The sequence below is a fragment of the Cygnus atratus genome, chromosome 18, assembly GCF_013377495.2.
Source record: "Cygnus atratus isolate AKBS03 ecotype Queensland, Australia chromosome 18, CAtr_DNAZoo_HiC_assembly, whole genome shotgun sequence".
Lineage (NCBI taxonomy): Eukaryota > Metazoa > Chordata > Aves > Anseriformes > Anatidae > Cygnus > Cygnus atratus.
Window position 1 is genome coordinate 11389584 of NC_066379.1, and position 129748 is coordinate 11519331.

The 129748-nt window shown below is 52.5% G+C and overlaps 1 protein-coding gene and 1 long non-coding RNA gene across 4 annotated transcripts; one reads left to right on the forward strand and one right to left on the reverse strand.

Annotated features, from left to right (window-relative positions):
- Window positions 1–21495: 21495 nt before the first annotated feature.
- LOC118253860 (uncharacterized) lies at window positions 21496–94844 on the reverse strand. 3 transcript variants are annotated; one of them, XR_007708986.1, is made up of 6 exons: window positions 94705–94844; window positions 29436–29494; window positions 29255–29355; window positions 28009–28055; window positions 23217–23341; window positions 21496–22625 (listed from the first exon to the last, which is right to left on the reverse strand). It is a non-coding gene; the product is annotated as an uncharacterized LOC118253860 (long non-coding RNA). The 3 variants fall into 3 exon arrangements; XR_007708985.1 differs by lacking the exon at window positions 21496–22625 and having other exon boundaries at window positions 22677–23341; XR_004780553.1 differs by lacking the exons at window positions 21496–22625; window positions 94705–94844 and adding an exon at window positions 32353–32546 and having other exon boundaries at window positions 22677–23341.
- SOX9 (SRY-box transcription factor 9) lies at window positions 53769–57977 on the forward strand. Its single transcript, XM_035558677.2, has 3 exons — window positions 53769–54590; window positions 55618–55871; window positions 56407–57977. The coding sequence occupies exons 1-3, from the start codon at window positions 54160–54162 to the stop codon at window positions 57189–57191; spliced, it is 1470 nt and encodes a 489-aa protein (XP_035414570.1). The 5' UTR covers window positions 53769–54159; the 3' UTR covers window positions 57192–57977.
- Window positions 94845–129748: the final 34904 nt, after the last annotated feature.

Below are 129748 nucleotides of genomic sequence, written 5' to 3' on the forward strand. Positions count from 1 at the left end.
CAGGTAAATGGGGCCGAGTTGTGCATCGCTGGGCTCCGAAGCCCCATGGGCAGGGGGCTCCAGCCTGGGGTGGGCAGCGGGCGGTGGGCACCTGCAGACCCTCTGGGCACACTCACCGTGTGCTTTTCCCTCGTGTTGCTCGGGGGTTCACAGCCCAACAAGCCTCGTCAAGCCCAACATGTGTAAGGAGGGTGTGGTGATCTCTAATTACACCCCTTGGGAGGACTTCCATGACCTAACGTATCCAGCACATGAGGCGGCCATCCCGCCCCGCTGAGACGGCTTCGCTTAGCTGCCGCGACTGGTTCTGCGCGGCGGGAGCGGCGACGGGGATGGAAGGAGTAAACACGGTGAGTAACGCCGGGGTCACGTTGGACGTGGCGTGCGATAACTTGATCTGTGACAAATTCCATGCAGAGATGGGTTGGTGTGGCCACCTGCCTCAAGGAATGGTCTCTGGTGGTGTGCTGCTGATGCTTCACGTTCATAAATGTCTACAAGTGAGCCTATCGTCTGCAGTCGTTCCAGAACACACGGGGATATCCTTGAGGAGAGGCTGTGCAATGGGGATGGGATTGGGTTACAGCACCCCTCACTGCCCTTGTTGTCTTCAGGATGCATTTTTTGGCAAGGGGGCTCTGCTTTATTCAGCCTTGGTGCAGTGCCTCTCTTGCACCTTCCCCTATGGCTCACCCTTTAGTCATGCTCCAGCACAGCCCCCGAGAACCTAAACCGCCCCGCAGCCACGTGGGCATCGCTGTGCTTGTCTCATCGCTGGGGAATCTGCCCGGTGCCATGCTGCTAGAAAACCAGGGATGGGAGCTGGCAGCCTGCCGCCCTCTGCTCAGTGATAGGACTGTGCGTTCCTCCATTGGTGTCTCCAGAAGTGCAATAAAATAAAATAAAATAAAATAAAATATGAAATGAAATAAAATAAAGTAAAATTAAATAAAATGAAATAATAAAATAAAATAGTAAAATAAAATAAAATAAAATAAAAAATAGTAAAATAAAATAAAATAAAAAATAGTAAAATAAAATAAAATAAAAAATATAAAATAAAATAAAATAAAATAAAATAATAAAATAAAATAAAATAAAATAAAATAAAATAAAATAAAATAAAATTAGAAAGAATGAGGAAAGGAATATGCCTTTTCTTGCAAAATCCAGAGCTCATCCCACTGCTATGTCATCAGTTCAGTTCCTGGTCTCTGCTATTCCCTTGTCTCTCTTGCTCAGCCTAGCCCAGCCACCACCCACTCGTTGATCCTCTGGGTTGACAGGACACAAAGTCCTGCCCAAGCCAAGACCCTCAGAGGAGCAGCAGGACATCCCACCCAGTCGAAGAATCTGGAGGCTTCCAAGCTTTTAGGAGTCAGTCGTCACCTCCAGGAGCTTTAGAAGGAAATTGCTTTAGGGCACTGTCGTCACTGTTTGAGAGTATTTGTTGACAGGGAATGTCTGTGCCACTGTTACAAACCTCAGGCTGGGTTATATTTGAACCCAACATCACCGGTTTTAGCACATATACGTTGGGCAGCTGAACTGAGAAGTGGAGAGCTCAGCATCACCAGGAGCTGGCAGCTGCTTAGAAGTTACTGCACGTCTCTGTGCACAGTCTTCACCAGCAACAAATGCAGCCCGATGGACTTAGGTTAGTTGAGGACAAAATATATTTACATAGAATCATGTCTACATTACATGTCTACTATCTGATGAAATTACAAAGAAGGAGGTGAAAAAATACCACTACTGATTTGGACCTAAACCCACTAGCAGGGAACAAGACACACAGACACTTTTGCCAATGAATTACACAACTTTATGCTGCTACAGCTACCAAGAGCACGTCTGAGCCTAGCTCATGTTCACAGGGCCTGACGGCATCAGCAGGAGGGTGCTCATTTATTCCAGACGGGGAAAGTAGGTTCAGGGCTTCCCATGCAGGAATGAGCCTGACCCACGTGTCACCTAAAAGCTCTCCTCCACATATCTCATTGCGAGACATAAAATCATAGCAGCATTTAGGTTGGAAAAGACCTCTAAGATCATCAGCTGTTAACCTAGCAAATGTCGCTGAATTTAGTACCTACAAACCAGCTTGTATGCAGACATCACAGCTTTTACTAAAAATTAGGTGTGCTTTAGCAAGGAGATGGCGGCACAATTTTCTCCCAGCCTTTCCTCCTTGGCAGCTGACAAGCTGCTGCCTCCCCCTTCCTCACCCAGAGACGAGCTTGGATCTGGTGTGAGAAAAGCAAGATAAAGTCAGAAGGCAAGTTCCCTTTTCCTCCTGTCCCTCCCCAGTTGAAGGCTGCCTGGTGCCGGGTTGGTGGCCTCCTCAGGGCCGAGCTGTCAGCCTCGTGGAGGAGCCAGGGCACTGAAAAGCCCCGAGACGTCCCCAGGGACGTCGCGCTCCCCTCCGAGGGCCATTCCCACTCCTTGCCTTGCAGGCAGCCGGCAGCCCCAGCAGCTCCCCGCTCCAGGCTGTTGATTCACCGTGACGGCTCAGGATGTGTAACCTCATCATCCTCCTAGCAGAAAGCTATTTCTGTCTCCCAAACAAACACAGGAGAGACTTTGGTGAGGCAGAATGAAAAATGGCTTCGTGGCTGCCCTAAAGGAAGCGAACGCAAGGCGGTGGTCGGCAGCGCTCTCCTCCTGGCTGATGGGGCTTTGACCCAATTTTGTCCAAAATCTGTGGAAAAATAGAGGTGCTTTAAATTCGGGACGACACACTCACAAAGGCTGGCTGAGATCCTAGTGGAGCCGAAAGCAACTTGAGACCCGGCCAGCCCAAGCAGAGCATTTTGTTGTTGTTTTTTAAAAATGATACTCATTAAGAGCAGAAGCTGGGCAATGTTCCCCTTCTGCAACTGATAATATTGAAAGAAGGAGATGAGGGGAAAAGAAACCTCAGAAAATAAAACTTATTTGGCACCGCTGATTAAAACCAGTGTGTGTTTCATATTGAAAGGCTGTGTTTGCTCAAGGTTATTCAGCTCTGGTCTCCTCCATCCACATAAGGTTTGTTTTAATGACCATGGAGTTATTTGAATCTATTAATTTTTTTTCCTGAAAGTTTCATAATAACAATGCCTGTTTTTTCATACAGCACTCTACAGCCACGCGTCTGGAAATACATTGCAAATGGGCAATTAGTGTCAGCCTTATTCTGAAGATGTAGAAACTCGAGCAGAGTCCAACTGAGACGCTAATTAAATAGCAATGCCAAAATCATGCGTTTAGCTTGGTCTTGAAAAATGGGAGCTAGAGCCAAAAAAACTTCCCGAAGACAGTGGGGACAAATGAAAAGCATCACCCAGGTTAGACAGATAAGGGGACAGCAGCGAGGGCAGGCTGAGCCACATGGGTGCTTTAACCTAAAGAACGGAAGAAGGAAGAGGACTTTCAGTAATGACAGACCTCAAAGAGGCCACTGCGATCACCTACATCCCAAATCCAGCACTGGGGCATCCCACCCCAACGAAGGGCTGACTGTCACAGGTCTAGAGGATCCTATTTTCTGAGAAGACCTTGCTTAATTTTCGCTCTCCAAGCATTTTAACGGGAAAATCTGGAAAGGTTAAAGCTCAGAGCAGAGAAACAGCGAGATAATATCTTTTGAGGCAAATCTCTAACCCTTTACTCAGGCTATGTGGGAGGCAAGAGAAAATGTTATATGCAGGGGAATATTAAATTATTAATATTATGTCTAGGTTGAGATTAATCAGATTCCAGAAAGGCATAAAAACCGCCTGCTGCCGCCTCAGATATGGGTGTGTGGAGGCACGGATTTTATGAGCAGACTCACGGTGAGAACCATGGCCCGTGGGGAAACAGGTCCTGGGGTAGGACACTGCCTGGCACCCATGGGGCCAGGCAGAAGATGTCACAGCACCTCTCGGGGCTAGAGCTGAACAAGCACACGTGGTCCCATCCTCGTCCTGCCTTCTTCTCCCCTCCAGGAGGAGGGGAGATCTGGATCTCCAGGAGGACAGTGGGGAGATCTGCTGGCATCTCTGGTGGTGCCCAGATTTGGTGACACCAAGCCTGTCCCCTTACCCATGCTTGCAGCTAGCTGTGCTTCTGCAAACAAGGGGTTGTGGTTGCGCTGTTTTGCTGCCAGAAATACTGTGGAAATACATTCAGCCCTTCTCAAAGGTGCTGGATGCTATTCCACAGCCCTGACAAAGCTCGGAGCGGGCTGACCCCAGGGCTTTGCACAAGCTCCCCACCTCTCCATCAGACCTCTGCTCATGGCTGGGACACCCAGGAAGAGTGGGACACCCTGGGAGATAAGGCACCTGTGTTGGTGCTGGGGACGTGGGCTGGGTAATGCAGACAGCCCCAGGTAAGGCTGCAGGAGCAGGGTGATGCGAGCTGGCTGGGGATCTGCTGTCACATCTCACTTCTGCGCTGAGCCCCAGCAGCCTGCCCACAGATCATCCCATGGGATCCACGTGGATCTCATTGCCCAGTGCCAGGCCTTGCTGCATTGCTACCCACACAAATCCCGAGGCCCAGACGCTGGATTTTCACCTTTAATCTGCAGTTTGTAGGGGAGAAGGAGAGCAGAGTGTGTATGCTCGGAGGGAGAGATGGGGCTCGGCCGCAGGCACGGCTCCTCTTCCTCGTGGCTTTATCCTCCTTAAAAATCCTCACCCCATTTCATCAGCAGCTGATACCGTGGGGGCCTTATTCCCCCTCTCTTTCTGTGTATCTGAACTAGATGGCACATAAAGCCATCCTGCATCCTGGGCCCTGCTTGTGACTGCTCTTGCTTAAAAAACCCCGATGTAACCCCACAAGGCTCAGGAGGGCTCCCTGCACCATCACAGAGTGCCCTGTGGGACTTTGGTTTGAGGCTTCGAGGTGACTTTTCTCAGCACTGATTTTTCTCCCGTCTTCCAGCTCACCGGCCACTTTCTCACCTGGTTGCAGTCGTTAGGCCTGCTCAGGATCTGTTCCCAAATCTTTTACTACCGTCAAGGAAAAGTCTGTCTTTTAATAACTCTCCCAGCTCACTTTATCTACTTAAACGAATTTTAAATGCATTAAACGATTTCAGTGGCATTAGGAGTAAATCCGTGCGTTTGTGGGCAGAAGATTCCCAGAGAGGAACAGTATTTCATCCAAAATACATTTCTGTGTGAAAAAAATAGGATTTTATTGTTCAAAACAATAGAAAATAAAGCCAGAAAAAATGCGGCTTAAAAATCATAAGGCAGGGGCGGGAGACCGGACAAAAATTTTCCCTCTTCTTTTATTTTTAAGGTGGGAATAAATAAAAGTTATTTTGTGGGTGGGAAGCAGCAGGACAAAAAAATACTGAGTTAACCTCCAGAACAAGGGAGAAAATAACAGCCAAACTGGGGAAACTTTCACCATCAGATATTTCTGCCTGGTATTCAAAACACGAAAATATAAGAAGTCCGAAATGGACCCTTGTGAAGCTTTCTGTTTCCTGAGAATTTCCATCCTACCTGCTGGGAGCATTGCTGGCAGCGAGCATCATCTTCCCAGTCCACGAGGAAGGAAAATGTCGAAATCGCAGAATTTGAAACCAGTTGGAAATCCGGGGGAACAAAAGCAAGAGTACGAGGACTAGCAGCTCCTGAGACCTCGACAAATCTTTCACCACCGAGAGCTTCCAGCAGGTCTAGGTGGCTCTCAGTTACTGAGAGAAGTTTCTCCTTCCTATAAAATAAATAGGGAAAGTCAAATAATCAAGCACAGAGCTCAGGACTGGTTTTGTCCTGGAACCACCTCCCAGCAGCACCACCATCATTTGGCTTAATGCATTCATTTATCTATCAGCTCACTTGAGAAGATGACAGTCCAAATTTCCAGCCTGCCTTTGCATTTCCATCTGCAGGCTGCACCTCGGGGCCTCCACACTCGGCCGAGGGTACAACCAGCTACGTGCCAAGCCAGCTATTTAGCAGGTAGGGAAACTGAGGCACAGATAAGCAAGGTGACCTGCCCAGGGACCCCCCCAAGCCATCATTCAAGCTGAGGTCACTCCTTTAGAAGACAAGTTTCTACTGATACAAAGCCAAGAGGCTTCTTGGAGTGTTCGAGACCTTCAATGTTGTCCCTTTTACCAACATACAGATATGAAGGAGATCAGAATGCAAATACAAAAGAAACAGAGAGGGGGGAAAAAAGAAGACTCCGAATAGAGATATGGAGGTGAGGCCAAGGAGTGTCAGAGATGGAGGGGGGGGGGGAAAAATAGGGAACAAGTAGGAATACAGATGCCATGAAGAAGCGAAGGAAAACTTAGAAGAAAAATACAAAAGAAGCAAAGATACCGAGAAGGAAAGAGATGGTGAATGGCAAGAACAGAGTTAATGAGAGCCAGAAATGCAAGTTGGAGAAATGTTGATTTTATTTAGCATTAATTGCAGGAAAGAGCCTATAAAGTGTGGTAAAAAATTATTAAGTACCACTATGCAATGCCAGCTTTATGCCAGCCATCCCTATGAAGCAGGTGTATTATTCCTAGTTCCCTAGGTATAAATAAATAATTGCTTTCCCACATCTTTTTTTATGATGGCATTTCATTATTTTTTTACTGCCATATTGTTATGGTTCTGAGTCCTCCGGAGCAGATTTGGAGATCGGCTGGCATGGTAGCATGCACGCATGCGCATACACGGGGTGGCACGCGTGGGACATGGGCACTGGACAAGAGGCACAGGGTCTCCCCCATGGTTCAAGCTCTGACAGCAATATCCAGGTGAATACAGACAGGAAAGCTGTGGAAAATTACAGGGTGATGTGCATCACATCACTCCAAAGGGAACAGCTGTAATGACCAGGTCACCCCGGTCAGCTTTGCTGAGACCGGGATTGCCCTGGGACAGAACCTTGTGGGGGACACCAGGATGGTGCAAGCACTTGTATCACCTCAGCCCATTTATCTTGGTGTCAGGGACATGGAGCTGGGGCTTCCCTGAGATCCCAGCCATCCATGACTCCTGCCTGCATGTACAGAGATGAGAAAAGAAAAAAAGCAAACCTGTGCTGTGCTCCACTTTTAATTTTCTGCTCATGATCTGCCCATATGCTCGTCCTGGCATTGTTATGTGCAGGCTCCAGTATCGTTTTAGTTAAGAACAACGAGGGCAGAGCACGTTTTCCTGAGCAATGTTTATATCAGCATTTTCAGGCTTGTTTTATCACGTCTCACACTTCTCAGGAGACTCAGCAGGGAGATAAGCGCTGGATGCATTTTCCTAGCAATGTCTCTTGCTTCAGAGGAGGCCACCAAAGACGTCTGGGGAAGCAATGATTCCCTGGTAATGCCTCAGTCCAAGCTCTGACCTGGAACCGTGGGCTCTGCAAATACGCATAAATCTTCAGCTCACGTCCAAATCGTTGCAAGGTTCAGTGAAAATAGCAAAACTGCCAGTGGATCTAACCGAAGCTTTAATCCAACTCCAGCGTGATTTATGGGCTCAGGTGGAAACCATGAAGCACGATGGCTTCGGCCCCAAGCCAGAGGATGGGCTGCTGCCCCAGCCCAAAGGTGCTGTGGTATGGTGCTGAGGAATCAGGGCAGCAAGAACCACGGATGAAATTAAACAGCACAAACACATCCTAACAAAACCTTCCACCCCTAACAAAACCTTCCACCCCTGTGCATCACGTGCTGAGTAAATGTAGCTGACACAAATCAGACCAGTGTCCTGCTCAAGGACATAGGAAATGAAACAAAATCAAAGAATACAAAGGTCAAGCAAGCAAGAAAACTTTTTGTTTCTGATTAAAAAACAGCAATCAAGTAGCTCCACCATTAAAGGAATTCTGTGAAAGTGCTATATTATTTCAGGACATTTGTAATGGCTTTTTAATATTTATTCCCTTCTCAAAATACTATCATGGATAGCATTTGACTGACATTTTTTTCTACCAAAGAAAAGAAAAAATCTTCTCAGTTTTCTAGAGAACAATGGGTGCCACATCACCTTGGAAAGTGTCACATCACCTTGGGAAGATGCTTCTGTTCCCTGCTGCCAAATTTGCCCCCAGCCAGGAGAAGGAATGGTTATCTCCGCAGAGCATTACAAAGGCCATTTCCTTTCCTCTTTCTGGCCCTTGTTATCTATCTGCACTTTAGCTCGGAAAAATGAACCACAATAGCAATTAGCATAAGATTCCAGGTGATGTGACCAAGACTTCTGACCGGTCTCCGTATCAGCACCGTGTATCACTGATAACTTCCAAGTAATCGCCGTCCCGCAGCCAGCCCATGCACACAGAGAGGTGGCTGGGCAGGGAGGGGATCTGCATCCCCTGGTGCCAAGTTCATCTTTTTTCCCAATGCTCAGCATCCCCCTCCCATGCATGTAAATCTCCAAAGGGAAACAGTGCATCATAATTTTTGACCAGCCCGGTAATCCCAGGCAGGACGTTATAGCAACACCTGCAAGGCGCTGCGGCTTTTCCAGCTGCGACTCCTGTTATTGTGGCACGGGGCTTCCAGCGTCCCCGCGGGGCACCCGCAGATGGCCGTGAGCTAATAACCGCAGCGCAGACGGTTTACGACACCCCGTGGGATTTTGGGTCGCAAAGCGATGAGAAACGGGTCACCTGGCATGGGCCTGGGGACCAGGGAAGCCAGGAGGGAGATGCTCGGGAAAACATCTGACGCTGAATGAGTTCGGTTGGCTGCAGCAATAAATGCACTGCTTTACCTTAATACCACATCAATGTCCTCGTGCAGACAAAATCTGAGACAGCCTCTTGATTTTTCACAGCTATTTTCCCATCTCAGCGGCAGCAGGAGTGAGATAGGAGCTCACGAAAACCCGCCTGCCCCAGCTCTCCCTGTTACAGCCTGGCACATCTGTCCTTGTCAGGTCCCACTATTTCTTGAGGTGGATGCCTGCAAAAACAGAATCCACAGGGCTCGTTCTCTCCTTCTCTTCCAGTGCAAAACCAGAGGGATTCCCAGCTCTTCTCACTGGAAAAAGTCAGCTTGCACTGAAAGGGTTTCTGCAGGACCTATGTTGTAAATGAAATGAGATTAGTAAAAAGATTTTTTTTCTCTTTTTTTTCTTTTTTTTAAATCAAGTGAAAGCGTGTGACAAGGAGTCAGGAGCCTGTCTGCCATGGAATATTCCTGCAGTACTCGGGGCTGTGGTTTGTTTTACTAGTGGTGACTAGTTCAAGCCACATTTAGTCAATAAATATGAGATATGAGGTCACCCCGCCATTTAGCTGTTACACTGTCTACATATTTCACAGCTGGGTAGTAACCTTTTAACTAGCGTCTACCTCGGTGGGGAGTCTCCATAAAAAAAGAGCCAGGATCCCTTGGTCGTGGTGGGGGACCAAGGCGCAGGAGCACCACGGGGATTTCTGAGCAGAAGGGACCGCGCCAGGCCTCGCCTGCTGCTGCTGCTGGTCCGCAGCCAGGCGGTGCCCAGCCGAGCCCCCGGCTCCATGAGATGGAGCCGCACATCCCATGTGCCAAACTTTATCTCAAGCTCCCCCTTCTTCCACGTGGAAATGGGCCACAGGAAAAATTCCCTCTAATTTTCCCAAATTTCCAGGGGGTCAATTTCTCCTTTTAACCGTGTCTGATAGGATTTAACAAAATCAACTTCTTCAAATGTTAATTCGCCTCTGCCCGAGTCCATAGCTTCTCCTCCATGCCTTAGCCTTGCCCTGGGACGAGGAGGACATCTCCCTGGCTTCTGAGCTCATAACTCAGGCTAAGTCTGGTCCAGATGGAGTGTTCCCGAGTCCATCAGCCAAGCTTCCCACCAGCACAAGGTGCAACGAGAGCAAACTTTCCATGATGGTGCCAAGTAAAACCGGGAAAAGAAGATGGACCCCCAGCTCTGCCCTGACCCGATTTGAGACCTCCAGGGTTTCAAGTAAATGGATCAGCTGTTGCTGTCCCCACAGTCATCCTCCGTGCCCACCCTGCCCAACCTCCGGCATAGCCCCGCCGGGGGCTCGGTCCCAGGGACGGCGGCAGCAGTCCACAAGAAAGTAGCCAGCGTGAGAAGGGAGCCGAGCCAAGGCGCCTGGCCCGCCTCCAGAAAGGTATTTAGGTACCTAACAAAAATGAGATGCTTGAGTGGATATGGCGAGAAGCGGGCAGGGAAGAGAAAGCAAACCCACGAGCGAGAGAGGCCATGTTGAGGGAAGAAAGCCGTGGAGCAGCCCACGGAGCTCTGTTGCTTTCCACCAGAAACCAACGTCATGCTGGCATACGTGCGCTGGAGGCAAACAGAGCCACAGGACCTCGGCTGGCCCTGGGCAGGCCTCATCCTTCCCTGCAAAGCACCGTACCTGCGGCACGACTGCCAACAGAGAGCCCAGGGAAGGGGGAAGAAGCGCCTGCCCATGGAGCAAGGTGCTGCGCTCCCTTCCAAGCATTGCACACAGTCTCCAAGAGGCCGGCCAGGAAAGCAGCGGCCTGGCGCTGGCAGGGCCGTGGCGATGGCTCGGGTGAGCGGCCGGCTCCTGCCCCCGGCACGCCGGGAATCCCAACCCCTCTCTGCCTCCCCGACGTCACGGCCCAGGCTCGGCACCAGCAGATGCGGCTCCGGCGCCGGGAGACGAGGCCGGCTCCTCCCAGCTCAGCTGGAGCCTCCAAAATCGGAGCCTCTGCTGTCAGCTGCCTTTTATAGGGCTATAAAACCTCAAGTTCATGTACAGACATTGGCCGGCATCAGCCTCGGCCACCTTCAGCATCGCTTCTCGACATCTCGCACGCACGCGGCCTCCATCCCCAGAGCCTCCTTCCCTCGCGCCCAGCCACCGGCAGCCCCACAGACGGACAAGAGGACATGGAAAGACGGCCATACAGCTACGCCAGCCCCAGCCAAGTGAAAAAGGTACAAGCGAGGCAGTGAAGCATGCCATCTTCATGCCCCCTGCATCCTCACGGTGCTTGGTGGCCCTTCCCTGCCCCGCCAGCACCGGGCCGCAGCCCCCGGCCCCTCACGGCATTTCGGTGGCCGTGCCTCACGCTGTCATCAGGCGCAGGGAATAACGCGTCCGCTTGTAATGCTGGGCCCTGCGACAAGAATAACATGAAATAACACTGCACCCACCCACTGAGAACACCAAGTGTGTCACACTCCTCTGTGTCATGGGTTTAAAAATAGCCCCACCGGCGGCCTTTCCCCCCGCCCCTTTTCTTTTTCTTTTCCCATTTATTTATGTGTTTTTGGACACCCAACTCGGCCAGGTGGAAAAAGTTTGCAGCAGCGCCGAGGCAGAGGACGGTGACGGGTGTCTGCTTGTTTTACGCTAAATGGGATGAAAGGGAAAAGAAAAAAAAAAAAAAAAGGTTTGCAATTACATGTTCTTTGTGGAGAGGTGTGGCCACTGGCACAGGGAGAGGTTTCAGCCCAAACCGCACAGACAGATGCTCAGGGAGGTGGCTTTCGTGGCCGGTGCAAATACACAAACAGGGGCAGCCTGCAGCTGAGATTTTACGGGAGCGAAGGGATTAGAAGCTAATTGAAAAGCTGAGGAAGAATTTGGTCCTCCTGAGGGCTTCCGCTTTGCGTGAGCCGTTTTGCCCAAAGCTGCACGAGAACCTGGCAGCAGCGGCAGGAGGAGGCAGGTCCCGTGGCACGGCTCGGGTCCCTGTCCCACTGCCAGCGGGTCCCCAGCAGGGGCACAAAGCCAGCAGCACACCACAGTCCGTACCATGCATCAAGACTTCTCCCAGTCCTTTCACGGGTTGCAATTCCTGCACACGTACCCCCAGATAAACGCCGAGGTTATCGTTAAATCACCAGTACTCGTGGTAAGCTTTCAACATGAGGCGTCCACAAACGGAGGCATCTGGGAGCACGGTGTGGCTGGAGAGAAGCCAAAAGCAAACGAGTCAAATAAGGGGTCACATCACAGGTGTGAGGGGAATTTTGCCAGCGGAGAATCAGGGTTTCAAAGCAAGGCTGAAGGAATCAGTAGGTTGGGAAAAACATGGAAATGCAGGAGAAAGAAGAAAAAAAATCCAAAATAAAACCTAAATCTATGTTACCTTAATTGACCTACCAGCTTCACCAAAATTGCTTTAAATTGAACTGAGGACAACTGCCCTTTTAATGGGTACATCTTCGTGCTGAAGACGAGAGGAGTCTGAGCAGCAAGCGAGGCAGCTGTACACAGCTGGGGGAGGCATTTGCACCCAGCAGAGCTGCAGCACCAGAGGGTTTACGTGGAACTTGGGCAGAAATGTACATGGTCGGTGCTCATCTGCAAAAGCCCACTCCGAATCAAGTGAGAAAAGCACGTTCCCTTTCCAACAGCCCCTGCAAACACCTGTCCAGCCATCAGATGCTTCCAGCTTTAACTTCCAAATACCTCCATTTCAGAGCTCTTCCTCTGAACCGAACCTTTCTCCTGGTACCTCCTGTGCCTAAAAGCACACTTTATATCAATGGCGGAAATAGTCCCAGCTTAAAATATTACATTAGGTTAGGTTTTGTAGATTTTTTTTTTATTAGATAAAAGCACAACCACGTGACACCCATCTAAAAGTACTTTAATTTTTGAAGAAAACATTTGGCAGATGCGAAGCCTGGAGGGCAGAGAGCTGTGGCTGAAGCCCAGCCCCACCAGAAAAGTTACATTCACAAATTTAACAACTCTGTTCTGCCCAACAAGGTGCAAAACTGTCAAGGGCCGGACAGCGATGTTTCCGTCATCTTTTCAGCCTTAATTTAATCGTGCAGAAAAAAGGTTTTTGAGCTATTTCTGATTCTTTTTCCAGGATGGGAAAAGGATAAAAACAATGCCATGGGAAGAAGCCCTGAGCTTAAAATCTCTCCCCTTAATTTTTTTTCCCTTCTTGCTTTCTTCCACAATAGCAGGCTGAGACATCAAATCAAATTGCTGGCCTAACGCTCAGCTGCTGCAGGGTAGGAAAAAAGCAATTGAGTGGTGCCTACAATTGCCATGTTGTGGCTTTCGGAAGGCTCAGCTGCTGAGCTAATTTGGTGCAGCTTCCTGTTTTTCTATGGCTAGATAGAAGGAGAGAAAGGAGATGCAGCAACTCCGAGCTGCTTGAGCAACAAGCTTACAGCTCTTGTGATTCCGAGCTGAAAAATCCCAGCGCAGGGTGCTCAGAGCCCATCGGCGATACCAAGTGCAGGCACTTTGTCAGCTGCAAGGGAAGGGTCTGCCAGCTGCCTCTCCCAAACGAAGGGCAGAGAGCCGGACTGGTTTTGTTTTGTAGCAGGGACCTGGGCTGGTCAGCAGCTGGGAGCTTGCACAAGCCTCTCCGCCAGCTCCGAGCGGTCTTTGCTGGTGGCCCTCGGGTGTAGAAATCCCCGAGCCTGCAATGCTTAAGGCTGGTGTAGGAGCAACAGCTTCATCACCGTTCTCCAAGTACAGCAACGTATCTTAACCAACTCCACAAAATCTCTGCAAAACACACACCAAGCCAAGAGTGCATGCATATGTGTGTGCATGTTGCATGCGTATATATATACACACACACACTACACATATATTCTTAATACATGTATATATCTGACACGTTACGTGGATTGTACAGAAAGCAATTTCCTATTTTAAGGAGCCTGATCTCCTAATCTAACAGACCAGCAGTAACACTCGGCACCATGCTGAGTCACAGAGCTGTGCTCAGCTCCTCCGACGGGCACTGCAGGCGCAGGGACTGCAATTCCCAAGCCCATATTAAGCAGGGGCTGCTCATAGCTGGCCCAAGGTCTCCAAAGCAAGGAAATGCTGCTTATAAACGTGCTTCTTCCAGGGAGCCTGCTCAAATCTCTGCCCACCTCCCTTCACCCAGCGCATCTGTGCAAATAAATATGAGGCACTTCAAGCGGCAGCCGTCCCTCCCGCATGGGGCACGCTCTCATGCCTAATCAGTAACACAAGGAGGCTGCGCATGCTACAGCCCCTTGTTTGAACATCTGCTGTCCCTAATAGGAACACCAAAGTGCAGCACACGACAATTCCTGACATGGATTGTGATAGATGGATGTTCAAAATGCATTTCGTAATCTGCAGCAGGGAAGGGGTTCGCTGCTGCCAGTCGGTCCCATCACTAGCACAACATCTACCGTCTCCGATTAAGTGACGCTGTGGCCAGGGACTTCAAAAAGGACGGGATTATTGTTTAATTGGATTTCTGGTCTCAATTAGGGCAGAAGGAAACCAAATGCAAAGCTGACATGAAAAGCTGCAGACATCTGTAACAACAAGTGGCAAATTTACAACGCCCCCGCCTTGGAGCAAGCAACCAGGACACAGATCTTTGTCTTGAGGTGCCCGAGGACTGCCCCCTGCTCCCAAATGAGCCCAGAGATACTTCAGCAAGGAGCAAATATAAGGAAATGTTTTCTCCCTCCCCTGCAGCACCGCGGCACTGGGATGGTACCAGGAGGAGCGGGTTCAGCAGGTGATCTCCGACCCCTCCCTGCCTCCAGAAAAAGGCTTGGATGCGAGAGCCAGGCTGGATTGAAGGGGGCAGCACCCCACAGTTCGCTGGAGAAGCCTCGGGAAACTCAAATCGGTTTCACCCTGAAATCAAACAGAGATTAGGGCCGAACAAGCAGCTAAAGCAAAGTAATGGCCGGGCCCACATGTTGCAGCTCAGATGCCGTGTGAGGCTAATTGCTGCAGCCCAAAGGTTAGAACGGCTGCGCAAGCGTTTCCACATGGCATTGGAGAACCAGCCCTGGAAGAACCAGAAGATGAATGAGTCGGTACAGAGGCACCAACAGCTGATGGCCCACAGGAGAGGCAAAGCCCCTGCAACCCGTGCAGCTGCTGGCATGGCCGAACACCACACATTAAAGGGCGAAGGCCGGGCTCCTGCTCCTTTCTCGTGCTGGCTCCGTGCTGCAGCTCTCCTCTGTTGGCTGCCATTCAGGCTCATTCAGGCCTCCAGAGCGCATTGTTTAACCATATCTTGCCAACTGATATAAAATTTGGGTTTACATGTGTTTGCATGGGGCATACGTACCGATACGGATAAATTCTGTTTTTTTCATGGAGTAACCACAGCGATTCCATGTAACCCCACTCCCACCCCAGAATCACAGGGCTCCCCATCCCAGGCAGGGACCAGAAATGATCTTAACATCCAGCAAACTCCTCCATCACACCGCACACCGTGCTGATCCATTGGGAAAAAAAAAAAAAATGAATGCTGCTTTTTTTTTTTTTCCCCCCCCAAAAAAAAGGCCAGTTTCTCGCAGAGCCGCTCACCAGCATCCTCGGAGCAGCCAGGCCGTGGCACCGAGGGCAGCAGCTGCGCTCCCGTGGGCTGCGGCTGGGGCGCGCGGGCTCAGCGCCGCTGCAGGGAGCCCAGCCGCGGCACGCCGCGCAACCGCCTCTTATTTATGACACAGGTTATAATGGTCGGCTGCAGCCACGGAGGAACTCCCAGCAATTTCCACCCTCAGCAGACACAGGTTTTCAGTGCCGGCTATTTTCGCTTCCCACAAGTATTTTCATTTAGCTGGTTTAAAATCAGGGCTATAAACGGAGGAGGTTGGATCCCGAGTGGGTGCGAGCAGCTCTCGCTCCATCGAAGTCCAAAGGAGACGCTGCCGTTCTCACCCACACGGCATGGGATTACTGCTTGGCCCCTTTCCAGAGGGGCTTCCAAGCTGGTTTTTCCTTTCTGCTGAGCAATCTGGAATTTCACTTTCCTCCACTGTGCATTTTCCTCGGTAGATGGAGGGGAAGAGGGTTCAGCACAATGTTTTTAATGCTGCTGCTCAAAAAGCACTGGAAGGAAGCCTGGTTTTAGAATGCATCAGCAGTAGGACTGAGAAGTGAAGGCCCAGTGCTCACCAGCAGTCCATCCTACAAGGCAAAAATTCAAATGAAATCTCACGGAGATGGCACAAACACAGTAAAAAGAACAAATGCTTAGGGGGAAAAAATAAAAAAGCACAACAAACCTCAAGGACTGCAAGCACAGTGGTTACAGAAAATGGATGCAAGCATAAGTGTGTGACTCAGAGAGTCTTGTCTGAATGTCAGAGGTTCAATACTATTGCCTCTAATTTAAATCATTTTAAAAAGAAGTGCAAAAGAAAGGTGATGAAAGGGCCCTAACGTTGTTCCCTGCTCTGAAAAACACAGCCCACTTGTGCACTGTGGTAAAGTTTTGCATTTTGGCTAGACATCGCGTGCAGGGCTGTGCTGAAGCCTTTGCTTATTTTTAAAAGTTGAAGTCACCGGTGATCCACGGAGGGAGAAAATGCTTTTTCCTTTGAGGAAGATGCCGTAGGAGCAACATCTTCCGGAGGGAGGGAGCACAGCTAAACCCAGGGGGTCTGGGGGGCTGCCCCATGCATCCGCACCTCCAGGTGCAATAAAGCACGGGCAAAGAGCAGAGCTCGGAACTCAACCTTCTCCTGCTTTGTGGCTGAGGCCTACGTAACTGCACTCCTGTCTCACTTTGGAGCAGTGCTCGAGGCTGCTGTTCACAAGGGGACATCACAAGCTGGGGCTTTTCCCCATCAGCATGGCACAGAAGGGTGTCAGAGCCATGGCACCCACGTGCGAGGACAGGCACACAGGCAGCCCTGCCTGGCACACACCAGAGCCCCATGAACCCAGGAGAAATCACCCAGCACCAAGCCATCCCCGTCCCTGAGGGCGCAGGGGTGGCAGATCCGACAGACCCCGATCCTCACCTCCAGAGGCACAGGGCAGCGGGTTTGGACATAGCCGGCCTGGCTGCCGGCCTCGCCTGGGATTCCTGGTCGGGAAGGCTGAACCCTGCGCCTTCTCCAAGATAAATACGCTGGGCTTTAGGCAGTTTACTCTATGGAGGCCCTTTGCTGCGGCCCGTCTGCTCTGACCAGACGCTGGAAGTGCCGCGGCACCATGCACCAGCCCACGGCGAGCAAGCCCCAAACTCCTCCTTGAAAGCGTGGCCCTCTGCAGCCTCGGCCTGCGCAGAGACCCCTAGCAAAGCCCAGGGGAAGACACCAGTCCCTGCAGGGAGATGACGGAGAGCAGCACGCTGCAGGATCTGGCCCACTGCAGTGCCATCCCTGTGGTGAGCCCAGGCTCCGTCCCGCAGGAGCTGAGCTGTCGACGTCCCACACCCAGCCCCTGCCCCTTGCTGGGGTCCTCAGTGGAGCCAGCACGGCACAGAAACCCATTGTTCTCTGAAGGGGACAGAAAAGCCAGGCACAGGCATCCAGGGACAGCATCCCTGGACTGGGAAACAGCCACTTTGCTGATGGAAACAGCCTTGAACTCACTTTTTTTTTTTTTTAAGTCCTTTTTTTTCTGTATTCTTTGGGCACCCAGACCTTTCAGGCACTGAGCTGGAGTTGATAACCTCACCTGGCAATGGATCATTTCTGTCCTTGCACTGAAGCTTGGATTTTAAGCTTAGCATGAGCTACCATTATCATCCATCTCCTTTGTAATGCAGGCCAGAGACTTTCACAGCTGTATCAAAACAATAACTTCTGGTTAAGCCTGCCAAAAGTCTTCTCCGTGGATGTTCTCTCTGTATTTTAAAGAAGGATGGAAATGCACAATGAACACCCTTTCATTACAGCAACCTTGTGGGTTTGGGGTGTCCACGGATGTGTGTATGTGTTTGTACCAAAAGACAAGTTGAATAATTGTATGACTTCTTTTTTTTTCCTCCCCCTCTGCTTATGCAGTGAGTTACTAATATCCTGATTGGAACCAGATTTGCATGAATTAGAAGTCGAAATTGGAGCAGCAACTGCTGTGCAGAGGATATAAAGGGAATAAAATGAATGGGGTATTAACCTTCAACCACTGAATATTAATCAGTGTTTCACAAAAAAGAAAATACAGAGGCTGCCACACTAAATATTTTTAGCATTTATTGACGGGCTTGATTTCCTCTCTCTTTTAGACCTTTTGCTTCCAATCATGGACCATAAAAAATTGCATAGGGGATGGGGGAGTAGAGGGAGGGAAGGAGTGAATTAAAAAAAAATCATCCATTTTCTCAAATGCTGGATGGTATTTGTGAGTTATGCAACAAAGAAAACCATCTCGCAAACAGAGTACCTTATCCCACAACTGATCTGTTCAACAGCTCATTTCTCCAAGTCCCAAACCAAACAGAAATCTACCCAGAAGTACAGCGAAGCCTTCGGAAATGAACGCACGATAAAGAAATAAACTTCTTAAAAACTAAACTTCCCGTGTGCTGAAGAGTAAAATGCAGCTGAAAATCAGCCCAATAAAAGAACCAGCTCATTAAACAAAGCCTTTTTTTGCCCAGTATGCTCCAGTGCAGTTCATAAAATACCACTATGGAAAAGAAAATCACAAAATCTTACCAAAACACCCCTTGAAACAGTGAAATCTCTGTAGCGCTGGAAATATTTTGGCCTGAGAGCAGCATCCAGGGCTCGGCAGGGATGCTGCATTGCCCGGCTTTTGCTGGACCACTTCACCCGCTCCCAGGAGAGTGGCTGAGTCGGGCAGTGTGCTGCTGCTCGCAGCGGGGGCCACGAATTTCTGCCAGCCAGAGGTGCTGGGACTCGTGGCAAACACCTCGAGCATGTGTCGGGGTGCCAGTGGTGCTGGGTGGCAGTGGAGTGGGCAGATGGGTGCCATGGGTGGGTGGAGGCAGCTGCCGGGACCAAGGATGGGACCCGGGGATTCTTTGGGTTTGGCAAACGCAGCCCAGTGCAACCTCCCCAGAGCGAAACACCGAAATCAAATCCTACGGTAGTGATTGAACCATGTCATGTCACCAACGACGTCTAAAATAACAACAACAACAAAAAAAAAAGGGAATCTAGAGAGACTTTTCTTTTGCAATTTCTCCCCTGCAAAACTTGGCATGGGAGGACTTTGAAGCCAGCTGTCCCTTGAAACCTCTTTTCACCAGAGACAATTCCCTCTCTGCCAAACACTGCCGCCCTTCTCCTCAGTGCACCTTTGCAAAACAGAATTCATTTGTTTTCATTAACTTCTTATCAAGTTACCTGGATTTGTTTCAATGCTCAGAACGTATTATAAAGAGAAAGGGAGAGAGAAAGGGAGAAAAAACAGTGGTAGGTTTTCAGGAAATAGCAAGTTCTTTTTCACTGAGATAGAAATCATTTGGCAAGCCGCAGTGAAATACTTCTAGGTTCCAGAAGAAAGCAAGGAGGGAAAAAAGCAAGCGAGCAAAGGGAAGATGCTAATGAACCGCCGAGGAGAAAAAAAAAAATCAAGTTTAAAAGAAAACGAAAAAAGAAATATCAAACCCAATATTAAACATACATCCGCATCCAGCTGGTCCGGGGGGAACCTGCAGTGTGTCTCCAGGTCACCAGGCAGGAGCTCAGGCTGCTGTCCTGGGAAATGGTTAAGGATAGGTGGCGTTCCAGGCCCAGAAATAACTGCCATTTCGACTGTTTTTGCCAAAAACCCCTAAGCACCAGACCAGTGAAATGTTTAGGGGCATGCTCCAATCCTGCCTCGGGAAGGCTGGGCCCAGCAGGTATGGGGGTCACTGCAGAGATGCCTCGCTTTAAGCCTGCACTTCGGTGCTTTCTTCTTAAATGGCAAAGACTCCGTTGAAGTTGTGCTGACGTCCTTCAGCTGGTGCTCTAAAATCTTGTCTCAGGAAGCTCCTAAAGTACCAAAACCCACTGGGTTGGCTTTAATTTCTGTCCTCCTGCAGCTGAGCACCAGACCAACACAACGACGCCCCAGCTCCAACCCAGAGGGAATCAGCTCCCTCCAGTCCAGCTGTGCAGTGGGAGAACACCAAAACGCTCGACCCAGGAGAGGGCCAGGACAGCCCAGCGCCCCCTCGGCCACCTCCCAGCAGTCGGAGCGGAGTGCTGTGGAGCAGCCTTGCACATGCACGTGCACCTTGACTGATGTGCATTTTCCAGCTGTAAGCAAAGCCAAGCAGCAGAGCTGAGCTATCCCATGTTCTTGGGCTTTTAGTGCTCACACAGCTTCTTTCCTGGGGAGGAAAGAGGGGGCTTTTTTTTTTTTTTTTTGCCTTTTTTTTTTTTTTTTTTGCTTTTTGCTTTCTTTGCATTTCTCAGAAACAAGGCTGCATTCTAATTAGTTTGCATTTACAGGCTGCGTAATGGAAACGCGATCCCTACCCTGACCTTTATCATCTGTTTCTTATCTTCAGGGCCGCGCAGAGCCCCTCTGCTCTGAGGAGAGCAGCAGGGAGATGGGAGGGAGGCCGAGGTGCTCTCCCATATGCAGGCAGGGGACCAGCTCCAACCCACCCACATATGATGGGGGGACTGGGGACATCCTCTCACCCCCAGTTCTGCTGCCACACCATCCCTGGGAGGTATACGGGAAGATGCTGCATTAACACGGGCTGCACAATCGCACCACCAAAGGTACATCAGCACCTCGTGCTTGTCTTCTCTCCACATCTCTCTGCACGGACCATCAGCAGTGCCTGCCCCAGGGGATGCTTCTGGGTGGTGGCGCGGTGAGCAGAAGGCGGCTGACACCATCTATCAGACATGCTTTGCATTAACCTCTGCTCTGCCCAGACCTTTGCACCGGAGGCTCCAGCAGCGCCAGGAGCAGCGCACGGCCAGGCACGAAAATCCAGCCCGAGGGAGCTGCAAAGGCACTCGCTCAACTCACGTTGCTACCTCTGGTCCCGCTGAAGCCAGCGGTAGCACTCCCACAACAGTTTGGCAAGTGATGAGCATTTCTGCAGAGCTAAAAGTTTAATCACTTGTTTATATCTTAAATAAGCCACACGCCTGGAAAAAACATCCCTCTGCAGCAAGTGTCTATGGTTAGACGCTGGCCTGTTTGTGTATATAGCCCCTTCGAGCCGAACGTTAATTGCAGGTTGCTGTAAAAAAGTTTTTCCCCTTGCACATTTTAAATCTGTCAGCTTCGATTTCCGTCACCCGGTGCTAATGCTGAACGTCCTGGGGACTCCCCGGGCGCAGAGCGGGGCTCATCCCGAGCTGCTCCTCTGCACCGGGAGGGGAGGAAGGAGGAGCCTCCTTTGAAGTCCTCCTGGTGCTTCATTCCTGAGCCCTTCCCGTCCCAGAGGAGACGGAGCAACCATCCCCGTCTCGGGGCCAGGAGGATGGGCTGCCCACCCCGCCCAGCGGTGGGACCCAATTCTTCTAGCTCTACGCCAGAAAACAGTGTTGAGTTTAAGCATTTGGGAAGACAACCTGCTTCAGCCTGACAAATACTCTGTCTTTTTTGTCTTCTGGGAGGGATCTCAGGACCTTTTTCAGCTCAAAGTTCAGGGAGTTTCATCAGGATTCAGCAATTACCACAGTGAGACAAACGAAAGCCCTGTTTGTTGGCATATGTGAATCTCCATGCTGAGTCTTGCTTTGATAATAGAAGAATGCCAGCTGGATCTTTTTTTTTTTTTTACTGTTTCTCTTTCTTTTTTTTTTTTTTTTTTAAGCAGTCTGTGTTGCTTTTTAACCATCATCCTGTGCACGTGGTTCAGCTTTTTGCAAAAACAAAACAAAACAAAAAAATCCCTAGGTGTGAGAAGATTAAAGATTTCAAGATCTGGACATTTTCAAATCAGAACCACATGTTTAAAATAAATCGGGCTGGCGGACAGCCACCACTTTTAAAAGCCAAAGCGCCGTTGCATTAAAAGGATCTCCCGAAAGCCTGAGGAGAGCAGGAGCGTCAGCACTTCCTCCACCCGGCCGGCACAGCCAGGACCAGGACAACTCCGCGGGGTTTTATCGCTTGTCATAGGACTTTGTGCTGCCTCCAACGCACATGAACGGCACAACCATTTGTTGTCCAGCCCTAGTGCTTTTGGTGTGCACTCGCTCTGCCCATCCATCCCCAAAACTTCAGCCTGCTCAAGCTCCTGTGAGAGGAGCTCAAAGCCCAAACTCTTTCATTCGATGCCAAATCAGCTCCCACTGAGATCTGGGGGAATCGCAAGGACAAAAGCTACAAACTCTGAGCTGGAGCCAGAGCCTCGGCTGAATTCATCAGACAGAGGAGGCGGCAGCCCTGTAGAGGAAGAGGGAACGGCCAGAGCCGTGGCTCCCGTGGAAGAAGAACCTGCCCCTGCAGGGAGGTGAGGAAGAAGATGAAGATGAAGATGAGAGCGAGCCTCCCAGTGCAGCCTGAGAGCTGCAAACAGCCGGGAGCAGATGGCTACCAGCTGCCTCTTCCACCCCTTCCCAGCTCCTTTCTGCTGGCAATATCCAAGGTGGGCATCAGGGCAGGGACTAGCTCATCTCTGAGCATCACGGGCTTTCAAGATGCTGGCCATAAAACCATACATGCTAAGCAAGCAAGACCTCAAGTCTGTTCCTAGATTTAGGGCAAATATACGGCATCAACACCCGCAGCAACTGCTGTATGGTGGTGGGCCGCCAAATTATCTCACGTTTCATTGGTGTGAGTGCTGAGCACAACCCAGCACAGCCGAAACGCCTGCCCAAGAGAGTCCAACAGGGCTGGGATGGAGCTGCAGGCTGCCAGAGCATCCGAAGTAACCAGGTTGCTTCCTACCCGACAAGTTCGATGCATTTCCAACCAACAGGAGAACGTCCCAGAAGGAGCACCGAGCACTTTGCTCACCACCACCCAATTTCCTTACTCCTTGCTTTTTCCCAGTTATTAGCAGGAGAACCATCTAGAGCAGGACTCTGAGTTTCAGGGACCTAATTGGTGAGGAGGAAAAGCAAAAAAAAAAAAAAGAACATAATTACCATGCCATGATGTTCAGAACGTGGTTTACATGGAATAATACTCTTCATCCTACAGTTGTTTACGGGGTCTTTAACTCTTCCCTTTTTACAGGGGGGTTTCTAAAATCTATATTATTAGGGGAAAAAGATTTGAGTGCGTTAGGCAAAGTGCCAGTAGCCATGGTAACCTCGGATTTTTCCATCTTCATTACAAGTTCAAGTAAAACCTTCATATAAAATCTAAATGAAAGGGTACATTATAAGTCCATTTTGAAATGTTTGCCTGGAAGTAAAACTTTGGACTGCATCCTTTTTTCTCCTCTGAACATTCTGGTTCTATGCGGAACACATTTTTCAAGTCAGATTTTTGTTTTCTTTCAAATTTTATTCCGTTTGCTCATACAGGGTGGGTCGTCTAGTGGTTAGAGCAAGGCATCGAGGCAACTGGTTTCCAGTCTCAGTCTGTTCCTGATCGGTCAGGGAGTGTTCCCAATTTTATCCAGGTGATTTGGGCAAATCCCATCAGCTCTAAACATGCTTTTTTTTTTTTTTATTCTTCCTTACCAATATAACAATGATGATAATTACTGATGTTGCACAAGGATTCACTCAGCGTTGGCCAAGGAGTCTCGCCCCAGAAGAGTAGCTCATCTCTCCCACTGCATTTTCTCCTGGGTCTTGAAGGCAGACTGAAAGGTTAAGGAGAGGTAGAGGTTAGTGGGTGGCATGAATTGTCTGGTTTCCTGGCAAAGACTTGATTAGGAAATATGAAATTAGACTGCTCAGCGTAGATATCAGCACAATATTGTTCCAGGGGATACTCATCATACTTAGACAATACTTTGGTGCCACTTGAGCGGATTAATTCTTGCGCTGTGTCATCTTAAAGTGCTCTGGTTTCATCCAGTCATGGGAGGAGGCAAATTCTGTAGCTGCCTTTCATTTCTGGGCACTGTCTCACCTCAGGCCAGAAAGCCACAAACATTTTGAGGACTTCCTTCTCAAACAGTCCCCTCCGCTGTAGGCAGCCAAGCAGCACCTCCGAGACTCAACCAAAAGGAGACACCTCCACACCTCCAGCCTCTTCCCGGTCCATGCAACACAGCCTGTACCCGAGGCCCCCATGCAGTGCCTGGTACTTTGGTTTTCCAAAACGGCACTTTTGTCCCCAAAAAGGGCTGTATCATTTGCCCAGAGCAGCCCACAGCCCGTGCATTATGTTGGGCATGGCAGCTGCTCACGGTGGGCTAGCTGTTGCCCCCAGGGCACGCACGGCCAGGGGGACCGGTGCATTTCCAGGGATGCTGGCATGGGTGCTGGTGGCCAAGGTGAGCAGGCAGCGTGCCACATTGTGCACCACGAGCTGCCCGCAGCAGGCAGGGCAGAAGCGAACGAGAGCAGCCATCCATCCCGCAGCCCTCGCCGGGCAGGGACAGGGCACGAGCCAGCCCTTAATGCTTTTCATCCTTCCTAATGATGCTGGAAAACATTTTCCAGATCTGCCATTAGACTGAAAGGAGACCCAGCTCCTGTTGAATCTGATTTCCCTTCTGCTCCGTTACAGTCGAAACTACAACCTGCTGCCTCCTCGCAGCACACGCTTCGGGAAGGGGAGGAGGGGGGCTACAAACGGCATGGGGCTTTTTCTTTTTTTGATACATCCTTCCTTCCGCTCTTCGCAATCAATTAGTGGGCAAAGACTTCCGAAAAGCTCCTTCCTCCCTAACCTTTCGCAGCCTGTTGCGATAATGACTCTGGAGAGCTCGACCTGGGCCTTTGCGTGGGGTTTGTTACCGTCCCGGGGCAGCGGAAGGTGACCTTCATCGCTCCCTCGTCTTCCTTTCCTACCCCTGCAGCTCGGGCAGGGAGGGGCGGCCGCTGCCCCCCCCAGCAGATGGGGTTTGGTTCCAGCATCATTCCTGCAGCCCCGAGTCCGGGGCTGGCTGCGGGGATGACATAGACCCTGGGGGGCACAGGGGGCTGCCCTTAAAAATAATGATTGCAATTATGCATACCTCGAATCAAGACATCAAGAGATGGAGGGAAAAGGGGCTTTCTGGTTTTAATTTGCAATTTCTTGCTCCGTCTCTCGTAAGGCAAGCTGCTTTCCAGAAACCAAGCTCCGAGCTGCTGCAGCTTCCCCTCAAAACACCGCTCATAACTGAAGCGATTTATTTTGCCAGCAGCGCTGGGTTTTTTTGGTCCCTCCGTGACACAGACACGCAGGTAGCACATACTCGCAGAAGTTTTCCCTGGCACCTGCAGCCACTTTCACAGCCCATCTGCCCAGGAACGGCGTCGTGGGCTTTTCAGGCAACACCTTGTACGAAAGCATCCCTGTTCTGTGGGGCTCCGTGGATGTGCCCTGGGGACAAGCACATCCCGCTCGGAGTTTACACAAGGCTTTCCCCACGGCCCCGACTGCTCTCCCCGAACCTGGCAGGGTTCTCTCCCAGCACATCACCATCACAACCTCCCTCGTCTGCTGCTGCTCGCTGCGGAGCCGGCTCCCGGTGCTGCCTTGGCTCGCAGTGCCGGCTCCCCGGAGCTGCGGTCCCCCCGTGCCACAGGTGACACTCGGGCGGTTTGCTGACTCACACCGCTGTGCTCGGAGAGGAAACTCCCCAGCTAACTTTTTTTCCTCCCCTCGGCAGCAGGACAGGTGAGCAAGGCACCTCCAACGCAGCGCTGCCGCACACGGACGCCGCTGAGCTGCAGAGCTGGGCGTGGGGAGCTGCAGCAAGCGCCGAAAAACAGCTGCTGAAGCCTGCGAGCTGGCCCTGGCACAGCATTTCGGTTCTCAGGCAAGCCATTAAGCAAGCCATTAAATGCAACACTTTAAACATCTCATCCCAATATGGTCACAGCTGCAGTCATGCAGTTACTTCTTCGAGTGCAAAGTGATCCCCCAGGAAAAAAAAAAAATAAAAACAGAGCATTTATTTAAAGTAACTGCCAAACTCAGGCAAGGCAGGAGATGTTTTTCTCCCCAACCATCACCCGTACCAGGAGGGCGTGAGCAGCAACCTGTGCTTCAGCTCCCCCAAGGCTCAGCATCGCCCCGTTTGCCCCACAGCACCCCGCAGCCGTTTGCTGAAGGCGCATAATGGAAACCATCACACCCAAACCCAGCTGAGAGCGACTGGAACCACTTTGAGGTGAGAAGCCTATTACTGGGTTATAAACCTCTCCCATCCTCCACAGGAGCCTTTCACAGGGCCAGCTAGAAAAATAATAACTCAAGCCCATGTGGTGAGAGGGAGAGAATACGGTGTCTCCAGGTAACAAATATTTGCTTCTTTCTCTATTGTTCTAGCCATAAAATGGATTTATTAAAAAATCCAGAGCCTGATTTCATTTGAATTAAATGTAGACGTGCCCCACTGAGCGCTGCTTAATATCTTTAAAGCCACAAAGTCACAGCTGACTGCACACAACACAGAAGGCTCAAATCTCGAAGGCAGAACATCCCAGCTCTGTTGGCATCGCATCGATTTACACGGAGCAAAGGTTTGCCGAGCGGTGCCTATGTGCGGCTGAGCCACCACCTCACAGTGGTGCTGCGCAGGCAGCTCTACTTCCAAAAAATTCCCAAATTCTTCTCTACATCTTCTAAGCCTTCCCCCTTTGGGCCTGGAGGGGGATGCTCTCAGCGCTCTCATCTTCTCCTCGTGGCTGGGCTCTGAGCAGCAGCCGTGCCTGGGAGGCGGCGCTGATCCCGGAGCACTTTGCCTTCCCTCGGCAGGCTCCTGAAAACATGTGAAATTTGCAGACTTCTACATTTTGCTTCCCTGCTTGCTCTGCCCAAACTGGCTCCATCAGCCTCTCACCCCGCTCCAGCAACACGCGTTGGATGGACAGCATTCCCTTTCCTGGAATCATTGGGATTAAAAATACAAATTTTTAATCACAGCCAGTCATTAATACACCCTTGATGAAGCTGTGCAGGGGCATGGCTTTGCCTGAGACACAGATAACGGCTGCTGCTTGCAGAACTCCTTAACCGAGGACAAAAAGCCCTTCACTACATGGATCTCTACTTTCAGGGCCTTTGCTTTCCTGCTTCCTCTCCTTGCCCTTGAAATCTCATCCCTGACCACTGGAAGCAGAAGAGAAAGTCAAGAGACAAGCAGAGGACATGGTTCCCACTGCTTTGCCCCCTCCCTCACCCAAAATCTAATAAAGATGATTAAATTACATGTCCTTTCCTCCCATTGAAATCACCGCACACTGCTCGAATATTAGAGCTCAGGAAATAAGGCACGACAACTTCCCTCGTGAAACTTAAGAAGGCAGAGCAGGGGTCTGGAGCGACAGGCCTGCGAGACCGGGCTGCTCTAATTAAGAAATCACCCCGCTGAGCAGAACCTAATCTAAATAAAATAGAAAAAGGAACTCGGTTCAAGCCGTCGCCTCGCGCTCGGCCCCCTCCCCGGCAGCCCACCTCCCCCCGTAAGGAAGCCATCCAAGGCACAGCGAGTTTTTCTCTTCTGCTGTTTCTTGGAGGGCGAGGGAGGCTCACACAGAGCCCTGTGTGTGCTTGGGGTGGCCAACTTCCAAAGGAAAAATACACCGGCCATCTACGGCAAAAGGCTGCTCTTTTTTTTATTGGTGTTTTTTTTTTTTTCTTCTTTAAATGATACTTGGCCTGCTGTTTGCTAAGGAGGGAAAAAAAACGGTGATTACATTGTTGGTATGGCTGGTCAAAACTGGTTTGGGACAGAAAACTGAAGGGTAGATTACACATTCCCCCTCCCGAAAAAGTTTCTGCCTTTCGCGGAAAAATGTTGAAAATGTGAATCTGAATACTAAAACTAAAACAAAACAAAATAAAATAAAATAAAACAAAACAAAATAAAACAAAATAAAATAAAAAATAAATAAATAAAAAAAAACAATGTTTTTTATTATAAAATTTAAACCAAATTACTTAAGCCAAAAATCTCAGCTGATCTGACCATTCACCATTTTTTCTCATAACGTCCTTATGTTCCCATTCAGACCGCATTCCCCACCTGGAACAAGTCCCCCTGAACCAAGATCCCCACTGCCGTGCACAGCAGCAGGGACACAGCCCCACTGGCCCCACTGGGACCTCAGCCCCCCCAGCAGCTCCCGCTTGGCCAGGTCTCCTCCGGCCCCCTTCTCCTCTGCTCCCCACATTTCTCTCCCCATTCCCATTCGGAACAGGCAGCCCAGGATGTGCTGAGGCTGATCCATCCATCAGCTGCTCACATTTGTGAATGTCACGGAGTTACCACGTGAGTCACTATTTAGGAGCTCAGGCACAGAAAGATTTATAGCCATAAACAGAGGAGCACAGACATTCCCGTGTATGTTTTAAAAAAGCACTTACCTGCTTAGAAGGGAAAGTGCTGCTACTTGAAGGTTTCCTGGCCAGGCCTGAAAAGTAAATCAAACAAACACTATTTGCATTTATTCATAATTCCCAGCAGATTGTTGTTCTGGGCGCTTATGGCTTCAGTGGAGTTGATCTGACTCGTGTCAGCAGTGGACCACGCTGGCTGAAGACACGTCCTGAAGGCACCAGGAGTGGGACAAGACCAGAGCACCAGAACCAAACCCTTGACAGCATTGATTCAATGCTGTCAAGCATCACGGATGCACCTACACCCAGGGGCTGCCGTTGCCAGCACATCATTTTATCTCTGAAAGGACCAGTGCCATGAAGCTAAGGGGAGCTCACCCAAGCACGTTCACCACGTACAAGACCACATCTACAGTACCATGACCAGTTTTCCCCCCTCAGAAGACGACGTGGATGTTCTGGCTTGAGCCCATCATAAGCCACCAAGCTGGTGGAGAGCTGAGGACAAGCCGAGAGGACGGGGTTTGATCAGCCTGAGAAAGGAAGGGGTCAAATCTTATTGCTGTCTTCAACTGCCTCATCTGAGGGTATGGAGAAGATAGGGGCAGGCTGCTCTTGGAGGGGACAGGACAAGAGGTGGTGGTCACACGTGGGGACACAAGACATTAGGAATAATTCTTGTCACCATCGGGGTGGTCAAACACTGGAATGGGGACCTGGAGAGGTTGTGGGACCTCCATCCTTGGAGACGTTCAGACCTCGACTGGACGTGCCCGGAGCAACCCGGAGCAGTTGGCTGTGTTTGAGTGGGGCTGGACAGGAGGCCAGCAGGGTGCTCCCCGGCTGCAGTCACCCTGTGGTTCTGCCTCCCCACACACCCCCACGGTGCTCCCAAGCACCCTTCCAGCCTTGTGCTTGTCCCCGAGCCTCCCAAGTGCTGCAGCATGCTCCCAGATAGGCTACTTTAACCATTTATTTTCTAACAATTAGACTATTTTTCCATAATTTGGCTAAAGCATTAACACTCTCATTTCAGTTTCTTTTATGACAGCCCCGGGCTGCTGCCGGCCAGGTCTCCCCTCGCCACCCAGCCCACAACGCAGCAACTCCCTCAGCCCCCTCACAGCACTGCCCAAACACATAATTCGGCTGTTCTCTGGTGGAAAAAAGAAATAAATACAGTATAGATTGGAGTTATCTGCCAACAGAGAATGACTACAAACCAGCACGAGTCCTCGGGTCCACCCTGTGCCCACCCCAGACAGGGACCAACCTGCTTCAGCCCACGGTGCTGCAGGGGTGGAACGAGGCTGATTAAAGGGCAGCAGGGTCTCAGCCGGTTATCTCCAGGGTTTGTGCCAGTTCCTCATCCGTCTAGTTATAAAGGGGGAAAAACAGGGACTGGAGTTGAATCTGGTGGGTTTTCTCCCCTCCATGGCCAGAGTCTCTCTCACCTTCTGGAGGGCTTTGTACAAGTCCCACGACTCCTCGGACTCAGTAGTGTTGTGCCTCCCTGTAAAACAGAAAACGCTGTTTCAACTTCACTGAGCCTTGTGAGAATTAAACGCTGTGTGACTGCAAAGTATCAGGTGAGGGAAGACCACTGCTGTGCGGGGGGAAAAATACACTGCCAAGGGCTGCACCCCGGTGCGGTCGCCCACCCTGCTCTCGCTTGCACTGACACAAGTGAAAGCTGCGCTGCCGCTCCGGGAGGACGTCACCATTGCTCCCGTTACAATTTCTCCTACATGTGAGACGCTCCATAATCAGGATGCAGTACGCTCAGGAAGCAGCACCAAATAGCTAACAGATTCCTGCCCCGAAGAGCTTATGGCTTGAGTAGATTTTAAGTACGGGAGTGTGATGACAGACTATTTCTCAGCTTAGTGCTGCATGTGATATTTTAGCGGATATGGTGTCAGAGACGCCCTTTACATCTGTTTCTTTCTCTCTCTCTCTCTCTCTCTCTCTTTTTTTTTAATAAAGCCAACAAGACACTTTCCCCAACATCCACCAATGATAGACCCAGGGGAGATTGTTTTTTTTTTCCCTACACCTCCAATTGATTTCTGTTCACTTCAGTGCTCGGCACAGTTCCCTGATACCTAGTGCAGTGTGACTCCCTGGGACACTTCAGCAACTGTAATTTCATTGCTACTGTGTATGTGAATACGTCAAGGCTTACTGCACAGACCGTACTCTTACAGGCAAGCATGGGAGGGAGGATTCTTTATTACTTTTCTAAGCAGCATGTTCTCTTAACCACACCGTCCTGCAAATAGCTGCAGAGATATTCCTCCATGCACAGACAGGGTTTTTTCTTTTTTTTTTCTCTTTCCTCCAGCTCTTCCTCCTCTCCCCCCTCTGCTTTTCCCTTTCTCTCCTTCTCCCTCTCTTCCCTTCTTCTCGTGCAGGAACAATCTGGCTCTGTTCACGCACATCCCTGCGGGTCCATGGCTTGGGCTGCCTGCACTGGGCTCGCTCCATGCCCAAGGTCTGCGTTTGGCAGGGGCAGGAAAGTGAACCCAGTGCGCCCGGGGACTGCTGTGCCATCGACTTAATACCTGCACAGGGAAAACAAAGGCGCTTTAGAGAAGCGACTGCAGTGCCGTGCCCCTGCTCCCAGCCCGGAGGAACGCAGGAGATAACAAGGGCTGAAAGAAAAGGCACGAGCGTAATTAAAGCTACCTGAGCAATTTCTGGAGGTATTACAGCTGGTGATAGCCCAGAGGATGAGAGTAGTCCTGGGATTATTAACATCCACTGGCACAAAGGGACAAGCAGTTGGTTTGTTTTTTTTTAAGCTCTTCAAGTGTGATTATTTTGGAGAGGGAGGAAAAAGTCCCTCTTTGGAAGGGAAACTTGGGTGCAGCTGGGGCTGGGACAGGCCACCCCCTGCGATGGGCCGAGGGTCCCTGGGGATACAGCCAGCCCGGCCCCCTCCTCTGGAGCAGGATGGGGCCGTGGGCTCAGTATGCACGGGAGGCATCCAGGCTCCCCTGGGCCAGCTCGGGAGCTCAAACCCACCCAGCGTGGTGCTCAGCTGGGTACGAGCACGGTTAATTCCTCTGTTGCTGCTGGCTTCTCCTCACCTGCGCCGTCAAGCATGCTGACGCAAGGCAGGCAGAGCGGGGTTGGAACAAAGCTAAACAGGTGCAGGAGATTAACGTCCCGGCCGATCCTTTTGTTCACGTGAAACAATTTCAGGCTCCCAGTAATGAAGTCCAGAATCGGGCTGCTCATCTCTCTGCGGCAGAAAGGAAACCCTAACGACATTCCCCGGATCAGGCCCGTTGATGGCCAAAGCCATCCCTGCCGGCACAGCCCTACCCGCAGCAGTGCCGTGGCTCGCGGTGTCTGCTCCAGGGCAGCCAGAAGACTTCAGCCAAGTGCCACCAGCATCGTCAGCAGGGCTTAACTGCTCACCTACAGCACCCCTGCCAGCCCCCTGGGGAAAGTGCCCATCAGTGGCCCAGTGTTTCTGGCCCATCGCACGTGCTCAGGAGAGCCAGAAACATGCTGTGTCCGACAGACCTCGGCTGCCACAGTTTCTTCTTTTTTCCCCCACCAGTGCTCCCAGTAATCCACATCACTTCACGAGTCCCAGGTTTTCCATCTCGCGGTGCAGAGCACAGAGGTGGGGACTGAGGAGGGAAGAGCCCAGAAGGGAGCAAGTGGGAAAGGCAGAGCCCAAAGCGCTGTGTGGGCAGGGGGCACAACGCCGGGCAACTGCCCGACCCCACCAGGCAGTGCCGGGAGCAGCGCGGGTGTGGAATTTTCCTCAGAAATCACAGAGATGTTTGCAAAGAGTTTTTCACCCAGGTCTGTTGCTAGATAGAGCCAACTTCCATCCTATCCCAGTTGCATAATGTAATTAATAGTAATATAAGCTCTGCTGTTATGCAAGAAAACTGGGGGCACTTTCTGTTCCAGTTTGAGCTCACCACAATCACTGTTCGTGCATCAGCCTTAACGCTGCTTCCTCGCGCTGCACTCAGCGTAACCTCATTAAGCAAAAGCATAAAGTCTGTGTTATTTATTTATTCCACATGATAAAACCAGGATATTACTCACTGTGATAACACGGGTTAATTTTCAGTGAAGCCTCTCTTGGCAAACTTTTAATACAATGAATAACACACCTATCAGATCCGAGATAAAAGGCTGTCGTATCGTAACCTCATTTCAGCCTTTGGCCCAGTAACGCTACACTTCAAGGTGCTGTAATTATGTGCTGCTGCTTTTTTTCTTAATTGATACTCATAAAAAAAGAAGGAGGGATAAAATTAAATTAGTTCAATGTTATTTAGCATGAGCTGGGAGTGATTAGCTGAGCGTGTGACTCTCGGTGCCACTCAAGGACAAGCCTACCTGATCGATAAATGCCATACGGCTTCTGCTGCTGGGAAAAAGGGCCACAGGAGCAGCTCTGCCAGAGCCAGAGCCTGTGGCAGGGCATCAGACAGACAGACTTGCTGGAACAGCGGGGGCAAACTCCGCTTTCAGCTCTCCTCTCTGCTGCTCCTTGTGTTTGAGACTTGAGCAGTGGGGTGGGTGGGGTGGATCCTGTCCCCGGTCTTGAGTGGATCAGCTCCCAGCACAGAGCTGCCCCAGCCTGAGCGAGCAAGGAAACAGCACATGAGTCAAGGGCAACGGGGTTATTTTAAAATTAGAAGAGGATTTGAGTAAGCTATTTCATGAACGTGTTCTGCAAGCCTACCTTTTTCTTTTTTCATGCCTAGAACAGCAGCACCGTACAAACCTACGCAAGAGATGGCACGAAGCATGCTATTAAAGCAGGGAAGCCTTCCCGAGGTGTCAGAGCCATGATAAGTCCTGTTTAAACTTTACCTAGAGCTGAACACCAAGTGTCAACACGAGGTGCTGCCCGAAGTCTCTGATCAGGCCAGGCAAACATCCAATCAGAAGTATAAATCAAAGCCCAGACACATCCAGGTGAGGCGGCGCTGTTTAACTCCATAATTCCCATCGGAGCAGGACTTTCCCAGCAGGTTACCCGCAGTCAGGTCGCTCCCCAGACATTTATTTATATAAGAAACCTGTCTGTGTGCATTATTTTTGTGTTTATTTTCCCCGGTAGGCACAGACACAAAGGCAGTGCCGGGCAGGGTACAGGCTGTCCCAGCAGCATCCGCGGGCGCTGCTGATATTGGACCTGGTGTTTGCTTTTCCTCCCGCCCCGGCTCCCTAACAGCAGCCCTGGGAAGCGGCTGTCAGCCAGCCCAGAAATGCAAACAGCAGGAGGGGGAGGCACGATCCCACCTCAGCCAGCGGGAACGGGGACAGAGGGGCTCACAAAGGGGGGCAGTGGGCTCCCTCCATGTCACCTCCGCTAATTTGGGGATTATAATCCCCATGTGAAGGGCCATGGCGGGGAAGCACTCCTCCTTCGGGAACTCTTACAAAAAAATAAAAAATCCCACTTTCTTAAGCCACCATCACATCCTACCATCACCTACAAGACCAGACATCCACTGCCCAGGATGACACGACATTTTGGCTGACAATAAATGCAACTGGGAGCAGTTTTTGAGCTGACACCATCCCACCGCAGCCCTCAGTCCCTGCTCTGGCACGTGCCTCTGTGTCAGCATCCATATTCATTCCGCCGTGAACGTATTCGGGGCTGGCAGTCTGTGTGCTGGGCTCACTGAGCTTCGGATCAGGCCTTTGAGTGATGTAAGTCATAATTAAAAACCCATGTCAATATTCTAAGAATTCTTTTTTCCCCAGATTGGGCAAAAGAAAGGTTAAAAAACACCATCTGTCATGGTGATTTTTTTTTCCTATTTCTCTTTCCTTTCCCTCGTTAAAGGGAAGCGGGCAGGGGAGAATGTTCATTTGAAGCTTGCAACATGTTTTATTAATTGATGGCAAATAATCCTAAGATAAAGTGCACAATAAATTTCTTAATGAGAACATATGGTGGGGAAAATTGATAGGAGCGAGCCTTTGAAGATTTCCGTGCGAGCACAGTTACAAAAGGAGCAGGCAGAGCCTGGCGAAGAGGAGCCCGAGCGCTCCCCAAGCGGAGGCCAAGGCAAGGGGCAGGCAGGGCCAGGCAACGCCGCTCCTGCTGCCCGCGACCCCCAGCCCAGGGCTCGTAGCTCGTCCCAAGGTGGACATGTTAGAGCATTTTGCCTCCACCCGGGGCTGGCCCGTGCCAGGCGCCCCCACGCCCCAGGTTTTGGGGATGCTCGTCCTTTTTATCAGCCGGGCAGGAGCAGCTGGACCGAAAGCAGCTGCTGGGGAAGAGCAAGTGGCTGCGGAGTCCGTGCCCACTCGGCCTTACTTTGGTCTGCTGGAAAGCTGAGACACCCATCTTGGAAGGCCTTTGGTAAAATCAGGAGGAAAAAATCTTGAGTTTTCACACTGCTAAATCCCACGGAGGACCTCAAGCTGAATCCTACCCTAACCCATCCTCCACAAAGCCATGCTACACAGAGACGACGCAGCAGGGATGTGGGACAGCCGAGCTGTGCCCAGCGCCCCACACAGCATCCCGCCCAGCTCCCCGAACGCGGCCATCGCACAGCAGCTGCAGCAAAGCCCGAGCCAACGGGGAATGCCCAAAAGCACATCAGGAGCTGTCTACTGGGAACTACTTTTTCTTAATAACGTAACTCCTTTATTTTAGATTTCTCAGATGCACCCAGCTGTGCTGCAGACTCATTCAGAGAACCAGGCAAAGTGGCAGGGGGTGGTATTTAAAGCAACATCTCGGACGGATATCAGTAAATGGAAGTCAACTCCCAAGAGCAACCTGATCCCAAAGCGGCCCTACCAACACTGAACATGGGGTTTTTCCAGGAGCGAAGTGACTTAGGAACACAGGCCCCCAGCCAACTTTTAGAGGACTTGCCCCCACTTCGGCACCTCCAAATATCCCATTCTAATACACTTCCATGAACGGTTACACCCTCCAAACCAAACACACCCCGGCCTTTAATCCACCCCTCCCAGCAGAGCCTGAGAAAACAGCAGAGCAGGGCAAAACGGGCAGGAGGAGAGCGGGCGCGGGCAGCCAAGAGCTGCCCTCCACGCACCAGCACATGCTGGTCCTCGTGAGCCGGTTCTACAGCAACAAAGCCCGACCCCAAAAGGCTGTCTGCTGGGGATAATGCCTTCAAAATACGTGACAGTCACTGCAATGTGTGTTTTGGGAAGGAGTTTTGCCTTGTACCCACTGCCGGCCATGGTCCCCAGTGGTGTAACACATTTAGCATCTCCTCGAGCACATCATGGGGTGCAGATGAAAAAAAAAACAGGCAATGCCACCACCTCCGGCATGAAGACCACGCACACCACATGCTACAAGCAAGAGGTGTCCCCAGCCTTCACAGAACACTCGCCTTTTAATTAAATCACTCATTAAACAGAAATAATAAATGCAAAGGTTGCCTGGCTATCGCATCATTCGGGGTCACTCAGGAAAGCGGCTCTGATGAAATTCAGCTATCAGGTAGGAAAAGTCCGGATTCACACGGTTCCAGGGGCTGAAATTTTAAGGCAAATATCCTCAGAGCCGGGGCTTTCCCAGCCTGTCGATAGTTCTTGGCCCTGTTCGGTTCAATCCTGGAGCCTGGCCGGGGCACTGCGGGTCAGGTGCCGGCCGAGCCAATTTGCAGCTGTAATCCATTAACCACAGGCAGATACGGGCACTGGAAGGACTTTGATTTAAAAACATGTAGCCCCAAAATCAGATGCTTTGCACCTGGACTTTGCATCTTTTAGCCACTCTTGCGATTCATGGCTAAAGATGCTTATTATGTGATGGGCAAATGAGATGGTTCAGAGCACTCTGGGCCAGGAACACACCTCAGACTTAGAAATAAAGATCTTTTTCGGTAGCATCTAACGAGGGGAGCTTCCATTTTCCAACAACCATCTCTACAGCCCTCGGGGAGGTGGTAAAAATCAGATCTGTTAAAGAAGCGACTCCCAAAACAGGCACCAGCCCCTGCCTGCCCCGCGCGCAGCCCGGCGGGATTCCTCTCATTCCTCCCGTGGACTTTCACCGCTCAAATCAAACACGGGAGCAAAGCTGCGGGCGGCAGCGGTGCCCGGGGAGCAGGCGGGCTCAGCCGGCCCAGCCGACTTTCCCACACTTTGTGTGATCGCTTTTTATCAGTGTTTGGCCAAGGGATGTCAAGGTCTCCAGCAGTGCCAGAGGTGCCTCCTGGGGTGGCACTGGCAGGGGACTTTGCCTTCCCGCAGGGTCCTTGACATAAAGCCCTGGGACCCGGCACGTGGGGACACCTCAAAGGCAATGTGTGTGCGTGTATAACTATTTATATATATATTATTTTCCCACAGAACTTTTGTCTAAGTGGAAAGTTGGGCCAGGAAGGCTGTGAGAACAGGAGATTTCTGTTGCTTTCTCCTGATGGTCAGGCTGCTGAGCGGGCGCTGTGAGAATCAACCTTCGCTGGGTATTTTGGCCCACCTGCGTCCAAAAATATGGATGTAAACGTTGTTCTGGGTTGGATAAAAGCTCAGACTGGAGCAGCCGTTTGCAGACAGGGACTCTGTGATCCAACAGCCCAAACCCCAGGGCGACAAAGCTGCAGGAACCTGAGGCTGCTCCAAAACCCCATCACTTTGCAGTGGGAGCCACAAGCTGACATTTCAAGCCACCAAAGCCACCCAGACTGGGAGCCCCTTGGGAAATGGGACCTCGGCTGTTTGGGGGGCACCCTTCTGCTCTTCGTTCATCAGGGAGGAATCCGCCTTTAGCACTGAAGGCAGAGAGAGCAGGGTCAGCAAGATGGAGTTCTTCTAGAAAAATCCTCGCTCCCCTTCCTGGCCTGATCCTCCCCTGGACCATGGTTCATCCCACCCTCAACATGAAATTTAGGGCAAAAGCACTATAAAAAGTGGAACTTTTTCACTTAAAAAAAAAAAAAAAAGAAAAAAAAAAAGATATTAAAAAAAGATATATATACATATATATATATTATTATTTTTCTAAGTTGGACTAAAGATACCTTTCTTTATTGGCTGTCATATCAAAGAAGAAATCATAAATCCTACCTAATGTTAAGGAAGCGGGGCTCTGTAAAGAAAATGGCAATGCAACATGCAGCCCTGTCATATTTGGTTACTGTCCCCATCAGTAGCCTGGCCAAAGGGAGCCCCAGGAGGCCAACAACTCGACCCATGCCAAAGTAAAATTAATTTGTGACTTCAGAGCTTCAGGCAGACTAGGAAATATGACTGATTTAATTTTTTGCAGACCTACAGTCACTAACCACTTTCTCTTCACAGTCACAGGCAGAAACCTGCAAAAAATGCTTTGCCCATCTGCTCTTTCCCCACAGAGCAATGCAATATCTGGAACTCTTTTTTTTTTTTTTTTTCTGTCCTGAAGCTGGCTGGCAGGTCCTTCGAAATTTCATCGCATTGTTGTGTGCACGGAGCAACGGCGCCAAAAAGTTCCAGTTTCCCAAGAAGGCAGAAAATAAGGATTTCTGGGATTTCTGAACACCCTTTACCAAAGCGGCTTCGAGCCCCTGAAGGAGTTGCTTTACTCCCATGATTTCCCTAGGTCTCCTCCAAACCGAACCCAAAAAATAACAGGCACAAAGGTGTTTGCAAGCAGGGTGCAGCCCTGGGGAGCCCCAGGCAGCGGAGGGGCAGGGCCTGACCCTGCTGCCCACCCACCCCGGGGTGGCTTTGGGGGCTCGGGCACCCACCCGAGGGCGAGCTGACAGCCGGGTGCTCAGCTTGGCTGTCCCAGTGCCCTGCACTGCTCCGCAACCACAGCCATCACACCCATCCTGCACCACGGGCTAGGTTTCCCCAGAAGCGGCGTCTCTAGCCCTGTTTTTGCCCCGATTAGCACCGAATGCCAAACTCATTTCTTTACGGCAGCCTTTTTGGACCACGCTGTTCCCAAGGGGTGACAGAAGGCAGCCCCGCGGTCCTGCCAGCACCCGCGCGGAGCAGGGCCGGGTCAGGCGAGGTCTTTTCTCCGCACGAATCCTTCCAAAGAGCGACACGCGATGCGGAGGGGGGAAAAGAGAAGGGAGGATTTCAGGAGCCGGGCCGGGGCTTTTTCCAGCTTCAGCAACTGGATGTCTCACCTCTGCGGGGAGGGAGGGAGGCGCGCCCCCAGCTCGGCACACAAAACCTGCCCTGTGTGCGTGGCAGCCAGACCTCAGCTACATTTCATCCAGGGACTGGTGCTGTGCCCCCCCCGGGCCCTGCCCTCACCCAAGGAGGTCTCACGCCGGCAGGGGGGCCAAGCAGATTTCGACCTCTCACGTCCCCCTCCCCTCTCCAGATGTCCTGGGGACGCGGCCCAGGAGTGGAATCTGACTCCGGAGGAAGGGATTGCAGACCTGATTTAGCAGTTTACCTCCAACGTTTGTCCTGAATTTTTACGGAGCGGTTCGAAGTCAAGCTGAGAAGTTTCTCAAGCCCTTGGCCAAGGCAGCGAGGCCACGCGGGTGCCAGCGCTCGCCCCGTACCTCCCCGCAGATTCTAGGAACTTCACCCGAGCAGGGCAGGAATTTTTCAGCAACCTCCCTACCTCGCCCTGTGCTTTTTGGCCGGGGCTGCCTAACACCGTTTGGCCTGTGCTGGCAGCCAGGTGCCAAGGTATATATGTACGTACCGATCAAAATGAATGGAGCTGCTGAATTAAGTGCTGGAGCAAAACCCCGCAGGACAATAAAATCCATTGACGGTGGAGCGGAGGCCAAGTCTCCATCGCTCCGCACCAGAGCTCCCACAGCAGAGCCCTCTTGGTCCGAGCCATCCCCGCTGTGGGATGGTCACCAGCCTGCCGGTGGCTTTTCCTCCTAGGGAAAAGCCACTTCTCGCTGGAAACCCGATGGGCAAACCTCTGCTGCCAGCTCTACGTGGGTTGAAGTCTTCTTCTGGGGCCCTACCGCCTCGCTCGCAGCCCTCTCCAGGGCTGCCCAAACCCACGCTTGTTGGGAGTCCACACGCAGACAACATCCTCCCAGTCACCCAGCCCACATAAAGGGAGTCCAGGCATGGCGGGGCAAGCGTTGGTCCAAGCAGGGTCCTGCACACGCCTTGGATGCCTGCGTGGCTCGAGGCAGCGGTGCTGCATGTCTGTGTGCCTCGGCAGTGCTTCCCGGTGCTTTGCTTCTGCCATGCAAAGCACGGAGTGGAAGCAGCTTCCAGCTGCCATGCTCAGCTGGAGAGCGAGGAATCTCACTGCAACTCGTAAACGGAGCAAATTCGATATGGACAGCTATTGACAAAGGACAAATATTTAAAAGAAAATAATAAAAGAAAAAAAAAAAAGTAGGATGTAATTTTTGCAGTTGCTCTCTGGCTCTTTTCTGACCATAACCACACTTTAAACACTAGTTTATGATGCAAACAGCCAGCAAGCTGCTGCTGGAAGCTTGTGGAATGAGCTGCCCACTTCGCAGAGATAGCAGCAGCCCAGGTAGACATGGGCAAGCCAGCACGCTTGCAGGCTGAGCCAGGGCAAGAGGACTTGCTTGGCTCTGGGATGCAAACCACAGGCTGAGCCATTGATGCCGGCCATCTGCATGTGAAAAAGCAAACATATAAATAAAAATTGCTGTGAATGGCAGAAAACGATGCTGGAGAATGCTGCCACTGGCTTGGCTCCTCCTTAGCCCTGGAAGCTGAGCTGTGCTGCAGCCAAGCAGCCCAAGCCAGCCTGCCATCGCGCGCCCACCTCCGCACCCGGCACGCAAACCCTCTCCCACCCACGCTTGTGGGAACAAGGGAGAGGCTGTACGTTTGCAGCCATGAAAAATTATTAATAAAAATGCCAATCAGGTAGTTGGAGGTAGTTGGAGGTCGGGGTTTTATTATTATATGGTTTTGAATGGCACAAACCCTGCAGTATTGCAAAAACTTGCCTAGCGCAGGTCAGGTTTGCAGATGGTAGAGTTCGCTTTTGCAGAGGACCGCAGAGAGACTCGTGCTCGTCGGCTGCACCGCAGGCACCAAACCGGCTGCTGGGGGTGCTGGCAGTGACCCCCGAGACACTCAGGGAGCACACACAGCACACAACGGCAGCACCCAAACACCTAACGTCCCTAACGGTGTTTGCTGAACCTCAAAAGCCTAAGACGAGCCAAGAAGCGCGCTGGATATTCAACCCGAAAGCTGCCACAAGCAAAAACGCAGCCGCAGCCCTTTGTTTCTGCTTGTTTTTCCAAAGGACAGGTGTGCAGTTTCACTGTGTGTCCGTGGATCTGTCAGTCTGAGAACTTTGTTATTCAGACAAACTGACCCTTTTGCTGTTTTCAAGCCTGTTTGGGAGAGGATGGAGCTCCTAAAGGATGGAGCTCTGTGACAGAAAGTGGTCAGGGAGAGGAGGGGAAGCCAATGGATGGGGTGACTGCCAAAGGACTGCCCTGTTGACACACGGCACATAGACACAAAGAGAATCTACCCAGAGAAAGCTTTCAGGAATGTCCCGGTGATGGGAAAAGCTTTCACCCCTCCACCCTGCTAACGGCGTAACAGCTTCTCCCACCTCTGGAACAAGATTTATGGCATGGGAGATCAGAGGGACTTCTTTTTAGCACTCTTGAGCCAGATGTGTAAGAGCTGCACACCAGCACTGGGGCTGGCTTTCAGCAAGAGCACAACTTCACGCTGTGCCCAGCGCTCGGCTCCTCCGAAAAGCCCAGCTGGAACCTCTTACCCTCGCTGTTTACCACACTCCTGCAGCCTGTGCCGGTACCACTGCAAAGGCTGGGGCTCACCTCGTCAGCAGGCAAAGCATGCAAACATTGCTACAGAGACCAACAAGGTCACATCGCGCTGCTCACACGGGCTCACCAGCCCCTACGGCTGTCTCCATCGCAGCAAACCCCACTGCTTCAACTGATCACCCCGCAGTTGCCTGCAGATCTCATTAAAGCAATTTGCCCTCCCGAAGATCATCATAATTAAACAACAACAACAGAAAAAAAGACAGGTGGCACGCCCTTAAATAGAGAGGTTTTCATAATGGTTAAACATTGGCCTGGAGCCAAACCGCAGTTCTGAAAGCTCAGGGGCAGGATGAAGGGACTTAGGATCTGAACTCCAAATTTCACAACTGGTCCCATGTATAAACAGGGACTAGCCCAAACCCCCACATTCGGGAGTTTGAAGTCAGATCTTGATCTGAATTTGGTGGCTTGGGCCAGTTTCAAGAATCACAAATTACCTCCACTTATTATTATTAATAATAATAAAGTGTTATTTTATGCAGGAGCTTTGAGGCTCATTGTGATACGCAGACAAGCGGTTAGACCAGGACGAAGCTCACAGCTGGTGGGAGCAGGTGGGATTTGCATTGTCTGCAGCACCGGGGCCGAACTCTACCCAAACCCCATGCCAGGAAGGTGCTGCATGTGGGGCTCAGCAGCAGTGGGGCTCCAGGAGCAGCTCAGCACCCTGCTTCTCCACTGTGAGCATCACCAGCCACACTTGTCCCCAAGGTGGCCACAAGCCCAGGGCTGGCTCCTGGCCTTCTGCCACAAAAGGCATTTCACCAGCCAGGAGCTGGGTAAGGTCAGACACCACATCAATTAGGTGCAGGCCATGCTAGCTTAAGTCTGCACACAGCCGTTGGGCTTTGGGGAAAAGCTTTGTGAACAGGGTTTTCTAGTTCTTCTTGCACCACACGGGTTTTGGAGTTCATTCAGTAGAAGAACCAACAATGCAAAAGAAAACATTGCTCCCACCTACAAAAGAATGAGGGAGAGCTGGAGCCCAGAGAGGACACCTTGGAGCATCTCATCCCAGCCTGGCTTCAAACAGACTTCCAAGAGCTGAAGCACCGAACTTCTGCACACCGAGCAGCACAGCGCAAATCCTCCCCAGCAAACTTCAACATGCCCAGACGGGTCACTGTTAGCAGGCCAGCCGCCTGCAGGCTAGGACCACTGGTAGAACTGATCGTGTTCCTCAATCATAGTTGCAAACAAGCACTCATTTCCTGCTTGCCAGGCGAGCACACGGGCATTTTGTCCCTTTAAATCATTGTCCTCGGCCACCGATACAAAACACTGAGCAGCACTCGCTGCAGATGCTCAACGTCATCAGATTCAAGGAGTGGATAATCAATATTGAAAGGTGTGATTGCAGCCAAGCAGGCTGGCTAATCAGCTACTGATTTTGCTCTAACATCGTAGTTCATTTAGAAATTTAATCTGGAGGTGGTGGGAGGGACAGGGGAGCACTAACAGGAATTACTGTGGAAATGCAGTATCCCTTTCCACGTCTAAACACAACACAGTTATGGCAGTGACTTTGTTACCCCCTTATTCATCCTGCCAAGGCCAAGTTCACAAGCTAAAGAACTTGGATGCGTTTTTTCCTCCAGCCCTTTTCTTCACCAGGTCAAACAGGGTTCTGCAATCGTGCCATCCTTCCCAGGGTACTATATTAGCAGTTGGATTGGACAAAAAGCTTCTAGATGAGTTTGTCATCTTTTTCTCCCTTACATCATAGTAGACAAATATCCATTTTCTATTCCGACACCGAGATAACACAGACCCATCCTACCTGCATGCACACAGCCACAGCAAGCCCGTTCATCTGATGCAGCTCTGAGAACAAGGAAAGAGAGGGAGGATGCACTGTGGTTTAGAATTATTATTTTTTATCACAAATCACCAACTGTGTGGATTTTGGAAGGCCATTAGAGTGACTACATTATGCCTAGATATCCCACAACAAAACCATCTCTTTAAAATTCTGTAAAAGCCAAGCCCCATGCTTCAGCTGTAGGCCCTTTTATAGGTGCAGGTGGGCTATATTAGGAGTTGGGGTCCTGATTTGATGAGTTGGAGACCAGCAGGAACCATCTGGTTGATTTGGCCTGGGACAGGTATCAGGGGCTGCGTGGAAATGAGACCCCCCCAGGCTCACCACAGCTGGGACCTCCACAGAGGAGGCAGTTCTAGGCACAGCTCACAACACAGACGAGACCCACCACCACATCCCTCCAGCCCTTCTTTTCCCTGAGGACATCTTTCTGCTAAGCAAGCCATCCCCTGGCGCAGCAGGGGCACGGGCACTTCAGCAAAGCACCGTAAATCTCCTTGGCCAAGCTCTTTGTCTACAAGCCACAAAAATTGGGTGGGCAGCTGACGGTGTGCTAAGAGCCTCTTCCTCTCCTTCCTGCCCATCAGCAGTCACACTGTGCCGGGACAGAAAACACTCAGAGCCACAGCCACGGGGTGTTGTCCCACCTTGTGCAAAGGAGATTAGAAACCAGGATCCTACACTACAAACAATGGTGTTTTCCTTCTCCTATGCCTCAACAGACGATTGCTCTCCCTCCCCTTTTTAATTAAAAACGCTTCTGGTTCCCGACCCGTGAGGGTCTCCACACCGTCCCCATCCCACTGTCTGAGGAGAGGACAGGGCCGGGAGGCCAGCAGGGTGGGAGGCAGCTGGCCCTGCCCTCACATGGGGCCAGCATTGTGGGGAGGCACACGGCAACTCCCTCACATGGCAGCCATTTTGGCCGGCCTGCTTCCCACAGCATCTGTTTGTTTTGGATGCGAGGCCTGGCGCGGCGGGCTCGGTGTTTCTCAAGCTGACCTTTCCTGTTTTCCGAGTCAACGGTCTTAGATCCATAAAGTCAGGCACAAGATGTTGAAAATTAATCAGCATCTGGGGCTGACAGGGAACTGTTTGGCTGGGGAAATGGCATGTGGCTGGAGCAAACAGCCTCATTTTCTCAGCTGAAGCGAGGACCCTTGATGCTCCTTGCTAAAAAGCCTTCTTGGGGCCACCATGAGCTGCTGCAGAATGCTGCCATAAAGCACTGAGCAGTCACGGAGTCAGCTGAAAGCACTCAGCGGCCTGCAAGGTCAAGCTCTAAGCACTGGCTGCTGACAGTCCTAACACTGCTGATCACCAGCACCAGACCTGCCTGGGAGGGCAGAGCCCTGGGGGTCCCTGAAACGGTCAAATAAATGCTGGCTGTTGGCTCAAGAGCCTTATCCAGCCCCAGAGGTGTTCTTCACACATGGCTCCAGTCACTCAATCCCGCTCCCGGCTTTTTCGTTCACAAATGCTGCACGACCAGTAAGACTGGATTTGATTTTCTTCGGGGGATTTTTTCCTATCCCAAAATACATCCCTCCTACCCCAGTAATACAGAAAAAATGTGGGTGTTATCTGTGTAGTTTCGGGTAATTTTGGAGACCTGAGGTTTGTCACCTTCCCAGGGACGGCAGCTCAGGCTGTCGCAGAGGACCAGACCTCCTCGGTGTGCTTTGTTCAGACACCATGGTGGGACTGGCTGTTGGAGCCCGTAAGACTCAGGCCAAAGTAGGTCTGGATCTGAAAATCAGCCTTTGAGCCAACTTAGGGCAAATGGCATGATCCGAGATAAGCAAATAATTAAATAAAAAGCACGTGAAGAGTTGTTTGGGCAGCAGAAGACACAAGCCTGTCTTCCCATGGCTTGGCCTCAGCATCTGCAGATGCTCTGAGGTCAGGGGAAGCTCATGGTACCACTCTTCTTCTAGGCAAAGTATTTTACTACATCTTCACAAATTCCCAAAGACCTGATATATTTGACATCCGCTTTGTCACATGTACACATCCACATTCTCTGTACAGTGTGAGTTCAGGCGATAAACAGGGACACTAAGAGGCCTCACTGATGGGCACAGGGGATAAAGAAGAAGCTACGACAAGTTCCCTGGGGGGCAAAGACCCCCGATGCCATGCAGGCACCAGCCTGGGGCCACGGAGCAGGGAGCCGTGCAGGACGGATGGCGCAGCACTGTCCCAGGCAGCACGGATCCAAACCTTCCTTTGTTCCCAAACTTGGCTGTTTCAGTTTTCTTTGCCTTTTTTTTTTCTTTTTCTTTTTTTTCTATTTTTTTTTAAGGTAACAATACCTCCTTTCAGGCACTGCCAAAGACCTACTCAAGCCCACTCAGATAAGAGCTGGCAGGAAAGGTAACTGCCATCAATATTTTGGTGAATGTTAACTACCTGAGGACAGACTGGGTGGGGGATCACAACAGTCGGTTGTGAGCACCTGGGCTATGTTTAAAAACACCACATTAAAAGTCATCTCCCTCCCTGGATCCCCCTGAATTCCCAGTACACACTCTCCAGCCTAAGTGGTTGTAAAAGACAGAGCTTAGCCGGTCGGGACTAAGTCGACAATCGTGCTCCACACGAAGGTATGTTTTCATGATGCTTCTTTTGCGGCCGTTTCATTTACTCCGCTAAAATATTATTCTTCAGCCAGAGTTTATTTTGGATAAGTGCGGCAAGTAGAATTTGTAGCCCTAAATTCTCAAGTGCGGGATTCAGAATTAAATGTTAAAAAAAAAAAAAAAAAAATGTGGGGGGGACATCTTTTTTTGTTGGGTTTCCCAGATAACTGCCTGCCATCACGCTCTCACCCCGCTCCGAGAAAGCAGCATTTTGTCTCTTTTCTGAAGGGAGCACCTGTTTTCATCCCTTTCTTCAAAGTCAAAAATCGTTCTGTATGTTATGAGTAGGAACCCGGGATTACGATAAAGAGTGGTTTCAGACTGACAGCAAATTAAACTGCAAGCCAAGGTATATATACACCATTCGGAGACATATTTATAATAGGTTTTTTCCTAAAACCAGAAAATATAACGATATTCTGTCATGGAGTCTGAGACTTTCTGTGTTATTATTAAGATATAGCAAACATTTCTAGGTAAAAACTGGGAGCTAGATGGTGTTATTCTCAGAATAAGCTTTTCCCACTTAGCAGCAGGATGATTTTTTTTCTCATGTTCGTGCAAAAAAAGTACGATTTTTGCCAAGCTAAATGGCCAGTGCATATTTCTAATCTGTCACAGATAGGAGAGACAGGTAGACAGACATACGCAGAAAAACCAGCACGCCCTGCCCTCCTGATTTCTGTTTTTCTATCATAGTCTGCCTTGCTGTATTAATTTTAATGTGATGAGTGTTATGCTATGTTTTCTTTTAACCGTAAGCACGCTGTTCTTGCTGCAGCCGTTCTTTCAGTTTTGGAATGCAAATAAAGCAAATGAAAATAGAAAGAAAATGGAATAAATTATCATTGTTAAATAAAAATAAAATTAAAAAAAATAAAAATAATTTCTATTTATGGAGTAAATGGTGATTCAGAGAGAAATTAACGTGGCTCCTCTGGCGAGGATCCCCAGCACGGAGCCGTGGCTGGGCTGGTCTGCGTACGGACCGGTCCTTGCTCCAGCCCTGGGACAGGTACTAAAAACCAGCCTTGGATATCTGCACCTTGTGGACACGCTCACCCCAGCCCCTTTGGCAGCCCACCCCAGGAAACCCCCTGAGTTACCAACATGGGGCAAATAAGGGAGGAAACAGGCAAAGAGAAAGGGAAGGTCTCGGGACTGTGGTTTTGCTGCGAGCATCCCGCCAGCCCTGCAAGCCCGGGTGCCTGCCCAGGCCATCCGGCTGCCGCCAAGAACAGACACCTTAAAAATGCCTTGACATGGTTTTCCCACTGGAGAAGAAGCCCAAGAGCTGCCCGGTGCCACGTCCCTGTCTTCCTGGGAGTGGGAAAACACCATTCCACACTCAGCAGCATCTTCTGGGTTAGGAAAAGGCTCGGCACTTGCTCCCACCCTCATCGCTGGAGGGACAAGGGCACCTCCAACGGCAGAGCGACCAGGGCAAATGTGCCCAAAGCACCAGGAACGTGCTTTTGGGGTCTCCCGTGCCTAAAGGTGCCCACCGGGTGCAGGAAGGGATGGCGACGCGCACGAACCAGGAGCGAGAGGGCAGGGTGGCCCCGCGCGCCCTTCGCCCATGGGAGAACCACAACGCTAGCTGCAAACAAGAGAAGTTGTTATCTACGTTGTTAGACATGTCCAAAGATTTATGTGTAAAATAAAATATTTATACAGTGCTCAGGCACATGGCTATGCACTTGGCATAAAAGAGGAGCAGCGAGACGCAGATATATGTATTTTCAGTATATGTGAGCACATGCATACGTGAGCCTGTATTTAGATATATATAGATATATATATATATATATATAAAACAAATCCCTGTTTATTACTCAGTAGAGAAAACTGCAGTTTTTTTTACATAAATAATCCCAGTGTAAATAAACTCCCCACCCTGAGCAAACTAAAAGTGATCCCATAGCAGATTTCTCTATTTTTCAAATAAATCATAGTTCCACCCGAACATGGACCTGGCAGCTAGAATTTCCAAATCACTCTGGAGCAGCAGTGGGATGGGAGCTGGAAACAACCCAAACAAACAATTTTACAAGTTCCAGAAGCCGGGCGCACCCCCCCCCATACCCACCACCCCCCTTTTTTTTTTTTTTTTTTTTTTAATTTGACGAGCAGGAGGGGTGGGCGCTGCGGCGTTCGCTGGCCCATAGGAAATCAGTGACCCAGGGACATCTGCAAGCGATTAGGACGCAGACTTCAGGTAGCTCCCAGAAACACGTGCTGTCCACATTACACCCTCCAAGTATATTTCCACAACTTTACTTCTCCAAATAAACAGTCGGGCTCTCCCTGCATTAGCAAGGAGCTGCACAAACAGGTAGAGAGAATGGCAGTTTTATTCCCCCTTCCAATTCTGATGGATTTCTTGTAAGCTGTTGCCGGGCTGTGTAATTTGACCTATTGCTTGGAAAACATAATAGGGCTGGTTTAAAATTACTGCCATTTATTTATCTGTATGTGACTATGAAACATCATGTACGATTTGCACAGCATGTTAGCTGCCACAGCTGTGCTGTAAGCGAACGGCCGCTTACAGGGGCGAGCCATACCGAACACACGGCTCAAAATAAAACTAAAAATTGTGTATATTAACCAAAAATCATCAGGATTGATAACCGGGTAGAGAGATTTCTTTTTAATTTATTATCAGGTTTTATGCCTTTCGAAGCAAACCTACTTCTTTTTAACTGCTTTGCGATGGCACACACATCCCTGCCCGAGCACGGGGACACGAGTGGTGAAGCCGCTGCATCTCTCTGGTCACGATGTAACTGGGGATGACACTAAGCACAGACGGAGCTGTGACAGCACTAGCGATGCTGGGACATTCTTCATTTACAGAAAAAAAAATAGGGAGAAGACAACACTGATCGCGCTGATCACTCATCGCTGGCGTTTGCTCTGGGGCATTTTTCCTTTTCTGGAGAACTCGGTATTGTTATGAATGAAAACTGCATCTTTTGTCCTCGTTACCAGAGCTTTACTTTTGGCTTTGATCACTTCACCCGAAGTGATTCAAACCAGATTGATTTATCTTAGTATCCTGCTGAGGACCGCTTCCAGCTCCAGCTGGCAGCTTCTGCGCAGGGACGGGCAGGGGGGGGACGGGGCTGCTGCTGAGCCTGGGCACCCCCTGAGCCCAGAGCCCCCCCAAGTGGGCATCATCCCCCCAGGGACCAGGACCAGGGCAGGATTGCTCCTCAGTGCCCCAAATCAAGGCAAACCCACAGCTGACAGCAGAGCATCAGACAGACCCGATCAGGCCAAAGGTTTTCACACAAGGTAAAGGTGGATCTTGGGCAAAACTCATCACCACGATAATTCTCCTCTTCCTCAACGCGGAGAAAAACTCAGCATTTCTGTGCATTTCCATTCCGCTTCACCTGAGCCTGATAAATTTTCCACTCACCAAAGTTTGTAAAGCCTCAAGCCAAATACTGCGAGCAAATTAATTAATTAATTAATTAAAATATATCACTGTAATCCCCAGAAAAGAGCGTTTGTGAGGCACAAGTTTGAGCACAGTGGCTTCCAACTGGGGGAGAAAGAGCAGAAAAGAAGGGCAAGGTTATGTGTATTTACCATGACGGAGCCTGCGCCGGAGCCAAGGAGCGTTACAGCCTGTCCGGTGCTGCTCGGCACACAGAGCTGGACTCCAAAACGCAGGAGAATAAATCAGCTGCTGGCCTCGCCTGCGGGTAAACAGCCCAGCAAGCTGGGGAGCAGCTGAGCAGCCCAGGTATTAGCAATCAGCACGTTAAAAAAAAAAAAAAAAGTGCTTTCCCCCTCCTTTTCTCATATTTTTAGCTTTTTCCTGGGGAAAAAGTGTTTCTCTGATCCAAAAGACCACAATGCTTTCACCGCTTTCTCCGAGATTCAGCCTCATCCTGATCACCACCGGCAGGATCTGGCCCCCGGTGGCTTCGCCTTTGCTTATTTTTTAAATGGTAAATCTTGAGGCTATTAAAAGTGATGCTATTTCACCAGCCACAACGAGCGCGCAGTCATTTAATAGCTAAAACAGACAGACGTGGTCAAATTAACACTGCCACCCGGCTCCGTCCTTATAAATAATCCGAATGGTTTTACGGCGGCGCTGAGATTCTCCACTCCCGACTTTTGAAATTCTTTCACTCTATTCTATTCACCGAACTCGGCAAGACGGTATTTTTAGGCATGAATTAAAACGCCGTAAAAGCAAATATCTTCCAGGCACTTGTCCTGGAGTCTCCAGGTTCCCCGTTCCCTTACACACCAAAAAAAAGGGGGGAAAAAAGCTGCCGGTCCCCCGGCTTTCTCTCCCATCCCCAGTTCATTATTTGTCAAGCTTAAATCAACACACGGTGTTGTCTCCTGCTCAACCTGGAGCAGCTGTACGTTATCAGGATGGGACAGATAAAGAGAACAATTTTTAAAAATGAAAACAATAACGTTAAGTACATAATTTCAAGGAATTCTTAGCTATAACTACAAAATTAATGACAACTTTGCCACCAAAACTTCAACAATTAACTACCTCCCCTTTTTTTAAAAAATAAAAAAAAAATAAAAATAAAAACAAAAGGAAAGAAAACTATGCAATTATGCAATGACCTTCTGATAAGGACACGTCAAACAGCCTGAGAAACGCTCAGGATTTTGAAAACTAAGCGGGTGCTGTACCGAAGGGGCAGGAGCCGCGCTGTGCTCAGGGCAGGATGCTCAGCCGCCCCCGGGGGCTGTGGGGTCAGCTCCCAGCGGGCTCGGCCCGGTCCCAACAGCCTGGGAAGGGCCTCGATGGAGGGCCCAGCGTGTGTCCGGGGACCATCCGTGTCCCCCAGCGCGGGGTCCCGGCAGCCTTTGCAGCAGCAACGTGCGTTTGCGAGGGAAAAGCAGCGCTGGTCGCTCAGCGCACCAACAGCCGATTCGGGGAGATGTAAGAAGAACACTGAAGACCCGACCGTGACTGAAAAAAAAAAGCTGGCTGAGAAAAATGAGCTAAAACGCTAACATCTTGTGCCGCACGTGAAAATTTTCAGCTGCGGCCAGGGGCAGGGCTGACCCTTCCCGGCTCCCAGCCGCGATTTATTAGCGAGCAAAAACCCGGAGCGTGCAAAGCCTTGTGAGCTGTGGGAATGATTTTCTGCGTGGTAGGTGCAGCAAAACTCTCGTTTTTAATATCGTTATTGAGGACGTAGTGATTCTTATAGGAGGGAACATTAATGACACTGCAATTAACCACACTGCACCCCCCAGGTGCTGCCCCAGAAAGGCAGCAGCAGTCCCGGCCAGCTTCCATGGCACGATCGCATCTGGCATCCGTGTTTTGTGCCATCGATAACGACCAATATAATCACTTTTTATACCAAAACAAAGAGGTATCAGTGCATCCTGGCTGCAGGAGCATCTTTGTTTTTAGGGAATTCTGCCAGAAGCCAAATCTTGCCGTTTTGCCCCCAGACAGAGCCGTCAGAGCAGCGGCTTTCACGGCGTGGCAAAGGCGAGCAGGAAAGCGTCTCCCCGTGCGGGAAGACAGCGTGCCAGCGTCAAAGCGGGTCTGTCGCCGAGCCGGGGAGCTGCTCCGTGGGCAGCACGTGAGGTCAGAGGGGCCGGGTGCCATCACTGCCTGCCTCACGAGGCCAGCACCCACCAAAGATCCCTCGGCCGGGTGCTCCCGGACCGCCCGCAGCGGGACAGGAGGCACGACGGTGTCAGGAAGGAGCAAACGCACCCATGCTCATCGGGTGAGCCCCCATAAAACTCCAATAAATCACAGCATGCTGCAGCACACCAGCCCTGATGCACGTCTGTATTGCTGCACTGCATTTGTAGGGCTGGAGGGTAAAATCTCCCCAAAGACCCCACGCAGCTGCTGTCCCCTTTGCTGCTAAAACCTCATCTCGTTCGCTCTCTGCTCGGCGGCTTGCAAGGATTGTTCCCTAAAAAACAGGGGTTTGATTTAGCATGAGGAAGAAAAAACATCAAACGAGGACCAAAACCCGCAGGCTTCTTGCTAAAAATCTTCCCTGGTACCTGAGCTTGCCACTTAGGATAAAACAATGTTAATTCTTCAAAAAGAAAAGAAAACTTCCATCCTGACGTAAAAGCACCAGCAGCTTGTCACTTTAAAGGAAACTTCTAACCTTGCAAAATGACTGTGCTTAATCAACTTGTCCATATCGTCTAAATAGTCCATAGAACAGGAATTCAAAATAGTAATTCAGAAATTGTAAAATTACATGCGATAACATAACTGGAAAGCTCTTTTACATTTCGCTTTTGTTTATTGTTCAAACTTGCCAAACTACTTTCTGTTGTTAAAACGGATTCTTTTGTAATGAAAAGGCAGAGTCCCTTTCAGCAGATGGACTTTCCGAATGAAAAATGTTCTAATTATTACACTTTTCATTAAATCAATTATCCTCCCAAATTGTTTTTGTGTTTATCGCTGCCAATCAGCAGTAAAGCCCTGGAACAACGTTGTCACCGTACTTTTCTCCTACAGGTACGTTTGTTCGGATTTTTGCTAGAGCAGCTCCAGCTGAGATAAGAACAATCTCCTGCCTGAGTTTTCTTTGATGTTCCTATAACAAATACATACATTAAAAGAGATTTGCTGAGCTAAATTCCGCTCGTGCACTAACCTAGAGCTGAAATTGCCAAGAGAAAATATTTCAAAGTTTTCCCCTTTAACTTTTATTATAAGTTTTCTCTTTCCGCTGCAAATAATGATACAAAACTCAGCATATCTCCTATTGGACTAGTGCACAGTTAGCAAAGTAAAGATACAGAAGGCTGTGAAAATGGTCTTCTGTGCCGCAGCCAAGCATAAGAAACCCCAAGTGCTCATGAAGAAAAATCAGCGTCTGCTCTGTCCCCCATTCTGTCAGACAAAGGCTCTGTAAATAGGACAGACACTTACCTTGCAACTCCCCCAAAGATAACTACTTCCCAAAAGTTTGCAAGCAAAAAAAATCTCAGGGAAAGATAGCAAAAGACAAGCAGGGTCTAGTGGGGAGATTGCTTGCAAATGCATTTATTCAGAGCTCCTTCCTCCACTGCCTTTTTCTTTCTTTTTCACTTTTTTTTGACTTTTTTTTTTTTTTTTAAATTTTTTTCATATGCCATTTCCAGTGCTTTTAGAAGACCCTTACAACCGTAACGGCGACAATGAGGGATCCACGCCACCGCACAGCTCCTGAGCGGGACGCTGCCCTGAGAACTGTCCAAAAAGGACAAAAGGCTGCGAATTTAAGCAGCCTCAATAAAGCACCAACATCAACACGTGAGTCGAAAAATTATGGTCTGCGGGTTTTGTACGGGGGCACGGATGGAAGCTCTTCCACCGGGGAGCCGAGCGCCCAGGGGTGGGACACAGGGAAGGAGGGCAGCTCGCCCGGCTGCCTGGGGCTGCCTTCGTGCACATCTGCTCCCCAAAAGGGGCTTCTCCCCAGAGAGCCCCTTTCCTCGAAACCCCTAAAAGACGAGCTCTGCGCTGCTCGCCGTCCACACAGCTGCTTCTGCCAGCACCCCGTGCTCAGCCTTACGCACGTGAGAAAGCAGCACGCTAATAAAACGCAGGTACTGGGTGATTCACTACAAAGGGCGCTATCTGTATTTATCCAGAGATAGGACCTGGAAGGCTCCCAGGGGCTCGTTTGTTTGCTTTCTGCCCTTGCGTCCCGCCGAGGCGCCTCGGTCAACTGGGCAAAGCCCGGGGGGGGGGGCACGGAGGAGGGGCCGAGCCCCTTCCCCTCGCCCAGCGGCCCCCGCACGGGGGGGGGGGGAACGGGACGGGCCGGTGCCAGCGGGCATCCGAGGAGCCCCGGACAGCACCGGGGATGGGGGGGGGGTCCCGGGGGCACATCGCGCAGCACCGCGGTGCAAGGGGCACCGAGCAAAGCAGAGCGCGGCGGGCACCGGGCTCCACCGGGTGCGCCCCCCACCCAAAAAAAAAAAATAAAATAAAATAAAAATTTTTTAAAAAGCGGATTTAGGGGATTTGGGGCTCTGTACCCCCTCCCACACCCCCCCCCCGCCCAGCCTCAGCAGGGGCGGCGCCCCGCAGCCCCCTCCCCGGGCGCTCCCCGCCCCCGTTCTCCCCGCGCCGTTCCTGGGCTTTTGGCGCCCCCTCCGGACGGCGCCGCGCAGCGCCCCCGGCCCGCCTCCCCAAAATCCGCACCCGGCCCCTTGCGCGCTGCTCCGCACCCGGCCCCCGGCGGGGGTGGCACGGGACGCCCAGGATCCTCCCCCCGCCCCAGCACCGGGGGGGGGGGGGCTCAGCACCCAACAAAGCCCCGAACCCGGCGGCGGGGCCGCGGAGCGCCGGGTGCGGAGCGCTGGGCACCTCCGCGCTGCGCTGCGCGCCCCCCGCCCCGAAGCGCCCGCCCGCCCTTGCGCGGCGCAGCGCGGAGTTGCGCGCCCGCCGGCCCCGCCCCCTCGGCGGCCTCTCAGCCAATGGCGTGCTCGCCAGCCCCCGGGGGCCGGGCTGCCATTGGCGGAGCGCTGGCGGCCCGAAATGGCCGCGCAGGGTATTTATTCCCGCGCAGCGGCGCGGGGCGCAGAAAGCCGCGCTGCGGAGCCGCGCCGCGCACACCGCCGGGGCAGCGCCCGGCCCCACGCTGCGGGTCCCGCTCCTCCGCCTCGCGCGCAGCTCGCAAAAGTTTTTCCTCCTCTCCCTTCCCCCCCCCCCCCCGCTCGATTTCGGACGGGTAGGGAAAAAGAAAATTATATAAGAATAAATAAAAAGAAAAAAAAAAACTTTTGCAAGCTTTTCCAGCTTTCTTCCCTTCCTCTCCCCGGCCGGGCTGCACGCTGGTGGAGACTTCGCCTCTCCTCGTTTTGCTTCTTTTTTTTTTTTTTTTTTTTTTTAAACCCTGCCCCTTAGCCAGCCGGTTCTTTTTTAACTTTTTTAATTTTTTCGCCCCCTGCTCCCCCCCCTCTGCCACTTTCTCGCATGAATCTCCTAGACCCCTTCATGAAAATGACAGAAGAACAGGACAAATGTATCTCCGACGCCCCCAGCCCCACCATGTCGGATGACTCCGCCGGGTCCCCCTGCCCTTCTGGATCCGGCTCGGACACGGAGAACACCAGACCCCAAGAAAACACCTTCCCCAAGGGCGACCCGGACCTGAAGAAGGAGAGCGACGAGGACAAGTTCCCGGTGTGCATCCGAGAGGCGGTGAGCCAAGTGCTCAAGGGCTACGACTGGACCCTGGTGCCCATGCCGGTCCGCGTGAACGGATCCAGCAAAAACAAGCCCCACGTGAAGAGACCCATGAACGCCTTCATGGTGTGGGCCCAGGCGGCCCGGAGGAAGCTGGCTGACCAGTACCCGCATCTGCACAACGCGGAGCTCAGCAAGACCCTGGGCAAGCTCTGGAGGTGAGTGCGGGGCTGACCGCTCAGCTTTGGGGTGGGCTGGGGCAGGTTGGGGGGGACGCCGGAGGGAGGCTGCAGCCTGCGAGGTCTGCCCTGGTTGTAATGGCAGGAGGAGGAGGTGGGAAAGGAGGGAGAGGAGGGTTTGAAGCTCGCAAAACTTGCGGAAAACTTTTGCATGCGCTGGCAACTTTGCTTGGTGGAGGGGTGGCCAGAATAGTAGGGGAAAAGCAGGGAAAGTAGCTCCCCGCGGCCGCCTCCTGGTCTTGCGAGGGGTTCCTCTGCCTGAGCAAGGCGCGGGTGCGAGGGGGGCCCCCACGGCCGGGGGGGGGGAGCAGGGCCTGCCTCGGCGGGCGTTTGGTCGCGCTCCCGTCCGAGGAAGCGATGGTCCTGCTGGATTGCATCAGCTTCGTGCAGGAGGAGAGGGGAGAGAGGCGATGCGGGGAGGGGGTGGCAGAAGCCGGGCGCGGGGCGAAAGCCGGCGAGGCTGCGCCAAGCGCCGGGTGGGTGGGTGCCCTGAGCGCGCATGGCCGGGTGCCCTCTGACTTCCAAAATAAGGCAGGGAGGGGAGAAAAACAGAAGGAAAGTGAGTCACCTGGCTGCCTCTGGCTGACTGCAGAAAGGAGGGGGTGGAAGTCCTAAATTTGCGGCTGCCCTCGCAGCCGGAGGAGAAAGCAGTGAGCAAATCCGTCCCTGGCAGGCAGGGAAGGAGCCGTCACCCAAAGCGCCCCGGGGACGGGGTGTGCGCCCAAAGCAGGGGGGGCAGGCCGGGAACAGCAAGGGCCAGACCCTGCCATGGCTCCTGCACGTCTCTTTTGGCCACCGAAACAATCTGGCTGTGAGGGAAAACGGGGGTGACAACCAGCGTGCACCCCAGCCAGGGGGTTCAACACTGAGGGGGACTTTGCATCCCTGTTGGGGAGATCAGAGGGGAGGTTTAGGGATAGGACGAGCTGGTGTTAATGCCATAGTGGGGGGAGCCCCTAGAGCCCCCCACAAGCCGCAGCTGACCCCTCGCCCTGTGCCCCCCCAGGCTGCTGAACGAGAGCGAGAAGCGTCCCTTCGTGGAGGAGGCCGAGCGGCTGCGGGTGCAGCACAAGAAGGACCACCCCGACTACAAGTACCAGCCGCGGAGGAGGAAGTCGGTGAAGAACGGGCAGTCGGAGCAGGAGGAAGGCTCCGAGCAGACCCACATCTCCCCCAACGCCATCTTCAAGGCGCTGCAGGCAGACTCCCCGCAGTCGTCCTCCAGCATCAGCGAGGTGCACTCCCCCGGGGAGCACTCGGGTAGGTACCCGCGGCCCCCCGCCCCGCTCCGAGTTACGGGGCGTTAAGTCACAGCTCCTTGAGCAAGGATGCATCCCATAGCAGGCCAGGATCGGATACGGGGAGGGGGGGAAAAACATGAAACAGAGCTTTAAATGCAGGGAGAAGGGGCCAGCTGTGTGGCTGCCCACCAGCCTTGCCCATAGCACAGGCACACAAGCGCTCGCCCGCATGTGCCAGCCCTTGCAGACACTTCCGCCCCACTCTGCCCATGAGCAATGGGAACCCATGCTTTAAAAAAAAACAACAAAGTGAACAGAAAGCTGTCCCTGCTCTCGCGGCTCGTCTCTGAAGTCTTGGTTGTTTTACCCAGCAGGGTAAAATTTTACCAACAGGGCTGGTGTTTGTGGTGCCCACACCCGGAGCTGTTTGTGTTACCCCACACAGCTGCTCCCCCCAGCCAGGCGCTGCTGCCTTGCATTAATTACCCATTAATGCTGCGATCACACTAAGAGCGACACCCCCTTCACGCACATGCCCTCTCCTTCCTCCGCAGGGCAATCGCAGGGCCCCCCCACACCCCCCACCACCCCCAAGACGGACGCGCAGCCGGGCAAGCAGGACCTGAAGCGCGAGGGCCGCCCCTTGCAAGAAGGCGGCCGGCAGCCACCCCACATCGACTTCCGAGACGTCGACATCGGCGAGCTCAGCAGCGACGTCATCTCCAACATCGAAACCTTCGACGTCAACGAATTCGACCAGTACCTCCCCCCCAACGGCCACCCGGGGGTCCCGGCCACCCACGGCCAACCCGGCCAGGTCACCTACACCGGCAGCTACGGCATCAGCAGCTCGGCCGGCTCGCCGGCCGGCGCCGGGCACGTCTGGATGTCCAAGCAGCAGCCGCAGCCCCCGCCGCAGCCCCCCCCGCAGCCCCCGGCACAGCACGGGCTGCCGGCGCTGAGCGGCGAGCAGGGCCAGGCGCAGCAGCGGACGCACATCAAGACGGAGCAGCTGAGCCCCAGCCACTACAGCGAGCAGCAGCAGCACTCGCCGCAGCAGCTCAACTACAGCTCCTTCAACCTGCAGCACTACGGCTCCTCCTACCCCCCCATCACCCGCTCCCAGTACGACTACAGCGAGCACCAGAACTCCAGCTCCTACTACAGCCACGCCGCCGGGCAGAGCAGCAGCCTGTACTCCACCTTCACCTACATGAACCCCACGCAGCGCCCCATGTACACCCCCATTGCAGACACTTCTGGGGTCCCCTCCATCCCCCAGACCCACAGCCCGCAGCACTGGGAACAGCCCGTCTACACACAGCTCACCAGACCCTAAAGCCATTTAAAAATAAATAAATAAACGAGGAAAACAAACAAACAAAAAAAAATCGCGAAAGCAGCAACAAGAGCAGAGAACTTCCGCAGACTTTTCCTGCTTTGAAATCAAAATTATAATTAAAAATTTAAAAAAAAAAAAAAAAAAAAGACGCTCAAGTTCAAGGCGGCGGGGAGGAGGGAGCGCCTCGAGCCTTCTGTACTTCAGCATCCCCCGGGGAGTGGCGAGACCACTCCGAGAGCCCGCGGTGCAGCAAGGACTGGACTTTGACTTGGCTTCGAGGGTGCAGGGTGATGAGATTTCTAGCAACCGGCTCGGTTATCCGTTCTCTGGACTTTTGTAACAAGTTGTTTTTTTTTTTTTTTAGCAGTAATTAAAAAAAGAAAAAAAAAAGGGGGGGGAAAAAGAGAAAACTCAGTCCTCTGTGAGGAATATTCTCTATTTTAAATATTTTTTAGTATGTACTGTGTATGATTCGTTACCAATTTGCGGGGATTTATACATATTTTTTAGAGATTTTTTAAATGCTCTTATTTTTCCAACAGCTAAAAATGACACTTAGTGGAGCAGTCCTAGGTTTTCTTGCAGTCAGAGGTATTTTTGTATAGAATAAGTGTCTTTTTCTCTAAAAATAAAAATAAAAAAGCAAAACTGCGTGCTTCTAACTCGGAACAAAGCTCTGTCAGCGGCCAGCGCCAGGCTTGGCGATGGTCAGCTCTGCAGCGCGGGAGACGTGAGCTGAGCCTGTGCGGGGATGAGCATAGAAGAGGCTTTATTTTTCTAACTCGAGAATAGCAAAAAAAAAAAAAAAAAAAAAAAAGGCAGCCAGGAGGAGATTTTTAACTTTATTTTTTAATAACCTTGAGCCTTAAGAAAAAAAAATAATAAATACAGCAAAAAAAAAAAAGCGCTACGGAGAAGCCTTAAAGCAGCCCTGTGATAATCACTGGTCCCCAGCTCTGCCCGTCCCTGCTCCCTTCACACCCCGGTGCTGATGCAGAACCCGGCCCTGGGCTCCTTGGCTTCCGCGGGCTGCTCGAGGGACGTCAGAGAGACTTTAAATTATTTATTCTATGAGAAGAGCAGTTTTTAATCATGATTTTTTCTTTTTTTTTTTTTAAATCTCCCTTCTATTTTAAGTCCTTTCAAAAGCGATTATGTTTGTTGGAGCATTATTTGGAAGGTAACCGTGCCTGTTAAATTATGGTCTAAACTGTAACCAGTTCTTTATTTATCTCTTTAATTCCTTTTTTATTATTATTATTATTATTCTTTTTGGAATCTGTGTCCTGGGTTTGTACAAACTTGTGCTCTTCCTTTTTTTTTTCTTTCGTCTTAAGGATAAACTGGAAAAAAAAAAAGAATTTGTACAAACTAAAGATTGCAAATGTAGCGTATCACTGAATCATTTGCCTTGTTTTCTGCCTCAGCTCTCTGGGACACACGAGCTCGTGCGAGGACGAGACCCAACGCCCCGGCGGCGCCTGCGCGGGGCGGCACCGTTTTTAGCCTTCCACCCCCCCCCAAAATGGCTCGAGGTGGGGACACGGACTTTGGTGAAGCTGTGGCTGAACAGTTAAGGATTGCTTTTTAAAAAAGACAGCAAACTTTTTTTTTTTATTTAAAAAAATTATATATTTGTTAACATTTTTTTTTTTAGGGATTCAGTAGGAGAAAAAAAAAATCTTAAAGCACTCTTATAATATGGCATCTTTCTATTTCTGTATAAAAGCGGATCTTTTTAAAGTATTTCTGTAACTTAAAAGACCTGTCATTTAAATCATATTTTGTCTTTAGGTAAGTTTTTGTTTTGTTTTGTTCGCAAGATCCTTCTCTTCGTGAAACTTACCTTTTTTTTTTTTTGTATATTATTGTTTGCAATAAATATACATTGTATTAAAAGTTAACTCCCCTCTCCTGGAGTCTGAGTTATTGGCAGCCTTCAAGGAGAGCCCTAGCAGGGTGTGACTTCACTGGGGGGGGCACTGGGGAGCCCCCTCTTTTACCAGCACAGACCCCGGGGTCCGATCCTGCCCCATCCCTGCTGCTCTCTCCCAGCTTTGTGCCAGCCGTGCCCGGGTGGGGGTCCCCACCTTGCACCTGTGAAGCCCCCCCCCCCCTCCAAGGCAGCCTCAGCTTGGCCAAGGCGGGCTGTATTTTGCAGAAAAAGCTGAAATTCTCCCAAAACAGGATAAAGCTGATTCCAAGCACGCATGGTCCCTAACCCCACAGCTTTTCTGGTCCAGCTGTGGGGAGCCCCTGGGGCACAGCGGGGCTGAGCCCGGCGCATCCTCTGCCCCACGGAGCGCGATGCCAATGCTGCTGTGACAGCACCAGCTCAGGCAGGCCCCTTCCTTTCCCTCCCAGGGCGCAGTTATTCACCTATGAAAAGTGGATCCTGCTAAAATGCGATAACCTGACCCAGCATTGCCCCGGGAGAGGCCGGTGAGCGTGCATCAGCCCCGTGCCCCGAGGCAAGCACATCGCGGGACAACTTGGGATCCATCCCACAGCACCCCACTGCTCCAGGACGCACTGCAGGGCATAGCACAAGGCAGAAGCTGCGTTCGTAAATGCTGCCTGATCCAGCATCAAGGTGATTTCACCCACTGCTGCTTCTCTCCCCGCCTAAAAGCCCACCCAGTCCCCAAGGGACGCCCCCCCGGCTGCAGCCCCAGCCCAGAGCACAAAGGGCCCCGCGAGCGCATGCCCGCACTGCAAAGCCTCAGCGCCGTTGTAAAATATTTACTCTCGCTACAAGTAACACTTAAGCCAATTAACTGAAAGGGATTCATTTACTTTGTGCATTAGTTAGGGTCAGTGTCACTATTTACCTGTGCAGTCAGCCACCGCGGCTGGTGGGAACGCTCCGGTCCCAGCCGTGTCCCGCAGTGGGTTTGGGTTTCCCTGCCCTGACCGGACCTTGCCCGCTGGGAGCTTTGGCTTCTCCTCTCCTTTGGGAAGGAGAACACCTGCAGCTCCCGTGATGTGGCGAGGAACCACCCGGGAGCCCCCACGAGAGCTTGGCAGCCCCATCGGGGGCACGGCGCTCTGGGGAGCCCGCAGCAGACAAACAGCTCAGTAACGCAGCTCACGCCTTGCTCATGCACCAGCTGTAACCCAGGAACGAGCTGGGAAACATCCCGAAAATGGGACAGCCACTGCCTGCCTGCCCAGGGACCCCAGGCAGCCTTCACGGCATGCACTGGGTGCAGCGAGAAGGGCACGGTGGGAGCAGGGCATGGTGGGGACGACCCCAAGTGCCACCGCAATGGGAAGAGCCCGAGCTGCTCGGCGGTGCCACTTCTGTCCCCCACACAGCCGTGCCCAGCTCCCCTCCGTGACACAGAGCCACCTTCCAGCTGGGAGCACCCGGGGAAATCCTCCTTGCAAGAAACCCAAAGAGCAAAGCTCGTGACCCAACCCCGGACCTATAATTCCTGCACTGTTGACTTATGGTGTGGGCTTTAAGGCCTCAGACTCAGAGAGCCGAGCTGGACCCGGCTCCCCGTGCAGTGCCGGGCTTCCTGGCCCCCACCGCAGGGCTCTGCCCCTCCGGGGGGGAACCGAAAAGAAAAAAAAAAAAAAAAAAAAAGATGGAAAAGCTGCAGGGCTTCAGGCACTTTGTGCTAGAAAGCAGAGCAGAAGGAGGGGTGGGGAAAAAAAAAATGAATTCAAGGGAACTCTGACAATGCTGCAGGGCAGGTTTGAGCCGCAGCAGATAACAGCGGGCGCAGGGACAGATGTGCAATGCTGCGCGGCGGGTTTGGGAAGCGCCAGGGGAGTGGCGGCAGCGCTGCGGGGCAGGGCAGGGTGGGGGGCACCCCCGGAGCCCCCCCCCCCAGCTCCTGCAAAAAAGCCGCAGGTCTGGGGCCACATGCGAAAAGGTCTGGGGCTGCAGCGGGCAGAGCGAGGCTGAGCCGTGCGACTGGCTGCTGGCAACTCAGCGACGGGTTTTCTTATTTCGGCAGTTCAGAAAAAATATCTACGTTTTAAAGAACGGGGAAAAAAAATTCGGAGCAGCCCCTGGGAGCACGGCAGCGCAGCCCTATAACTCCCCGTTGTGCCGGGCTCCGCGCCCGGCCGGCTCCAGCCACACACAGGCTCCGCGAGGCGGCTGCCTGCAGCGGTGTCAGCTGCTCAGAAACGGCGCTTGGGTCCGCGTTTCCGCGGCCAGCTGTTCATGTTGACATCGAATTAAAGCCGGGGCTTTCTCCCAGAGAGAAGGCAAGATCGCAGCCAGCTGCGAGCCGGGATCCTGCGATCGGCCGGGGCTCCTGCCCAGCTGCAGCGCTTGGGCCGCGTAACGCAGCGATATATCACGGCCGTGCCGGGCTCGCTGCAAGTCGAGGGAGATTTGCTAGGGTTTCTCTTTCCCTTTTTCAGGGCCCGGTTCCAGGAGCCAGGCAGTTAGCTGAGGTGGAGATTTATATGTCAAAGGGAAAGGAGCGAGCTGGGCTTTCCCCCGCAGCACAGCGTTAGGGGCTCCCAGCCTCCGGGAGGGAACTGCTCCCACCCCAGGAGGTGGCTCCGGCAGGGGGATAAACGAAGCCCCCAGCCCCTGCCGACAGCAGCAAAAGCTGACTGAGATGCTTGGCTTTGCTGCTGCTAAGATAAACCCACCTGGAAAAGGTGGGGAGAGAGGAGAGCTGGGACACGAAGCATAAACGGGTCCGAGGAATCAGGGAAGACTTAAATATATATATATATATATATATATAACAACCTTTATAGATCTCTCTAGCAGCACCCCCTGCCTCTCAGGCTGTCTCACGGATGGCGATGCGGCAGGGTCGGAGCAGTGGCTGCGCAAGAAACGGGTCCAGAGGATGCAGCCCGCACCACGCAGCGCTGCAGGATGCGGAGCCACTGCTGTCACTGCTGTCCCCTCTGTCCCGCTGCCACCCCCGGCCACGCTGCTGCTCACCCTCACCCAGGTGCTGCGCCCACCTGCAAGGACTGCTCCCACTCCCAGCCTTGCAGCAGCACCCTTGCAGGCAGCAGGACGCGGCCAGAGCAAGGGGCTGTGCAGTAGCCACTGCACCTGGGGCCACGCTAACACCACGAGAGGAAGGGCAGGAAGAGGATCCTGCAGCCCCCTGCTGCCCCCTCAGCGATGGGGAAGACAAAGCCAGCTCCTTGAAGATGTAACCCCCCCCCCCCCCCGCCCCGAGCAGGAGAGCCCGGAGCCGCCCGGCCGTGCCGCAGCCCCCCAGATTCCCAAGAACAGCCCCACAGACACCGCAGCCGCTCGCATCGGCGTGGGCACAGACATGCCGTAAGTGCTACTGTAATATAAATAATTGATCCTAAGGTGCCCCGGGGGCTGTAAAGACCTCAATTGTTGGCTCCTTGGGTCAGAGCCCACGTCTTTATTACGTGTTTGTACAAGGACTACTCTAATGGGGCGCTGAGCCGCAATTGGGGTCCTGAAGTGCTATTGTAATACAAATACTAATCATGCACTAGCCGTTATACAAGCAGCCCCTGCTCAGGGCTGGGCTCCAAAGGCTCATAAACCGGGCAAGGTTTCTATTGAAGTCAACAGGAGCTTGGCCCGCGCCAGAGCTGGATCCGAGCTGCTCAGCAAACCACGGCTGTCACATTCCCATTTTAATTCTGCATGTGTGTGCGTGAATGCACGCTTCTGGGCGCACACGCATGCACGCAGAGGCTGAGACCATCGGCGACGAGTAGCTTGAGCTTTGAGACGAGCTGGTTGTAAAGCCCGGGGTAGGGAGGGGAACCGTTTCTCCATTAAAACAGAGCCATGTTCATAAGAGGCTCAATAAAAATCATTCGAAATAAGAAATAAAAGCAACCATACAGAAGGAAGGGAAACGAGCCTCCCAAATCACATTTCTAATTAATTACCTGCCTGGGAGCTGCTCTCAGCTTTCAGGGAGTAAAACGTTTTACAGCGAGAAAGTCTGAGGGCTCGGTCTGTGCAGCTTGCGAGCGCGGCCACCGCAGCGCCCCGGGAGCGAGACGCAATAACGGAGCTCTTCAACCCAGCACGGGGAGCTGCAGCCGGGACCGGGGCTGCCCACGCCAGACAGATGCAGCTATTCAGCCCAGGAATAAGTCAATTTTTAACAAGGTCGCAGCTCTGACTTGAGGAAAGCCACAGGCTGAAGGACGGGGGGGCCATCCCGAGACAGCCACGCGCAGACACCCACGCGGAGCCAGAGCTGCAGAGATGCGGGGAACAGCATCGGGGGACCTGGTCCCATCCCCAGCCCTCCAGATGGTGGGCGCCAGCCTCTGCAGCAGGCTTCACCCCCTTAAAAACCCCGCAGAGCCCCGATCCTGGCTCCAGTTTGCCCAGCAAGTCAGGGGGACTCTTTCAGCCCCCGACCTGGGGTTTCTGTCACTACAAAGCGAAGTTTCTCACTTGACCCAACTTCTCTCCACTGTGGTCCTCCAGCTGGGCTCAGGTAGCCCGGCCAGATCCCCTGCACACCCCGAGATGAGTCAGAGGGAAAGGAAAAAAGCCTGAAATTTGATTTTCCTTCCCCCAGTGTGGGGATTAATTACACGCGTTGTCTGGGCACAAACCAACTATCACCAAGTAAAGTCTCACTCTATAAATTTTAAACTGCTAATAATAAGGCTGGACAGGAGTTTTAAAGCTTCAGTAGACAGTTTACAATTAACCTACTCCTGTCAGCTGGAAAATCACCTTATAACGTGATTCCAGTTCACGTCTGACTCACTTTGAGTCAGAAGCTGCTTCTGAAACCCAGTAAATGCATCGCACAGCCCCACACGGAGCCCGGCACCATCAGGTGCCCCTCTGCCTGAGGGACCGAGCTTTAGCCCAGACCTGACCCCAATTTCTCCCAGTGTTTCAGCAGGTTCCTGCTGGGCACCCTCCAGCACACCCCTTGGGAGCCTCCCCAAACTTTGAAGTTCTTTTGACACATCCCAACCAAGTTTTTACCATCTGCTCTTAGGGGACAAAAAAAAATAAAATAAAAAAAAAATAAATAAATAAAAACAGGTTCAAAACACTTCCAACATAGCGATTGCAATGCAGGTGAGAGAGAAAAAGTAAATTTTGAAGCCCTGAGACCCCGGAGTTGCATGGGGTAAGGAACCCACCGAGTGCAGGTGGTGCCCAGCACAGCAGCTCCAGTGCCTCCTGGCTCTCCAGGGGCTCTCTCCAAGCCCCCCCAAACCCGGAGCTGACCCACCAGAGCCGGAGCCACCGTGCTGGGGCCCATCTCCCGACAGCCACGCTCATGGGCATCACTGCTAGGGCGATAAATATTGCACTGCCACAGCTCGGCTGTGTCTGACAGCCCCTTCTCTTACCACTTGCAACTCTTTAAAGGCAAAAAGCTTGCTACGAACGAAGTCTGGGGTTTCTTTGGTGAAAAGTAAGTGCAGGGCATGAAGTTTTGCCGTCCAAACCAGCCTGCTCAGAGCCTACAAGCTCATGGACAAGCTTCAGTCCCTTGGCTTTGCCCAGAGCCACAAGGTGAGGCTTCGGAAAGGGCCGAGGTGGAATATCTGGGGAAAAAAAAAATCCCCGATAGCGAATTGCTTTAGTTAGAGTAATTTGGGGGGGGGCTGGGTAGATACCCGGTCATTTTCTGTGATTAAAAGGCAAATTTTATTCCTCCAGAAACTTGGAAGCAAATGTGGCGTTGCTATGGTTTCACACCCACTGGCTGGAAATGACAATATTAGCAGGGTGACCTGGTAATTAGAAACTGTGCCCCCAGGTCAGACTGCGGAGAAAATAAAGAGAGATTACGGAGTCCTAAAGACACAGCATAATGCTGCGGGCTCCTGGGCTCCCTACCTTTTATAACCGGCCCATTTAAATGCAGATTATGACTTTCCACCTGGGGCTGCTAATCTGTCTCACAGCCAGATCAAACAATAAGGCATCTCTCCGCGCTGTGGGGCCAGGGTGCTTTCGAACTCGGTCTGTCATCAGGTCTGTCAGGCTGTCTAACCCCCTTTTCTCAGGGTAAAACCCAGAGTTTTTCATTCGCAGATGACTATTTTTTCCACCCTGGATGTTTACGTCCCCCCCGGCCTCCCCCAGTCCCCAAAGATTTGGAGCAAACCAGGCTCAAGTTTTCCTCTGGGCCACGCGATGTGAAGCAGGGGGGCAGTTGGGGTGGTGTAGGGCACACTGCGTGCAGGGGGGAAGGATTACGCAGCGGTACCGAAATAGCAGGAGGGGGCTTTGCAAGGAAGCAGCTTGCTCCTCTCACCCCAGCATCCCTGTGCTGGCACGAGGAAGACCTGCCGGCCCAGAGGTTCTCCCAGCCCAGCATGATCCTACTGGACTGAACTGGGTGAGGGAGGGCGGATGCGGGACATCCCCGTGGAGCTACCTGCCCCAGCACCTGGGCAGTCCCATCTCTCCATCCCTTCCCTGATGAGAACAGCATCAGCACCAACACCATTTGGAGACCAAGCATCACCTGCAAGGACAGAAAAGGCCAACCCCACGTCTCTGGAACAGGGATAATGGCACCAAAAGGCGGGAGATGAAGCCAGCAAAATCATGAAATGCTCAGCTAGGACCTAACAGGACAGACCGTGGAGATAATCAGGGTCCAGTCCTGATTTGTGCTGATGTCCTTCACTAATAGGAACCTCCAGAGCCCGGTGGGCCTTCAAAATTGTTGTCCAGTGACAGCAGATAGAGGTCTGAGCAGGTGCCATCTGCCGAGGTGCTCAGCGCGGTGCCAGTGCGCCCTGCCCGTGGAGACACACACCCACCCAGGACTTCTGCAGCACACAAGGAGTTAGAAAGAAACAACGCAGAAGCACGTTCCAGTTGGACATTAACATGCATCCCATTTTAAACGCCGACAGGGCAGGTAACGCCAATATCATTAAAGCCAGATGACTCCATCAGCACCGACAGAGAGGGAAAGGTTTAAGCTCCTTAGCCGGTCGCACCTGGCTCTTTAATGCTCTTCGCTTTCACTAAGTGAGAGAGCATTTTAATGAGGGCTAATAACAGCCCTACACACTCAGCAGCTTCCATCCGAGAGCCCGGCACGCATCTGCACACAAGAGCAGGTGTCAAGTGCGTGGCCATCGGCCTCCTTCCGCAGCTCTGCGCAGAGCTTGGGCTTTGTGGTCCTGGAAACCCAAGCTCAGACAGCTCCATCCATGGCCATTGCCAAACGTTTCCCGTTCCAGAGCCACCTCAACCTGCCCAGAGTAGGGGAGAAAAGTACTTGTGTCTGGTGCTTGCGGATCAGAGACCCAACTTGAGCCAACACAAGTCACTGCAGATTATCAGCACCGCAGAAGCGACTGAAGCCTGTCACGGGAGCGTCTCTTACCACGGAGAAAAAGACCAAATAAAAAGCCCAAACTGAGCCTTATTAGCTTCATACTCGCCTTCCTCAACCCCTCTGCTGCCTCCCAGCCCCTTTCCTCACCCCCATTCCTCCTCCTTTCCCAAACTGTCATGGTTTATTTTGCTTGGGTGGATTTTCTTTTTCTTTTCTCCCCCCTGCCCCTTGCAAACAGACAGTTTTCCCATGGAGATCCAGCACGCTCTGTGCCTATTAGCATCCTTGCGCATAATTAGAGCCCAACGCATTGTCATGCAAAGCAGCCTCGGATGACAACACTTCAGCCCGGACGACACAGAAATGCGGCGAGGAAGTTTCTCACACTGGTTTTAGCCAAGGCAAACCGGACTGTGCACGGGTTTGAGATTTTAATTAATTGATGGGTGCTGGGCTGCCCTCAGGGCTGCGCGAGGAGAGCGCCCCAGCCACCCATGTGCTCCCCAGCCCAGCCACAGGCTCTGCGTCTCTCTATGATATTTTCTGCTCATTATAATAAATTAAGAACCCCACCCTGAACAGCACAGAATTATTCCTGCCAGGCACAAAGGATGGCAGGGCTAAATCAGCATCTCTCTCTGCTAGGTTCCTCCTCCCTGTAGGAGCAGGGCTCTCCCTTGGCCGTGTTGGGCACCGAGCCCCACACAGTGCGGAAAACCTGCTGTGATGCTTATGTTGGCATCAAAAAGCACTGCAAAAAGCTCTCAAGTCAGTCCCCATGGCTGCGGGGATGCAGACAGATGCCACTGGGCCCTGGGCTGAACAAGGAGATGCCAGCACCAGGAGAAAGCCTCCGGCACGATGGAAGCCCGGCCTCACCTTCCAGGTGCATGCAGAGGAGGGCGAGCACCGGCGGCACCCAGGGGAGGCAGGGCAGCCCCGCAGCACAGCTGCTCCAGAGCACATTTACATTCCAAGCACTCACAGCAAAGGCCAAAACAGAGCGACACGGAGTTTTCAGAGAGGAAAATCCCATATTGGTGCAGGAAAGCAATGGGATGCAGGGCAGCAATTGGATTTTGGAGAGGGAGACTATGAGCTCCTGGCACGGGGCTCAGCTCCTGGTGCTTTGGTGCCAAGGCTCGCTCAGGGGCTCCTCAGCACAAGCACAGCAGAGCCACGTTTTCCCCAGGGTCAGAAATGCTGTAAGTTACCAGGAGCAGGTTTTTGAATACCTTCAGTAAAAGGAAAGCATCCTTATCTACCTACCCCACCGAGAACAGCCGCATTCACCACATCAGAGCAAGATCAGCTCAAAAGGGAAACTAAAGGTAAAGCCAAAAGCAGACTTTACCGAATACCCACGTCTCATTTTCAGAAGGGATTTAACTTCCCGATGGGCAAAGTCCCATTCGCTTGCAGTGGGATTTACACACCGTGTGCAGCAGTTAGCTTTGCAAAGAGTTTAAGAGCCTCCAGTTGGAGGATTTTGCTCCAGGGGAGAAAACGTAGGCCCGTTTTATCACCTCCCTAAACATTCCCTGCAAACACTGCCCGGTGTTCCCTGCACACACACAACACGCCTGCTCCCTTCCACCCCACACCTTGCTGAGCAGGGCTGTGCTTTTCAGCACTTTGCAGGCAAAAGGGAGCTGCCTGCGGCTGCTGGGTTTTTCAGTTTTGCCTTGCCAGGTTTGCTTTCAGCCGGAGGGCCCTGCTCCACGCGTCCTGCAGCGAGCTCAGCCCGGGGCAGGCAGTGGGGGCACTGCACCCACACCACCGAGCTCTGCCTTCATCGCTCCTGCCTCCCCAGCACAGTTTTGGCAGGTCTTGCACACACCCATTGCCCTCCTCAAGCAGCAGCAGGAGCTGCTGGGAGGCAGAGGCGCAGATAAGTACATCTCCGATGGGGTTTCCGTCTGCTTCCCTCAAATCTAAGAAGCAGACTATAGTCAGAGCCACCAAAAAGTGAAAAAACGGCGGGGTTCAGAGCGGTTCTGGGCAGCACAGCCCGGCAGGTGGAACGTGTTGAAGCCACCCGGGATGCTTCTGGAGGGTCAGAGCTCCACAGACAGCAGCACCCTGGAGCAGCGCCCTGCAAGCCCTCCCTTCCCTGCACCCAGCTCCTCTGCGCCTCCCCCAGCTGGCGTGGGAGGCTCCGAGGTCTCCCCGTCCTTTTGCATCCCCCGGCATGCTTCGCCAGCATTTTCTGTAACAGTTTCAAGAACACATTTGATAAAGAAATTTCAGAGAAAACCTATGGGAAACGGGGGCTGCAGGGAAGAACAGCATCTGCTCTGAGCCGCTTTTGGTTATTTTTGCCATTCTTTGCCCTCTCTGACGCTAATCCCTGCTCAGTGAAGGACAGGTCTGCAAACATCATGCGTATGCCATGGGAGGCTTCCCAGCACCCAGGACCACGCTCTGCTTGAGCTCCCCAGAGCATTCCTTCAGCTGCCCATGACTCCCAGAGCCTCACAGGCATCACTGAGTCAGGATCCTGTGGCAACAGGTTGACTCACACTGTTTGTGGTCTCCGGGAGGTATCTGGGAAGTTTCGGAGGTGCCCTGGGTTTAATCATTAACCTCTGAGCTCTGTTTTTTGGTTTCGCCTTGGGAATTCACCCTCCCTCACATCAGAGCCTGAAGCAGCGGCGTTTAAAAAGCAGTTTCCAAAGCAGCCAGGCATGAGTAGGCAGGAGGAGAGGGATGGCCCCGTCCCTATTTCCGGAGGATGCCATCACCCTGGGGCTGCAAGGCCCGGCCCCAGAGAGCTGAGCTGGTCAGAGAAATAGTGACTTCAGCCCTTAATCTGCCCACGCAGACCACGCCATACATCAGTGGGTTGTTAAAGGATCTGACACTCATTAGCAGTCCCCCAGGGCCGTGTGCCCCCGTGCAGCCTCCCTCCGCATTATCCTCCCTGCAGGGGAGCAGAGGGGAAAGCCGCAGGGAAGGACCCGACCTCCAAGCCGGTGGCAGAGGCTGCTACAAACCCAAGTGCCCCCCTGCATCCTCCCTGCTCCCACACACCCTAAAATGTCAGAGCTCGGCCGAGGGGATGCTGCGACGAGTCTAAAAACTGAGGGACTGGTGAATGCTGCGGTAGAGCCACGAGCAGAGCCTGTTGGGCACGGTGGGGGGAACGGCAGTGGAGGAACCACGGCAGCACCAAACGGAGCCAGACGCTCTGAAGGCAGCAGAGTTTTGCTCAGGCATCCCCAGGGGCTCTGCTCCCCGCTCGGAGGCAGCTGCTGAAATCCCCCCGCGCCGCACAGCACCGGCGGATGCTCGGGGCCGGGGAGGTCAGGCGCGGCTCCTGGCTGCAGCTCCCCGGCGTGTTTGCTTTGCCTGCCCCTGGACCCTGCCATGGAGAGGCACCAGAGCCGGCAGAGGGGCTGACCCCGCCGCTGACCCATAACCAGCCCGGCCAAGCCCCTGATTGCAACCTTCTGGAGGGCGCAGGCGGTTAATGCGAGCCTCCTGGGCAGCGAGGACGCCAAAAGGAGCTGCCAGCAGCACTCCCCGCCTGCTCTGGGGGGTTTGGTTGACGAGAGCCTCCTGCGCCACCAGCAAGGGCAGAGCGGAGGGCAGCCAGGTCCAAATCCCACTGCATTTTCTAGATGTGAATTCAGCAAACGTGGCAGCTCACCCCACGGGGAAGCAAAGGGCCGGGGAAGGACGAGGGGGATGATGCACAGAGTGGGACCAGCCCACGTGGCCCAGAGCAAAGCCAGGTTTGCTGCCCCTTCCTGCTCCTGCTGCAGGGGAAGCGTCCTGGAAGCGCCTGCATCTCCCCGGGACACTTCCCGGTTCCCTGCCAGAAGGGATCACTGATCCCTTTCACAACTCCTGTTATTTTAGCAGCTCTTTGCCTGCACGATCTTTGTTTTTCTTCCTGCAAAATCTCTTGCCTGGGAAATGATTTTGCAGCAGGACGAGGGCTGTGGGGTGGATCACACGTGGCCATCCCACTGCAGGACAGGAAGGGGTCGGGAGATCAGGTAGAACAACGCAAAGTCCTCACAGCCCCTCCCCTCAGCTTCTCCCTTCTCCATTCTTTCTGGAAAGAAGAAAAAATACCCAGATAGATTAAATACTCGCTAAAGTTAAACCTGCAGCACACTAACTTCCAGCGGTTTGGAAAAGGACAACACTTTGTTTAAACTTTCTCCTAATTCATATTTTATACGGGCCTCTCATAATCCATACTCCATCCATCTTCCTTCTTATTTGTTTTCTCTTTCTCCCTCCTTTTTTTCCTTTTAACCTGTTTAATCCTTTTAAGTTCAAGGATTTGAAAAGTAAATACTATAAAAGATGAAAGGTGCATTGGAGGAAATCAACTTTGATAAGAGGCTTTTATGGCTTGTAAACCTTATTCCGGCCCTTTGGCTTAAAAGGCAACACTAACTTTAAGAGCCTTATGCAAGCCTCACGTTGAGCTTAAAAAAAAAATTTATACCAGCCTTGCAGTGATGGGCACCTGGCTCAAGCCTCAAAAGAAGTGCACTGAAAGCTGCAGGTAACGTCGGACAACCAACAGCAGGACAACTCCAGGCTTGGAACGACACGGTTTGCAAGAATTCAAGTAGCATTCAAAGCAGTGCTCTCCCAATTAAATAATAATAATAATAATAAATGTTAAGTTCAGAAGGACAGCCCAAAATAAAGTGCTGCTGCGATGCTCTAAACCACTGCACCTCCACCCAGCCCTCCGGTGCAAGGCAGCCAGCAAGCGGCACGTCTCCGCCAGCTGGGCGCTGCGGGACCCTGCCCGGCACCAAGCAGCACGGGCAGCGTTACACAGCCCCTGCACCACTTCACGGCATGTTTCGGTGTCCTGCACCAGCAGGACCCGGGTGCAATTAGGTCAGCCCTTGGCAGAGCTGCTCCCGGCCGGGGTGGAAACACGGAGAGCACGGATTGCGTAAGATGAATGTTTGGAGACGGAGATGTGTTGTTTGACAGGGTAAACACGAGCCTGCATCACTGGGTTGAACGCGAGCCATCGGACCGGGAGGAAAACATCTGAGCAGAGGGGCGAAAGCTCAGGACAACGCCTCTGAGCGGGGGCTGTCCCCATCCAGGCACCCAGCGCTCAGCAGGAGCCACCGGCCCCCTCTCCACTGCCAGCAGTGCCACCACCCCTGGGCGTTGGGTGGGCTGCAAAGAGGAGCCCCCTTCCTGCAGCCCCCGGAGGTGGCCAGCCACCTCTCAAGGCAAAAGGCCAACACCAGGCCCTGCTTTACAATTGCTCCCCTCTCCATTGGCAAGGAAATGACAGGGGAAACTGCTCGCTCTGCAGAGGGTCCTGGCTGCCCCTCGCTGCTCAGAGCTGAGCAATTACACCACGAGAGCGAGCGGCTGCAATCACCACCACCTGTAACACTGGTTATAGAGACAGGCTTGGCACTAATTAGCATCACGTGGGAGGTTCATGCTCAGCATTATTATGAGGGAAATTAGCTGTGATCCAGAAGACGAATATCCACCGGGAGACCGAGGCTGGCTCCTCGGGACACCGCTCTTCCTACAGGGCAGGAGGTTCGGCCGCGTCTGAGCATCGTGGCGCCGGAGGACAGTCAGCCCATTAAGCAAGGAGGAACTCGCTCGGCATCACCTTATATTCTTTCAGATATATATGGCCAGATACTCTCTTTTTGTGGCTTGAAAGATTTGAATTGTGCCAGTGGCATTTACAAAGATTCCCGTGGATTTCCACGGTCTCCAGAGCAGGTCAGCACTGACCGCTGCTCATGAGACACTGCGACCGAGTCTGTGCCACTGCTGAAGAAAGGCTGATGGGTCCTGGACGGGGCCGGAGATGCAGGAAGGTGGCCAAAGGTGGCCTGGGTTTTGCTCTGTCTCAGTGTCACCCCCTCTCCTTCTTTGTCACCTTTGCCCCCCAGTTACAAGAGAGCAGGTTTCCTGCCCAACCGAGGGGCCAGAGGGGAAGGCTGTCCCCATCGCCCCGTGCCACACGTGGCGGCATGCTCTTGGTTGTGTGCAGGGACACACGGGCACCTTCCTCACACTGCCTCTGTGCACCTTGCGTCCCATCTCAGCTCAAGGCAAGCAATTATTGTTAACACTACAATAAAAGTCCCCTCCCACAGACATATGCTGCTTCTGCATTTCCCCAGAGCCAGCGAGGAGTTTGTTGATCCTCTCCTCTGAAGTTTTAGCCTGAACTCGTGTCAGGAATTACAACAAGAGAAGAAGGAAGTAAGGAAACTGCCCCGCCACCCTAATGTTTTCCAACAGGCTCTGGGTCAGGACCTGCATGTGTTTTTGCCCACCCTGGGTGAAGTGGAGGAGGAGGGAAGAAAAAGAACTTGAATTCACTCTTGAAGGCTGCTCCACAAACACAGTTGTGGGATCTTTGTTACGGGACTTTCAAAACCTCTTCAGTACCCATAGGACAACATCTGGGCAACTCAAGTGATGCCAGGAAGATGGGACATTCCCCTCTGCCTTCCCGCAGCCATTAGCAGAGGGGCTCCAAGCTCCTCTTTGGTGCACGAGATCATTTGCTTAGTTAACGACAGCAGCAGCGAGGAGGCAAGCAGTGCTGCCATCTCACCGGGTTCAGTTTACTTGGTCTTGCCCAAGGAGGATACGTGCAGCTCAAGGAGCACTCGCACTTAGGAAAAGCTGTGTTTCTGAAGGTCATTTCTTCACTTGTTTGCAATCTCTTCTCTGGGGAAATATCGGGGCTGTCCCTGCACCTGTAGCAATGCCAACAGACTCCCTGATGCTGGCATCCCCCCAGGGGATGGTTGAAGGCAGTGGACCCCTCCTCGCGCTACTATCTAAATCCAAATCCAACAAGAATTCACATCATTTTTAGGGGCTAATCAGAAAGAAATTGAAATATCAATCACTGAAACAACCCCCAATATGCTCTCATGTAGAAGTAACAGTAATTAAACTATGAGCATAAAAAGCTCAAGACTCAAAAACTAAAAGCAAAAAAAAGGTGTTTATTTCCCTCTTTTTATTTTTTAAACTGAAAACCAAAAATGTTTGTAAACACTGTAATCAGGTATTTGATATCTGCAGCAGTTTTCACAACTGAAATACGCTCCCAGCATCTCTAACACACCAGAAACTGCTCTCTCTACCAACCTTATACCTCCCACAGATTTGCAGACCCATGAAGCACCTCATCAGCGTGCTGGACCAAAGGAGCACAGTGGGCTAGAAATTACGACAGTGAAATCAGCTCAGCTTTTTTCCATTATCCAGGCTAAAAAAATGTCAGTAAATAATCATAATGAAAAATAAACAGGGGAAAAGAGCTAAGGATTTTTTCATAGCCATATGTGTCAGAGTTATCTTGGGAAAGGCTCTCTCTCGACCCAGATGTCAGGCGTTACACCAAGAATCCTTACCAGACCCAGTCTCAGTTTTCAAGGTCTTTTTCTGAGTGAACCAGCGGAGTTATTGTCTCACAGCAGTCCTAAGGGACACCCGATCTCTGGCTAAATTTTCAACCTGGGAAGCAGCTCAGGTGAGTTGGGAGCCGAAGCTCAGAGCCATGCTCAGGCTGGTGAGGAGGAGGAGGAGGAAGAGAAGACCGGGCACAGCTTGTGTTGTCCCGATGCCATCTCCAGCAGGAGGAGCGGGACGGGGCGCTGATGCTCGCTGCGTCCCTCTTCCAGCCAGATGTAGAAACCCCAAGAGCAATCAAGCCGCACGAAAATGAGGTGGGAGAAAAGCAGCCTCCACTCGAGGGATACAAAACCTCAAGCAATTAATATGAAAGAACGCTATGGCCCACACGATGTCTTTGCACCGCAAATGTCATCCTACAGGGACACCAGCCAGCTCCGCGATGGTCCCCCCCCCTTCCCACTCCGCCACGGCAGCGAACCGGCACCAAACAACTAATGTGACACAGGAGAAGGAGAGGCAAACCCAGCAGCTGTTTTGTTAAGCAGCCCCACACTGCAAATGCAATTTGCTAACAATCATTACAACGTGCCTGCAACATTTGGCCACCAGACTTGCTCCTTATTTGTTTTTAGAGGACGAATGATTGCTCAACAGCTGTTGTGTAGGCCTGGTTAGCCTAAAAAAAAAAAAGAAAAAAAGAAAAAAAAAAACACCCTACCCTAAGCACATCTCCAGGGAGACCAAGTGTTTTTTCCACTTATTTATACAACAGTAGCACCAAGCTCAGGCCCTTGGCATACCGGCCCCACGTGGAGGGAGAGGTGCCACCCTGCCCCGCAGGAATGCGGGCTGCAGGAGGAGGAAGGTCAGGCCCCAAACCAGTGGGGCCAAAGCGAGGGACGAGGTGAGGAGCTCAAGGGCTCAGGAACGGCAGCACAGGCCCTGTAGTCCCCAGAGCTGAGTCGTGGAAGGGACCCAGCAGCAGGGAGATGCACTACAGGTTGCATCAGGGGCAGGCAAGGCTCCCTTCACCTTCACAAGCCCTTAAAACGTCTTGTTTCTGGTATTGGGGAGGGAGATCTCATTTATGGTGACTTTTCTTATACTCAAAGCAGTTGACATGCCTTCACTATTAAAAAAGAAATGAATAAAAATCGGAGACACGCAGCTGCCTACACACATGCCTCCCAAGGGTCTTCGTGCCCCACCAAGCAAGCCCTCAGCTCCAGCCCAGGCAGCAATGCAACACTGGTTTCAGGAACCATTTCACCCACCAAATCGATGCCTTTGTGGGCAGGAAAATACCAGAAATGGCTCTCTGGGTTTATGGTTTTCCACTGTGGGAAGAGAGGATGACACAACAACGAGCATCACCACTCCTCAGCAAGAACACCACTTCGCAGGAGCGTCACCCTGGTCAATAAACACCAAGTGATGGACTCGATACCTGCAGAGTTAGTGCTGAGGGTACCAAATCGCTCTGCCCTGGACATGGGGAAGGGTCCTTTACGCTCTTGGAACACTCCTGCAAGCGCTGCCACCGTCACGGTGGTGTCTGACCCCGTCCTTCCCCTGCTCGCCCTTTGGGACAGGGCAGGTTTGCTCACCTGGCCCCGCTCCTCTCCCAAAAACCAGCGCAGTGGCACCGACACCACGCAGCAATGCGGCCCCACACTCCCCCACTTCTGAAATCTGAAAGACAGCGCGTGCCAAGGTACCGCGCATCAGGGTTAACCCGCGCTCTGGCAAAGAAATGCTGCCTGCATCGTACAAGAAAAACTTCAAAGATCATACGAAGGAAATAACGAGCCTTTTCTCCTAAATTAAAATCCTTTTCTTCCCCTTTCCAACACAGCAGGACTTATGCTATCCCCAAATTAGATAAATTTAAAAAAAAAAAAAAGCTTTAATGTCAAAAAAAATATCTATTTATGTAGGCATCTCAAGCAACCTTTAAAATGTACTTTTAATCAGCAGAGGTTTACAAAGCCTGAAGTTACGCCCAAATTTTCTTCATATAGGTGCACTGCTGCCAAATCAGCAGAGGGAACACCACTGTGATTTTTTACGGTACATCCTAGAGGAGGGAGCCTCCGTAAGGCTACACGGGCTCTCAGCGGGACATAACGCAGACCACGGCTTCAAGTGGAGAGAAAGACAGGGGTGAGGAGAAAGCAACCCCATATTGTAGCAATCTTCTCTTCCCAGTCATTAATTGTATCCTGCTGGCACAGCCCTCTCGCAGTCTGGTCCTAAAGCATGTCAGACACACTTCCCTCCTCCCAGCACTTGTTACCGAGGCTTTAACCTCTTCAGGCCTGGGTCCCGAAGGAGCCTACTGAGGAAAGGAGCAGGGGAAGAGGTCCAGGGGAGCTGAGCTCGGAGGTCAGCCGCCAGCACGAACCTCGAGTGCCCAACTTCCTTCTTCTGCAGAAAAACGGGGAGGGGAAGGGGGCAGATGCCTTTGCCGGGATGAACATCGGTGGGAACCCACTCCTGCTTCTCAGCTTTGGGAGGATATGGTCCCGGCTGGAGGTCGTCTAAGATGAAAGAGCATTTGACATTTTCAGAGCAAAGGGTCCTATTTTTATTTTATTTTTGAGGGCCACATGCAGTCAACCGCCTTTAATGGTGCTAGAAACAGATGGGCCACCGTTTTCTTTGCTCATACGGGGTGTCGGATATAAAAATGCCATTGACAAATGAGGAACAGAAGCTTTCCCTTTCTCCTGTACTGCTTCTGCTCCCTCCTTGCTCCTGGAGCCTGGCACTGAACAAGGAAAGTGGCCAGAGTGGGCAGCAGCTGCCAAAGCCCAGGTCATCTCCAAGGGAAGAACGATGCCATGGAGGAGTCAGGAAGCTGGAAATGAAGAAAAGCTGGGTTTAATTCCCAGTGTTGAGTTTTGTGATGTGCAGACTCCCCGGACCAGATTTATCCCAGCTTGTGTTGCTTCAGCGCAGCTGCTCCCGGTTCCCTGAATCATCTGTGGGGAGAGGTCAGCGCAGGGAAGGGGCGTGGAGGGAGGTCCCTGTCCCAGCGGCTTCTCCATCGCGTGCTTCTCTCCCCAGAGGTCTCCAAGGAGCCGAGAAGGCAGAGATTGCCGCCTACAAGAACGGCTTTTTTTTCCAGGCTACCTGCAGCCATCACCATTAAAAGGGACTGATGACTTCGCCCTGCTCAGCGTCGGACTGCTGAGCGAAACCAGGAAAAGAAGCAGGTCAGCGCGGTTCTTCCGGGCAGGAATCACTCTGCCAGGTCCTCAAATGAAGAAACGTTTCTCATTTTCAACAAGAGATCAACATGAAAGAAAATAAAAGCTTTCTGCTTTTTTCATTTTGGGTGGATTATTTTTCTCCTATTAATTTTCTATTTTTGTCTCAGTAAAGGAGAAGCAGCATAAGGTAAGCCACAAGTATGGGAAACAATGGAGAAGAAAACATTTTCATAGCTGAGAAATCAGAAAACACAAATCCAAACTCTTATTTTTTCATGAAAAGTAGATGAGTTTCAGGAAAAAAAGGAGCAAGCTTTGGCTGAAAATTTCCAACCAGGGCAATTAAAACACCCTGCAAGCTTTTTCCTCGGGGGACATGCCGAGGCCAGCATCCCGCTGTGACACCTCCGAGCTGCAGCCCTGCAGGAGGGCGGCGCGAACAGCCCGGCTCCACATGGACGAGGCGTGTTATCGTGGTTGGAAGTGTGCGAGATCTCTCCTCTCCCCTCCCTCCTCTCGGAGCACGGTGATTTTGCCATCTCCGTGCAACGCGTGCAGCCAAAGCAAACACAGATTCCTGGAGCCGGCTCTCGGGCGAGCAGCTGCGCGAGGCTGGCAGCCCACCTCCTCGGGGACCCTCCTTCGCTGCCGTCATCCCCTGCTGGCCACGCGTGCGTGAGCAGAAGGCTCTCCCAGCCCTGTCCGTGTGGTCGGGAGCTGGGCTTTCGCTTGCACATAAAGCCACCAGCCAGGCCCACGTTTCCACAGCTGGAATTGCAAGCTCACCTCCCAGAGCATCAGTATTTCAGGGTAAGACGCTCGTACCAAACCATCCCCAGACCTCTGGCCGTGCCAGCTGCTGCCCCATCGTTTCCCCATGGGCACTGGAAGCTGCTTTTTTCACCCTATGCTTCCAAATGGGTGTCCCAGGCTGTTTGCCCCTGCCAGAGTGCCCAACTTGCAGCATTTGGGGCTGGGATTACTGCCGTGCTCCCAACACCAGCCAGGCTGTAGGTCTCGCTATATGCGGAACAGCCCCAGCAAAGGACACAACGGCCAAACAAGAAATAGGTTAAAAAATCCTCAGTGGCTTCTGAGGGAGCCACGCTCACAGAGACAAACCAGCCCCTTCTATTGTGCAAAACACACTGATTTTCACCCAAAAAGCAAGGTGCGTACCAGAGCACTTCCAGTTTCTAATCCTGCTCTGACAGCACCTGCAGGAAACACTCCATCAAAATGAGCACTCCTCAGAAACAGAAAGACTCTGGTCCAAGAGCTATTTGTATTCTCCCCAGAATATTTTGACAAACACCATTTTCATTATCTCTGACACGTCCTCCCGCAGATGGGGCACTGCGAGAGCAGACCCACCCCTGGTTTGATGAGGAATTTGAGGAACAGCAGTGTTTTGGCAGAAAGAGAAAGCCCAAAGGGATGGAGAGCCAGGATGGCACCAGGGCAGGTAACACCCAGGGCTCTTTGAGATCCTGAAAAGCAGCGCCGAGCCAGGCAGCCCGCACCAGGCTTGGCACAGGGGCATGGGAGTAGCTTGGCTCAGGTAGAAAGCAGCTCTCCTGGGACTGCACCTAGGGAGCAATTTCACGCCAGTTCCCTATTGGAAACACCCAAAACTGAAGAAATGCGATTGCATGGGACCTTCTTTAATACTCCCTGCTTCGAAATATGCCGCAGAAGGAAGTCCTTCCCTTGCTTGCTCCGCTGCGCGGATACAATATGCCATGAAATACTCATTTTCTGCAGAACCTCCTGCACCTCGGTGCCCTTCCCCAGCACGTGGACCCCACCAGCTCCGTGGATGAGGGGCTGCCCCACCAGGACTGAGACCCCCAGCAATGCTCTGTGCGCTCTCAAACCACTGCCTGGCCTGGGCATTTTCTCCTGGGTGTTTTCTCCTCTGCCAATGGCACCGGTGTTTGTTCTCCAGGCCAGAACTTGCTCTCCTGGCCACCTGATTCAGCTGGACCCAACCCACCACCAAGGGCCCACTCAAGCAGCTCCTGCCAGGCTCAGAGATGGCAGCGTCTGGGTGGGCGAGCGGCACAACCCCGAAAAAGGCCAGCAAGCGACCAGCAGACCCGTGCGCTACCACCGTACAGCCGCTCAACGAGTCCACGGCCAAGCGTGCTGCATCGCGGCGGTTTGGAGACGCGGACCCACGACCACCAGGGAGCACGGAAAGCAACCTGCCAAAATACCACACGCTGGAAAAGCTCGGCGGTTTCGGTTGCCTCGACTGACGCTTTGCCAAGGACACCCTCTTTTCCCTTCCCTCTGCGGTATTGCGCGCTGAGCTCCAGGTCTGAAAGCCAAACTGGAACGGCCTCAGCTTGCCTGCTTTGGGGTTGACTGCACAGCTCAGTTTTCCCGACCTCCTCACAGCTCTGCTGGATTCCCGTAAAGGTTTTGGCCAGCCTGGTCTGAATTAAGGGTTTACAGCAAAGTCTGAATGTGGGTGCTGAGGCTCCGAGCTGGCCACAGCTTTATTCTCAACCAGTTCTGGTGGCTCTCAGAGTTGGAAGACCGAAAAGAAAAAGAAAAAAAGGGGGCTTGTGAAGCCAAGCAGGGAGAGATGAGTCACGGCTCTTTGGGAATGCTGGGAATGATGGGGCAGGGAGAAAGAAAAACGGGGACAGGAAAAATATACAGCTTAGTGGAAGGTCACACCTTCAGCCAAAAATTGACATATGCTGACAGAGAAATACCAAAAATCCGTAATGCATTAAATCCTTTTCAGCAACACGCTTTGGGGAATAACAACTGCTCAGGAGCTGGGGGCTGAGCGAGGTGTTAATCCTGCCTCAGCCCGGAGCCCGCGGCACTGACACCGGTGAGGCTGGGGCACTCCAGCTCCCACGCCTCGCTGGGCAGGTGCACCCAGGGGTGGGCCTCCCTGCAGGACACCCCTCGCTTTGGGACAAGAGGGGACCCAGGGGCAGTGTCTGACCCCATCCCACGGGCACACACACGCCTGGCAGGGCGTGAAAATAATGGTAGAAGGTAACAGCAGCCATGGGGCCGGAGCTGCCCTGCCAGCATCACGGGGGAGGAGGAGGGATGACAGCCAGGCACTCACCAGCACCCTCCTCTGCAAGCATACAGCAAAGGACTAAATGCTCCCAAACCTGAGCCCCTGCCTAATCGATGCAAGGATTTTTGTCCTGCAGCCCTGCCGGGTGCCGTCCCCGCACCACGCCGGGGATGCTGCAGCAGGGTCCTGCTCCCGCACCCGTCCCTGGAGCCGCAGCGCTGCCCCTGCCCTTCCTTCCCTTCCTCCCCTCCGAAATCAGCCCCGCGGCTTCTCCCCGCGGCAGGAGGCCATGGCCCATTAGACAAGGCCTGATTGCTCCTCCTCACCTCCCCCGTGACACAATCGAGTGCGCATACAAGGCAGAACAAAACAGTGACAATTGGTGACAAATGGACTGCACAGCATCCCGTGGCCCCGTCGCCAGGGAGACCCCGGCCAAGCATGGGCGGCCGCAGGACGCGGCGATTTGGGGACGGTGGAGGGGACACAGGTGCCGGGGAGGTGGCAGGGAGCGATGTGCTAATTGCAGCCCCCAGGGGAAGGGCTACGGAGGGTGCTGAGCCCGCTGGGAGCCGAGCACCGTGCCCCAGAGCAGGCAGGGAGGACATCGGCTCGCAGGACCTCGCCAGCTCTGCCCCTCGAGGGCCGTCCCCTTTAATAAGGGTAATTTTCCAGCAGGATTTTTCCCAGGTCGGAGCAGTGGTTTGACAACAAACAGAGAGGGAAAGGGGTTTAACCATTGCTAGCGCTGGCCCAGCAAACATCACCACGGACGTTTCCAATCCAAACAACACAGCTCTGTGCAGGACATTGGATCACAAGCCCCATTTCGCCAGGGAAGGGAAGGAGCCGAGGCCAAGAGAGGGAGAATGACGCCTGCTCTCAAGCTCTTTGCTGGCAGAGCCAGAAATCTCTTCCGGGAACATCTTGGAATGACTCAATGCCTTTTACTTTCAATACAAGTGATGTAAATGCCCTGCAGCCAGCGTGGAAACACTTCACACTCACCCGGGGCTGCAGACATTCTCCAACACTCAGAGTACCAACACAACTGGACACGCTTTCTGAAACCCAGCCTCTCTCCCCACTATGTTGCCCCGGGTTGGGCTTGTTTCATTATTTTTCCCCACGAATACCTGCAGCAGACAGCAGCAAAAGCCACGCAGCAGCAATAACCCCCCTAGAAAGCGCTTTTGCTTCTTGCTCCCGCTGCCTCCAACAGAGCCGTACACCTGTAGCTCTATTCTCTAGCTGCAGTTGCTCTCAGGAGAGATGCCAGAGGGGAAGACGAGCATCCTTGCACAGGCTACGTGCTTTTTGGCTACGCTTCCCCCCGGGCACCCCTCCCCATCCCTCTGCACCGTGCAGGTGGGCAAGAAAGAGTTAAGGCTGCAGCTGCCAGCCCGCAGTGCAGAGTTATGCTCAAACTGTTCCCACTGCTGCATGAAGTCAGCTGTCATTAGGGAACAAAGGCGCCCCGAGCAGCTCGAGTTGTGTCACACTCGGGAGGCGCGGAGACTGCTCCCTGATTAGGATTTCTAAATCAGTCCCATCGAGGCCCGGCGAATAAAGCCGCAGAACAATGAGCGGGGCACATTCACACAAGCAGCAGCCCCCTCCGTCCCCCCTGCCCTCCCCACCCCCTCGCACGCTTCTCCTCCCGCCCGGCCCCGCAGCGCTTCTCCTGCACACCCCGATGAGGACCACGGCCCCCCTGGTCCATAGGTGGCGGGCACCTCACCCTCTGCTCCAGAGCCCGGCTCCCAGCCCTGCTCACCCTCCGGTCTGGGGAGCCTTTAGGTGCCCGTGGCTGAGCACCTCCTCGCCGCAGAGCTTTTGTCTTGGGAGCCACCAACACCCTGCCCCGAGGTGCCCACTCTGGGGCAACACGGCGAGGCTGGAAGGAGGCAACCCCGGCACCACCCCGATTTGGCACTGCTCCGTCCCACCAGGGGAGCAGCCAGCCCGGTGGGTGCCCAAAGCACCGTCCCCCCCAGCCTCCCCTCGGCCGCTGACCATGGTAGTGGTGCCCACCATGGACGCTTGCTGTCCCCCACAGACACGTCGTGCCCCAGCACTGCCATGAGCTTGCCGGGATGGCTGCTTGTGCAAGCAGATCAGTTTCTCCATATAAATAAAGTATTTTCCATGCTATGCAGCAAACTTGCAGCAAGACCTAACCACCTGCAAGGACAGGTCACCGCATTCAGCCCTAGGATGTTGCACTGCTGCCCCTCTGGGCCGGGGGTGCTGACACTTGCGAAGCCCCACACACCGCCCCAGAGCATCACCCATGCCCCCAACCCTGTTCTTGTCCCACAGATTTTTTTCCTTTTCCTCTAACCAACCCTTTACACATGCAGAAACCAACTGGAGGCTGCAGACCTGGTTGCTAAACTCATCCCACCCGAGGCGGACTTTCTACACGAGCACGCAAAGTTCTCACGCTGCGGGCGGGCAGGAGGTGTTGGTTTGGCTGGTGGGGTCTGCAAAACAGTTTTCTTGGAAAAAGCAGGAATGTCAGCACAAAATGACGCAGCACGACTCAAAAAACCTGAAGGGAAAACCAAGACAGTTGCGAATTTGGGACATTAAATACACAGAGGCAGGAATTAAATGGTAATAAATGCTATTCTTGGCTCCAGCTCCGACTTTGGCTTTGTCGATTAAGAGCACTTTGCCTCAGTTCTTCCCGTACAGAAAGAGGAGGGGACCTGTGAGTGGTTACTTCCACCAGTGCGAGTCCTCAACACCAGGGTTCCCACAGGCAACAACAACGATGACCGGGGTGTCCTCCCAGCGGGTCCAAGCTAGGATGGGAGGGACACCCAGGGGTCTGCACCAGGGTGAGGTTTGGGGCCAGGCTGCGCAGGGCACGGCAGGTGGGAAGGCAGCCAGACCCAAACCCTACAGCTGCCCCTAGGCTGTGCCATCAACACAGACCCAAATCCATCTCCCCGAGCCCACAGCTCTTCCTTGGGGAGCTCCCACCGTCTTCACGCAGCACACTTCCATCGCACAGAGCCAGACCGACGTCTCCTTCATCCCCTCTTTCGGGCTTGCCAAAACCCGTGGGGATGGGAGAAGGGGAGATGGGAAAAGGGTCGGGAATTCGCTTCGCTGCCCTGCCCCGAGGTTGGATCTTCGAGAGCAGAGAGAAAAGCCCACGGAGGACAGTGGGAGGCCGGTGGCCAGCAGGTGCAACGAACAAATATCCCGGCAGCAATCAATACGGACAGGGGGGCAGGGAAGGAATATAGATATCGGGCATCCCGCCCCCCGCCCCCAGCAGTACACGCACGCAGACACACACACACACTAATCCGGTGGATTTGGCCGTCATATGACATGCCCAGTCAGTCCGAGGGAGGGGATTTAAGGCACGCCTCTCCTTTCACGCCAGGAAAGGATTTTCATCTCTCGAGAGCACAATGAGGGGGGAAGGAAGAAAAAAAAAAATAGGAAAAAAAAAAAAAAAAGCCAATCAAGCGGGGATCAGCTGTGGGCTGGGCTGCTGCAGGTCTGCTTGTCCCAGAGGGGGGTGCGGGGAGACATATTGGGCCGTGTGGGAAACCCACAGGCTCAGCTTCTCACACATTGTTCTCCTCCCCGGCTCCCCCCCACCCCCAGCCAAAGCCGTTAATGCCACAAAAGATACTTTGCCCATTGTGCCGCGGACAGCTGAGAGGATAGAGTTAGCCTTACACAGCTTTCCTGCCTCCCTCTCCCGCTGGAGAGGGGAAGAGGGGACAGAGCAATCAAAATGGAGAGTTTGATGCTCACCATACAAAGGAATTAAATCCACTTAGGCCCCTTTCTCGCTAATCTAGGACTGTGGGGGGTTAAATATGGTTACATTTTCATTAGGTACTAATAGCAAAAGGGCAGCTAATGGTAGCACAGACCACCGAATTGTCATGCAGATGGCTCCCAAAAGGGCTACCCAGCGTCACCGCGCCCGGCCGCGCTGCAAAGGCATGCTCGGAGTGGGAAATTGTGTCACTCGGCATTGTTGGGGGCTGAATTCCGTCAATGGGAAAGTCATGTTTCCTCGGCGGAAAGGAAACAAGTTAAAGGGCTCGGGGAGGGGCGGAGGTGGGGAGGGAGGGCGGCAGCGTGCCCGGCCCCGCACCTGGCTCTGCAGGAGCCCTGCGCGGCATGGATGCAACGGCACGGATGCAACGGCACGGCACGATGAGTGCCGGTGGGAATGGGCCATGGGGTTTAGGTGGGCCCTGAGTGCCTTGCGCACAGTGAACGTGATGGCCATAAGCTGTTAGCTCTGTAACACCAGTCCCTGCTGCCCGGGTGCGGAAGGATGCTCTGTCCCCTTTTGGACAAGACTCTGGGTGCAGGTGGCAGCACCACTCATCAGCCACAGTGGACTTGGTCAGGGTGATGGGACCAAAATGCCATTTTCACCATCTTTTTAATCACTTCGTTTCCATCCAGCTCAGCCTGGTAGGGTCTCTTTTTTTTTTTTTTTTTCCCCTCAGCCTGCCTGGGATCATCCCTGTGAGGGCAGCTTGCCCTTTTCATCCCCTCCTCAGCCATCCCTGGAGGTTCACCCAGCAGCGAGAGCTGTTCTTCTCCCCCTTTACCGCCCTCGAAGGATGGGCTGCAAAGGACCGGGCTCAGCTGAGCACTGGTGCGGGAGGAGTGCCTGGCTCCTACATGCATGCTGGGGGTGTCTCCTGAGCAAGCAGCTTCCCCAGCAAAGGGCAGGTGCTGTGGCCTGCATGATGGGCGTCATCCTTTTGGGAGCCCCATGCGATTGCCTGCACCCACAGGTGCAGTCTTCCAAACCTTCACCTTGCAGCAAGGCCAGACCATACGCCCCTTGCGGTTTCAGATGTTTTCTCTGTTAAAGGAGCATCATCCCTCAAAGACAGCAGCTCCAGGTGTGTCCCAGACCACTCAGGACCACACTGACCACAGAGGAAAATCGCTCCTTTGGGTGCCTCAGCTATGCTGAGAGAGAGAAGTCAGACCTATGTTGCCCTTGTACAGAGTCCCAACTTACTTGGTGCTGGCTCACTAACATAATATGGCCAGAAAATATCTGCCTGGGGTATGTTTTATAGGGTGAGAGCACTCCAGGATTTTTTCAGGGCCTTAGAAGAGAGACCCACAACCCATACAAGTCAGCAAAGTTACGTCCTTTCCCCCAAACCAACTGGCACGAAGGTAAAATCCATCACTCGGGAACATGCAGCAGCTGCAGCGAAAGCCAAGTTAAACAAGAACAAGGTCAGCATCGAGATGGCGCAGCCAATAACAGTAAAGAGGAGGAAATTGGTTATGCAGCCGAGAGTACAGCCACCTCCAGCGCAGGGCCCTGCCAGCCAGCCCAGCATCCCGAGCCCCAGAGACCTCGCTTTGCATCCCCATGTGGCAGCCCTGGGGCTTCACCTGCCCTGTAAAGCACCAGCAGAAGCCACTTGCCTGATGCAACCAGCTCTGCACAGTACCTGTGCTGTCACGGGCTCGTATCGACCAAGGACAGACAAATTATCCATCTGCATAATACTCAAGTGCAAATTTCCTAACAAAGTCCGACACCACGTTTATCTCGCCTGACTGCCAAAGACCAAATTTGAGCCAAATCCCCTGCAAACGTTGCTGAGTTTTGCAAGCTTCAAGTCCTCGGAGAGTCACATTTTCGTGCTTCTCTCTGTAACCTTGAGAGTCAGAGCCTGAGGGTTTTTTTTTATGAAAGCTGAGATTCTCAATGTTCTGGAGCCAAAGCTTTCAAGGAGAAAACAGAAAGTGAGAGCAGGGGAATCCACGAACACTGCCTTTCTGGCAGATTCTCTGATGTCCAGTGGGGTTGAGCTGAAGTGAGGCTGCAACCTTCCCTTCAGCAAGAGTTCGGACAGGGCCTTCTCTTTACCATCACCTACGCACGCATGACTTGGTGGAACTGGATGTATTTGATACCTCTGACATACTGGCAAATTTAGCTGACGCTGTCCAAAGAGATTTAAAAGTTCTCGATGGAGAGACAGACGGATGGACAGCATGTCTCAGACGCCGTTTCCCCAGGAAAGCCCTCTATGGAATAGCGTATTGTGCAACAACCACGATAACATCTTGACAGCTTACACCGATATTTCTCTGGTTTTTTGGAGAGCTGTGGTGTTGCAATCCAGGCTCAGGGTTAAGAGCTGGAGTTCTGGAAAGCTCATCTCTAGGAGAAGCGTGATGGAGAGGCGTCACGTCCAACGGGCGCCCGGGGCAGGAGGGGCAGGAGCCTCTGCTGGACCCCCTCCAGCAGCTTACGCAGCTGATGAGCTGTGCTGGCCCCAAATGTTTTTTGTTTCCCAGCAAAGTTGTACTAGAAGCACAACAGCAAAATAAAATACAACAACATTCAAAGGTTAACGCATGTTATTTTTCGCTATTGCGCCTCAGGACCTCCCTGCACTAACGTTAGCGACTGCTACGCTTTGTTCAACCTGACAGACCAAACAGAGGGAGGGGGCAGGAATCGAAAGCGGTTCCCGCTGCAGATCAGATTTAAGTGGAAGCTGCTTTCGGAAACCTGGCCACGTCCAGAAATTACAACCGGTCTCGGCAATTACGAGAAGTAAAACATTAAAAAGCATGAGACAAAGTGCATTTGCATGCTAAAAGCTCCGCCAGCGGTGCCGAGAGACCGCGTCCAACAACAAAGCAGAACGCTTCCCCCTCCAAAAAAATATATTAACCCTGGTGTCACATCACCCTCCCCATCTGCACCCCAAAGACCACGGGGTGCAGCCACAGCCCCCCTGCAGCAACCATGAGGGCTCTGGTCCCGGGACAGACACCCAAACCTCCCGGCTGAGCAAAGCTGCAAGAGTTAAGCCTTGCTCAGCCATCCCCATCGCAGCACAGCCCGGGGGGGTTGCCGGGAAGTTTCTCTGAATGGGGTGGATTTGCCGGAAAGCGGTGTTCCAGCAAATGTGTTCCAGTTCCGCAATTGCTGTCGCAGTAACAGGTCTGGGTTTGATTCAGAGGTTGCAGGTGGGCAAGACACCTGAAGGCCACGAGAAGGAAACTCCTGCATCTGCTCCGAAAGTGCAAACAGAACCTTTGGATGGTGACTGGGAGGGAGGGAGTGCAAGAGGCAGCATGCTGCTGCCTCCGCGGGTAGGATTTTACCCAAAAACACATCTTCATGCTGAGCACATGAGCTGACAGGAGGATCAGAGTAGAAGTCTTGGACAGATAAACTGCAACCCCCCAATAGAGCTGTCCAACCCCCTAACCAGGGGTAGCTAGAGAGCAGGGTTCTCCTTGAGGATTGTCCACAGAAACCAGAAGTCCACCCCACAGAGTCACTGTGAGCCCGTCAGCACCTGCACCTGGACTTCCCCTGCCCCTCTCCTCATCCTCAGGAGCTGCCCTCCTGGTTCTGGTGCCTACCACCATCTCAGGAGGCGTTTTTGCCACACCATCATCAAACGTTCCCTCCCCAGTGCTAGATCCGGTCCCAGGCATGTCCCCACCACCGTTTCCCCATTACAATCTCATTAGCTGTCCTCATCCAGCCGTACCACCGGCCCTCGATACCCTAATCCTGCCCTGCTGTGCTGGTGGTGCTCCTCTCTTTTTTTTGGAAGAAAAAAAATCAAGGATCTCAGGTTTCATAGCAGAAGTCAGTGTCTAGCTGAGAGTGCAAAGAGATGTTCCTTCACTCCATTAAAATCCATCACAGAGTCACGCATGTTACATTGAAGGTAGTATTTTGGTCTGAACCTGGTGCTGGCCACCATGAGGGAGAAGATGACAGACTTGTGACGTTCGTGTCAGCACGGCTGATGGCAGGACAATAGGCTGGTTGAGCCAATGGTTTGTCAGGTAATTTAGCGTAACGATGCAGTAAGTCACTCTCCAAGTGGTGAAGGATTCGCCATTGAGTTAAGTCAATAGTCACGCTACCGGTCCTCACCCCAGGACACCACAGCGGTGAGGAGGTGTCTCCTTGCTCACTCCTCTCCCTCCCAGGGCCCGGTCACAGGATACAACACAACATTCTCAAAAACAGGCAGCTGCTTCAAATGATGCATGCAGAAAGCTCTTAGCACAGGGATTTCTTCCTATTCCCACTTCTAGAACCTCGGTTTCAGCTGCAAAATTATTTGATAGAGATGTAGTGGGAATGAACTGGGGAGACAACCCTCCAGGGACCAGCCTGGAAGACCGACAACAGGCCTGCAACGTCTTCTGGGGCTGGAACAAGCAGGAGCCACAAAGAAGGGGAAGCAATATGTAACAACGTACACTCACATTACATACATACAAATAGATTTCTCTCACTTAAATAAGGGCATTTCTGGACTCGATGCAAAAGAAGGACTTTCCCAGGGAAAGGCTCATTAGAAGTCCTCACCACTCCAGTACCTTTCCCCTCGTTTCAAATAATAATAATAAAAAAAAAAAAAGCAGGGCATGTTCTTTTTGAAGGTTGTTTTCTTTCATCCCTTCTCCACCCCCTGTTGATCTCTCCGGCGTTTGTGGCTGGCCTGTTACCTCCGGCTGAGAGAGCAGGCCGCGAGCCAGGCGCGGCCCCAGCCGCGCTCCTGGAGGGCCTCCACCATGGGCCTCCTCCCACAGCCTCCGGCCTGCCTCGCCCCTCGGGGACAGTGGAGCCCCTGCCAGGAAAGGGGGTCTGGGGACCCCAGCCCACCCCAATGGGGAGTAGAGGTGCTGGGACAGCTTCCCCCCAGTGAAGGTTTTGTGGGGACAGAGGTTTCTGGCCAGGGAATGAAAAGGAGGAGTACTGGGGGGGCTTCTTTTTGCCGTTTTTGTTGTTTTTCAGGCAGTTTTTGGTTGTCTGTAAGGCACAGGTTGCCCCATCACAAGCTAAGCTCTCTGACCCTCAGGGGTGAGAAGCGAGCAGTGCTGGATGCTTAACGCGGTTGTTGAAATCTGTCAACACACAGGCACCAAGTCTTCACCTGCTCGTAGGGCTGAGTTTTTGCCCAGCTGAGCTTATCTGACAGCAGATAACATCACAGGGCACCTCCCAGAGCCGGGCACCAGCAGGACAGGTTGCAGGAGGATTTACAGCAGGCAACGGGATCCATCCACCCCACAGCACCATCAGCCGCCCCTGACCCAGTCCGCCTGCAGCACCGAGGCAGCCGTGCCCCTGCTCTGGGTGACCACATCCAGCCCTGCCCCAGGGACCAGAGGCTGGCGGGGAAGTAACACCTCATCTTCACCAGGGTTCCCCACGTCAAGTCCCAGCACCAGCCCAGAGAGGGCAACCTTCATTTGCATCGCAGCAACAGCAGCCGCTCAGCCGGGCTGGGAACCTCGAAGGAAACTCTGTAAAAATGCACAGGAATTAATTCCGCCCTGCACGGGAGCAGGCAAAGCTCCTGCTCCAAACTCATTTTGTCCTTGATGCGTTTTTACTGTTCTGAACAAGGCGGGGAGCCCAGGAGCCCGGACAAGAGAACGGCAATCCCTGCCCCCAGAGCGCCTATAAACCACAGAGACAAGATGTAACACGAGGAGGAAGCAGGCTGGAGGCAGGAGGGGATACCATAAAAATAGGATGGTCTGGAGATCCTTTGTTGGGGGCATAAATCACGGCTGATCTCCCCACAGATCTCAGCAGTACAGAGGAAGTCCTCTCCCAGCGCAGCCGAACCAAACCCACCTCCTTTGGCTTGTGTTGGAGCAGCAAAGCCTGCATCCAGCCAAACTGGCATAAATGAGGGAAGAAGCGTGCCTGACCCTGGGGGAAACAAACAGATGGGGCTGGAGGCAAAGGGACTTGGCCACACCTGGCCAGTGACGAGCTCCCCAGCTCCCAAAGGACCCTTCCTCTCCTCCAGGAGGGACCTGGGACCTGCCACAAGGACCATGGGGAGCTCAAGGCAGGCTGCTACTGACCAAGAGGGGTAAAGTCCTCTGCACACCACTGAGGCTTAAATAAACCCAACTGCTCCCCACAAAAATGAACCCCACATCCCCACCCCACATCCTTACCTCTCCCTCCCACCCCACTCACAAGTCTGCAACAGCAAAGATGGGATTTTTTTTTTTTTTTTTTTCCAAAAAGGAAAGAGAAAGGTTGGGGGGAAGAGGCATCCCATTTCAAATAAACAAACAAAATTTACTGCCGGACACATCTCTAAACCCTCAGCCCAGGCCAGCAAACTGCAGCTGCGATGTAATAAGCACATAAATAAAGTTTACAGCTAAACTGGCCTGACCCAGTATTGCCCCGAGGTGCAGAAGCAGTATCTTGTCATTAGTATGCAGAACACATCGCCTTAATGTCTGCTCATTTGTTCTCAGCCCACTCGGCTCTATAAATCTCCACAAAAGGGCAAGGCAGGGCTGCGGGGGAGAGGGGGGAGCGCGGCCCGGCCAGGGGGATGGGAACAGCCCCTGGTCCCGCATCCCGGCCGGCCGAGAGCATGGGCGATGGGGGCTCTACCTGCATTTATTGCTCCTTCAAGTGTTATAGCCTGCTCGAGGAAGAGGAGCAGCAGCTGGGAAGCACAGGCACTTGCCCACTGAAGCAGAGGGAAATGAAATATCCCTGATATTTCTGTAACAGCAGAGGGCCGAGGGCTACCTGTGTGGCAGAACACCTTGCCAGGTGCTTACAGTGACCTCAGACTGAGCACAAACACAGCAGGGGCATGTAAAAAAATAATTTAGCAGTATTTTTCCTTTTTTTTTTTTTTTTCCATTGCTTTAAATGATCACCCACCCTTTATACCCCTTTATACAGTGTGTCCTCTCACCACCAAACCACCCCTTGCAATCCCATCCCTAACAGTACTTTTGCAGGTCTACAAAAGCACCGCCCAGACCTCTGGGCTGCACACAGGGGTTTTGGCATGGGTGACAAGGAAATGTTATGGTCTGGGGAGAACTCCTGCAATTATGGTGGCATCAGGCAGGATCAGCAGCACACCAACAGCATCCCCAGCACCCAAACACCATTGTGATCGCCCTGCACTGCAGCCTTGCATCTCCAGGGCAGGTTGTGGTGGGATGAGAACAAGCTCTCTGATATGCTGTCCCACACAGCCCTGCTAGAAAGCAGCTTCACTGCACAGAAAACTATTTTCTGTACAGGGAAATATTACCGATCCTTCTCTGTCATCAGTCTTGTTGGGCTCTCCCCGACTTGTCTGAAGAAAGCGAAGCATGATTTATTGTCTGACAAAAAAAGAGAGAGAGGAGCAGTGCAAAGCAGCCACACAGCAGATCAAGCACCTGGGGAGCAGAAAAGGAGGTACCTGGGATGGAAGGTGCCAAAGGGAAACAGCAGTTCACATCGATCAGCAGAGTCTGATGGCCCAAGAATCAGAATTTAATTAGGCTACAAAAATCAGGAAAATTGGTGCATGAGGCACAGGGTCCCCTCTGAAGCCTCTCACAGGGACAGCAATTTCCCCTCCATAGCCTACTGCAAAGGCAGCCAGGAGATGAGAAAGCTTTGGGCTTCCAGCTGGCACCTGTTAACACCCACACTGCAGCTGTGCCAGGTCTTCACCTCTTTCTGCAAAAAGCACTGGTTTCTGCCCTGAGAACACAAGTTACTCCTGATCTAAGCTTTCCAAAGGACAGCTCTACATGCTTGTACAGTACAGTGCAAAGAGGTCAGAGCTCTTCAGAGATAACACAATATAAGCGAGCATCTATGCGATTCAGCACCTTCAGCAGCTTTCAGTTGTTTTCAAGCAGAAAAAAAAAAAAAAAAAGTATTACCAAAGTATGATTTTGCTTTTAGAGTTACACCAAAAAAAATCACTTCTTTGCAAGCAAAGCAACTTCCCCTCCTGGCTGGCACTTCAGCCTGGGACTGGCAGCAGGGAAGCTCAGCGTGATGTTAGGAAATAGAAAAGCAGCTTAAGAGACCAGAGCCGAGGCTGGGCTGGCTCCAGCACTGACCTGCTCCAGCCCCATTGGGGCATCTCCTCACCAGGCCTGTGCAAGCAGGAGGTTACCTTGCAGACAAGCAGAAAGGTGAGGCTGCAGCCAAAAATCAGTTGGCAAAAGGTAGGGAGGAGAGTCAAAGTACACACACATCTCAAGCATGTTACCAAATGTAAAACCAAGCACACGCTCCCTGGTATTTTTCTGCATGCTAGAAGCTAGAAAGCCTGAACTTCCGAATTTTCCTAGTACGTACCAAGAAAGCCATAAAGTTACACGCTCCCCAAGATTCCAAGTATTTAATTTTCATTACTTTTTAAATAATGCAATTTGCAGACACACCAAGTTCAGACTTTCTGGAATTCCATCAACATTTGGACGTACACAAGATGTGGTGTTTCAGCAGCATGCAGGCACCTCAGCTCTGCAACAGCCTCCAAAATAAGAAGGAAATAATACATCACCTAGAATAGGGGATTTAAGGGCAGAGACCAAAATTAAGGGTAATGTTTGAGCTGAAACTCAAGGCTATAGATGGTTTGCAAATCTAAGCCCAGATGTTGTAATTGAGTCACCTGGCTGCATTGCACGCATACAGTGCCTTTAGATTTTCTTTTTAAGGAGCTGAATCAGCAGATCCCATCAGTTCCCACAGCCTTTGCTGCAGGTTAGCAAGAGCAGCTCGAATTCAGCACAGCCTTTACCCAGTGTCATTCTGGATTGGGGTGGAGGGGTGAAGCCTGAGAACATTTCTGATGTCAGAAGCAATCAGGAGATGCGAGGAGGTTCCACACAGACACAAAATTGGTGATGAAACGACTAGGTGTTTTGCATCTCGTTACACTGGGGGACTTCACTTTGTAACCGTGCAGCCCATTGGTGTTAAACACATTCTTGTACCTGAGCGTAAGATTGTATTTAAACATGGCAAGATCCATTAAATCTGCCCTGGTGGCAAGGCAGGTGACCTCCCTTACCTCAGGTGGGAAACCAGCACATCCGGCCTCTGATGCATCTCTCAGATATGCCAACTTGTTAGGTGATAATTGACACGCAATAAATCTGGTTTTTAACTCAGTTAATTACACCAGCATTGCGCTCATGAGTAATATGATAGCATTTAAGGTGTGGCGCATTTTCCATTACAGAGCCCTGGCTGCATGAATTCCATGAGAAAAGTTTTCTCCTGGATGCAGCTCTGCAGCAGGCAGCCCCGCTCCAGCCTGAGCTTTTAACCCCAAAGCACCCCCCCAAAACTTCACGCTGCAGCCTCTTCTGCAGAGCAGCCCTCGGGGCTGCGCCGACACACGCCGGCAGCACTGCTGTCGGTGACCCTGGGCTAATTTCATACCACTCCCAGCCTTCCCCGTTCTGTAACACCATGGCACTTGCATCAGTGTCAGCAATACCGGATGGATTGAAGGGTATTATGCCTAAAAAAACAAGGAAGGAAATATTGCAACTGAGCCAAAGACCTAAGAAAAACCAAGTCTGAGGAACTGAGCACTCAGGTTCCCAGCTGGAAATTGTTCTGAAAGCGTGGTTCAGTTCAGTGCAGCAGCAAAACTAAAGTTTGTGGCAAACGAAAACACAAAGCCCCAACAGGAGGAAGAGCTCTAGGAAAGGACAAAGAGGCTTATGAGAACACCTCTGTGACACAACAGCAAGCTCAAAACACAACATCTGTAATCCAGACCTCACACAGCTCTTTGGTGTATTCTCAGCAGAGCAGAGCCCATTGAAACAAGCTTCTCTGCCAAAAAAGCTGCTTTTCCAAAATACCCTTTTGCAGGCAGGTAGTTTCAGTGGAACCTGCATCAAGGCTCGGTGCAGAAAAGCTTTTTTTCTCAACAAGCTAGAGGAAAAAAAAAAATGCCCACGCCCCACAAAAGTCCTTGAGGCAGAAGTATTCAGCTAGGATAGGAGAGGACAACTGCACTGGGGCTTCAAACCCAGGGTCACTCATGTCCTTAACTGCCCTGGAGCTTCTGATGGACAAGGAAGGCTTTGCATGGTTATATGGGCGCTGCACGGGGAAGGAGAGGAAAGCAAAGACCACACTCAGCTCCCTGACCCAGCCCAAGGTCCACAAGAGGGAAACGCCTGCACACCAGCTCTGTGATCCAGACACGGCCAGAATCAAGGTAGGAACTTCTTCCCCAGAGAACCCCAAAAAGCTCTGCCCCATAGGGCCTCCAACACAGCCCAGCCATACGTGGAAAGCCTCAGCTTTCAGCCCAGCCTTCAAACATTTCAGCATCCCACCTGCTGGGAGCTCTGCAGGTAGGAACACAAGGCAACCAGCAGCTTTTTTTTTTTTTTTTTTTTTTTTTTTTGTCTTCATCACATTTGAACCCTCCACCTCCAGGACAAGGCTGCACAGCTGCTCCCGTGCACAGATTTAGTCGGGGCTGCCTGAAGCCATACCCCCTATTCTCCTACAAAGAGGGACCCGATGCATTACTACCCAGCCTCACAGCAATTTCAACCACACTGCTTTCAAGCTGACACATTTCTGTCAAAGAGACAGAAAATAGAGAAAAAAATTCCCTGCAGATTCTCATCTTCCTTCTGTAGCCTCCTCAAGCCATTGTTTTGCAGTACAAGTATTTCAGCTCTCACTGTACCAGGGAACAGGATTAGACAGGTCACCGTGGAATCAGATTACAGACTTTTACCTTTTTAACTTCTCTTCTCAGCACGTAGGCTCGAGAACTGACACCCGGCGAGGGAGCAGGCAAGGGACAGGCATGGGTGGAGGTGGCCGCCAAACGTCAGTGATTCAGAGCGATTTGCCAAGTCATTGGAAGTTCTCACGATTCCAGGACCTAAAACAAAGAATTGGATGGGCTAAAATTAAAGGGTGCAGAAGCTAAGAATTTTACCCAGCCCATACAGGCAACAGAGGGAGTAGAGTATGAGAAAGCATCCTGCTAGAACTTTGTCCTAAAGGGCTTTATTTCCCATGCGGTTCAGAATTGCATTCACCCTCCCGGCTCCCCAGGAAGATGTCCCAGGCTGGTCTGGGAGACATCAAGAAGACAGGACAGGTAAAGAGCCCATTCCAAAGGGTAATCACTCCAGTAAAACCCACGTCAAACTTGTTATGTCTGTTTCTAACTTAGACCTATTAAAGCTCATTACAAACTTTTCTGATAGCTCAAGATAACTTACACTCACTTTCCCTATTGCAAATGGAACAGGGCTGCCTGTCCCCACACCTCCTGCCCAGGAGCATCATACAAATTAGATAATAGATGCTCGAAACATCTTTATTATTATTCAAAACATCTATTAAAACTGAACCTTGTCTCTCTAGTTAGCAGGACGTCTACTATGTATTCACTGTAGTTAGCATTACTCCTACTATACATTCACTATTAATACAAACAGTATTTGGCTTTGAGTGTAACATTTTTCCCCCCATGAAGTACAGAAGTTGCTAAATTTATTGTTATAATTAGACTCAAAACACAAGGAGCACAAAGAGACAAAATGACTTGCCCAAATTTACATGAGGCAGCCCTTGGCAGAGAACAAACTCCTTTTCCCAGTAGATCAGTGCCCTAATCAATGAACCATTCTTCCTCCATTAATCTCCCAAATGACATGAAAAAATATTAATTACCAAATTAATTAGCTTGTGTTTTTTTCCTTGTTCACCAATTACGTGTATATTCATTAACTTTGTTCCCTACCACCTCGTTACTTCAAGTCGTAGGAATGCCCAGGTGTTAAGAGAACCTGTGCAGACCTGAACTGCCTCAAGTCCAGACGCTGCTGTGGCGCATGGGACACGCGGGTCCTTAGCTGGACCCAGAACACAAATCCCATCTCATCCTGCACCCGTACCAGGCAGCACAACGTGCCCATGAGGTCTGCCAAGCTGTGGTGGAGCACCAAGAAGTCTCCAGCCAGCCTGGGACCCAAAGGCCAACAAGGATGTGGTGTGAAATGCAATGTCCATGAAATGCCCAAGGCTCACGGTCACAAACCACAGAGACTCTGGCTTTTAGAAGAAAAGGCAAATTTCTTTGCTTTTTCTGGCAAATCCCAAGAAGCCAAGATGCAAAATTAAATAACCCTGTGTCTCCGCTGCAGGATATTGCTCATGAGGAATGTCACAGCATTCAGGGGGTGCCTTGCTTCACAGCCTTCTGTCCATCTCGCAGGGGCTACGTGCCCAAGGGGAAGCACTGCTCACTTCCAAGGCTTCCGAGCAAAACCAGGGCAGATTTCCCTCAAATAACACCGGCCTCTGATGTCAATTTGGGGTCTAATCCCCAAGGATTCTTCCCATGTTGCATGATTTGGTCTCAAAACTTCTGAAGAAGGCTCAGACATAGGATTTTAGATTAGACATCTCCATTCGACCAATTTGTCTCTCCCAGTCACAGGGATAATGAAGACAAACTGGTGCAAGCTGCACACCAAGAAGTAGAGATGCTGAGTTTGTTCCTCTGTTGAGGGAGCCGTGCACTAAAAACACATTTCTTTAATGGCATTCTTATAGTTTGTACAATATACTAAATTTGTGATGGCTGTATCACACAAACAGCAGAAGCCTCCAGTATTAATTTCCATAGCCACACGGCCATTTCATGTCTCGTGGCCCTTTTAAAGGTCCTTTCCTACACAGTGCAGCCTCCCCAGTTTAGCCACAGGCTGCCTCCTCCCCACCCCTCCAACAGACACACACAAGCAGACAGAAACAAGAGAAAACAAGAATTTTAACCAAAAGCCAGAGCAGGCAGGTCTCTGTTGTCCCAGATGAACCTCAAATGGAGGACATCAGCACACCAAGGGCTGGAGCCACCTGCTGCAGATCCTCTGCTGGGGACCTCGTGGTGGTGCTGAGCCAGCCCCAGCCCACCCCAGCCAGCTCTGCCACCGGCCCAGTCTCTGCAGAGCTCCAGCGCCGCTTCAGACATTTTGGCATATCCCAAAACGGCCCAGAACATCTTCGTTAATAAAGCTTCTGAGATAAAGACTAACGCAATCCCTTTCACAGGCTTCTGCTGGGTAATTACAAGCCTATCACTTCTGAGTTAATTACACACAGCTAGAGATGTTATTATGTGCAGATGGAAAAACACATCCTACCTGAAACAAGTTCCTTCTGCCCTTAGCTGGCTGATAGATAAATATTTCCAGCGAAGAGGAAAGCTGGGAAATCTCCGTTCAAACGGTGAGCGTGCTGTTGTGCAACGCTGCTCCCTTCGGAAAAGGGAGCTGGGACCCAAAACGCCTCGGGGGGGAAAGGAGCCCACGAACTGGGGGTCGTGGTGGCTGCACCATTCACACCTCCAGGGAAGGCAGCAGGGCTGAGCCAAGAGCTGAGGGAGAGGAACCCACGTCCTCAGGAGCTCCAGGAGCATCATTTGCTCCAGAGCCTCGCAGATGGGTCACCGGGGAGCCCCAGGCGGGCTCCTGCAGGCAGTCGGTGGCAAAAGGTGATTTTCTCCTAGCAGTAACAGGGAGGGATAATATGCCTAGGGAGCGACTGAACAGTAGCAAGCCTTGGCTCCTTATAAACTTAGCTTCATTTTCAGCTGATACCCAAAGAATCCCACTCCTTGTTTTGTGGGGGGCAGTTTCTGAAGGCAGAACGTTTCCGGACAGCACATTTAGGACATGCACTGTGGAAGCCCACACAAAGGCATGAGGAAGATAATTTCCCCCTCCCCCCCCCAACTGCTGCTCTATTTTAAGCAGAGAATTTTGGAAAAGAAAACACATGAAGAAACACTGTCAAGCTGCACCGATTAATAAATGCCAAACAGATGCACACCATCCTCTGCAGGATGATGTATGCGACAGGCCAGGGCAAACCCCAGCAAATGCATTTCCGAGCTCACAGCCTGAGGGCTCAAACAGGTAGCGACAGAGAGGGGGGAAAAAAATCACAATTATAAAAAGAAACTCTTGGGGAAAACACTGAAAGCAAGCAGGCGAGAAAAGTGACAGTCGGGTTCAACAACGGAGGTGGTGAAAGGAGCTGGAGACAAACAGCCGCCGGCAGTGCACCGTGTTCCTGGAGGGGTGGCAGCCCGGATAACGGTGCAGCCCAGGGGCAGTTTGGCTGTGGGGACCCACAGGCAGACCCCTGGGGATGGTTTCCTACAGCTGCCACGGCCGGGGGGCTCCGCTGCGCGCCCACCACGGGAGCGCACACAGAACTGCGCACGGAGCAGCAGCTCGGCTCTTGTTAACAACTCCGAGATGGAGCGAATTCGCCCTCCCCCTCCTCACAAGCTAATCCGGTATTTAATTAAACCCCAGGTAAAAAAAAAAAAAAAAAAAAAAAAAAAAACACGTGTTATTTTCCAGTGTGAACTTTGCTGATGGCTGTTTCCAGCCCTGGGTCTCCCTCTGCTTCCTGAAGCTGGGAGCGTTCACATATCAAACACCTTCTTGGAAAGGTGCATCACCTCATCTCCTGCCACTCACCCCATTTAGGCACTGCTTCTGGACTGAGTCAATACTCGAAATATTTGCCATCAATGTGTCAGGCATGTAAATTAGTATTTAAGTCCTGATGCTTGTACCCAATTAAAGGCTTCTTAATCTCCTGATGCTCAGCCAGGAACGACGCTGCCAAGGAGGAGCCGTTCCCAGCCTGCACTTCACTCCTGGTCCCTGCTACACAAAAAGCCGCCCTTTTTGAGAGATTCTCACTAAAACCAGCACTGCTCCCTGCCCGGAGCCCCGGCAGCCCCTGCCCTTCCAGCTGATCCAGTGGAGCGCCCGTGCAGCTGCTCAGGCACATTTTTGCCATTGCGCACCCACCCCTGCGACCAGGCAGGAGGAATGCAGCGCAGTCAGTCCTGTTTGCTTGTGAAAACGTCTGCCTTCGCTATCAAGCACAGAACTGGAACCATTTTCAAGACATTTGCTGACCCTCCACACCCACTTTGCAGTATGTGAGGCCGGTAATTATTTACCCAGCAAAATATTAAATAAGGAGAGGGAAAAAGCTTTCAGGACAAGCAGAACTACTTATCATTTCCTTCAATCTAGGGTTGGGTTTTGGAGAGTCATTTGCCTACAGGTGACTGACAGCAGCGTTTTATGATGAAATGCCGTTTGCAAAAACATCTTGCCTAAAAATGGTTCCACCAGAGCAAATAAATTCCATCAGCTAATCTGACGCTGCCACCCACAAAACCTATTGCTCATGGATACAGATGTATGACTCCAAGATGCGGTACCAGCAGTGGGTGAACTGATTTAACTGATACCCCTGATAGATTCTGCACCTTTGGAATGGCAACACCGAACACCAATTTCATTGCAAGCTGCCCTTTGAGAGCCAGTGATCACACCATGAATTACAAGGCACAGGCGAGCACTGTGTGGCCAATTCTCGGTCTCAAGCATCTTCGCATGCCCAGGCCACCACCCTCAGGGTGCTGCTGCCTCTGGGCACGTGCTCCTCCCTCGGGTGCTTGCACTGGGCAAGTGTCGTGCATGAGGCAAGAAAGAACATGTTTCTTTGTGATGCATTAGGACTCCAAAAAGCACTTCCTTGGAGAAAGCCTTTTTTCAAACTGCTCAAGACAACAACAATGCAAATGCACAGAAGGGTTTCCTCATTTCCATAGCGAGGAATTAACATTAAGCGCATTTTGCACCCTGTTCTTGCAGAAGCAGGGCACTATTCCCTTTCTGCACAATGGGAAACCGAGCTACAACGAGATGAAGCAATGGGCCTGAGGTTTCCAAAGACCATCAGTAGCAGAGTGAAAACTGGGAGTCTCTGCATTCCAGTGCTATCTCCAGTTAGCACTATTAAAGTGTAGCAAGGCATCATATTTTGAAGACAGAAGCCTGAGAATGTTACAAAACTTAGATTAGCTGTAGAAAGCAGCACACAAGGATATCCTTGAAGCTAATGAGCCCATCGGCACACTCAGATTAAAGTTTCCTAAGGGGGTTATTTGAGAATTCTCAAATAACAGCAGGTCATTGAAACACCCTCTCGCCCAGCTGAAGTGGCCTATAAGCTCAGTCTTACTACACCCAGCATTCAATACATTTCATGTAGTCCTCTGCTTTGCCCTCCAAAAGGCCCCCTGAATATTCAGAAAACCCTCATTGAAAATGAGCATACAAGCACAGGAATAAATGCAACCCCTTCAGCCCGGAGTCTCTCCAAAGAGCTGCCAGAATTTGAGGAGTCTCTCTCACTAAGGAGGGGATTCACCCCTTCACCTACTGCCTTATTCCCTTGGAATTTGATGGAGAGAGCTGGAGGCTTACATCCCGTCCTAAAATAAAGGTCTAAGGCTGATGGGTTGTGTTGTTCAGTTAGATCAGACTTCATTTCTGGATGGCTAAATAGCCGTGCTAAGTTTCACTTGAGTTACAGACAAGCAGCTTTATGCACAAAGCTCCAGATGCTGCTCTACCAACCCCAGCAACACACTCAGCAAATGCAAGAGCCAACCGTCGCCATTGCAAGGCCCCATTGCGGGTGGTGGTGGTCTCCAGCCCAAGCCAGGTCCCTTGCCCTCCTCGCCCTGCGGTCACCCTGCCCTCCTGCTCCATCCAAGGGCAGCTACCTGGAAAACACTGGTTTTACATAGCCTTTTTTCCATCCCCTTTCAGACTAAAACCAGACTCCCAGAAGACTCCCGAATGATCCAGTTCAGGTCAAAGTGTGGTTTCTGTGACCTTCTATCACTTTGGGCCTTTGAGGAGCTTCCCGTGCTCCTGCCCCTGGGTTAGCTCATGCATGCTGCTCTGTCCCTGTGAGACTCTCAGGCCACAGATCCACATCGGGATTGGGAGCAGATGTAAGTCAGAAAAAGTCAAAAAAAAAAAAAACACACAAGTTAGAGATTTCAGAGATTTACAGAAGCATGAGGGAGGGAAGCTAATTAAACCAGCTCAGGTGTTCCCTGCACCTCAGGCTAGTGTCAGGAAAAAAAAACCCACATGTGCACACACAGAGGTAGGCAATAGCCCATAATATGCACCTCAGTGCTTCTCGGAGGCTTTTACCTAAGCGTTGCCACAGCGATGTGTACATAAGTCTGTCCTTGCTCTGAACCGCAGTCAGCAGCCTGATGCGGCGCCCAGCGGTGGGTGGACAGGTACCTGTCAGAGCAGATGGGGTTTGCTCGGGGCGAAACCCAAATGCTGCTCTGGCTGCAGAGCTGGGTCCTGCTGGCAGCCCCTTCCCTGGGGGGAGAACTGGAAACCCCGAGAAGAACAAGCCCGGGGGGCACCAGAAGGCTCTGCGCAGACCCAAACCCACCTGCGCTTGGGAGGAAGAGGAGGAGGAGGTGGCCGGTGCTAGGAGTGTGTGAGAACGTGCAAGGGCAGGGCAGGAATATTTTATTGCAGGAATATTTTATTTCAGCTTCCAGGATTCAGCTCCCACAGCCCAGTAGTGGATCCCCATGGTTAACCTCCCCCCCACCCTGCCTGCAACCCTGGAAGGAAATCTGTAAACGTGCTGAAAACCTCCAAGGCTCACTGGGTTTACTGGAGGAAAACCTCCCAGCTCCACTGGGCTGTCTGTTCCTTGTTCTACGTGCAAGTTCCACGTGGCTCCTGCTGCTGCTTTCACTCAACACGGCCGATGGTGCCATGCCACGAGTGGGGACAGCAGCAAGCTCCTGCGTGCCTTCCCTTCCCAACACAACGGGATCAATACTCAAGGGATTCGCATCACTCTGAGAAGCTTACAGAGCACTGGAAGGCATTACCAGAGCAGAGACAGCCTGAGACATCTGCTCGCTGTGGACCACGAGCCGTGTCCCCAGCACCCAGCCGGAGCAGACCCTTTTGGCAATCACCCCCAGCATCGTCCCCGCCGTGCTGCAGGAGGCAGACTGAGGGACCCAGCAGGGCCAGGCTCCAAACTCCAGCGTTTTCCGAAGCAGTTTTGTTGAAACTGGCAATTTAATTAGCAAAAATCCACGGGTATAATTTAGGAAGAAACATTATTTCCGAGTGAATGAGAAAAATATTTTAATTACAGTAGTTAACAGGTTATGCCTATGCCAAAATGCTCCCCTGGGACGGCCGCGCATGTTTTCCCTGCACACCAAGCGAGGGAGAGCGGAAGAGGGAAGCACGAGGGGAGGACTGCAGGGAGGAAGACAAGCAGCAAGGAAAGGTTTTCGTAAAAGCTCAAACGTCTCAAGCCCCCCGTCAGTCACCAGCTGACGTGAAACGATGGACCAGATAAACCAGATAACAGTCGTGCTTCGTTCACCACCCAACAGTTGGCAAAAACCAAGGGGCAGGAAGCTTTCTCCTTTGAAGGCAGCTGCTGGGAGGGGGTGATATTTGTTTTCTCTGCGCGGCTCAACAGAAATATGACTTTCCTCATCAATTCCGCAGACAGCAGTAAGTAGTGTTTGCTCTTGAGTCAAGTTCCTTTCCTGCTACGGTCTCTGTAAAGCACCCAGGTCCTTCTCCCCCTCGGAAACCCATCAGGTCTGCTCGGTGACCGCAAGCCCCACTGCCCCCAGACAGCACCATAAAAATAGCAGCAGTTTTACTGAAATGGCCTGATATGCAAAGTAGCCATAGCTGGCAGGTGAATCACTGATCCACACCATCTAAGGACAGGTTCTCAGGTCTTTATTATTCCTGAATCACATCTGCTGATCCACACCAACAGGTTCTTCACACCTACTATTATTAGTGAATAGCCAAAGGAAGAACAGCTTCAGCTGCCTTAGAAGAATATTTCCTCCTCTTTTCAGCTTTTACAAGGAAGGGTCCAGTGGCAGACTCCCTAACAAGTCATTGCATCTGTTGGGATTTAAGGTTTCAGCTACTCAAAGTAATTAAGAGGTTAAAAAATGGAGAAAGAAAAAGAGGACTAAAATAAAACTGGACTCATTGTTTACTTCCCCATGTTGGTTTTTAGATGCTATCAAGCTCCTAACCAGGAACTCAAACAGCAGGGACTCACTTTGATAAAACATATCCTTCCTCCCTACTGCAGGCATTGGGGTAGGAGCTCCTGCGGGCTCGCGGTCCCATCCCTCGGCACTCCCCAGATCAGGAGACTGGGATTTTCCAGTCACACAGACACCAAACACCCCTTTGGGCTCACAAATCCCAGGACCAACCCACAGGACCCGGAAAATTGTTGGTGCCTGGATCACTCTGAGATAATTCCCTTCCCTCCTCATGAGCAACTAAAACACCAGGGCTCGAATAAAACACATGCTGAGCCAGTGCAAGGAAGGATGGATGCAGGAGGGTGGCTGGAGCCCCAAGTTTTCAATACATTTGGTCAAAGTAGTTTCAGAACATGCAAAAGTAAACTTTTCAGCAAGTCAAGTACCCCCTCAGCCCTTACTTAATCGCAATGAGCTAGTAACAGCCTATAAAAATTTCTAGCTCCATTTCTTTGCAGGAAGCAATAGAGTGGTTTCTGCTGGGCATCCACCGCCTGGGGAAATAACAGCGGCGAGCCACGATGGGAGGAGGTGTTCCAGGGATCTCCACGGACCTCATCGACCCAAGGTGGTCGCTCCATCCGCTGGCAGGGCCGGCTGTGAGGCAGCATCCAGAGCAGCCTCCAGCCCTCGCCTCCCTCCCGACGGGAGGCCCACCTTCAGCTCCTCGCCACGCCGCAACCTGCCGAGATGATGGATGCCCTCAACGCGCGGGGTGAGCGCTGGCTGCACGCTAAGCCACCTGTGTCATCTGTCAGTCCTCAAGAAGACACTGTTAACCACAGCTTCAAATTTCCTGAAACTGGAGATAATTGTTGGTTTTGGCCGGGCTCTGAAATGTGCCCAGAGCACCAGGCTCAAAGGCTCCTTGGGAGCGCGTGATTTAATAGGAGACGAGAAACCCTGACTCCAGCAAGGCTCCAGGCTGGAGGGAGGCTCCAATATACTTCAACAAGCCACGTTATTGCTTTTTAATATTCCTCCTAAACCACCTCTGCTTCAAACGCCAGACCTAAAGCACTGGTTAAGGACTGGGAGCTGTGATTAAAGCAAAACCATTCCTGCTGCTTGCAAAGCCACACATCTCCCCGTGCGCACAGGCCTGGGGGGCTGTCACCAGCTGTCACCCCTCCAGGGAAGTGCTGGGGTCTGGAAACCAGCAGACATTTGGGGCAACAGCCTCAGGAATGGGAGCAGGGTACAGCTTCAATGCCCTTGGACACTGATTTGGCAAAACCTCCCCAAAGTGGAAGCTTTCACTTCCCAGGCAGAGCCCAGGTGCCCTAAGGATGGGAACTGAACTGGGTTGCCTGAGTTTGGGGTTGTATTTTGCTCCAGGTAGGAATAGAAAAAGGTTTTGCCTTTATTTTTTTTTTTTTAAATACACGCCAAGGCCTCTAGCAACCACATAGCCAGCTCCATGTGGAACACACAGGGCAGCAAATAAGATGCTGATGCAGGTTGCACACTCCTGAGCTCAGAGCTGCCAGGATCAGGGGCTGCTTCAAGCAGAGTAAATGCGAGCACTGCTCAGGACTTAACTTCTCACCCTGTATTCCCCGGGCAGCGTGGCTTTGTTTTCAGCCAGAGCCCTGCAGCCCCCAGCCATGCTCAACTGAAGTGAGGATGTCATGGGGCTCCCTCCGCTTCCATCACTTCTCTAGCTGGCCCTTTGGCGAAGCAGTGACCCCAAGCCTCCCTCTTTTTTACTGCTGGTCAAACAGCCGCAGCCTCGAGATGTTCCTTCTCGCATTGTGCGCCTCATCCAAAGACAATATTTAGATCGCACTTTGCCCGGACAGGCTGCACATACCCCAGCAAGGTCTGCTGCACACCTTGGACACCGGGGGAAGGAGGGACTTTGTGTGCCACCACAGGTCACCCTTTGCTGCTCCAGCCCCGGGAAGGTGGCACAGGACCACCAGCACGTCCCCTCCGCTGCTCAGACCCACCGATGGAGCCGGGGACCCCTTGGAACTGTGCTCAGCAGCCCCGGAGAGCGAAGGAGTTAAAGCAGGCTCATTGCTGAGGGATTTCTCCGTAATCTGTACACATGTCATGGGGATCAGGGCTGTGGGTGGTAGTGCTAGTCTGTGGCAGTTGTTCAGGCCCATGGCTCAGCACCTGACTCGCTCCGAAAGCCCTCTTATCCAAGCAGTTTTCAAATTTAATTAAGAGGGACCTATGACGGGCTTAACTCCACCGCTGTGCCAGGCCGAAAGCTCATTCAGGAGCTCTGCACAAAGGCCGGAGGGAGCGGTGTCACAGCAGAGGGACCGCGGCGCCTGCGCAGGGACACAGGGCAGGGGGGGTTGCAGAGTTTCACCCAAAACCACCAAGTAACAGCTGGAGGGGGGGGGGGAAGTGAAGGTGATGCTGGGAGCAAGAGGTCAGATTCTTTTCTGCAAAGGTAATGGTGGAACCAAGAGGAAATGCAGGTTAATAAAAAACGGGCTCCGCTGGTTAAAGTTTGCCTGAGTGTGCAGAGTACCCGCAGCCCCCACCCCGCAGGGGGAGCAGAGCAAGGAGCAGCTGCAGGGGGCTCAGGCAGGGGACAGGCCCTCCTGGCGAGGAAATTGCCAGCTATCGCAGTTCAGATGCGCGAGCCCTAAAGGGTGGAGAACATGCTGCCAACACAGCCACCGGGGAGCTCTGACACCTGCAGAGCAGAGAACTCAGCAGCACGGGGCTTGCTCAGAGCTGCCACCCCCGTCGGGAAGGCAGCAGCAGATCGTGCTGCCTCCTGTCCCCAGACCCTGCCCTGTCCCCAGTTCTGCCACAAAACCCACCACAAGGAACCCAGGAGACAAATTTTAACTCCCTTCCAAAAACAGGTATTGCCTTCAATAAAAAGCATCCACCGTGGGGGTGCTAAGGCAATCCGAGTACATCAATGGGTGCTAATTTTAATGGGTTTCCTAGGACAATCTCAGTTCCAGGAACATCAGCCCCATTTATTCAGGGCACAGACCACCAGTTTGACAGCGTAATGGTGAGGACATCAGGGCAGTGCTCCACAAGGCACACCCCAGCTAATACAAGCAAGCTGTCAAGGGATTCCTTTCCAAAAACTAGTCCCAGCCAAGGCGAAGCCCCTCACACAGGGGGCTGTCTCCAGGGGCCCCACAGCTCTGCTCGCCCCCAGCCACCGTGTGCTCCCAGCCCCGTCCCACCACCGAGCCCTCACATCACCACCAGCCTTAATCCTGCTCTTAAATGTCTTGGGTGGAAGTTGTTAAGTGTGAACACAATTACCTGGCTGGCAGCAGCTATATGCCCTGACTTGAAATTTGGAGCATCATTTTGAGGCTGGGACTGAAGGGTTTGGATTCCCCCCCACCCCTTCCTATTTTTGGCTACTCAGCGAACTCACTGAGAGCAGGAAATTAGGAATAGAAACAGTCTCAGTATCGATACTTCGCTGAGTCTGTTTACCATGGGCTATTTGCACTAGATAATCGCTCAGAAGTGTCTCACCTCCTCAGCTCTTCAAGAGCCAAATGATGTAATGGAAGTGGCATCCGGAGCAGGAGCCAATGTGAACCAACATAACCCGTGCCCAGCAGGAAATCGTTCAGAAGCACCAACAGACACACCAAACAAAACTTTTCCCCGATGCTGCCCATTGCCAGGGCACAAACGGGGATCACCAGGAAAGCTCTGGGGATTTGGGGGAATTGTACCTCAGTTGTACCCTCGTGGGGCTCCTCGCTTCCCGTGAGAAGGGCCCGGAGCATCCCTGCACCCAGACGCACAGGGCAGCGAGCGGAGACCAAACCACCCAAGGAGCACAACAGCCCAAGGAGTCTGATCCTGCCCAGCAGCTACCTCCAAACTGCAACAGACCCAGAGCATCTCCCCCGGGGTCCCCACACCGATTAGCATTTACTCCCACAGGAGGGGGCCACAGAAGCAAAGAACAATGCGACCCTCACTGCTAGGAGCCACCGGGGTGCTGAGCTGCAGGCACACAAGCACAGAGAGCAGCAGAGGGCTGCTGGGGGGCTTCTGCCAGGGCCACTCACACCCCCCGGCAGGGCACCCCAAGCGCTCCCACGTTCCTGCGCTCTAGGAGCTGCTCTGGCATGGCCAGACAAGGCTCTGGCATCATGCTGCCAGCAGCAAGCCCTGCCTGCACTATGAGATTTGTTAATCCAGGCGAGCAGCAGGACAGAGCACAACTGCCTCATGCTCAGCAACCGCAGCCATGCCCACCCACGACCCCAGCCTCTCCCACCACCTCTCATCCACCCGCACATGTCCAAATGTTTCCTGCGGGCACTCTCAGGGCCAGGCAGCTGTTGCCCAGCCAGGGACAGCTGTTGGAAGGAGCCCCCAAATCCCACCCCATGTCCTCAAGGGACTGCAGCAGGACACAGAGCAGCCAGGGGAGCGCACACAGGGAAGGGGACCCCAGGAGCTGAGGACAATTTAGGTGTCAGTGTTGCCTCCAGCTCCTTTCAGCTCCGTGGGCATGCTCTAAAACGTGTGCAGGGGGACCACAGAGACAGGCCTACATGATCTGCCTTTGGCAGCCCTCAAAAGGGAACATCTTGCCATTTCATCCTGCTATTTAAAAAAAAATAAAAGCAAAGCACGAAGGGGTATATCACATGATTAAATATCCACAGCAGCTAAGAGAAAGAGGCGGACAGGAACACAGGAACCCAGAAGAAAAAAACTGCTTTTTATTATTAAACTATTATCTCAAATTTCTAATAAGCAGGTTGGAGTTTAAATTACAAGATCTCTAACAAAGTCAGGATCCAAACAGTTCAGGAGCCCTCAGATAACAATCACCTTCCACCAGATCGGTTTCAAGTCATTTCTTTGCAGAGACAAAGCTCCCTTTCAGAGCAGCAAAGAGGGACCTCGGGGTTTTATTACCCACGGAGCTGTGGCCCTGAGGATGCAGTGGCAGGGATGGAAACAGGTCCTTGCTTCCCAGCAGAGCGCCTGAACAGCAGCAGGGCAGGAGGGGTGGGACAGCGAGGCCACCACGGTGCTGCACTGGGGACAGGACACAAGGGGCTTGGGGACAGTCCAGCTCCAGGAGATGCACCCTAAAGCCCGGCTAAATGCAGCCTGGCAAAGTCTCCTGGATTTGGGAAAAGAGAAGGGAGCAGGGACCCCTCTGCCTCACAGCCACGGGATGATATCAGAGCAAAGCTCCGTGGGGGAAAGCCACTGGAGGGAACCGAAGGAGCAGCTCCAACCCCGCAGCAGCAGCCGCATTTGGATGATCTGAGGGAGGCAGCCAGAGCCAAACGATGTGCCACGGCTTGTTAGGGGCTGGCTTAAGCCTTGAAGCATACCTTTTACTGGTAATCTTGCAGGAAGGATATACCAAGCCTCTGATAAATTTGAGCAGAGCTTTTACTTAAAGGGAAGAGACATTTGATACTCATTTGGGAAGGTGAAACCAGCCTAGGAGGAAACCTTTTTCCAGGTGATAACGGAGTTCACGGACCAAACAGCAGTGCCATCTCAATTTCAAGGACCACAAATCACTGGATCCGGCATCCTCCTTGATGCCTTCTTCAGAAGTATCCTAAACTGGAAAAGCCAGGGTTAGAACAATCCCTTTAGGACAGGAGTTCCCAGAAGGGTTGGAGGACCTGCAGATTGTTCCCTGGTTTCTCCTAGTTCCCACACCCAGTACCTCTGAGTTCTGTGTGCAAGGCTTATACAGAGATCCAGGGTGCCTTTGAAATACAGATACCCCAAACCCAAGGGGTCTGAAGACACCAAATACATTTTCAAATCAGGCCCATTGGAAACGGCACCAGAGGAGCCTTCAGGAGCTCCTTGCCCAGGTCCCACCAGCTGCTGGCAGTGCCTCTGTGCTCCCTTCCCACTGCCTGAAGAGGCAGCCACACTGGAACTAATTGGGATTAATTGAGCAGGTGCAGTAGCACACTGCATCACACCATGACAACCAGCTTGGCTGGAGCTGGCTGGTGGCCCCCATCACAGACACATGGCTCAGGGCTTGCATCCCCAGGGACCAGCTGGCTGGCACAGAGCTTGCAGGAGACTGCAAGCAGAGCCATACCACCCAGCACACCCTCAGTACAGGGAAGGATCTGCCCCCAAATCCTGCCCCTTCCATCACGCTCACCAGCCTGCTCCCTTCCCCAGCCACAAAGCATGGGCTCTCCTGCCCACACTGCCTTTCCCCAAGGGTCTTCCCCTCTCTCCCACCTCTCCCCCTTGCTCAGGATTGAGGCCAATAATTACTGCTGAATAGCTTTCCCCATTCCCATGCCCACCAGCCTCCCTCCTGGCCCCAGCCAAAGCAGAGAAGGAAGGATTAGCCAGAAGCACAGAGCAGCCAGAGGCAGGGGCAAGGGGGCAAGCAGGGCTCCGCCAGCTCTGTGAGAGCCCAAAGGATCAATCACAGCTTGATGCACAAGCACAGATGCTGCAGGGAAGCCACCAGGAGCTTTCCCCATCCTCTGCCCACGTGCTGTGGCCCCACATGCCTGGATGCTGGCAGAGGGGCTAGGAAGGCAAAGGGAAGAGGTGCCCTGCACTGGGGAGTATCAGCTTCTTACACCAGCCTGCCTATAAATCAGCACAGAAATTTCTGCTGCTTGACACCAGCAGAGGGTTGGATGCAGGAAACTAAACTGGGGGTGATGCTGGAGTATGGGGGCCTGAGACACAGCCCCCCAAGGCCAGCCTGTTCCTCCGTGGAGGAGCAATTGTGTTGGAGACCTGTGGCATCACTAACTGCTCCCCCATCTGCACAAAGCTGACAGCACTTCCACCGATGGTACACAGCAAAGCCAACATCTTCCAAACCCTCCTCTGTGCTGGGACACAAACCGGGAGACTGAATTTTCTTCTCTGCACTTGAACTCCGAAGAGCAACACGTCCTGGGCTACACCTGGAGATGGATGCTCCTCACACAGCACAGCTTAATTTCACCACACCACCCCAAATAACCACCCATCCTATCCATCCCACTGCGATGCTGGAGGCACACAAAAAAACAGGGTAAATGCCCCAAATCAGGCACTCAAAACCATCCCAAGGAGACAACCACCATCGATTGGAGGTGATGCACACAGGACCTCGCTCTGGCTGCAGCTGGCAGGCGAGAGCAGCTCTTCCACCAGCAGCCCAGGAGGCTGGAGGAAGGCCATTTCACTCCTGCTCTGCCAGCAGCCTATATATCACCCTGAAAGACTTCCCCTGCACCTTGCCAGCCCTGCCTCCCTCCAAGATTCCTCTAATTAATTCAGGAGAAAATTAATTACAGCGGGATTTTCAGAAGCACAGTATCTAATGATCGACTCCCTCTGCTCTAAACCAGATAATCTCGGGCTCCTATTTGCTCTGCCAAACCTCGCTCCCTCCGCCTCCCCCTTCCCACCCGAACACAATACCGCCATCTAAATCAGGCAGGGAAAGAGTCGCTTGGCAAAAGCGAATCAGAGCACTAAGGTCAGGCCCTGAAAAACAACAAAACTGCCTAAAGAAACCCCAGCATTAATCCCGTCATGCTTCCGCCAAAGATTCCCCTTTTCAAGTGTTTTCTTCCTGGTAAACAAAGTTCTCTCCATTGGGCTGTGAATTTCAGGACACGGTTGCTTAGTAATACCGGGCTGCAAACCAGGAGCTTCGCCCTTCCCCTTCACACTTCCCAACCCTTGGAGGAGAGCAGAGGGTTTATTAAAAAAAAAATTAAAAGGCTACAGAAATCAGAACACAGGACAGAGCTGATTTAAGCCATTATCACTTGTGCTTCAGGTGGACTCGGCTCCCGGTAATTCGGATTCACATGCAGCAGAGATGCTCCCCATGCACTTTCAGCTCCAAGGCCTTACAGACCTTGTCCCATCCTGCACCTCCCTCCTCCAGAGCAGCATTGGGTTTGAGCAAACCCCCAGCACTCAGCATGCCCCCCCCGCCCTCCCTCTGTGCTTGCCACTGCCCTGCACTCTTGCTGCAAGTGCATCACTGGCGCAGTGTCACCTGCACGCTGTTTTCCAGCTCAGGCTCAAGGTTTCCCCTCCATAAATGCCGCCCAAGCAGCAGGAGCTGCTGTCTGCCTGGCTGGTGCCCAGCAAGGGATGCAGCGACCGCAGGCTGCACCCTGGGTGTCCAACCCACCTCCAAAGAGCGAGGGCTTGAAGAGGAAAGCTGAGGCATCCAGGGCTTCTCTGGACAGCCTGTTCCAGTGCCTCAGCACCTGTACAGTGAAGAATTTCTTCCCAATTTATAATCTAAATCCACCCTTTCTTAGTTTAAAACCATTTCTGTGTCCTATCACTACGTTCCACGACAAAGCTGGAGGTGCTGGAGCCATCCCCCCACATCCCCGAGCATCCCCTGCTCCTCGTGAGGAAGGCAGAGCGCACAGGTGAGAGTCACCAAGGGCACTGCACCGCCACGCACAGCCCCAGCGCAACCACAGGGGAGTAGAGGCTTGGAAAAAATCCCCTTGCTTGCCCTACTTAAATCTCAGGGACCATTTCAGCAGTGCTCAGAGCCCCGGAGGACACATCGATGTTTGTGGTACCCGGGCCAAGAGCAGAGAGGCCCCTGCATGCCGCGGGCTCCCGGCAGCACCCGCGAGGACCAGCACAGGCACCGCGTCCCAAACAGCTGCTGGCAGCCTGCTTGTAGGCAAACAATAATCCTCAGCTCGGCCTTAAACGGGTCAGGAGCCTTTCAGTCCACGGCCTGGCACCGCCTCAGCTTCTGAAGCCCAGATCCCTCTGCCATGAATAGGAGCTCGGCGCCTAAGTCCATCTGGCCCCCACTTCACAGCATCGTCCGAGACGCCCAGTCTGGGCAGCTCTGGTGGTGCTCCCAGCCCTCCTGGAGATCGCACAGCTGCTTCCAGTCATCCTCGAGTCCTGCAAAGCGCTGTGACCATGCCACGATCCCAGGCCCCCGCGAGCTCCCTTGTCCCTGCACTTTGGCAGGCACCAGCCCGAGTCTGGCAAAGAGACTGGGAGCTGTTCAGAGCATCTCCCTCCCCTTGGGCAGCCTGGAGGAGCCTTTCCGCTAAAGGTTTGCTCCAGCTCCTCACTAATTACATTAGCCTCTCTCAGCCATTATATAATAAATGGAAAATGCATTTGCCTGGGTGTCAGAAGAGGGGACTGCCAGGAGCCAGTGCCTGCGAGAGGCAAAGCTGCGCCCCCAGCTTCCCACAAAGGGTAAGACCCCACCAGCACCAAAGGTGCCTTCCCCCCCCCCCCATCTGTTCACTAACAGGTGGCTGCCTCGTAGCACAGACAAGATTTTAGGAGATCAAAAGCAAGCTTTCACTTATTTCAGCCTCTTAAAACACCATTTAAAATTTGACCACATGTTACTTTGCCCGGGGTAAGGAGACTTCTTTCTCCCCAAAGCTGGGGGGGCACTCAGCTTCTTTGCAAGGATATTCAAAGCATCCTCTGTGCTCACCTCCCTTCCTCACAGCTCTCGCCAGCCCAGCAGGTGCAGAAGCTGAAACACACACAAGAAGCCTGGGCTCAGCAGGGCTTCAGCACTTCAGCGTTGTTCTGACTTAGCCCTGGCTGTGGAGCCACCCGCCCTGCACCAGTGCTTGGCTGGAAAAATAGCCAAGGAAAAAACTAACAAAGTTTTAGTGTGAAAACCAACCATGGATGTATATAAAGCTGCTGGTAAAGTCACTTGAAATTTGGGGAGAACTTTTCATCAAAAAGATAAAGGAACTGACTCTTGCAATACCCAGCTTTTCACCAAAACTGCTCTTAAGCCAAGATTTTGGTACAAAAGACAAAAAACAAGTATTTTTAGATTATATCAGGGAGAAACATCTCTCCCCTGTAAACATATGCAGCATTAACAGTGCCACCACAGGCAGCAGGGTGCAGACCCCCACCCTGCCTCTCCCCACCCGCACTGGTGCAAAACCTCTCCCCTGCCACAGGAAAGCAGCAACAATCGCCTTCAGGAGATGGAAACAGCCAGGGCAGGCACAAGGAGGTTAAGCAGTTGGTGCCAGAGATGCAGCCACAGGACTGCCAGCCCTGCATTTTGTCTTTAAACCCCCAAAGAGCCCCTCTGCTGCCTGTAGAGCTCCCTGGCACCAGCCTCTCGAGAGATGCCCCAAACCCGAGAAGCAAACACGGACTGCAGAGCAGAGCAGGGAGAAGATAAAAGCCCTGATTGTGCATCCTTCCCCCGGCCAAAACAGCACTGGGTCGCCTGCGTCATCCTCCAGACAGCAGCACCCACAAGGCCGAGATCTATTTTCTGTTTGTTTTCCCAATTTCTCAGCAGCAAAGCAGGCCAGTTGGAAAGAAAAGTAGTAAAAAACAGAGGGGAGGAGAAGGGGGGTGGGAATTAACTCTTTGCAATCAGGTTGTCCATCTTCAGGATATTTTAATCCTGCCAAAGCAAGGTCAAAGTTGAATGTGGGGGTAAAGGGCTTGGCTTTGCCCTTGGAAGCAGCTCACAGCCTGCAGCAGGCAGTACTCGTGGGGACCTCACGCTTCCAACCGCCTCACCCCCAAAACCTCTGCTCTGGGATTTCTTTTGTAATGTTTTAATGTTTGTTTGTTTGTTTTAAAAAAAAAAAAAAAAAAAAACTTTCTCCTTCCAGTGCAACAGCAGCCAGCTCCTCGACAGGCATCATCTCATCCCCGGGCTGGTGGAAGACCTCAAGTCCTTTGCTGAAGGAGATGCAGGCAGATTTTGGGCTGCCCAGAGGGGAATCGCATCAGCTGCGCTGCTCAAGGCAGTGATGGGAGCTTGGGCTTCCAGGTGAGCATCCCTACAGGGCTGAGCACCAGCATACCACATCAGATAGAGCCGAGCCCAGCTTGGCCCCCATCACCCCCCCATGCATCACCGTGGCAATGCCGCACCCCACCAAGGGAGAGGGACAGCAGATTCCCCAGGGACATCACTGGGGCAGCCAATGGGCAGCGGTGGAGGTGATGTTACGGCCTCGCCCCCGGCCCCATGGTGGGGTGACCCTCCCATAGCCCACCCCATGACTTCCCCCATCACCCCCCAGGGTCCCCATGGATGGCACCAGTGGGACAACGCTTAGGGACAGGGGGGTGGCTGTGTGACACCCACACATGCTCTCAGCAAAAAGGGGAAGACCCACAAGCAAGGCATCCACCCACTGCAAAGGCCAGGGGCTGGGGGCATTTTTGGGGTGCAAACTTATCAAAAGCCCCCAACTGCATCTCCAAACACCATGGTTATGTGGCACCAGTCTGTTCACGCAGCCACAGGTCCTGCTGCAAGTCTACATCAAATGGGCATCACCAGCCCAAGCTGGGCAGGGGCTGACACTAAACCGATCCCAGGGCTTGGGGTTTTTAACCCAAACTCGGAGCATCCCGGGTCAGCTCCAGGCTGGGAACACAACAGGAAGGCAGTGGTCACGCTGCAAAGAGCCCAGGCTGCAGCCTGGTGACAGCATCAGCACGAAAAGTCCCAGTGACACCGAGCTGCAGGCAGGGTCTGCACCAAGGCTTCGGGGCTCGGATTTCTTGCTAATGAAATCACTGCTAAATAAAAAGTAGATAGAGGGGGGAAAAGGAGGGGGAGCAGGGGGCAGTCAGCATGGATGTCAGCCCTGGGAGCACACAGGGAAGCGGATTAACGTGACAGCAGTGTACAGAGGTCTCGGCTGAGCCTCCCGGGCACATCCCGGTGTCCCCTCTCCGGTCCCCCACCTGGCACGGGAACAGCGTGACTCAACGGGTGACTCACCCGTCTCAACCCAAGCCAGTGATGAAGCATTTTGTTCAGTCGAGGTCTGGAGATTAACCCAAGCTCCCCAGCAGCCGTGTGCGCAGGCTCAGGACCCCGCTGCACCCCCAGCCCAGGAGCAGCCCCCACAGCCCCGGTGGCCCTGGCGCGGTGCCGGTGGCAGCTGGGCACATCGAGTCACATGTGGCCCGCGCCTTGCTGGGGCTCACCTGCTCAAACACCCGGGCACGTCATTCCCCACAAGGTGCTGTTGCCAAAACGGAGGCTCAGCCACTCCCAAGAGACGGGAGGAAAAGCTGGCTGGCAGCAGAGGATGGGGAGGGAGAGGCGCAGGGGTCCTGCTCCTGCCACCCAGCCCCTGGGGACAGGAAGGTGGCACCTGGAGCAGTCCCACACAGGGCATGTGCCACATCCAGATGTGGAAGAATGACTGCCAGAAGGAAGATGTATGAGCAAAGAGCTCCAGGGGCTCAGAGGGGGGTGCGCTGCAGCAGGGAAAGAGGCCAGCGACAAACCCAGCATCATTTCACAGAAATGCCGCAGTCATCAGCGCTCAAGCATCACAGGCATTTTATCACCCCAAGGCAGCTCCAGGCAGGTTTCTCCCTGTCACTCCCACTGTTCATCTGACTCTCAGACAGGGCAGCAGAGCACAGGCAAGCCTGCTCTCTCCCCTCTGCCTCACGGGGGGCAGTTTTTGTCCACCCTGGCCATGAGATGCCAGCAGTGCCCTGCTGAAACAGCTCTCCTCAGCTTCTTGTCAAAGACAGATGCTCCCACATTTCCCTGAGCTCTACAATTTCCAGGCTAAGAGCTACAATGGGTCAAGAAGGACCCGATGCCCAACACTAAGGATCAGCCCCAAACTGAGTATGTATTGTTGGCAGCAACCAGGGAGGGGGGAAAAAAAAAAAATCCATTTAGAGGCAGGAATACAGCTTCGGGAGGCAATGCTCCAAGCCGCGCCGTCCTCAGCTCCTCCCTGCTGCAGCAGCACAGGTCAGGTAACTCACTGCCTGCAATGTAATCCTGGCCTCGTCAGTCAGCTGAGACAGAAGTCATGGTTACCACAGCTTGGTCTGTTTGTTTAGCACCCTGCAGTCACGAGAAACAGCAGGTTTTCTCAGGGAGCACCCGTCTATCCCGGCTGCACCCACTGCCTTTCGTCCTGGGGGTGGTCCCCGAGGACAGGAGCCTGGCCACCCAGGCACCCCTGCTCCCCAGACAAGACCCAGGGGTCTCTTTCAGCACATCTCACCTGCTGCTCCTTCACACATGGTTTTGCCACAAATGCTGATTTAATTTGGATTACTGGGGGCTTGTTGACACTAGTACCAGCAGCCCAGTGCCATCAGGTCAGTCACAAAACACAGGGGTATCACAGATATCAGGATAATCTAATAGACCTGGCTGTCCGCCAAGAGGAGATGAGCTTCTCTACAGCAAAGACAAAGGGGCCAGAGCACCTCCAGGCTTCTGGTGTGCTCATTAAGGTTTGCCAAGGACAGCCTATGGATGCATTTTTTGGAAGAAGCCCCACAAGCCATCACGTTTGCACACAAAGAACCTGCACCACCCCAAAGCACTGACAGAGCAAACCTGGGTGCTGCTACGCAACGCAGCACAGGCAGATTTGTTTGCTGTCCAGGCAGCAGGCAGGGCTGGGCTCAGGGAAGCTGCAGAGCTACCCCAAACAGGCATCAGCACCGCAAGAAGCCCCAGCCCAGCGTCTCGTTCCTCCGCTCCTAGGCTGCGGCCAGACCCTCTGCCCCTGCTCCATCCAGCACCGAGCAGGTTTCTCCATCTGTGCTTGGGCAGCAAGCAACAGAAACCATTTTCAGAACCAGCTTGTTCTGAAAACACAGCATTCCTCAGAGCTACAGAGGAGAGCCCGACACGAGGACTCCCCCCAGTTAAAGCAGGCCAAGTGCCTGCTGCTCCTGCTGCCAGCGCCAGCACCTCCCCTTGGCTCTCTCCCCCGGCTGCCATTCAGAAAAGCCCCGGGAGGAAGAGGATTTGTCAGCCTGTTCCTGCCCAACAGGTTCGCTCTCCTGTCCCACGTTGTTACTGTTCCCATGCAACCCCCCCGCAGGCATCTTGGGGCACGTCCGGAAACGATTACGATCAGCTACAATAATGTTCGAGCAGCTCCAGAGCCCGGCCGATGCAGAAAACACCCCGTTCCTTCATTTTATGAATGAGCAAACCCGTATGCTTTCTATAAATGTCAAGATAAATTACCTGTGGGCATTCCCCTCTCAGCACAAACAACCGCTGCAGCTTTGAATGGAGACATCAACCTGAATTACTTTGTCCTGAGGAGCTGGGGGGGGGGGGTATCAAGGGAGTGGGCAACAATCGTGCCCGGATCCCCCAAGGTTTAGCCCCCCGATGCCACCCGCCAGGCCAGCAGCCTTCTCTGCTGCTCACGGGGCTGTTTTTTGCTCCGGGAGGGAAGGGCAGGGTCTCCAGCTGCAGCAGCACCATCAGGGGGAGACCGGCAGCCAAGAAAGCAGCAAAAGCTTTGAGGGGAGCAGCCCGTGGCTTCCTTGCTCCCCAGGCTCAGTGGCTGTCAGATTTCTCCCCCATGGTGAGCATTCCAGGGGCATCTGGGAGGGATGCCTCGTGCCCACGCCATCACCCCCTGCTCCACCATCATTCCCCCCCCCCCCAGAGCTCAGGTTTGTTTTCCAAAACACATCTGGAGCAGCAGCAGCTCCCTTCAGTAAACACGATTCACCTCCTTTCAGCGTTGATAAGGCACATCTAAAAATATACGTGGAGATAGTGATCTGAGACACAGGTGTCAGCCTTTCTGGCGCAGCAAAACAGGGCCTGAAGAGCAGGGAAATAACCAAGCGATGTGCTCAACAGCATGAGCCCAGGTTTTTGAGTTAGGAGCAGGGCATGGAAAGAAAACCAGATGTCACAGCGCTCCTTTGCAGAAGGGTCTGCCAGCAGCAGGCTGCTCGTAGCCAACAGACAGCACCAAGCATGTGTCAAAGCCTCTTGGCCAGAGGGGAGGAAGAGCTAGGAAGAATTTGGGGGGCACGTAGAAACCCCCTGGATCTCATGGCAGGACTCGCTCACACCAGTCCAGCAGCACTTTAACGGTGACACCCGCTTTGCGGGGACAGCACAGGGCAGGGGTGACAGCAGATGCTGCTTCCCATACACAGTCCTGGGACAGGAGCATTGTGCAGGGCTGGGTTTGGAAGCTCGGAGCACATCATCTCAGCCAGGGTTACCCAGGGATCACACCAGCAGCACCGTACCTGCACGGCAGCACTGGGTCCCCCCCGAAACAACCCAGGGACAGGGAGCTGGGAAGAACACCAGCAACGCCCCCCCCCCCCAGCTCCAGCAGCTTCCTTCAGGCCCTAACTTGTCAGACAGGCTCGCTTCGGCGCTGTAGCTTATCCAAACATCTTCATCTTTCATAAATTCAATCCCTCCTTATCAGCCGTCGGGAGGAAACGCAGGAGCTTTAGCAGCTGAAGCACAGGGCAGAGCGCGGCTCGCTCAGCCCCCCCCCCGGCTCCCCGAGGGTCACCAGCAGTTCAGCCACTGCGGATTCATTCACATGTTCTCAATCACGTACTGGGAAATCAGGCTGGAGGTGAGAGCTTTCTTTGCACTAACAGGAGGGCCGAGGCAGTAGGAGGGGGTGGGTTCTGCAAATATTAATTTCAGTTCTCCACTGCCAGTTCCCATGACTAACACGAGGCCATCGAGAACTAGCAGCTCTTCTCAGAGCTTCAGCTCCTAGAGCAATAAACGCCCTCGGCTTTACAGTTTGCTTTTTAAAAAGTGACATTTCTGTAGCAACAGGCTGCCAGGAAGATTTTTTTTCCTGGGTGACTGGAACACACCCCAAAGGGCTAACATTTGAAGGCAAATCAGAAACTCAGACCTCCTCCAAAAGGAATTGCTCTGGTTTTGTGCGCCCATCGCGTGTATACTAAAGCACATGGAGGTGGAGTACTCCAGAAACCGCTGCTGCGGCTGAGCAAGCACACGAACACCAGCAGCAATGCTATTTGCAAAGGGTGCACGTTAAGCAGGGAGCTCACGAGGGTTTGACTGCCTGCAGCAGAGCTAACACTCACACCCTGCTGCAGGAGGTGTGCCGTCCACCAGGCGAGGCTGCCCACTGCAAACCTTCATTAACAACAGCACCAATTTGCATTTTGGCAATTCACTTCCCCCCCCCCCCCCCCCCACAATTTTGGCAACCCACTGAAGAGAGCAGGCAGGGAGAAAGGCCCTTCCAGCAGGCAAAAATCCCCGTTTCTGCCAAAACCGCCTGATAAAGCAGGCAGCCCGCTGGAACAGGGCAGGGGGACTCCCACCCCTGTCCTGCCCATATTTAACAAGGCATTAACAACCGACAGCAGCATGTGGGCAGGTGCATTTCCCACACTCTCACACCCTGGCCAAGCTCACCTCAACACACAGCTTTCCAGGATGAGACCAGAGACACAACACAAGTTGCTGGAGGCCAAGGAGGTGCCTGGGGCAGAGGAACCATCAGCACAGGTGGTTTCCTTGCCCAAGCCCTTGACCTCAGGACCTCCCTTGGGCAGCTCTGCCCTCAGCAGCATCTACTCCTTGCTCCCATTTGCACATGAAAACTGCTCTCCACTTAAACCTAAACACTCGCCTGTATGGAGCTTTGGAACAAGCAGCTGTGAAGGGAAAAGATCACATTTTCAGGCTGCCCAAGGGCATCATCCTTGGGCACAAAAGCAAGGTCTGCCCAAGGAGGAGCTGAGCCCTCTGCCAGGGCAGGCCAGGCTTGTTGGTAAACTGTGCTGGGTGGAAACACAGCTGGGAGTTAATTAAACAGGAGGCTGCGGATGAAACCAGCCTGCTCCTTCCTACAGGAGGCTCTAACAGGGCATGGAAAGATCTCTCTGGGGAACAGGGAGCAAACGCATCACCTGAGGCAGCTCAAACTGAACATGAAGGATACCTCAGAACAGCAGAGCTGGGCTGGATTAGATGGCCAGATAGGTTTTTCCCTAGATTTAATCTTTTTAATTCATTGTCATTCCCATAATTACGTTCCATGTTTTTAATTAAGTAAACCACAATATCATTTCAAGGAGACACCCAAACACAAAGGGCTGGCTGGCTCTCAGCAGAGCTGGGATGTGGTTTCCAGCTCCCAGGTGCGTGGTGATGCTGGAGAAACAAACCACTGAAGACCTGGCAGGTAATTTTTCCAAGGGGGCTTTTCCTCATTGCCCACGTACTCCAGCCCACAAGCTCCTCTCAAATCAGCCTTTGGGGGCTGAGCACAACCCAGTCGAAGGGGACCTTCAGCATCTCCTCGCATTACCGAGGTGAGCTCCAAGACATTGCCAGACGCAGGACAACATGCACATGGCAGAAGGGCCCTGCAGGACCCTGAGCCCTGATTCCTGTCTTTACGCCCATATCACGCCTTGAAAACTCCTGGAACTCGAGGCACTTCAGCAACTTCTGCTAATAAAGCTTCAACACTGGCTCTTGCAGAGGAAGAGCCTGAACAGCAGCTGCCTCTTTCTACTAGGTGTTCCTAGCAGCAGTGCTAGAGGAAGGGAGGTGAGGAAGGCCATGTTCCCTTCTCATAGCACCAGGGAAAAGCAGAAGAAAAAAAAAAACAGCAATTCAGCCTACTGGGAGCTAACATATAGCATTAGCAAAAGCCCATGGGATCTACCGGGGCAGAAAATCCTCCAGAGCTTCTTGCTACACAAATTGCTCTACCATGCCTATTTTTCCTGTACCTACATTTCCTTTGATTAGCAGTTTATGGCACTGTGTAACTGACTGCTCAGAGAAGTAACCTTCAGCATCACTCCAAAGCAGCCGAGGGACTTGCTGCAAAGCCAGAGCCACGCCAACACTAACAATAACACACAGTACCACCAGGCTTGCCCTGCCACCAGCAGCTGGTGGCTTATCCATCACTTTACGCCACGGAAAGAAGCACCAAGGGGACAGCAAGACCCATCTGTAGCATTTCAACAGGCATCAGCGTGCTGACCCAATGCTCCCCTGCCTGCAGGACCAATGACAAATCCAGCCGCCTCTCCCAGAAGGGGGAATACAACAGCTTCCTTCTCTCTGAAGTCAGATCAGTGTGAAATAGAAGAAATAGGGGCCAAGGGGAATTGCAAACGAAATCTTGACTCGGTGATGGATCTCTGAATAGTTTCCTCCAAAAGCATCGCTCCCATTAAACTGATGAACTCCACACCAGAGTTAAGGTTCTTTTCAGTCTTTGTTTTTAATCACCCTCACTTAATGACCACCAAAAAAAAAGTTAATTAGCCACACAGCTATAAGGAAGAAGTTTGCAGGTCAAAGAGGGAAACAAGGCTGGCAGCCACCAAGAGCACCAGGATGGACACAGCAAGGAAGGAAACCGAGCAGAGCTCCGGGCTCCTCCATCAGCCAGGAGTGATGGGGGACATGTCCCCAGCCCAGGGATCCAGCAGCAGCATCCTGGCCCCAAAAGGCAGATGGACACCCATAAACATCTACATCCCAGCCAGCACAATCCCACTATCAGCTCCCCAAAGAGCCAGCCAGCCCTCGCACCTCTCACCCCAAACCCCTATCAGAGGGGCATCGGGTCTGCAAAGTCCCTGCTTTCCTTTAAAAAGGGGGCAGAGGGGCAAGTCCAAAAACATTTCTTCATTCTTCAGGAATGATTAATTATCTGCCTTGGCAGAGTGTAAAATACCTCACTAGCGCTGTAGGCTGGGCTGAGTTATTGAGTGAGAGCACTCTGAAAGCTCCCCCCACCCTAGGACTACAGAGCAAGGGCTGCAAGCTGAAATTAAAGCACACGCTGCTGAAAGGTAAGAGGCACAACACGCCTTTTGTAGGGAAAAGGGTTTGGGGACTCACCCTGCAATGAGAGGCCACTTTCTTAAAATGAAAGCACTCCGTAATAGTCCACAATTAAAGCAGATGGTGGCTGTGTCAGCAGAAACACACCTTGCTTGAAGCTGGGCTAGGTCCTACACGAGTCCCCCCAGGCATGGAGCAGCCCCAACCCGCACCCAGGGATGCTCCTGCACCAGCCACAGTCCCACAGAGAGCAGAGGACATATCCCACAGCGTGACACTCAAAGGGAGGTGTCAGGTAAGGCTGCTACCCCAGGAGGACATAAGCAAGTATTTATTGAAGCAGAAATGCAAAGCCTCACTTGGAGAAATCACACTTGATTTGGGTCATGGTGCTTCCTCCACCGCAGTGCTTTCCAAGCAAGATGTGGCTCAACCAGTCAAAAAGATGAGAAAAGCAATATTCCTTCCCCAAAATCACTTACAGGGGCCTGGCAGCGCTGCCCACCACCCTCACCCCAACATTTCTCCAAATGCCACTGCAGGACTTGCAGACAGGTGGCTGTTGTCGTTTTGCCATCCCTGGAGGTGCAGAACTCTTGGGTAACAGCATGCAGCTCTTCCTCCTTGAAAGCTGAAATTCGACAGCAGGAGAGTTGGCTTTCCCCCTCCCCCTAGACCTGACTTGCTGCAGCAAGCTTCTTTTCCAGTCACTCAGGAAAGGAGCTGTTCTAGTCTTGAGGAAATAAGTGTTAAGGACTAAAAATGAGCTGGGCAAATTAGGCAAGAGATGCCCCCCACATCCCCAGGGCGGAACTTGCCCAGGAACACTGCTCCATTATGCACACTGAGACTCTCCAGGACAGAAACACGGCCACGCGGAGAGGGGAATACACCCAGCACGGAGCGATCCCAAGCACAGCACGCACCGGTAACAGAACACCCTGGTGCCTGAGCAAACCCCAGCCCTAGAAGAAGGCACTGCCCCTGCCAGCACCGCATGGGCCAAGCAGATGCAGGGCTCCAGAGCTGTCAAACCATCACCTTTCACCAGATCCTTCGGCAGGATTTATAGTTCCCTCCCACGCACTCCTGCCCTTATCCAAAAGCTTCTTGCCAGCCTCCTGCTTTGCAGAATCTGGCCCTGGCCTCTCCTCCGCCCCCGGCTGGGTGCGTCCTCCCCATCTGCCTTGCCAAAGCCCCAGACAGGGTGGGAGGTGACATTTCCACCCCGTCCTGCTGCTCCCAGCCTCCCGCAGCCCCAGGAGGCTCCAAGGGGAGGAGGTGTGGGAATACGGGGGCAGAGCAGCATGGCCAGAGGACCAACCGTTAACCCCTGGTGTCCTGAAGGATGCCATGCCACCAAGAAGCACCTCCTCGTGCACTGGCAGGAGGGGAAGCCCAGTGCTCCTTGAATTTGGATAGGTGAAGGCTGGAATTCATCAGCCAGATAGCCAGCAGGTCATCATATGGCGCTGATAAAAAGGTTGCAATTAATTACCACATCCCCGAGATCTTGTATTCTCTCCACCAGACCAGAACATCCTATGTTAAGTGGAAAGCTGGGACCACTCCCCCTGTACAGCACCACTGGTAGCCCACAGACCACCCCAGGCAAACTGCTCCCTCCCCAGCCCAGCCATATGGGGGTGTTCACCACCTCTTCCCAGCTACCTACACTTTCGACTTGATCCAAAACCTACCCCCCTTTGTCACTGACATGCCTTGAACCACCCAAAGACATCTACGGTCACACAGGAGAAGGAAAGGAGGCCTGCAGATGAGTTAACTCCGCACCACGGCATCCCTGGAAGGTACCAGCTCACCGGCAGGTGCCAGAGCCCGGGGCAGTTTTTCCCCAGGAGCCGTGCCCTTGCTCAGTGCCTGAGGACACCAGAGCAGGAGGAAGCTGGATGACAACTGCACTGAAAGCCCAAGGCAATCTGCTAAGCTTCAGGACAAAGGACACCAAAGGGCAAGCTTGTGAGGAGCTGCACTGCAGCACCCTGCTCAGGCCACACAGCAGGGAGCATCAGCACCCAAACGAGGGGGCCTTTCCTTACAGGTGCAGAGCAGCCTGCAGGAGCCAGGACCCATTTATGTCCCACCTTTAGGATGTTTGGATCCAAGTTGTTTTTTTTTTCCCCATGCAAATCATTCGCTAGAAGCAGCTCTTTCATTTGAGCTTCCTAACGTCATCACCTCCACACCGTGCAGCTGCTTCTGACCAGCACCGAGCTCTCCTGCCTCCCTGGGACACCAGATAAGTCCCCTGCAGCCAAACCACCTCCTTGCCTGCACCCTGCTGCCTCTGAAGCAGCGACCCAAGGGAGAGCAGAGCACTGCAGAGCAGCTCCGTGCAGCCACAGACCGAGGTCCCTGTCCCTCGCCAGGAGCCAGCCCACGCCTGGCTCTGCCCTAAAAGCCCATCATGTGCAGCAGGCGCTCGTGCCAGCAGCAGCCGCTGCGCCGCCTCCCAGCTCCAAATCAGATTAAACCCACCAAGCCACTGGGGCCATGCAGGTTGTGTCAGTGTAATTAAATCAGATTTGCTCCCCCCCCCACCTTCTCCCCTTTCCCAAAAGGAATTCTAATGACTGGGGAGAGCTAGGCACAGGGGGAAGGGTTGCTAGCATCACACGGGACTGCTGACAGGAGAGAAATCAGGAAATGCAATGCTTAATTCTCCACTTCTAATAATCCTCCACAGGCACTAAAAACACCCAGCTGGGTGCAGGACTCGTGGCACCGTCCACCCACAGCAGCAGCTGCGATTGCCAAGCTGGGGATTCACCCCAGGTCTGGTGCCTACAGAGCCCTGAGCACCAGGGGCTTCGCTTTGGGACACAGGGTAATGCATGTTGGCGGAGGAAGGCTGCAGAACAAAAGCAGGGGTCCCAGTTTGAGTACCCCATCCTCTTATTTCTACCCCTCCAAGAGCAGCGGTGCCGCCCCTGCACAGCTCGAGGCTGCGCAGCCCAGCAGCACAGAGCACTTCTCAAGCCTTACACAGCCAATTCACACCCAGCTCAAATTGCTCAAGACCAAAGGCAATTACAGGTTTGGGTTTGTTGTTTTCTGATGGCAGGTTAGATGGATTGCGTTCCAGAAACCACCGGCACTGCTTTTCCAAAGCAAACCATGGTACAGGGCAGGAGAGCTGGAAGGGCAGACCCTGGCGAGGACACCTCCCAGGCATGGCCCCAAACCCCCTGCACCGAGCTGCTTCTGCAGCAACAGCAGCCCCAAACCAGGCTGACAGCACTGCCATATGACCATATTTTCATTTTTTTTTTTTTCTTTCCTGGGCTGAGACAAAGCCCTCCAGGACCTCCAAGAGCCACGACCTTGCTGCCCAGCTTCTCTCCAGCAGAGCCCTGGGCTTGCTGTTGCACCTCGACGTGGACAGAGCCGAGGCCAACAGCTCCTGCAGGAGGGAGACAACGCATTGCAGGAGCAGCAAGACCAGCCCTGCCCCCATCCCAAAACCTCCTGGATGGGTCAGAAAACCCCAGTCCTGCTGCAAACTGAGAGCTCGGTCTCTTCCTTCCCTCTGACCACGCTCAGAGCCTCAAGGGTCATCTTGGTCCCGCACCTCCAGCTCCTTCAGGCTCAAGCTCTTTGGAGACCAGGCTGCAGAGGGCAGTTGCTGGGCTCGGAGGAAGAACAAAGCATGCTCTGAATCGCCAGGTTTGCCTGCGGAGGTGGTGGTTGGAAGTCACGCTACTAACATTTAAATATCCATTTGGCTGTATTTTTAGCCTACAATGAGGCTACGACTGGGAGATGTGTTTGGTTTTCTCATTGTTCTTTGAGTACACGCACCCAAACACAACACAAACCAGTCGTCACCATTACCACCACAGGAGCAATTCTCCCCTCACATTCCTCCGCGCATTTCCACACTGCGGCACACACCCACATCCCCAGGAGAGGGAAGCCAGCCTTCCAATTACAGCAATTAACGTTATGTATATTAATAAATGAGTCTGGTTTTCCCAACAGGGTAACCTGCAGGGGCTTGTTGGCAGAGCTGGGAGGCCCTTTTTGCAGCAGGGGGTGGTGGATCACTGGCATTTTGGGATGAGGCCATGTGGGGGGGCTCCAGGAGGACCCCAGCGCACATCCTGCCCTGGTGTGGGGAGAGGTGGGGGGATGGGACCACCGCATCCTCACCTGCCCCAGAGCATCAGCTCCTGCAGAGCCATGAACAAGCAAGCTGGGGAGGTGATGCTTGCTTTCCAACAGCCCAGTGCTTGTAGGAACCATGCCTGCACCTCACCACCTGCACCCCCATAGCTGAACCAGGTCCCCCTGCACCCCCATGCGCTTCCAGCACACCCCGTTGGCTCAGGCAGGGAGGGAGATGGGCAATGCTGCAACACCACCACCCAAACCAGCAGGACACACGCCTCCAATTCTCCCTCCTCCTGGGGCCAGGACCAGCACCTCCTTCCACTCCAGCTTCTTCCTTTCTTCCCAGCCTGGGAGGCTTTTTTTAATGCACAGGGTGGATGCAGGTCTAAAGGAGCTGCTTGCTCCAAGTCCTGCCCTTCCTCATGGCCTCTCCAAATTCTTCACAGCCTGTTTTCCTTCTCCAATTGAGAAAGGAAACGTGCAGCGAGCAAGACTAGACACAGGGAGAGGAAACGGTGGTTTACCCCAGCATCCAAGACAAATTATGCCGCTCGTTACGCAAGCCACCTATTCCCATCACCAGTTGCACGCAGACGATGGGGTAATTTCACCTTCCCTCGAGCACAAACGAGCTGTCACACCACAGCCCCACAGGCAGCCTCTTTGCCCAGCACCAAGCTTGCAAACCTCTACCCTCCCTCAGGGAATTAAGAGAGGAGTTTAAGAGGATATCTCAAATTCATCCTAAAGTTTTCATGCAGTCTCCCCCTCCCCTTTCTGCCTGCCAGCACCCAGCCAGGATTGTCCCATCTGGTCCCTGGGGCCACCACGGCTCTGCCCACGCCGCTCCCCCCTCGCTGCGTTTCCATCTTGCTGCTCCCCACAGCGCAGACGATAATATCGCATTTTATATGGAAAGCACTAAAATGGGATCACACCTTTTAAAAAGATATTTCCACCTCACTGCCTACAGCCAGGCTTTGCCTTTCCCTCCCCCCTTGACCTCACTATCAGGCCTCTAAGCCTGTTTAATTGAAAAAATGTGATTTTGGCTAATTGACAGCAGATGAGTTACACTGCAAGAAAGCACAGGAACATTTGATCAATTTGATTTATGGCAGCAGAGAACCGACCTTCCCAGGTCCCTGCATCCCACTTCCAGCCCTACTGCCAAAACAGTTCAGCTGGCAAAAAAAGTAATTAGTGTTTAATTTCTTAATTTTTTTTTACCTTCCTTTTAATTGCTCTACATAAAACCGTCCTAGAATTTTACAGCCTCCAAACCTACGTCCTGGTCCAGTCCTTCTTTGCTGGTTTTAATTAGGGCAAGACATGGCTGGCATGTTAATTTAAAGAGGGGGGGACCCTCAGACCATGCTCCAGGAAGGTTTTGCCATTACAAGCACCCAGCAGGTATCGACCTGCAGTGTGAGCAGGGACCCCCAGCATGCAGGAACAGCCTGCCCGACCTGAAGGCTCCTGCGCCCTATCCTGGTGGGAAGGTTTGACTTCTGTTCACCAGAAGCGAGCAGAGGGAGGTATTTCCAGCAGGAGAATTTCCTCTCCTTGAAGGCAACAGAAACACGAAGGCTTAGAGGGGGGGGGGGGAAAAGGAGCTTAGCTTGGAGAATTTGCTACCAAGCAGCTTTGGGGCTAATCGACATTCCTGCGGGATTGGGGCTGGAGGCACCCCGACGCTGCTGCTGCCTCCACAGAAGGGATTTGTTGGGATGCGCGGCAGCATGCACCGAGTCCCCACGTGAACCTTGCAAGGGGCGCTCCCAAAGCATCCCCACCCCAACCAGGGGGACTCGCAGTGATGCTGCCAGGCCGCATCCTCAGCGGGTACCAGGGGGAGGGCAGGGCTGCAGTCCCCTGGAGCATCCTGCAGGGGATTCTCAGCTGTATCCCAGTTTGCACCCTCCGCTTTAGCCCACGGGGCCAGCTCCAAAGCCCACACACGGTACTTAAGGCTCTAAAACCCAGTAGGGTTACATTAAAAATATGACTGGGGAGAATCTCCCTAGAAAAGCATGTTAGGATTAAAATAAATGAGAGGCATCCCCACAGCAATGCTGCAACCTGCCCATACTGATTATTTTCAGAGGTGATGGGGGAGAGAATGTTGCAAGCACCACCAAATTGCACTGGGAGGTGAGTGGGAGCAGAGCACCCTTCCCCTTCCCTGCTCAGCCCTTTTGGCTGGCCTCAGCCAGGGCAGGGACCTTTTGCAGCCCAGGTCCCAGCCCACACCACCTCCTAACTTGACAAACATATTATTACAGGTTTCAAGAAAGCCATGGGCAAGGCAGAGGTGAGAGATGCACCCAAGGGACAGCTAAAAAGCAAGCTTGTCCCTGGCAGGACACCAGCCCAGCCCGTCGCTCTCGAGGGACCAGGCACCTCCCCAGAGAAATTCCTGTGCAGAAGATAGGAGAGATGCAGAAAGCCTGGGTGGACAAGGGAGAAGGGGAAGAAACAGCTGAAAAATACCCAATGTGACAGGAAGGAGACATATTTGCCTCCATTTCCTAAGCTTGGTCCTGCTTAGAAAGTCTTGGGATTCCTGGAAAGGATTTTTCTAGGGGAAAACAGAGGATTAGGCCCTTAATGAACAGACAGCGGGCTTGGATTTGCTCAGCTGTGTTGTCTGAAGAACGAAAAACAATAATCAGCTATTTCATTCCCGGGTTCAGCCCTCTTCGCACGCTAAATCCCTTGGCAACATCCCATCGACGCGATAGCTGAGGCATGCAACCCCAGCCCTGCTTATCTGCGGCTTACGCAGACCTCAGTCAAGTGCAGGAGCCCGGAGCACCATGCAACGACCCGAGAGGTTCAACCTCAGCCACCCGCCCCGACACCACCTCCTAGCACAGCAGAAGGAGCTCAGGCTCCCTGCATCAAGCTGCAGCTGCACAGCCCCAGCACGTGCACACAGCTCGGCCTCTGCAGAGAGCAGGTAACTGGTACCAAAACAAGGGACACCTGCAGGGAGGCTCTGAGAACAGCTCAGAAAGCTGGGGGATTGTCAGGAGGGCAAAAATCACACCCCCAGGTGCTGAGCCTTGCTCAAGGGTGTGCCTTGCTACAGCAAGGATTAAACAAGCCAGAGAAACTCTCTGCACCCCAACCCAAAAAGACACCTTGCAGAGACCAAAGGCACTGCTCCATGGAAAGCCTTTGCAGGTAGGACTTGCCTCAAAGTTACTTGGCAATAATAAATATTCTTATTAATCACAATCATCTGCATAACATGGCCACAGGGAGCTCTGTAGGCACCCAGCATACCTGGTGCTGAGCATGCACAGATGAGAGCCTCTGTCTCAAAGAGCTTTTACCTTGCCCCACAGTTCTCCCACCTGGTCTTGAATGACCCAAGAGCTTAAAAAAGAATTCAAAAGCCTTCTTCACCCTTCTCACGTGCCATAAAAATTACCATGCAACCTTTTGTTGTTTTGTCTTATTAACTAAAAGCCTGAAATTGTAAGTTAAACCCAACTTTTTAAGCTTTTACACAAGAGTGGCAAGGGGACACAAGACCCTGTCCCAACCCAGCTGGCCAAGTACAACAGAACTTTCCCTCTGAGGATGGGAGGGGAAAATTCCAGCATGGCAAGACCGATGCCCCCAGACTCGCATACAAATCCCACCTTTCGGATAGCTCCAGACCAAGCTTAACCCACTTTGTGCCTCCTGGTGCACTCACCACTGCCCTTTCTTCCAGCAGCAGCAAGACACCGAAGCTAACCACATTCCTTTTCCTCTTACAGGGGAGCTAACAGCAAAATCCAGCATTTTAAGAAAAACAAAAAATAAAAAAATAACAAGTTCAACCAACTCACCAGCCAGAAGAGCCCAGAGAGCAGCTCCTTCTCCAAAAGCAAGCCCCAAAAACTGCAGCAGCTGCTCCGTGCTCAATTTAAAGGGCGAAGCCCCGCTCCCCCCCCAGTCACCAACAAGGTGCACCTGAGCAGGGCAGGGGCTGCAAAATGCACCCAAGGGAGGTGATTTGGGTTCTCCCCAGCTGTGCCGGCTGATGGAGAGCACCGGTGCCTCCATGGGGGTGCAGTATGGGCAATGCTGGGTTTGTTC

Bases quoted from the DNA above. Each gene is read 5' to 3' on its own strand.
- SOX9 (XM_035558677.2), top strand. From the start codon at position 54,160: ATGAATCTCCTAGACCCCTTCATGAAAATGACAGAAGAACAGGACAAA. The intron at 54,591-55,617 runs GTGAGTGCGGGG...GTGCCCCCCCAG, and splicing joins ACCCTGGGCAAGCTCTGGAG to GCTGCTGAACGAGAGCGAGA. The intron at 55,872-56,406 runs GTAGGTACCCGC...CTTCCTCCGCAG, and splicing joins CTCCCCCGGGGAGCACTCGG to GGCAATCGCAGGGCCCCCCC.